Below are 142,042 nucleotides of genomic sequence, written 5' to 3'. Positions count from 1 at the left end.
TTTTGTGAGATTAAAACTCTCATAAATCTGTGAATATTTTAGAAATGACACAGCCCGTCTGCAGCCAGCGTCGTCAGTTTGCACAGCTGGGGGCATCAGCTCATGTTCACACACTTTGAGCATCACGAAAACAACAGATTCAAAGTTTCTTAATCTTACTCTTCTCAGAAAGGATTATGAAGTACACAACTGTGGAGGCAACCGTAAAGGAAATGGGGTTGACGACGCCTCCACAGAGGTTAATATACTTCTCTAACGTGTCAGCTTCACACCACAGCGTCAAACAAGGCTAAACAACCATTATTATACTGGCAGCAGCTGCGGTTGCTGCTTCCTTTCTGGGTCAGAAGGCAGCAGGAAAGGGAATCAAACCCTCGCAGAGCTTTCTCAGCAGAAAACACACACAGTGGAAAACAAGAGCTTCATTATAGACTGGCATAAAACTGGCCTAAAGCTACATTCCTCCAGAGCCTTGTGATTTTTTAGTCTTCTTAGAAAGAGACCCCACGACTTAACGGAGCTAAGAGGAGGGATATTTGGTTCATGTGTGAGCCGACAGAACAACCCAGTGTAATGACACCACGATAAAACCTTGAGACTGAATACAAACAAACAAATCAAGGAGACAAAGTGAAGCTAAACTACAGCTGCAGATAACGAACATGTTCATTACGTATATAATGTGGTTATTTTTTAAATTCATTCATTAATCATTAACTTTTATAGAAGATTAACAAAAACAACAAATAACATTATGTGACGATGGGTGATCTGAACTTACCAGAGATTGTATTTTGAGACAAAGTGTCAAGTCTAGAAGTATCACACACTTACATTCAATGCTTTTTCAGACTAAGACTAAGGCCTTTTCAAGGTAATTTTTAACTAAATGTATCTAACGCCTTATATATCTTATTCATCTGTGTCATACAGCTCCAACGTTGTTCAAAAACTGACGCTGAGAGCCACAGACAGTTCAGGGAAGTCGAAAATGATTGAGAGACAGATTAACACATAGTTTGTGAGATTTGGTGATAGTGTGAGAAATGCTGAACAATGCCAACCTGATCCTTTCAGAATACAATTATATAATTAATAATTAAGGGTTAATACATTGAAAAAATACATAATTTAAAAGTGTAATAATAAAGTAAAAAGACAGTATTAGTACTGGCAGGTTCACAGGTTTATTTAAAGGATGATTTTCCAGGCCTAATATGTATACTCTTAATGTAAGACATTTTAAGACTCTGCAGACATCCTGTTAGAGATTTTCTATTTTATTTTAAGGTGCTGCAGACCAGCCTGGTTTAAGGTTGGTTTCCCCCACCTGGGTGCAGTGACAGCTAATACTGAGTTATGTGAATACACTAGAGACTAGAAAAAAACCCTCTACATGCTATGGGCAAATACTGATGTGTAACTTAACATTACCCTAAAATCTATGGCATAAAATCTGCAGCTAAACACCTTAATGTCAACAACCAAGATGCCAATAAGTCAAATGAGACAACACTTTTTGTGACAGCTGAGCACAAAACCAACTGTATCACCAATTATCTTAATTAGTAAACAACTTAGCTTGCTAGCAAAAAGCTAACATATACCTTTAACTTTACCCAAACAGCTTGTTAGCATTGGGAGTTATTTGACAGGGCTAAACGCTACCTGACCGAGCATATGCTACAATTAAGTGTGGGAAATAAGCCAAAAAACACACATCATGTATTACTACTATAAATACTTATATTCAGGTATTAAATGGCGACTTTAAACGATGACACCAAAGCTACCTTTACTGTTAGCTAACCTGAGATTTACCCGATACAAGGCCAACTCTAAAGCAGGTTGGCATGCTAACGACGCTAAGCTAACCACCCAGACAGCTCCTGAACTGCAAAACAAGGATCGATACATTTATAAAACGTAGTAAAACAAGCTGGAAAGCCGGTGTTTCTGCCGTCACACTTGCCTTTACAGCCTCCGTGTTGACTCCAGAGGAAACATAACTTCAGAAAGCCGAGCAGCAGGGTCGAGCACCAATTAAAGGGAATAAGCCCGGTAGCTTCAGTTCAAGCTGTTAAAGGCGAGGTCGATTATTCTTTAGGCCGACCGCGAGCAGGTTCGCTCGCCGAACTCCATTCAAAAATGAGGCAATTTAACAGTCGATGCTTTAAGCGTAGACTACTTATCATTGACTGACTTACTCGTTTATTCGGATGTGCTATATTAGATAATGATACAGCACCAGGAGGAAATATTTAAAACAACATTTAGGGCCTGTTTATTTGATTATGTTATTTATACAATTCCAATTAAAGTCCTTTAAAGTTTCAATATATCTTAATAAGGAGGTTTGGTGGTTCATGTCAAACATACCCGGTTATAATAAACAGTTGTCTTCTGTGACAAGTGCAGGAACGCACATTTTCAATTGTACTTTAAATCGCCAAAATTTTGAACGGAGTTTGGCGTGAGAACCTCTGAATGAATGGAGTTTGGTTTGAGGATCTCACCGTTTCATTAGTGTTTAAGGTTACCAACAGCTGTTTTCTAGTAATTAAAAAAAAAAAGGCATGATGACATACATCAAAACAGAAAAAGTCAAGTTTGAGTCAGTTGTATTGTATATTTTTCTGTGACAAACAGTAGCTTTAAAAACGTGCAAGAGTACCTTAAATCGTCACAATTCTGAATGGAGTTTGGTTTGAGGATCTCACCGTGTCATGAGTGTTTAAGGTTACCAACAGCTGTTTTCTAGTAATTTAAAAAAAAGGCATGATGACATACATCAAAACAGAAAAAGTCAACTTTGAGTCAGTTGTATTGTATATTTTTCTGTGACAAACACAGTAGCTTTAAAAACGTGCAAGAGTACCTTAAATCGTCATAATTCTGAATGGAGTTTGGTTTGAGGATCTCACCGTGTCATGAGTGTTTAAGGTTACCAGCAGCTGTTTTCTAGGAATTAAAAATTGGCATGATGACATACATTAAAAAAAAAAAGGTCAAATTGGAGTTGGTTCCTAGTGATTATAAAGACTTGCAAGAGTACCTTAAATCGTCACAATTTTGAATGGAGTTTGGTGTAAAGATCCCTCCGAGAACAGTGGAACTAAGACTATAAACCACACCATCATATCATATTTTAAGAATTAAAAAAATCCCCTGACACACATTGAAAGAGAAATGGACTAGTTATATTTATTACATTATGTAGCTGTTAATATAAAGTAATCTATTACTCACCTGCCTTGCTGTCCCAGGCCTGTCTGTGCTGCAGCAGGGGTCCAGTCACATCTGCTTGTCAAGCTCACTGTGAAGCACCACGTGGTCAACTTTATTCCTAATTGCAAGTTAATAAATCATATATATCTCATTCCTCAGCCAGCTGAATAAAGTGGCATGTCCTTGATCTGTGGAAAAACCTCAGATCTGAGAGCCAGTGGGGTAAATACGTAATCTCCCCCTTCATGCTACCATCACATGAGGAGAGTGTGACAGGGCCGGCGTTTAATCCCAGAAAAAGAAAAACTCCAGTCACAGTTTTAAACAGCTCATGAATGTTACAGTTAGCAGCCATGAAATCCCTCCTCATTAAACCCCGTAGCTCGTAAAAAGTATTACTTAACTCATGAAATGTATCTCACTAAAACTTGTTTAGTGATGCTAGAACAGTACACACAGTTTAACCTCAGGATGAGATGACTGATCCGTGAGAAACAATCACACATCAGGTCCATGCAGACAAAATAAATCCTTTATTAAAAACAAAAAGGGGTCAAATGGATTTAGATGAGAACACTTTAATATCCATACACAACGACTTTGTGGAGATCACAGTCCTGGCATTCCCTGCTCCTGCTGAAGTGATAAAATGTGTCGTCTCGACGTTGGAGCTTCTTCACAAAGCCGGTCTCTGGCCATTTGTCAATCTGGGACAGGGATGATATTTAGCTGTTGTTAAAGGCACAGTATGTCACTTCTGCTGTCTCTCAATCAAAACATTGAAAATAAAAGAATAGTTGATGTTATCTTCATTGTTAAATAACCAACATTGCCTGTGAAAATCTATCTGACAGGACTCGGGCAGAAGGGATCACAGATGAAGTCATATATTAATTATTTATTCACTTTATATTTAGTTACGTTCGCTGACCTATTTCCTTACTCTTTGACGTACTCTGACGTGAATTACAGATTTCTCTGCTTTTTAAAACGGTAGAAACATTTAGGTAAAGTTTCCAGTAAAGTTTTTCAAGGACTGTAGTGTTTGTGTCTTTTATTGTGTGACAACAGTTTTAAAACCTGAACCACCTCTGGCTCCTCCTCTGTAATTACAATGTTGTGTCCCATACTCATAGTAGACCTATTATGTACTACTTAGAAATAAGTGTTCCCTTGATCCTCCCTCTGAATCAGTGACACAACTAGTTACACATTCAGATCAGAATATTTACCAGGGCCCCGAGTTTGCATTGTAAGTACTCCAGTTCATCTCTGTAGCCCGCCTGCTGGAATCTGAACAGGTTTTCCACTTCTGCCGTCCATTCTTTGGCCCTTTTCATGGACTTAGGCTTGGCGTTGTTATCAGTAGAAAAGGGCATGGTGGATATGCTGAAATACGTCCAAGAAATGCACAATTTAACAGACTGGCCTCAGACGACTGACAAGATAACAGACAAAAATGCCTTAAAATTATTCAAAATACAATATATTGAGGTTCAAAAGAAGAATTAAGGTCAATTATCATTTTACAACCAGAACTGCAAAATGACATGATTTCACCAGGAAAAATGTATATTTTAGCTCCATTCTTGATTTTATTAGCAATCAGCAGAGACACTTATTATAAGTTTTCACATAGGCCAAACTAAAGACGTTCTGGCAAATTCGGCATACAATTGATTCACCAAGCAGCACTTTGTTGGAAATAAATTGACTGTTAATTGGATGGAACCGGTGTATTTTTGGAAGAGTCAAAGGCTTCCCTGACATAAAAAGTGGCATTTCACACAAATTAGCGCCGCTTAATGTATTGTATAGTATGCCGAACTCAAGAATTGATACTAATAAATGTAGAAAATAAAATAAAAAACTCTATTGTGTTACCATATTCACATATAAGAAGTGATACTTTAAAATACAACATTCGTGAATAGAGATTCGTGTGTGGTGGAGTAGAAATACGAAAACACGTTTTACAGCTCACAGTCTCATGTACGTTTATTTGCATGCATTTCCCAATTGACTTAACTAAAATATAAAAAAAACATTTTTACTTACATTAGTTAGTTTTAAAACTTTTCCTGGTATATTTCCAGTCGTTAGTTAACAAGGGGCTTGTCTTTGGTTGCCTGGTTACCGTGAACATTCTTCTTCTGCGTTGGAGGACACGACAAGTGAATCAAGCGCCAACTTCCGGGGCTGAAAAATGAAGACAACCAAGAAAAATAAATACAAAATATAATGTGTAACTATAAAAGCTCATCTTCTGGGTTATTATGACTCAAAATGTAAAACTTCAAGTATCAAAAAACTCATCTAAGCTGAAGCAAACATCAGCGATGTCATCAACCCAGCTTCCACAAGATGGCGCCAAAGGACACGACAGGACAAGCGAGGAAGTGTTGTTGGTATTATTATCAAGGTATTTGGAGAAACAATAGATAAGCTATTGTTTATTGTTTTTCAACATAAAGTGTAAAATAAAACAAGCTTAAGAAAAGCGGCTAAAATAACGCCGAATACAAGCGGACGCTAGGTGGCGCTCACACTTCCTGAACGCACCAGAACGACCGCTAAAAGAAGCGAAGAAGAAGACGAACTGAAATCGGTGGGCGGGACAAAAACAAACACCGGCGACGATGTGAACGAGATCTGCTCTCTTCACTGGAAACGACGTTTAATCAATCAATTTCAGACGATAACTTTCAAAAGCTTCCGTGTAAAGATGAGTTCGTTTGCAGGTCGAATGAAGGAATATCCCACAATCTCTCTGGACCGGTTCGACAGGGAGAACTTACATGCCCGGGCATATTTCCTCTCCCACTGCCACAAAGGTGAGCCTGGTAGTTAGCTAGCATCACCAGCCACATAGCATATTAAGTGTAATTACTAACACTTAGCACTCAGACAGCCTTGTAATAACAGATTAAGACGAGTTTCCATCTTGTTTTATCTGTCTTATGTGTGTCATTGCTTTCAACAGATCACATGAAAGGACTGAAAGGACCAATACTGAAGAGAAAACTGCAGTTCAGGTGATAGTTTGGGTCTTTGAGCATTAATACTAAAGAGGGAACAGGAATTTAACTTCATGACACAGGCTGCTGTGTTGTAACCTCACTGATGCTGAAGGAGGAAGTCGATGTTTGTGCTAGAAAATAACACAAGACGTTCTGAACTGTTTCATTCATTCAAATCCAAAACAATTATCAATTTTAATGTCAAATCTGTAAGTTGTAGTGTCTTCTTATCCTACTGGTATAATCATATTCCCTCATCTGTACAATAAAATAGATGTATAACTTGTCAAACAAGGTTTATCCTGTATTCCTGACCCAAACAAAGATTTCAAGACTTAATAGACAAGTAATTAAGCTTAGGCGCAGCACCCAAGTTGTTTTTGGCACAACCTAAACCAAGTAAATAATGTGAAATCAATGTTGAGAGCATCAAAACTAGCTAATGACAGATATTTATATATTTTATTATCTGCTCCAGCTATTTCAACGAGTTGTATGCAGATATTTTAATATTTATGGTCCAAAATGCTGCTTAGGTCAAGCTGTAAACGCGGTAATAGTCATATACTATCTTCATCTCTGTTCCAGTCATACAGTCCGGCTCTACTGCTCCTTTGTGACCAAAGAACTTCTGCTGAGTAATCCTAGGTACTCTTTCTGGGAGGATTACATTGTAAGTCCCCTCTATTACTGTCAATTTCATTGTGTATTAGGGCTGCATTGCGATTATTTTGACAGATATTATGACTGCAATATGATTCACGATTAGTGGGAATTATCGTTTTTGCATCACAATTTTCATTTCCACTGAAAAAACTATTAGTATTCAGTTTTCTTTCCCTCCTGATGAACGATTTGTTTTAGGTTCCTTTAGAGCTCGAGAGCCCGACACAGATTTCTCTGGTTGATGAAGCGTGCGGAGAGGTAAAAACTGAAGATTTCCTAACTTTCCTGTCCATTCAGATGTGTAGATTTAGCACATCAGTTGCACAATGTTCAGTGTCCTTCTAACTTTTATTCTCTTTTAACCATGTTCTCTGGTGGTTGTTTGACAGAAAGAAGATCTTGTGGTCACGTTGCTTCCTGCAGGCCACTGTCCCGGCTCTGTCATGCAAGTCAAACCATTTTTACAGCATCACAGCAGCTCCATTTGCAACATCACCGACAAGAAAAAAATAAGACAAAAAACAGATATACATACATTGAACATGACATTAGAATCACAGCAGACAGTATCATTAGAAATATAATTGAGACATCTTAACATGAAGTCAGAAATTCTGCGTGTAGGTTCCTGTTTGAAGGTTCTCAGGGAAACGTGCTGTACACAGGAGACTTCAGGTTGACCGGTGGAGACGCCTCGAGAATTGAACATCTGCACTCTGGAAGCAGGTTGGTCCTGATGAACGTCTTCACTGTTTTCTGTCTCATCAAGTCTCTGTGTAGCTGATGTTTTTTCCTGTTTCACACTCAGAGTGAAGGATATTCAGAGTATTTATCTGGACTCGACTTTCTACGACCCACGGTTCTACCAAATTCCTACTCGGGTAAGTTTTTGGGACGAGGACAGGAATCGATGGAACTGCAGGAATATTTGAGCCTTTAATGGTAACTGAAATGAACATTTTTGGGATCTGAAATCATATCATATGTATTTTTTTCGGTGTGTGTGTGTGTGTGTGCAGGAGGTCTGTCTGAGTGGTATCTTGGAGCTCATTGGAAACTGGATCAATCAGAGTCCATATCATGTTGTGTGGCTCAACTGTAAAGCTGCGTATGGGTATGAATACCTGTTTACTAACCTGGGAGAGGAGTTCAACACACAGGTAACACAAACACACACGTTTCTGTCTTTTCATGCATCTCCTGCTGAAGCTCAATTACACGTTTACTTATTTTTGTTGTTTGATTCTGCTCTCAGATCCACGTGAAGAGTCTGGCGATGTTCAAGAAGATGCCAGAGATCTTGAGCTACGTGACGACCGACCGCAGGACACAGATCCACGCCTGTCGACACCCCAAGGTCAAACTTTATGTCTCTCATGTCTCTTACAAGTATATCAGTGACTAAATCAGTCATCAATTTCAGTATCCACACACTGTAAGTCTGGCCTCTTCTGCTTCATAGCTCCGGACTCAAGTGTGATCATCCTTTGTCAGTTCATTCACTGAGCCCTGATTTGTGTGTTTTTGTGTACAGGAGGAGGAGTTTTTCCAAGGCAGCAGGCTGCCATGTGGCTGTACGGCCTCTGACGGGACTCCTCTTCGTATCATCAGCATCAAACCGTCCACCATGTGGTTCGGAGAGAGAACGAGGAAAACCAACGTGATTATAAAGTAAGAGCAGGTTCAAATGTCTCAGAGTTTAACTGTGGTCAAGATCCGATTACAGTTATGTTGCTTACACTAAAAGAAGAACTATTATAAATCACATTAAGTTTGGTTTGTGAGGTTTGAACATGGATTTTTGTTGTTTTTCCAGAACAGGAGCCAGTTCCTTCAGAGCCTGCTTCAGTTTCCACTCCTCCTACTCAGAGGTACTTCAAATGTCATGTGACTGTGGTTAGACATCAACAGTATATTAGTTTGTTATATACAAAAGTCTAATAGGAGGTTTATTAGAATCAGTTCAGCTTATTGATTACTGATTTAATTGATGTTCTACAATCCTTCCTTACATCTTTCCTCCTTACTTTTATACTTAACACAGCGTTGCTCTATAATTTCAGCTTCAAGACTTTCTCTTGTACCTCCGGCCAGTCAACATCTACCCCAGTGTTATCCCTATTGGTCGGACACTGACTGAGGTTACACAGATGTGAGTCAAGTTTTTTGTATTTTGATTAATTTAATCTGTAAACCAACACTTTATAGCAACAGATTTTGAAGTTTTTATTCTCTTTACTGTATGTAGACCTTTACCAAAACAAGCTATGTTCAGATGACTATGAAGTCAGTTTGTTCTTTTGGACGCTGTGTGTGTGAACAGGTTGATGCAGATGTGCAGGAAACCATCTGATCAGACGTTCATATACAAACCTCTGGGAGTCCTTAAACGCAGCACGGTGGAGCGACCTACATACGGTGAGACAAACACACATTATCACAGCAGGTGTCACCATGTGGAGTATGAAATATATACTGTGTACTTCATATAAACTGTTATACTGACAGAAATTTGGTCTTTACTGAAAAGGATGAATGAATAAAGTTTATAGATTAATTGAAATGTTGGCTTCAGCACTTTCAGCCAGCAGGGCAACAGCAGCTATCATGAAGTCATACTTTTAGAAGACAATGTGATTAAGCTAGCTTATTTGTGTAAAAGGAAGTTAGTCCACTGCCCCCTCATGTACACATGGCCAAACAGAGCTCGAGGTTAGAGATGCCCCCTGATCTCCAAAACAGAGCTGAAGAGTCTTCTACTGCTTCCCCTCGATCCGGCCCTGGTGATGGAAGAGCTCGTACTCTACAGTAGGTTAACAGCCGACGTGTCTGGCCGTCGTTTGTTTATTAAGCTGCTGCACGTCAGTTAACGTAGCTGCAGAAGGTTTGGAGTTTTGGCCCGTTCTGGTGTTTCTGTCTCTCAAGCTCTTTATTCAGAGTTAACTAACTTTAACTAACTTTGCCTGTTACACCGTGTTGTATTATTTATACGTCTGTTTCCCATTTTTTGTTACAAAATGAGATTGCTTTGAAAGTTGATCTTTGAGATTTTTTCAGCATGTTGTTTGTGTGTGTGCCGAGTGTATAATTTAAAAAAGGACATATCCTCTTCTGAACATCATTTGAAATGGCAGAGAAGAATGAATTCAGATCAGGAATATATATTTAAGATTGTACAGAAATTTGTATTTTAGTGGTAGATATTTAACTTTTCATCAATAATCAATATCAGTTCTGTAAATAATCAAACTTAATCACTTGTCTGATTAAAGTATTGACCGTCTCTTCTTCTCTGCTCAGACTCAGACAGCGATGACGGGCTGTTTGACAGACAGGACTTGGCACCAAAGAGAAAGAAGATTGGGCTGAACCAAGAAATAGAAAGAGGTGAATAAATATTTTAGCTTCCTTTTTCTTTATTATTTTCTTTGTATTGTTATTAAGTAAACTGTTAATTTATTTTTTGATGCATTGATCTCAGTGAATGCTGAGAATGCTCAGAAAACAGCGCCCCCTGTGTCCGTGGAGGAGTCTTTACCTGTGATGGCCACAGACTCGCAGCCTGTTGCAGGAAACTTTGTGGACTGCACCGAGTCTAACGATGAAGAGGAGGATGAGGAGGAAGAGGAGAAAGAGAAGGGAGAGGGGGATGCAAAGCTGAAGAAGGAGGAGGTGAACGGTGCGATGAAGGAAAGTGAGAGGAGTAAAGAAACTGAGAAAATGGAGGTTGAGGTAGAAGGTTCCTCTAATCCACCAAAATGGGAGGATTTCTTCACCACGGAGACGCTCCCTGACAGCCAGAACAGCCTCAACAGCCTCAACAGCCTCAACAGCCAGTCACAATCCTGCTGCTCTGTCCCGAGCACCTCCCCCTCCAGAATGACCGGTTCACAGACCCCAGATCTGTTCAGTGAGGAGGAAGAAACCCCCAACAACGACGAGAACTTCAGTCTGACCCTGTCCGCCTCTCTGTCGAACCACTCCTCCCAGAACATGGACTCGTATTTACCCGACACCTTGATTCTCCAACCAGAGCAGGCGGGGCGGGAACAAGGAGACTCGAGGACCAATAATGTGTCTCAGGAGAAGGAAAGCAAGGACCAGAATGTCCAATCGGAGCTGGAGGAGCTCTCTCAGGAGTCCCGGGTGTCGTCAGACTTTGATATTCCCTCCACACCAGAGTCAAAAAAGCCACGAGAGGATGAACTGTCGCAGTTGTACAGGAAGCTGGCGGCAGGCGAGGACGTGGTCATCAGAAAGTGTCTACAGTAAAGTCATAGGAGGTGGATAACTTGAAAAAATGCAGGAGTTAATGCTCTCGCAGAATAAAATGTTGGCATTGTACGTTTGAATCATACGTATCATATCAACATTTCTATAATATGCACCATTTTATGTTCGGATTAAATGTATATGAGCTATAGATGACACTTAGGTGAGACCACCTACACTTCCCGTTACAACCAACAAAACCAGGTCATTGTAGCGACTGTTGGGACATTTTCCAGCCTGGTGAGCCGTAAATGAAATTTCTTTTGTTGATCATTTCTGTTACATGAACTTTGATGTGTCCTGCTGCTCACAAGGTGACTACATTGTTACTTCACATACTATATTGTGCGTAAAAGACATAATAAGTTTCTATATGTGAAAACCTCAAACGCCTTAAAAGTGAGAACGTTCCTCTTCAGCTTCAGTCGAACCTCCAAACCACACAAACCTCGGTGTGCACAGCAACACACACACACTCACACACACTCATTCCAATGCACTTTAAGTCCACCTGTGGCCTACATCTATCAGTACACCTGTGACCTTCACTGCTGACTTTTCCTTTGTGTTGACAGTTTGTGGTTTCTTCTGCTGAACACTTGTGTCTGAAGTGATGTCAAGTAGTTTTGTATCAAAGCAGAACTTTTGTTTCAAAATAAAAGTATTTAATTTAAAGTTGAAGAGCATTTTTTCAATGATTCGTTTGACTTTATACTCTTGAAAACCTCAAATATTCAACCTTATGATGAATGAGTGAAACTGGAAGATATTCACCAATGACACTTACCTCTGCTACAAATGCTTTAGAGCCCGACTTATTCTAGATGTTTGCTTTGTGATTTAACCCTCAAAAACTACAAATGAAATCCTCACACATGACCTTAATCTTCTCTGATCCCCAAATGATCAAAAACCTAATTTGTTCCTGGAGTTAGTGTTACCTATTTGTTTTTAAAATAGCCAAAATGTCACAAAAGCACCAGTTGATGTGAGAAAACTGTTGAAACATAAAAGCAGCACTTGAGGGGAGGAAAAGATTTTACTTTCCCTCAAGCAATCTTTGAAAATACAGAAAACAAGAAACAGAGCTTTAAAAAAAAGACATGTACAGGCACCATAAATCCACCTGAGTGAGAATCAGCACATATAGACAAAGAGCAGATCATTTAACAACAAGAAAACCTTTTGATTTACTCTGTTTTTTGGTTGATATGACCTTGACAAACTACACATTTACACAAATTAAACCAACTTGCATCAACATTAAGATCTCAGAAGTTATAAACCACTTTGACTGCTGATTTACACATATTATGTCGATCTTTATCCATGTTTCACCTCCACCTCGAATCGCTTTTAAAGGTAAATGAGCAAAAATACGTCATTGAGAAGACGGAGGAATCTAGTGTCATTAATTGTGCAGAAATGTCTTGTACCGCATCATGAAACAAAGTTTTTACATCCAGTGTTTTTCTTACAGTAACTTAAATGAAAAGTCATATGTAGAGCAGCAGGTGAGGACTGTCACGAGAAGCCAGGATTATAAAAAAGATGAAATGACGCTGAGATGTGGTGAACGTTTGCCTTCAGTCCACTTGGATAAGGCCACGGTCATCATTGGGTCTGCCGCTTCTGGGTATAACAAACAAATGCCTCCTACAAGCCCCAGGGACATAAAATGGTAAACTGAAGGTGTAAAGGGGCTACAGGGTTTTAAGGGGTTCCCAAATAAACAAAGTCTCCTCGCTAGAAAGATGAGGGCAGCCAAGAAAACACAATAGGGCCTAAACAGACCAGAGGTTCTCAATGAGTCAGGGTGAGAGCCACAGGTGTGCCATTTCCCACCTCTCTTAAGCCTTTACAAACAGGGTGTCGTCACACCCTGATTGGCTGGGAGGGAAAAACCCCAAGCTGCTTCCACTCCTCAATCAGGAGTCAGTCTCCCCACCTGTGCACAGGTGATCTGAATCCCCTGCAATTAGTCGAGAAGGGAAAATCAGCCCAAACAAAGAAAAATAGCAAGTCTCAAACAACTGGACTGCCAGAAAACATAATTTACAATTCTAATAACTCCCGACCAGCAGCAGTCTGCACAACCCCGGACCAGAGTAACATCTCTTCCTCCTCTTGTAGTGCTGTCAGAAGTGTTCACGCTCTTCTCCAACAGCGAGTCGTGCTCACGTAGTCCCGACTCTTAACTTCAAGAAGATTCCCTGACCCTAACTATTTAAATGAATACATGTTGTAAATGATCCTCGGGGGCTCTTGGATGTTCAGGAAGGAGGATTTAACAAGGTGACATGAATTTAATAGACGTTTCAACATGATTTTTCAAGGAAATCCATGACGTGAACAGGGAGGCCATAGATGAGTGGGCGTTCATAAAAATGTAACATTTTATTCCCGTATTTCATGTCTTTTTTGTGGTATCTGACATCCAGTATCGTGACACTATCCTCTTGTTTTTGGGGACTTTAACTTTTAAGCATGTGTACAACATTTAGCAACCTCCTATGCAACAAATAGCTGTGGCATCACTGGTGCGTTCACCCTGAGCACAAAGTGTAAATGACAGTAGACTCTCCATCACAGCTGCCCCGAAGGAGAAGACGACTCCCTGACGTCACCTCACAGCAGGAGCCACTTACTGTTTGTGTCCTGGACGACCGTGAGTCTGCAGGTTTTTATTACAAACAAGCCAAACAAGTCCTGCTTAGTATTCACCAGTGTCAGACCTTGAATTATGACCTCAACAAGGAGAGCTTCAGCACAGCTTCACCCTCTCTATCTGCCATTTTGTGCACTGTAGCACCGTATTAAGCAGCTGCCAGGCCCGACTGAAGTGTTCCCAGTGGATTCTTCCAGCTTCTTCATGCCCTCATCAAAACACCTTCATCCCTTATTTATAAGGCTGAGTCAGGGTCGACATCTGCTGCCATTAAAGTCTGAAACCAGTTGGTCGACACATCAGGCTCCACAGTCAGTTAAACCAGGCGGAGCTGATCCTGTTTGAGTCCTAACGGGGCGACTGGCTCCTCTGGGTGCTGCTGTAGCTTCCTGATGCCAACACTGAGGACCTGAGGAACATCTGGAGGCCTTCTTCTTCTTCTTCTTCTTCTTCTTCTTCTTCTTTTTCTTCTTACTCGATATCGTCCCTCCTGACATATGAGTGTGCTGTAGCACCTTAAATTCACAGAGACGGCGGTAATTAATGATTCATTTTCAGGAACTAGATTGTAATTAAAGCTGAAACTTAAGCACGTTAAAGAACATAAGTAAAGTAATACTCGAGTAAAAGTAAAGATGTTGTGCAAAATATTACTTTGGTAACAGTGAAAGTCACCCATACAGATAGTACTCGAGTAAAAATCTGAAAGTATCCGATATAAAATGTGCTTAAGTATCAAAGTAAGTAATAAGTAACTCAAATACTGTGAGTTGATTGATTATCAGATCTGATATTCAGCATTTTTCTCATCATCAGAATCTTTTTTTGTTGTTGTTATCTGATTGCCAATCAATTAAATTAATTTAAAATACATTGATTTGGCTCTGATGCAGCAAGTAATCTGGAAAGTAACTAGTAACTAAAGTTATCCAATGAATGCAGTGAGTAAAAAGTACAATAATAGCAGTAGTATAGGTATAACTTGGCAGAAAATGAAAATACTCAAGTAAAGTACCTCAAAATTGTACTTAAATACAGTACTTGAGTAAATGTACTTAGTTACCTTCCATCGCTGTTTATAAATTCATAATGATTTAATGATTATTAATAACCTTTCGTACAATTAGGGACACTGCTGTGGTCCTTTAAATGCTGACATGACACCACAGCTCTCATTAATGAACTGGAACTGGAGGAGGTCGTCTTACACACACACACACACATACGTGCACACACACACACACACACACACAGAAACATGCACAGACCTGGCTCTTCATTAAAATTAGAGTCCGTTCCCCCACAGCGGCTTCCTGAGGGACAACGAGTTCCTGTCACTCTCTGTGGACGACAGTGTCATTAATTAACACACTCACACAACGATTATTAAATTAACTGCACATATTACAAATATATAAAAATACATGTACACACACACACACACGTGAGATTCATAACGATAAACAACAAAAACACAAACATGTTCAGTGATCGTCAGTGTTTTCAGTCTCCCATGCTCTCACCATGACCCTGGTGACTCAACAGGAAATTGAGGCTTTCTGTGTGTGTGTGTGTGTGTGTGTGTGTGTGTGTGATCAGAAATTGTATATGTAGTGGTATACTGTCACGTAAGCATGCTGCCTCACACAAAACCACTGGAATGAAACACAAACACATTTATTGGCTAAAGAAACAATCTGACAGGAGTCTTGTGTTTCAGATTTAAAGGATTTTGTTCAGCTGACCCAAACGCAGTTCACTCTGCTCACTGGTTGGATATATTTGGACGTATAAAAGAAAATCCCGAAGGTCCTATGTTTGAATGAAGTGTGTTTTATGATGATCTGTGAGGTAAAATTACTGTTTTTGTCGATGGAGTCTGGTGTCTTTGAGGAGAGCGATAAGCGACAACAAGCACTTTTAATGGACATACGTTTGACGGTTGAAGGATTATGTTGCCAGCTGAAGCGATATACTCGACTGAATCTGAAACTTTTTCTACCTTTTAGTCATTTAGACATCAAAATACAATATACAAAAAATGGACCAGGTTTAAAAATATTGGAGTTACAGAACCCTGGACCATTTTTATATTTCGCTCTTTCTAAGTTTGACAAATTTGGGGACAATCTTCCTTAAAATCACCGACATGTGCACCTTAAAAACAGATGAAGCAGTACAGAAGTTAGTGTTTTGACTTAATGAAGGATTTGTAAGTGTTGTTGTTGTTGTTGTTGTTGTTGTGTGTTTGTGTGTGTTACCTCTGAGTGATCCTATCTGTACTTGAGGAATGTTACTCAGGTCTGCAGGAAATCCCACATACACACCTCCATAGTTCCTACAAACACAAACACATGAAGGATTTCATTTCAGCAGACACACACACACAAACACACACACACACGTTTATCACATTTATTCATTATGTTTGTGTATATTTATTTATTTATATGGAAATGTAAACTCAATGACTCACTGCCATTTGTCGTCTTCAGGCACAGTCTCCTCTGATCTGTCCACACACACACACACACACACACACACACACACATTAAAAACCCGCTGTGTGTGTTGAAGTCAGTCGCTCTACGTCAACAGAAAACTTCAGAGAAAGGTCAAACAACACTGACACGGTTCAACATCAGAGTGTGTGTGTGTGTGTGTGTGTGTGTGTGTGTGTGTGTGTGTGTGTGTGTGTGTGTGTGTGTGTGTGTGTGTGTGTTGAGCTTTTAAAAGTAAAACTCACGCCTTGGATGACGACTCAGCACGACCTGAGTACACAAACACACAGAGGAACGAGATGAATCGTTGACAAATGTTAAATTAACTTTCCTGCATTTATTGAAATGAACGATCTGCAACATGAACATTTAAAATATCTCCTCACGTTCATCTACCCCCGAGTACACACAGAGACACAACAGAGACACAACAGGAACCATTTTCAGAGTGTAGGTCGCTCGCTCAGTCTTTGTTGTTGTTTGTTTCCCATAGAGACAAAAGTAACATGAGACATTTGCTTTTACGGCAGCAAGAATCTGCTGAAATCTTTTGTTTCTTTTCTGCCAGTTCATGCTGAAAAACCACGCTTGAAAAAAAAATTCCCCGCGGCCAATTAAAATTATGAGACAAAAAGTGACAATTATGAGTTCAAAAATCAGAATTATGAGATAAAAGTCAAAATCATCAAATAAAAAGTCAGAATTATGATTAAAAAAATCGAAATTATGATATATTAGGTCAAAATATCAGAAAATATCAAATCTAAATCATTAGATAAAAAGTCAAAATCATGAGATTAAAAATCTAAATTATAGGGGTAAAAAAATCAAAATGAATAGGTAAAAAGTCAGAATTGTAAGACAAAATGTCCCAATTGCGACATAAAAGGTCACAATTATATATAAAAAAAGCGAAATTATGACATATTGGGTCAAAATATGAGCTAAAAGTCAGAATTATGATTAAAAAATCTAAAGATAAAAAAGTCATTTTTTAAATTTTGAGATAAAAAATGAAATCATGAGATTAGAAACTGAAATTCTGAAATGAATGTTGACTTTTCATCTTTCAGTGTGTATGTTGCGAGCTCAGAGGTTCCTGTTTCCCGTGGAGACGGGGATTTAGAAAACAGTAACACGCGTCTGAAAGAGGAGAACGCCGCCTGAAACAGGCACCCAGTAACAGGTTTGTACCTGCAGTCTGCATCCAGTGAGTCAAATCAACAAGAAACATCCTGTCAAACAAGAAATAATCCTGGTGCAATGTCAGAACGAGAGGAAAACTTTACACCTGTTATATATTCTGCTGTTATCATTTACACACACGATGTCTCAGGTAAACCACTGTTTCATGCACACACACCCTCTCAGTGTTCCTCACCTGCTGTGCTGCTGCTGCTGTTGTTGTTGTTGTTATTGGCTGGTGAGGAATTTCCACATCCCATCTCTCATCTGACTCTACAAAACCTCAGAGGAAGAAAAGACCGATGAGAGCGAGAAGACGTGGAGTTTGAAATGAGGATGCATGAGAGCGTCTTTTCTCGCTGTGTTTCCTTCTTTTTCCTCCTTTTCTTCTCCACTCTGAGTTCAACCACCTCTCAGCGTGGAGGGAGGATTAAAATGACGCCAATAAATGAAATGAGAGGAGGAGGAGGAGGAGGAGGAAACTGCAAGAAGGAGAAGCAAAGTGTGTTCACCCCTGCTGTTGAGGGAGCAGAGCCTCATTACAGTGTGTGTGTGTGTGTGTGTGTGTTGTAATGTGTGTGTGTCTCGTGCTCAGCAGATCAAAGTCAGCCAGAATCGATTTAATTGGTGCTTTTCTGCCCAAATCCAGCAGAAGTGCACTTGAGGTGCATGATGGGAGAGTAGAGGGGCAGAGGAAATGCTCTGGAGGGTTTTCAGTTTTTTTATAAAGGAGCTTGTTTTCCAGTTGTGTGTGCGTCAGTGTGTCAAGTGGCAACAAAATGGCAACCTTGGACCTGGATTTAAAAATGTTGCTGCACTTTACAAAAGACAGCAGAGAGGCGGTTACACAAAAGAGCCACAGGAAATAATTTAATGAGAAAAAGAACCTTCTTTTCTATTTTCTATGTCCACCAGGAAAAAATAAATGAGTAATAACTATATTGATGTAACAAATATCACCATGGTAATGAGTTAAAAAGTTCAAATATCAGATAAATGCTCAAATTATGGGATGAAAAAAGTGTTAATTATGAGATGAAAAGTCAAAATGAGTTAAAGACTTATAAGATAAAAGTCATAATTATGAGTTAAAAGGTTAAAATAATGAGTTCGAAAGTCAAAATTATGAGTTTGAAACTTGAAATTATGGGATAAAAAGTCAAACTTATGAGTTAAAATGTTAAAATTATGAGATAAAAATGAAATTATGAGATAAAAAGTTAAAATTATGAGTTAAAATGTTGAAATTATGAGATAAAAATGAAATTATGAGATAAAAAATAAAATTATGAGATAAAAAATGAAATTATGAGATAAAAAGTCAAAATTATAAGTTAAAAAGTCAATATTATGAGTTCCAAAGTTGAAATTATGAGATAAAAATTTAAAGTAAAAAACAAATGAAACTCAGGTGAAGCAGGAAAAAGACAAAGGGAGGAAGTGAAACGCAAAACATGACACACGAGGAGAGAACTTCAAAATAAAACAGGAAATAACTAAACCAGAAACTCCAAACCGCGACACAATCGAGACAAAAGTGATCAGTAGAGTGAGAATCGGAGTCGACACGTCTCAGAGAAACCAGCTTTTAGTTGTGTCTCCAGGAAACTTCACAAATCCTGCGAGAACGTTAAATCCTGTGTGACACAACAACAAAGACGGATATCAGTTATCTCAGTGAAGCTGCAGGTTTGTGGGCGACATGAAAGTCGAATGATTCTCTGCTGTTTGTGTGAGTTTTTAATTTCGACACAACAGATCAACCTCTTCAGAACAGTCACAGTCGGTGGGATCGACGCTGCCGTCCGTCATCCACGAGCAGCAGGAAGTGGGAAACACATCATTTATCGAGCTCTGTGCGAAAATAAATCACGCCTCCGGTAAAAAATGATTGCTCAGCCTCTCACAACTTTCAGTCGTTCGCATCGAGCCGGCTGACGTTACGGTCCTGTTGTGATGAATTATAAATAAAACGCGCTGAAAATCAAAAACAAAAGGGTCAAAGTGAGCTTCAGACATCACATGGTTATCTGTAACGGGCCCAAAACTAAAAACAACAGGCTGGTTGTGTTTCCTTTATTTCTGCTTAACTGACTAACAACATAAATCCACAAAAGATGATTTGTTCTTCTGGGTGATTTTAGCCTCTTTGCAAGCGGACGCTGAATTTAATCTTGTAATTACTGATTGTTTGTCCACATTAGTCTTTAATTTAAATGCACAACATGTGGAGCTGCTGCAGCTCCGGAGGAGAAAGTCAGGAGCTTCTGGAGGAAAAACATCCGTGATAATGTTCGTACACAACTGAACAAATTATACAACAAAGGTCCAGTCTTTTATTTAGACATTTTAAAGCAGAATTTCATACGTGTCGTATCTGTGAGTGGATTTAAAGAAGCCTGTGATCATCAGATTGTCGTCTGGTTTGATAAAAACAATAATTGTGTTTCCGCTCGATCGCAGAAAATGGAAAACCAGCATCAGAGCAGGAAGGACGACGCTCCGTCCCTCCATTATGTCTCACAAGTACTTTTTATTTTTCAGCGTCCTCCTTCCTCTCGGCTCCTTTTGTGCTGAAACATGAAATGAGTCACGCCACCCACACACACACAAACACAAACACACACACACACACACACACACACAAACACACACTCAGGGCCTATAACAAGTGCCCTCTATTCTAAATTTAGCTCAGTTACGGGATGAAGAAAAGTGATTTTCAGGATATAATTGATTGTCCTCAGCGTCTCCTGCAGAAAGTGAAAATGACTTCTGCCGCACGCTGAGGGTTTTGTTCGATGTGCCGAGAGTTTTAAACGAGAGTCTACCTCCGCCGTTTGTTACGGAAGCCCCGAGGGACAAGTGAGAAATGTTTTTTCTAAGTCTGATCTCTTATTTTCTCTCCTGTGTTTATGACTTGTGACCTGGTGGGGAAAAAACGTTTTGCCAGGATGTGTTGCCGGTGAAACAACAATCTTTGAGTCGTGGCTGTTTGAAGCTGTAGTTCCTGATTAACGACACAAAGGGGCAGTGTTGTCACGTATTTATGTTTTTAACTGGCTGATACAGAAAGTAAGAGAACAGAAATATTAGATCTACTGAGAATTGTTCAATATTTAGATTTGCTTAAAGCAAACATAACATCCTGTTTTACTCTGCAGCAGCACAACATTTCATCTGTCCTGCAAAAGTCAGTTTGTTCTCTGTTTTACCACAAACTCACAAACTCCCCACATTGGGAGGAAATCACACTTGTCTTATTGTTTGTAATGTTACTTTTGGTGATATTGCTGTTACTAGAGACTTTGCTTAATTACGAGTCCATGTCCATGACTTTCCCACAAAATGTCAAGCAAATGTTAAGCAAACTTTTGCAGGTTCGCAATTCAAAAAAAAAAAAGTAAAAATGCGAATGAATTAGGCTACAAAAAGGTTTTTTTTGTCAGAGGACTATGCGGTGTCAGCTACGTGGCTACGTCACACATGGATGTGGGCGCAAACAGAGGCTAAAGGTAAACAAACCGGGAGACAAAATGAAGAGACACCGCAAGCCAGCGTACAAACTTTTTGGCACTTTTTTTTTTTAGATAAATGGCATTTCTTCAAGTGGCACTAATCACACTCTGTACTACTGTTATTTCTTGAGTGGCACTATCCACACTCCATACTGGTGTCATTTCTTTTTTATTTCTTTTCTCTTTTTTTGGGGGGGGGGGAGTGGCACTGTCCACACTTCATACAGCTGCCATTTCTTTTTTATTTATTTTTTATTTTTGGAGTGGCACTATCCACACTCCATACTGTTTGCATTTCTTTTTTCTTTCTTTCTTTTTTAATGGAGGGGCACTGTCCACACTTCATACTGCTGCCATTTCTTTTTTCTTTCTTTTTATTATTATTATTTGTGGAGTGGCACTATCCACACTCCATAGTTTCCCTTTTTGGCGTGGCACTGTCCACACTACATACTGTTTGCATTTCTTGGAGTGGCACTGTCCACACGCCATACAGTTTGCATTTCTCGGAGTGGCACTGTCCACACTCCATACAGGCGCACTTACAACACACCTCCCTCTGCCTGTTCGCTTCACACTCACACAGACACACACACACTTTGTGTCTGAGCTGCAGGAGCATCAACATCAGCGACAGGACGAGCTGTCAGTGATCCTGACTCGGACATGTCGCTCATCATCCACCTTTTAACAACTTTGGGTGAGTTTGTTGTGTATTTTATATCCAGCTGATGTTGTTTTCAGCTCACTGGCCTGATTCTGCCAAACACTTCTTCTTACAGCAACAACACGTGTAATGAGAGACATATGAGAGCCATTATTCACTGTGTGCGGAAGTTATGAGAAAAGGTGAAGCTGCTGCAGGAAAGTTTGACAGCAAAACACAACTTTATCCACAGAGGGAGAGCGTGTGACTTTAATTTATAAGAAACTTCTGGGTTTCACAACTGAAATCAAGTCAGGCTGAACTGTTTCATAAGAGGATATCTGTTTTATATCTGTTTTTATAAGAGGATATCTGTTTTATATCTGTTTTTATAAGAGAATATCTGTTATTATAAGAGGATATCTGTTTTATATCTGTGTTTATAAGACAATATCTGTTTTATATAAGAGAATATCTGTTTTTATAAGAGGATATCTGTTATTATAAGAGAATATCTGTTATTATAAGAGAATATCTGTTATTATAAGAGAATATCTGTTATTATAAGAGGATATCTGTTTTTATAAGAGAATATCTGTTATTATAAGAGAATATCTGTTATTATAAGAGAATATCTGTTATTATAAGAGGATATCTGTTATTATAAGAGGATATCTGTTTTTATAAGAGAATATCTGTTATTATAAGAGAATATCTGTTATTATAAGAGAATATCTGTTATTATAAGAGAATATCTGTTATTATAAGAGAATATCTGTTATTATAAGAGGATATCTGTTTTTATAAGAGAATATCTGTTATTATAAGAGAATATCTGTTATTATAAGAGAATATCTGTTATTATAAGAGGATATCTGTTTTTATAAGAGAATATCTGTTATTATAAGAGAATATCTGTTTTTATAAGAGAATATCTGTTATTATAAGAGGGTACCTGTGTTTATTGGAGCTTGAGGCTGATCAGATCACGTCCAGGCCTGACAGTAGTCTTCCTCCCTTGCAGCCCTGTGGTGTCCCATCAGGGCTCAGCTCCCAGAGTTTGCAGATGTTTGCACGGAGGGCAGCTGTTATCCGGCCACAGGTGACCTGCTGATCGGCCGGTCCCACAAACTCAGCGCCTCGTCCACCTGCGGTCTGAAGAAGCCGGAGCGCTTCTGCATCGTCGGACATCTGGAGGTAAGAAAACAGCTGCTGGGAACAAGGAGCAGAAAATAAACTATCAGAGCTGCTGAAGTTAACAAACAATAAAATGCTTTATAAACCATTTATTAAACAAGTGTTTATTGTAAAGTTGCAACTCATGTTTATAGTACTTTGTTAATGGTCAATAAATACTGTTTAAACATTATTTGAGTGTTCATAAAGCTAAATAAACAGTTCATAGTTTGTTAACAGTCTCAAGACTTTAAGCTAAAGTTTAAATAACCATAATTAATGATGGTTGTAAAATTAAAGACGTAGTTCTGGTGCAAAACTGCTGATTTTAAGAGACTTCATGACCGCTTCTCTGACTTATCTGCACTAAAGTTCCCGTGAACTTGAACTGGAGGGATAATTTCACTGTTTGTAGCAAAAATGAAACAACACAGAGCGAGAAAATGTTTCATCTGGATGATCTTTGGTTTTGCAACCAAGTGAGCAAAGTTTATTCAAAAGTGATTTACAGGAAGAAGAAAGAGAGAAGAGACAGAAAACAATGAGTGGAAGCAGAAACACAAGTTATAAAGATTCACATTTTCTCCGGTGGGATGATAAAGATATGAAATCAAAGACTTTCATTAGACGACATGCATTCCTTCACAAACACTGTGTGAAATGCATCATGTCGCTGTAATAACGAGGAGAAAACAGCCGCATGTGGAAACATAAAATGTGATAACGATGATGAGATGTTCTGGTGTCCTGGATGTAACAGATGTATGTTTGAGTTTGCTTATATTTGATGTCTGCGTCCGTTTCCTCCTGTAAATATCTTTTACGTGTGTCCCAGTGCACCAAGTAGTTGATTAATCTGTTGATTAATTTCTCAATTAATCGATTAGTTGAGTCTATAAAATGTCTGAAAATGGTGAAAAATGTCGATCAGTGACGTCCTCAGAAGTCTTTTTTTTGTCCACAACCTCGAGATCCTCAGTTTATTGTCATAGCGGAGGAAAGAAACCAGGAAATATTCACATTTAAGAAGCTGGAATTAAATAATGTTGTCCTTTCTTTCTTTAAAACGTTACTCAGTAGTTGCATCACAATCAATCAAATAGTTGTCGAAGTTTTTAATTAATTCTGATCTAAACAATGAACGATAATGACCATCCTGCAAAGAGCGCAGCTTTAATTAGAACAAATAACCGTGCTAAACTTTGGATTTAATTAAAAAACAAAGTGATAATAAATTATTCGTCGTGCTTCCTGTAACTTGTTGAGGAATTTTCCCGTCATTCGGTCGGAACAATGCACAGAAAGTGAGTCAGTCTCACTCATTTTTACAGTTCGATCACGACAGAGCTGCAACAATCCGTCGATTAATCAATTAGTTGCCGACCGAAACTTAATCGGCAACTACTTATGTATCTTATTTCTCTGTTTTTTCACAATAAAAGCTCAGATCTCCAGCCGACAGCTCTGGATTGCGATGAAAACCGATTTAAAAGACGCTGAAAATTCATCGAAGCCTCTAGTTTACATCGTGTTGCCAGGTTGGGTCTGTGCTGCGTCTGTGTTCACTACGTTTGTCAGCAGGGGCCTCGCCTGCACGCCAGATGGTTTGGCACACACACACACACACACACACACACTCTTAAATCTCACATTATTGCAGCGTGTGAACAAACAGCGCAAGTTTCTCAACTTCACCGAGCTCCTGCCAACCCGCTCTGTGGTGAAATGTGAGCTAAGTGCTTCCACTCAGCAGCATTGTTGGGAGAAAAATGTCCTCCTCCCCCCCCTCCGTCCTCGTCTCATGCTCGAGGACTGTGCTCATCCTCGGGAAGCTCAGCCGTTGTCCGGTGATTTCATAAGGACGCCATTCACAGCGCGAAACTCGCTCGAGGGGTGTTTGATAAAGAGCAAGAACATCCCCGGCCTCGCCCACCCGGACCACATGCGCACAGGGACGGGATTGTGAGGAGCACAGCGCTTTTATTGTGGAGAGGAATGTCTGAACTCCCACTCGACAAGACAGCGAAGCAGATAAACTGTACATGTGCACGCTGTCGCACACACAGACACACACACACAGACACGCAATGTTATCTGGATGGTGTCGACGTAGAGCTCAAACTATTGATGAGCTCATTAATCAAGACGTTGATGAGTCCAGCTCCTCAGATGTTCTGCTTTTATTTATTTTATTTGGCAGTTGACTGAATATCTTTTGGGTTTCCGGGCAAACAAAAAACTTGTAGTCACCACTTTTGTACGATGGGCGTTTGTCGCTATTTTGTGATATTCAAGGGAGCGATTAATCAGTGATTCAGGAAGATAATCCACACTAGTTGCAGCCCGAGGTTGATAAAACAGCTGATCTCTGGTTTGAATCAGACTTTAAACGAAGCTGATACATCGATTTAAGGTCCTATTTGTAAGAAAAGTTGATTTTTGAGTCTCACTCCTAACTCAAAGCGCGGTGGGAAGGCGGCCGACCCGTCCTGCGATCCCAAATCGTTAGTTTCCAGCCTGATTTAAAGTCTGATTTTGGTAATAAAACCAGAAGAGAGTTGCAACTAGGAGTATTCTCATCGGTTAATCGGTGGATTATCTTCTCGAATCATCGATTAATCGCTCCTTAGCGACACTGTCAGCACGGTTTACTTTAAGAGGTCTGAGAGACTAAATGTTTTCTTTGTAATTTGAGCGCACTGACCCTTTAACCCTCTCTGCTTCGCTCTTGTGTCCATCAGGAGGAGAAGAAATGTTTCGCGTGCGACTCCAAGAAGATGTACGACGAGGACAACAACCCCGTCAGCCACACCATCGAGAACGTGGTCACGACCTTCGCCCACAACCGCCTCAAGACCTGGTGGCAGTCTGAGAACGGTGAGAACTCAGTAATGACTAGACAGGAGATCACAGAGCCTCTTCACTGCAGCCAATCAGGCTAAGGGGGAGGGGCGGGGCTTACAGGTGTGCTGAGGAGAACAGGTGTGCTGATGGGAAACAGATGTGTGTCATCACTTGAACACACACGGGGGCCTTTAAAGTGGGAAAAAGGGAAGCGTGTAATGAGACGGCGGAGGTTCAGAGAGCTCCGCGGTGAGAACGAGGGACAGTTTGTACTCTCACATACAGGTAAGCTCACCTTGACGCCAGGTGTGTGAGCTGTAATAAGACTTTCCACGGGGCAATAAAAGAGCACATTCTTTCCGTATGGATGTCACTGCAAAGTATCTTACATAAGAGGCGTTTAAGTGGTTAAATAAACGCCGTCTTACTCATCTTTTGAATTCGGAGGCCATTTTTCTTCACCGTTTTCACTTAATTTTCACTTAATGTGCAACACGTGTGGGGTTTGGGGGGTTTATCGCCATAATAACATCCTCAATTTGAGCCCCAGAAAGAAAGTTCCCACACAAACATGCCCTCTGCTCCCACGTCCACGCTGCACATGTTCGCTCCGAGCGGTGGGAATCTGTCTCGAGGTGTGAGTCATGGAGGCAGCGGCGAGCCAGCAGCGCAGATGTGTTTGAAACAGCAGGAAGCTGCAGACGCACAACGGCTTTGCTTGGGATTTCCTGATTCCCCTCGCAGTCGTCCTCCAGATCCAGTTTAGCTTTCCAAGCCGGTTGTAGCCGACCAGCTGTTGTTGGGAACTTGGCTTGCTAATGTAATGTTATTTTAGCGAGCAGAGTGTCAGTTAGCTAATTTAATTAACGCTAACTTGTTTACATCAACAGTAACTGTAAAGACTTTAAATTACATCGCACAAAAACACAATAAACACCTTAGATAACAAATGTTGTGTCAGTAATTTAAATAACCTTAAAAAAAGTTGGTTAGCTTGCTAATATATGACAGTTTAGATCATAGTAGCGTTAGGAACAGTCAGCATGTCCTTACAAAGCAAACTGAGCTAGCTTACTGAAAGAGCTTAGGCTACGTTAGCTCGCTAATGACTGAAGAATAGCATGATAGAGTTACATATCTGACATGACACCTGATAAATGCTGTTAAAAAATGATGCTAAGTGGTACGAATAACACAATAAACCACAAATGACACAACTTAATGACTTTGGTTGACGTTGGTAAGGTTAGCGTAACCGTCAGCATGCTAATATGCTCAAAATGCTACTTTTTAGCAGGTATCCTGTGTTGTTTTTAATGTTTACATTGTTCAATATCTTAGTTCATCATGTTAGCATGCTAGCATTTGCTGATTTGCACCAAACAGACTGTAGCCTACATGGCTAATGGCTAATATCATTAGTTTTGCAAGTATTTGGTCAAACTAAAGTATTTTTTGTTGACAAATGAGGCAGCAGGACTCTTTTAATTTCTATATCTATCTATATTTATTTGTTGATGTGTTGTTTCAATCACATAATACTCAGTCTAACACACACAACATGCCTGGGGTCAACGACAGAACAAGTGAGGAAGCCTCTTGTTAAGTTAATCACAGCTGGGTATTTCCCTTCTCGCTGATCAGATGATCAAGTGACCTTCTGGTGAGGACTCCTGACAATAACTCACCCTGAGAGGAGCGTCCACGTCTGTGCCAGATTATCAGTGGTTGTCTGACCGAATGACCTATTTTCCCCATTCCTAGCACGCCGCTGCTAGCGTGGCTAATAAAGCAGAGTCATACAGATACTCACAAAGAGTTCGCAGGACATTTAATCTCATTTTTTGCCTCCTGGAAATGTTATTTTTGTGAGTTATGGCTCTGGATGCTACATTTCTTTGGTTTTACTGGTGCAAAGTAGCTGGTAGGACTTAGCATGCTGCAACACGATCCAGAACCGGAGCTTTGATTGATTAGAGTCGTATGTGGGCACGACCGGAGAGCCAGGCTGCATAAACATCTGCAGAAAAGAGTCAAGAGAAAGTGTGTGAGAAAGAGAAAATGTCCGCGGTGTGTCGACAGCTTTAATACTGAGTGTGGGAAATCAATAAAGAGAGATTTAATAGTTAATTTCCTGTGTGGTCGTGTTTCCTTTTGTCTTCCAGGTGTGGAGAACGTGACGATCCAGCTGGACCTGGAGGCCGAGTTTCATTTCACGCACCTTATCATGACCTTCAAGGTGCCTGTTCTCCCTCACACACAAACACTAACAGACACATATATCAGACGAATACTCAAGTATATGGATAAACAGCGTCGGACAGCTGCGGTGGAGGAATGTGGAAAATCATTCTTGGTCTCTGGAGAACGGTGGGAAAAGACGAAGAGGGAGGGAGAGGATGAGTTCGGATGAGTCACAGCTGGATCGGTGCCTCTCGTTGATATACGTTGTAACTCTACACACACTCGGAGACATTTTCCATGTGTGTCCGGTCACATCCTGTTGTTGGGATTAGATGGCAGGAAAGAGCAACATGTTTAACAGCCTCCACCCTTCAAATGAAATACTTTAAATATCTGGTGTAGTTGAAAAGCTGCAGGAAAATGAACTTTATCCAACTGTTTTTTCACAAACACAAGGAAAACAAAGAAAAAAGAGAGTTTGCATAACTATTATTTTATTACAATCGGAGAAATTTAGTTTGATTTCCTCTATTATTTACACAGAAACTTCATAATGCAAAGAATCAAGTAATTAGTTGGGATGAATCGGATGTTAATGACCAGAAAAGGCCTCAACAATATTTAGTTTTGAGGACGAATCACAGAAAAAGGAAACTGTCATCTGATTGTAAGAGACTATTAGCAAAAAAATTGATTATTTCAAATTAAAGGTGCAATATGTGAGAATTTAAATTGAAAAACATTCAAAAAAATCACTAAAATTATTATTATTATATACAGTTTTGACATTATGATGTCTCTTTATTGTACGGGACAGATAGCTACTGAAGTTAGCATGCTAACCAGCTAACTTGATTAGCATGCTAACTTCAGTAACATGCTTGTACCATCAGTCTACAGCTGCTCTGCTAGCGGTGTGAACACCAACACTCTGGATCGCTAGATGCACGGCTAAATCGAGCTATCGAGCTAACAGCGGCCACAGTTAGCAGCAGTTAGCGGTTACTGTGCTGATATGCTTTAAATGAAACAAATCAACAGTCTTTAAGGAAAATAAAGTGAGTAGAAGAAGATGATGTATGAACAAGCAGTAATAAAACTTACTCGTGTATCTCTTGTCTCCGCTGTCCGTTCCCTGTTGACAGACGTTTCGGCCGGCTGCCATGGTGATCGAGCGCTCGATGGATTTCGGGAAGACGTGGCAGGTTTATCGTTACTTTGCGTACAGCTGTGAGTCGTCCTTCCCTGGCGTGTCCTCCGGGCCGCTGACCAAAGTGGATGAAATCATCTGCGACTCCCGTTACTCAGACTTCGAACCGTCCACCGAGGGAGAGGTGAGTCTACCTTTGATGCCTTTTTAAGTACATTTTTGAAGGTTTTTTTCTGTTCAAAAGAGTCTCTGATCTCTGACTTTTTATGGAAAGGGCTCATGAAAGTCTGTTTTCTTTCTCTTTTAGGTGATATTTCGGGTGTTGGACCCCGCCTTTGAGATCGAGGACCCCTACAGCCTGAGGATTCAGAGTAAGATGCTCCTAAACTTCCACAAAAAAAAGCTAGACCTGACCTTTGACCTCTGTAAAAACAGACAAAGAAAAACAAACAGTGAACTCATGACAGTATAGAGATTATTTCCAGTCATCTGTAGTCCAGGTAACATCTACCTGGAGCAGGTTTGTGGTGGTCGCAGGTCAGACATGATGGAATTTCACATGTGGATGCGACCCGGCCTCTGTACACTCACCTACATCCAGACCGAGACACACACACACACATCCAGAGGCCTCATGTTAAGTATGTGGTGAATGCTGTGGGTGTGTGAGGACAGAGAAGATGCCGCTGAGCAAGGCACTTAAACTTTCCTTCGCACGCTCTGATCTTTGTGTGCAGACATGCTGAAGATCACCAACATCCGCACGAAATTCATCAAGCTCCACACGTTGGGCGACAACCTGCTCGACTCCCGCGACGATGTGACGGAGAAGTACTACTACGCCCTCTATGACATGGTCGTCCGCGGCAACTGCTTCTGTTACGGCCACGCCTCCGAGTGCGCCCCGATCGACGGAGCGCCGACCGGAGCGGAGGGCATGGTACGTCAAACACGTACTCACATATTTATGTTTTATATGTTACAGACCTGCAGTTAGTGTTCATTCATGTTGTGTGTGCAGGTTCATGGACGTTGTGTCTGTAATCACAACACTGAGGGTCTGAACTGTGAGCGCTGTAGAGACTTTTACCATGACTTACCTTGGAGACCTGCTGAGGGACGCAACACCAACGCCTGCAAGAGTGAGAACACAATTGCTCCGTCACACGTTGGGAAATATACTTGTTTTTGTTTTTGTTTTACTGAAAGTTTGATGAGAAGATGGATACCACTCTCAAGTTTGTACGTTAACGTGGAGCTACAGCTAACGTTAGCATGTGACTAGCTTAGTTTAAAGACTGAAAACAGGAGGAAAGAGTTACCTCTAACCTCCAAAGCTCACTAATCAATATTTTATATCTCAGTTGTTTAATCTTTATATGAACAAAATGTGTAAAAACATTTTTAAAAAGTATGCTAGCTGCTTCCCCCAGCTTCCAGTCTTCATGTTAAGCTAAGCTAACAGACACAGAAGAGTTAGCCAGGCTCTTTCTACCTAAACAAAAATGAATTATCGCTTATTAATTAATATCTCACGTTTAATCTGTGTAAAAAATGTAGTGTAAAATCATTAGCAAAAATATGCTAGCCGTTTCCCCCTGCTAATTAAGCTAACTGGTTGTAGCGTTATTTAACAAAAACCTCCAAAACTCATTAATCAACATTTTATATCTCATTTGTTTGTAATCTGTATTAAAAAAAAAAAATGAGTAAAACATTAGCAAAGGTATGCTAGCTGTTTCCCCCTGCTTCCAATCTTCACGCTTAGGCTAGCTAAGCTAACCGGCTGTTAGCCGTATAACATTAGCTTTATATTTAGTGTACAGGCACAAAAAGTGGTGTCAATCTAAAACTCTGAACAAGAAAGTTAATTAACGTATTTCCCTAAAATGTCAGACTTTAATGTGAGTTAACCTTCATGTCAGAGATAAACCACCGCTCTGTCTCCTTCCTCCTCAGAGTGCGAGTGCAACCATCACTCCACATCGTGCCACTTCGACCTCGCCGTGTACAAGACGACCGGCAACACGAGCGGCGGCGTGTGCGAGGACTGTCAACACAACACGGTGGGCCGACAGTGCGAGCAGTGCGCGCCCTTCTACTTCCAGCACCCGAACCGGACCTGCGGGACCCGAACGTCTGCGAGCGTGAGTCACCTCCGCCTGACCTCTGACCTGTGACCTCTGAGTGTTCCCACCACTCGGCGTCCTCCTCCGGGACGTTTTCACCATCTGCAGCTGCGGCGAAGCCTTTTGAAGTGACAAGCAGAAAGTAGCTGTTGTGACATCATGATTGTAATTAGCTGTTAAGTGCCGGGTCCAAGTGGAAACAGAGCCGTAAAATGGAAACACGGCCTCCCGTTTGTCTTTCAAATCACACGCTGCTTTTCTCAAGTCTTTGCTTTTCATTATCTCGCCCATTCTCACACAGAAACATCTCACTGGACCGGTTCTGTTATTACAAGCATCTCTTTATTTTTGTAGCATCGTGTAGAGTAGATAGAAGTCGTTAAGACAGATTACCAGGATTTGTTTTCCTTCTCACTCCTTCATCCATCAAGATATTTCATCATGTTCTGACCCCATAGCCCTGAAACTGTTGAGCTCTCCAGAGGATTTTGTTGACGTCCCAGCTCAGTTTCTCTTGCTTCATCATCAGGCTGACTCTTTCTCTCTGAGAAATATAATCTTCTGGACACACCCGTTAAGTTCTGGACACTTTTTCCTTCTTTCTTTCAAGACGAAGCTCAAATAATGTTTCTGTCCTCCGGGATCTCATTACCCTTTTTAAATGACCGTGAGCTGTGGGAATGAAACATGTTTACGCAGTCTCCTTAAGCTCATTATTCATGTCTCTGCAGAGTGTAACTGTGACCCAGACGGGTCGCTGCAGGGCGGACTGTGTGACGCTCGGACCGATGTGCAGGCCGGGCTGATCTCGGGCCAGTGTCGCTGCAAAGCCAACGTGGAGGGCGAGCGCTGCGACAACTGCAGACAGGGACACTTCGGGCTGGGACAAGGGCCCGACGGCTGCCTGCGTAAGTCTCACACAGTGAAAGTACAAGACTTGTTACAAACACACACAGTGTAGATAAACTTCAGTCGGACTGACGCAGTTGAATCCGTTGCTTCATTGTCTCATTGTGTTTTCTGGCAGCTTGTACCTGCAACCCGCTCGGCACCCTGCCCGGAGGAAACCCCTGCAATTCAGAGACAGGAAGCTGCTACTGCAAGCGGCTCGTAGACGGACATAACTGCGATCAGTGTCTGGTGTGGATACAAACTCTACTGGACATTATACCCTTTATATACATGTGTGTCTGCGGTGTGTACGAACTAACGTCTGCTCTCTGCTCTGTAGCCGCAGCACTGGGGTCTGTCCAACGACATGGACGGCTGCAGGGCGTGTGACTGCGACCAGGGCGGTGCTGTCGACAATAAGTACGTTTAAAGACCACTTTTATGAAGCGATTCATTGATTCATCTGCGAACGAACACGCGTAAAATACAGGAACTGATATAATATCTACACCACCTCTCTGTCCGCAGCTGTGACCCTCACTCTGGACAGTGCGAGTGCAGAGAGCACATGTTCGGACGGCGCTGCGATCAGGTCGAGTCCGGCTTCTACTTCATCGCTCTGGATCACTACACCTACGAGGCCGAGGACGCCAAACACGGACCTGTGAGTGTGTTTATCGCGATCTGTTTCGTGGTGCTTCTTCCCAGATATGTGCAGCTCGGTTAACCTCTTCCTCTCTGTCAGGGTGTGACTGTGGTACCGAGGCCTTACCCTCTGGATCGTAGTCCGACGTGGACCGGGATGGGCTTCGTTAACGTGCCAGAAGGAGCCTACTTAGAGTTCTCCGTCGACAACATCCCCGATTCCATGGACTACGACATCCTCATTCGCTACGAGCCGCAGGTAACGTATTCATACAGTTAGCAATCGCTCGAATCGAACGTTGTTTTTCAAGTTCAGAAGAGGACGACACGGCTGTAACTTGCAACACGTGTTCAGAGAGGAGGGAAAAAGTTTAATAAATCTTATCGGAGCTACGAATTAATAAATCATCCGTCTTTGCTAGCTTCCAGAGCAGTGGGAGCAGGTGAACGTCCGAGTGCAGCGTCCCGTCTTCAACCCTCCAAACTACTCCGGTCACTGCAGCAACTCCATCCAGAGCGGAGACGACCAGTCCATCTCTCTGCCACCTGGATCCAGGTAACACATCGCTTCACTTCACCGCTTCAGCAACGTTTTCTACTCTCACTGACTCCGTGTTGTGTTTCAGACACATGTTGCTGTTGAGGCCGATCTGTTTCGAGAAAGGACTGAACTACACGGTCCGACTCAGCCTGCCGCTCTACTCGTCTGTCAGCGACGTCCAGAGCCCGTACACTCTCATCGACTCTGTGCGTACAGAGCGCTTTTAACTCAGCACCATAAACATCTGAAATAATAACTCCCTCCTCTCTGCTCCTCCCTCTAACCTGTGTTTTTGTTATGGCTTCCCTCCTCCTCCTCCTCCTCCTCCTCTCTTCATAGCTGGTGCTGATACCGCGGGTCAGGGAGCTGGACATGTTCCATGGGATCGATGGCGAGGGAGCGTGGGATACGTTCCAGCGCTACCGATGTCTGGAGAGCAGCCAGAGCGTCGTGAAAAGCCCCATGACCGACATCTGTAACGACTACATCTTCAGCGTCTCTGCTCTGCTGCACAAAGGAGCCATGGGTACGAAGTTTAATCTGTCCAGCGTCTTTGATTTCACACAAAAAAATCTGGAAAAATCACAAGACAGGATGTGAAGTTTTAATTAAATCTCCAACTTGTCTCCCAGCATGTCAGTGTGACCCTCAGGGTGCCCTCAGCGCTGTGTGCGACCCCAGTGGAGGTCAGTGTCGGTGTCGACCCAACGTCGTGGGCAGGAACTGTGACCACTGCGCTCCGGCTACGTTCCTCTTCAGCCCCGCCGGCTGCAGACGTGAGTAAACGGGCCTGTAGTCCTACAAGCTGATGCTTATCTAACCCAGCAGAAAGAAGTGTAATGAGTCACATTTTTGCCCTCAGCTTGCGAGTGTGACCTCCGCGGCTCAGTCAGCGGCGTCTGCCACGAAGCGACGGGTCAGTGCGAGTGTGTCTCAGGGGCGACGGGCCGCCAGTGTTCCCACTGCCTGCCGGGCTTCTGGGGCTTCCCTCAGTGCCGGCCGTGTCAGTGTAACGGACACAGCGAGTACTGCCACCCTCAGACCGGAGAGTGTCAGGGCTGCAGGGACTTCACCACCGGACATCACTGCGAGAGGTGACGTTGTTCGTTAATCTGGATCCACCGTCGGACAGAATTCGTCCAATCAGGATGTCGGGTTTTATGTCTCGTTCGTCTTTCGTCCTCCAGGTGTCTGGGCGGTTACCACGGCGACCCAGAGCTGGGTTCAGGTGGCCACTGTCGCCCCTGCATGTGCCCCGATGGTCCGCGCAGTGGACGCCAGTTTTCTGACAGCTGTTACCTCCTGAGTAACCAGCTGGTGTGTGTGTGCAGCGCGGGCTACAAAGGTACACAGATTTGTTTTTATGTAAACAGCCTTTCAAGTGCTCAAAGCATCACACGTCTTCACTTCACACACGAACACTTCAAGGTCCCCTTTGAACTTGAAAACACGCTCCTCACTTCCTGTTTCCCGTCCTCCCTCCAGGCGCCAGGTGTGACGAGTGCTCTCCAGGTTATTTCGGGAACCCTCTGGTGCCCGGCGGGCGCTGCCTGCCCTGCCAGTGCAACAACAACATCGACATGCACGACCCGACGTCCTGCGACGCTCGGACCGGCTCCTGTCTCAAGTGCCTGCACCACACCGAGGGCTACGCCTGTCAGCACTGCAAACTGGGTTACTACGGCAACGCTGGCACGCAGAGCTGCAGGAGTGAGTACAGCTGTGACACCACTGAATTACTATACATACACGTATATGTATATATAATACAATTAACCATGTTTGATGACCAAACTTTTCCCCTCGGAGGCCCAAAACTAAAATGTAAAGTTTTTTTAAAGCTCCTCTTCTCTTGTATCGTTCCAGAGTGCATGTGTTACCCGATGGGCACGGTACCTCAGGCCTGTTCCTCCCCCGACGACTGTCAGTGCGACCAGCACAGCGGTCAGTGTCCCTGCCAGCCCAACGTGGTGGGTCAGAACTGCGACCGCTGCGCCGCTGATACGTGGAACATCGCCAGCGGCACCGGCTGCCAGCGCTGCGACTGCGACCCCGACCACTCCTACGGATCGTCCTGTAACGAGGTGAGTCAGACTTTGCATCATTTCCTGCAGCTGCTTCTTCTTTGCTCTCAATGAGCTATTGTTGCCAGAGTTTCCTCACACTATCTGGGGACCGGTTAGGACATTTTTCCAAACAATCCTCGGTGAGAGTGAAGCTGCAGGGCGGCTGTAAGTCACTGTGACCAACCATCTAATCACCAAAACCTGTTTGCGAGTAGATTTGTTGATATATGGACTCCGGCTGTTTGGGAATTTCCTCTCTCGCTGTTTTACTTCAGCTGTGTTTTACTCGCGCACGCAAATCTGCTCGAGTCTCTCACACAAACATTTGGGTTTCTGTGTTTACTGGCTGCTCTCCATCACAGGAAGGAAGTCTCAGAATACACTGAGGAATAACTGAATACACATTTCTGTAAGAGGAGCCGGTCGTTTCAAACAACAAAGCTCCATTGTGTCTGCAAGTGAAAGGAAAGACATAAAACAGAGAGAATGAGACCAAAGGTTTTCTCACTCGTACACCTACTGTGATAACATTTTGTTGTTCTTTGTGTTGGTGCTGATCCTGAAGGTCACGGGTCAGTGCTCCTGCAAACCAGGTTTTGGTGGGAAGACGTGTCGGGAGTGCAGAGAGCTGTTCTGGGGAGATCCAAAGGTCAAATGTCACGGTAGGTCGTCATCACCGATCACCAATATACGAACCGAAGACGTCTGATCGTATGTTAGGTTTCCTCGTGAGTTTTATGGTTTCACGTCTTCTTCAACACAGCATGATGCTCATTTAGTAAATTATGGTCCCATTGAGAGTAAAACAGACGATAAATCAGGGTATTCTTTAGATTGTTCTCGGGTCCTCAGTCAGATCAAATCAGGATATCCTCTCCAGCTCCACCCTCATGTCCAGATATGTCACTTCTGGCTTCAAAAGACCAAGATGGAGATGGCCGTTATACCAAACTCAAGGCTTTAAAGCGGTCCACATACCAAGAGGTGGGGTCACAGTGAAAGGAAGGATCCAAATCTGTTCTGACTTCTGAAAATGCCCAACGCACCTAAGTTGTGTTATCAGAAAAGAGCGTGGCAGAGAGCATTTAAAGTCCATTACAAGCTGTTTTAATCAATATTTTACAATAACAATGGGACAAATGGCGAAATTTACCCTCTCATTGGCTTCATTTCTAGCCACAGCAGGCAGCCACACAAAGTCAGCGACAAGCCGGTGAACATAATGAGACATTTAGCCGCTAAAGACTCCGATGTTTTTCTCAGGAGTTAGTTGAGACTAAAACAGAGCTAAAGACTTTATAACATTGTACTTGGATTTGCTAAGATGCAAAAAAAAGTGAGTTTAAAAGTGATTTATAAAGGCATGAATAAAACAGCTGCCAGATTTTTTGGGATAAAGAAATGGACGAATCCTTGAAACGTTTCCAAGATTGTGAAAACAGGAAGAAGCCGTTGATTCAACATGTTTGTCTAAGATGAAGTTTTGATCAAAAATTACTTTGATATTTGAGAATTTGCACAATCTTGACTTGAGATCAACATCTCTGTCTTCTCTGCATTTAGCGGTTTGGAAATTTAATGATATTCGGCCAGGACTGGACTGCAGCTACATTCACTTCCTGCTTTTTTTGGGAGCTTTTGACATTCATTCTGGTCCTCAGTTCGTAAAACATATCACAGTTTAACTGAGGTTTGGTGAAGGACTTGGTCAGCCAGGAACACGTCACTGTCAGGCCATAAAAGACTCAAAGTCTTGTTTATACAGTATGTTTCTGGATTATGGATAAATAAGGCCATGAATCCTGCACTGTTCACCAGATAAGGAGGTGAACACTCCTCGAGAGCCTTAAATGTCACGGTGACTGTTTCATTTCATATCGTGCAGCTCATTATGAATGAGGAAGCATACCAGCGGTGACTGTAAATTGGTTTTTGGTATGAGTCGGTTTTGTCAGACAGTTGATTACACGTCGGCTCGTTATCTCTCCCTGATCCAAAATAGTTTTATTGTGGTGTGTTGAACAAACTGCCGGAGAAATGAGCGTCTCCCAGTAGCTGGCTCGCCCTCAGAGGAAGAGAGAAGGAGTAGGAGAGGCGAGGAGAGGGAGGGGATCTGGGAATGACCTCTCCTCCCCTACACATGAGAACCAGATGTTCTCCAGATCTCCCAGGCATCCCATTTTCGTCATGCACTGATGCCCAGAGGACCCAGGAATCCTGAATTATTCCCGCTGTATTCCCTGAAGGTCTCCTAAGCTGTTAAACCAGCTGGACCTCGCACAGATGTCACTGATGTGTAAATTCATGGGAAATCTGGGCACGCTACTGAGAAATGTGTGGGAGTAAATGTGTGGAGGGAGTTGATGATAAAGCCGCTACAGCCGAGAGGTTGTTCTTCTCACCACATTCAGGTGTCAGAGGTTAAAACTTTTGTTTTGTCGGCATCTTTGCAAGCAAGGTGGGATTTAAGGCTTCGCTGTAGATGGCCTATAATCACCATGTATGTTCTGACCCTGAGGTGTAATATTTCACTGTGACAGAAACTTCAAACCCAACCCTCACCTCCTGCTCCATAAATCACACAAATAAGTGCAGGAAACTGATGGTAGAAACCTCCCAAACGCTGCATTCCTTGTTCCTGACTTACACCAAACCTCCTCCTCCTCCTCTTCTTCTTCTCTGAGGAGGGAGTGCCTCAACACTGGGGGGGTCAGTATGACCTTCAAGGTCATGTTCACGTCCAAGTTTATTTACTTATTTAAGAGGTTGAGTAAATGTTTATGACTTTAAGGATAAGTTCACCCAAAAATGAAAACTCAGCCATTATCTACTCACCACGATGCCGATGGAAAGTCGGGTGAAGTTTCGTAGTCCACAAAACATTCCTGGACCTTCTCTCTCTGTTTCCAGCTTGTGACTGCGACGCTCGGGGAATCTCTAGCGATCAGTGCCATCGTGCGACAGGTCAGTGCACCTGTGTGGAGGGCGTGTCAGGCCCACGTTGTGACCAGTGTGCCCGGGGCTACCAGGGTGAGTTCCCCTCCTGCGAACCCTGCCACCAGTGCTTTGCCGTCTGGGACAGTGTGGTCGGCGAGCTGACCAACCAAACTCAACGTCTGGAGGCCCAAGTAACGGAGCTCCAGAGCACCGGGGTGACGGCACCGTATAAAGAATTAGTCAGCAGTCTGGAGAGAAACGTCAAGGCTGTGAAGGAAATAGTGGAGAGCAACCCTGCAGCGGTGAAGCTGGAGCAGATACAGGACCTGATGCATGAAATTACGTACGTACAAAAACAAATACAGATCTAAGAAAAGATTCATTAGACACCTTTTTGTTTTATTTTTTAGTTCATTACTGTCTTGCTTCCTCAGTGGTGTGATGTCCTACCTGAACGGAAAGCTGAACACAACGGAGGAGACCTTGAACGATCTCCACAGTGACGCCAACGCCACCGATGCAAATTTGGACGCACTGACCGATGAGGCCAACCAGCTGGAGCTGAGTGTGAAGGAGCTGAGACAGCAGGTGTACGACGCCAAGAACGCCAACATCCAGGGTGAGAAACACGACTGTAGGAGAGAAAATATGTAACTTTTAATTGATAGGAAAACATGGGTGTCATCAGCATATTGCTTTATATTCATACGGTTATACTTGTTTACTCACTTTTTTATAATATGAAATAAATAAATATATATATAATATGTTTTCAGGTGCCATGGACACCATTTCAGAGGCAAACAAGCAGTCTAGGATGGCGGAGCTCCGCGCCAACGCCTCCACCAGTGATCCTGGAAACACAGTGGAGCAGTCAGCTGCAGTACGGAAAGCCACTGAGGACAAACTGAGCAGCGGTCAGAAGGAGTTTGATCGCAAGCACCAAAGAAATCAGAAGAAGCTCGACAAACTGTCAAATGAGCTGGAGCAGTTTGAGCTGGTATCACTTAGTGAAAAGGTGAGAAAAACAAAATATTCTCAGATGACATTAAACCAGCCTTGAACTGATTGAATATTTGCTCACATTGTGTTTATTCTCTCTCTGCAGACATGTGGCGGTGCAGCTGAAGGCGACAGCTGCTCCGACTCCTCCTGCGGTGGTTTGGGTTGTCGTGGAGATGCAGGGCCTCAGTGCGGAGGAGAAGGATGCGGAGGCCTCGTCATCACTTCAGAAAAAGCTCTTAAATCAGCCAAAGACCTGGACCAGGAGATCCTGACAGCGATGCAGGAGGTGGACAAGCTCTCCAGGATGGTGAGTGAACATTTATTGAGATGCATGATTATTCAAGGTGGATGTGAGTTGATCGCTGATTTTGTTTGTGGTTAGGTATGGGAGGCCAACAGCCGCGCAAACGAGGCCAAGGTGAACGCTATGGAGGTGCTGATCAAATCCAACCGGAGCAAAGAGAGGGTGGAGCAGAGCAACGACCAGCTCCGCAACCTCATTAAAGAGATACGAGACCTGCTGAACAGTGAGTACACCACAAACACAGACACTGTAAAGTAACCGCATGTGACTTATTCTTACTTTTTATATAAAATGTAAAGTCTGTAAAACTTTTTAGATTTTCAATATTTAAAAAGGCGTCTCAAATAAAAGGACTTCAGCTTAAAGTATCCATTGTTCTTTACCGTATGGTTTAAGATAAACACAAGGGGAAAAGGATTAACTCTGTTTTGTTTCTGATATTTCAGATGAAAAGGCAGACGTTTCCGTGATCGAGGCGGTGGCCAACGAGGTGCTGACTCTGGAGATGCCGACCTCGACCGAGAAGCTGCAGGAGCTAACGAAGGAGATCAAGGAGAAGGTCAGCAGTCTGACCAGCGTGGAGTCGATCCTCAGTCAGAGCGCCGAGGACATCCAGGCTGCTGAGGCGCTGCTGAAAGAGGCCAAGGCTGCCAGGTAACATCGTCAGAAAGGAAAACAACAGAAAATCCCTCTTAATATTCAAAAGATGAACCTCTTTATCTTCATTAAAACTATAATATAGTCTATTTACATGTGAAATGATGATGACGATGTGAAAGCCCCACATCAACTGTTTTTGTCAGCTTGTTTGCACAGGATATATATATAAAGTTATGTTTATATAAATAAGACAAACACACTTGAGAGTGTTTAAACATTTACTCTCTGTCCCTCAGTGAGAAGGCGTCCAACATGAAGGACACAGCAGAGGTCGTGAAGGCAGCACTGGATGAGAGCGAGCGTGCTCAGAACGTCGCCATGGACGCCATCCAGCTGGCTCAGAACAACACTAAGGGCACCCTGGACCTGCTGATCACTGTGAGTACAGTACAGTGTGAATGAACAGTGGTCGTCACTGGAATAAAACCAGAATCAGTCTGTAGATTTTGCTGTTTTATTGAAAATCAGACCTGTTTTAGATACTAATGTGATGGAAACCAGTGGAGACTGGTGGGTCAACTCTTCAATTCTTTTTTTTATGTCTGATCTAAATTGTTTTCTCTCCTTTTTTATCTATGAAAACGTGAATAAGAACATTTCAGGAAATGTTTCTTTCATGTGTGAAATCGATTTTTTTTTTTAAATTCAGGAAATGTTTCATATGTGAAACCAAGTGACAAAAAATATTTTTCAAGAGAAATATTTTTGTCAAAATTTACTCAGTTTCACACATGAAAATAAAAATCTTCTTTTGGAAGAAAATCACTCAGCTTCAGAGAAAAATTTGAAAAAAAAAAAAAATGCATTCAGCACAAAAAAAAAACTGAAAAAAAGGTGAAAAAAATTCACTCAATTTCAGAAAAAAAAAAGTAGTTTCACACATGCAAAAAAAAATGAACAAATTTTTTTTCTGGAAAAAAAAAAAAAAAATTCAGTTTCACACAAAAAAAATTTATTCAGCACGTGAACAAAAATTCTTCTGAGAAAAAAATGTACTCAGTTTCACACGTTTCCATGAGACCTCAAGTCATAAACACAGGAGAGAAAACAATTTAGATCAAACAGGAAATGGATCACCAGACAAAAAAAAGTCTTCATTTGCCCCTCAGGGCTTCCGTAGCTGTGCATATATTCTCCTCATACTATCAGTGTTTCAAAATGTACTGATTCTGATACAGAACTCTCATGATACACCAGCTTTACATATTTTAATGTTTGTGTCTGTCTGTGTCAGGTGGAGTCGGAGACGGCCATGTCGGAGCTGAAGCTCAGTAACACCACGGGTCGCCTGGTCCAGCTGGAGAGGGAGGTCGGGCTGCTGAGACAGAACAACCTGGAGGTGAACCGGCTGTCGGAGACGGCCGGCTGGATCACAGAGCAGGCCAAACAGAACGCAGAGGAAGCGCAGCAGGTCTCTTACCTTACCTTACATTTGACTTTTGGGTGGACCATTTTTCACCAACCTGATCGTAAAAATCTGCTGCCATCATCCCAGTAACTGTTTGTGTGTGTGAAGGAGTTTGACGCGGAGGTGAAAGATAAATTCGAGGAGGCGGAGGACCTGGTGGGGGATAAAGGAGAGTCGGTGCTGCAGGCGAGGAGGAAAGCGGACGAACTGCAGAAGGAGGCCAAAGAGCTGCTCGCTCAGAGCAGCACCAAGCTACAGCGACTCGGAGGTGACGTCGAGATATTTTATATTGCGTGTTTTCAGTATGTTTTGTTCATCCCCTGATAAATCTTTACATTCACACTGATTATTGAAGCCTTTCAAAAAGTTTCATTTCTCTGCGTGTCTGTGTTTTCAGAGTTGGAGAGATCCTACGAGTCGAACCAGCGAGTCCTGGAGGCCAAAGCTGCAGAGCTGGCCGAGCTGGAGCAAAAGGTCCGCAAGATCCTGGAGGACATCAGCTACAAAGTGACGCTGTACAGCACCTGTCTGTGATGATCACCTGGACGCTCCGGCTCCTCAAACTCTTTAGTGTTCTCAAGTGGGATCTTAATGGTGCCAAAGATTTTATGACCGCTCCCAGATGATTCCCTCGTATTTTAAAGCTATCAGGACCAAACACTGTAATATGTTTGACACCGTCAGTGCCAACAGTTTGATTATGTGTGAACCAGCGTCCAAACAGTCAAGTGTATCGGACAGCTGTGCCGAGAAGTATTTTAACAATGGAAACAACCAATAAAGTATTGAAGTAACGAGTCCCAAAGGAAACCACTAAAAGCCAATGTGACCTCAGTGTTCGAAAACCAAACTGTGTAGAGAATATACAACAATTTAACTCTTTAAGCTACGACAACGTGTGTATTTAAGTATATGACTGAACATTTTTGATAGAAATATTAAAGTTTTATAAAGTTTTATATGTACTGAATAAGCCCAAAGATAAAAATCACTGTCTGGACCTATAAAAGCCATTGTGAATGGTTATGTGTCAAAAATGAATATTAAATTTTGAATTGAAAATGAAGTTACTGAAGCATCTTGGTGGTCTTTTCTCCTTTTGAGTTAAAAAAAATGTTTTTTATTGCACATTTCCCCATGTTGTGATTCTGATTTCATAAGGTTACACCTGCATTAATCAATATTTTAAAGCTGCAACTGAAGATTACACTTTGGGGCCTGGAGACAATAAAGCTTGATAATGCAGACATCTGATTTAGAAAATTGTCATGAACTGTCTTTGTAACTTTGTAACAACTAGCAGCTGTAATAAAAACAGACCACAACATTTAAAGACCAGATTAATTCACAAAAAACGACAAAAATCATTTAAAAGAACAGCGAAACATATTTTATTTGTATCATTTGGCATTCAGAAGAATATCTGTTCCTGTTAAAATAGAGCATCCTCCGTGAAATAAAAATTAATTCAACATCAATACAAAAGATAACACAGGCCTAACTCATACAGTAGTACTTATTACAGGTGGACTAAATTTACTCTGTGTATCTATAATCTTTGTTCTATAGGATCTCTATACAGACAGTTTAAGTCCACAGGACTGTTTCCAAACCTTCAACCCCCTCTGGAAAAGTGACAAACGGTAAGATGTGTTATGTGGCGCTTCAAACGGCAGCAGCAGCAGCACTTGTGTAGATTCTTGAGATTAATACAAGCACAACGGTTAGACAGATATGAGGTTTAAAAGCCAAAGCTGACATGTGAAGCTGAAGATGATCAACACTGTCCAATCTGAATGCCTCAAGAATTACAATTTTTCAATGTGAAATAAAAACTGAAGTTCACACCGTCATGGGACAACAGAAAGGCATTTTAATCAAATTATTTGATGGATATTAGCAGCTTGATAAGGCGGGGCGAGAGAGGTTAAACAGACCGACAACAATGAAGCCGTTGAGGGAAAACATCCTCCCACAGCACACTGGAATGATCCCTGCTTACAGACATCTGGTGTAAAAATATACAGAGGTCAGAGAGGAACCCTCACATTAGATCTTAAATCAAAATCCTGACCACATTTATTGGTCAGACGAAAATATATTCCATCAACTACAGCTCTTACAACAAAACAGACTGTAAAAGTGCTTTATAGCTTTAACTTTCTCTGCGGGGTTTAAGAGTCCAGACAGATGTGGGGTTCCTGTAAGCACAAGCCTCAGTTTGTGGTCTACTCCCTGCTGCGGGGGCCGTGTGGTGGAGGAGCTCCTTCCACAGGAGCTGAGCTGGGAACGGACAGCAGCTGGCCGGCGTGCATGCGTTCATTGACGCGCAGCTGACAGCCGTCCTGCAGCATGCGCAGAGCTATCCTGGCGATGTTGCGTGAATCGTCTAGACCGCTGTGAGGACGACCTTCATACTTCAGACCCAAGTTCTCCAGCATGGTGCTCAGCTTCGTCTGTGTGCGGGGGACCTGGAGGAGGAAAACAGCTGGTTGGTGGTTTGCTGGTGTTTCTAATCGGACGAGTAGCTTTGTCCAAACACTCGACCTCTTTTGAGGATTATTGTGAAATAAAGTCTAAAAAATGTCTCCTGTCTTAAAACTATTAAAGACACAAACCTTGTAGAAGTTTCCATATGATTTCCTTATATTTATCCACTTCTTAGCAAACTGAGGATATCTGATCCGGCTAAGCTGGCACTGGATGTTGAGGAACTTGCTCATATCCCAGGCCCTAAAAAAAAAAACAAGGAGTTAAAGCAAAAGCAACGTAACCGTCAGACAAGGAGAAAGACAAACTCGGTTCAAATTCTGCAGGATTAGTGAGTCCAAAACATACCCATCAGTCAGGATGGCATATTTATACTTTGTCCCGAGCTCCCGCTCCTGAAGCCAAGTCACAACTCGCTGGAGAACATCTTGAAATGGGTGAGCATCATCGACCATTTTCTGAGACACAAAACATTTTATTTATGTACATAAAATCTCTTGATCATATTAATACGACACTGATATCAATAAGACACTTTGAAAGTAAGTAGGGCTCAGCCTACCTGCGTTATCCCTGTTAACTTTATACAAAAGTCTGAAAGCTTCGGGTTCAACTCTGGTTTTACATATTCCTGAAAAGAGTCCACCTGCAAAATAAATGAGGAAAAACATTCATTAATACAAAACTCACCCTGCACATTACAAACTGAACAACATCACAAACTCTACTTACAATTTCTAAAGTGTGCGTATTGATGAGAACCATGGGGAACTCAATGATTTCATGATGGAAATCTGAGGGATTGTCCTCCTCACACGTTGCTTCAAAGTCCACCACACAGATGTAGTCGTAGTAGGTGTCAGTGGGCCCTCCCTCGGGTGCCGACTGCAGCAGCTTCTGCTTCTTATAGTGGCTCTTCAACCTCTTCTTCATCACATCCTTCACACCTCTTTACGCACAAAGAGACAAGGGTTTAAGAAACTTTCAAGCGTTTACCAAATGCTGCTGTAGATCCTGTAAAACGGTTTTGTTGTTACCTTGTGTCCAGCTGCAGCTCTGCCAACTTCGTCCGAAGCTCCTGCTTGGACATGCGGTTGATGTGTCCGTTAGCCAGAGCGATCTCTTTGTACACCGGGTGACTGAAGTCCTTGTTTGACTCAGAAGGGGACACCTCAGGGACAGGTTCTCCTTCAGGACAAATCCTGCTGCAAGGCTTCGCCTGAAGAGGAATTATATCAGCCATTATGTGTCACAGAAAGAGAACAAATTGCAAAATTAAGCAAGTTATAGATACGATTTGTTTATAGAAAGAGATAATGTCAGAGTAAAGTCCAAACGTGTCATTCTGTAAATGGGCACAGGTCACAAACGTCACTGAATATCTTTCTAAATCAACAATATTTTGGTGTACAGATGGGCAAAGACTTTAAAAAACAACAACATACAGTGTCTTAGAGGGGTGTTCGGCCACCATGAGCCTTCACAACAATGGTTAAAATGCTGAATTTTCACAATAAATATTCATATAAAAAAGAAGAAGCACTAAAATGTAATAAAAACAGGTTTGTCTTGTTTGTCCCATTCAGTTATACAATTCGGCATTAGACTGGAGTCACTGGGTCACATGACATGGAAGCTATTGAAAAGAAATGCTGAATTTTCACAATAAATATTCATATAAAATAGAAGAAGCAGTAAAACACAATAAAAACAGGTTTGTCTTATTTGTCCCATTCAGTTATACAATTCGGCATTGGTTTGGAGTCACTGGGTCACATAACATGAGAGCTACTGAAGAAATAAAAGCCATGGATGCCTCAACATGTCATTGTTTGCTGGATCTGGCTCTTAACACACATCAAAACATGAAGCTAGCATGAAACTGCTCACACCAACCTTCTCCTCTTCTCTCGTGTTAGACATCTTCACATTGACGTCTTTGGCATTAATGTTCTCCTTGTGCTCATCCATTTAAAGTGGGAGTTGATCCAGAAACCAGTCAGCAATTTAAAAAAAAACGTGAATTTATTCAACACAATTCATTGAAGCAACGATGCTAACTGGCGCTGGTGGTCTCGTTAGCTACACTTGCTAACTCGGATAGCCGACATTCCCGTGTGACTCCTTCACGCGTTTCTGCTCTGAAGCGGCCGAGTACGAAGCTAACACGTTGAGCTATTATTCCGCTTGTAAAAAATTAAAATCTAACGACGCGTTTTTAACCCAGAAGCTTGTATTTCGGCGGCAGTTGCAGCAGCAGCTCTCCGCAGCAACACTAAACTTTTTTCAAGGCGGCCGGTTATGACGACTTCCGGTTTGCGCCAAAACAGCCTGACGCTCACTGCCGCCATCTTGTGGTGCGGATGACGCACTACACGTCAAATACTGAACACCCTGTTTACATGTTGAAATATGTTCATTTTTAATTTATATATAGGTATATATTATATTTATATATATTTAAAAAATAATACAGATATTTATTTACTAGATTTTATTAATTTTGTATATTTTCTGGACAATTTCCACGTTGTGGGACTAATAAAGGACTATGTTATTAATGTAATATTCACACATGGCTCCTATTTTGATTTATTTACTTATATAAATACGTTTAATGTGAAGTAAGTTTAGCTTTAAGTCTCAAATTTGTATTAGAGATAAATAATAAAACTGAAAAAACTTTAAATTAATATGTCACATTTGTGTTATATTTATTTATCTATACTCTTGCCTGTCTTGATCGTTTTGTCTTTATTCTTTCTCTCTACATATGTTGTGCCTGACTTCTTTAACTTAAATTGTTTCCTGTCTTGCTCTGTAAATTGTGATGTTGTTTTTTTGTATCACTTAATACAGGACAAATAAAATACTGTACACTGCCTCAGCAGCAGTGAATACAATCTTGATTTCCTTTTTTTAAAACTAGAAAGATAAACAGTCATTTGAGTTTTCTTTGATATAGGCTGAATAATCAAATGAGTAAGACTTTCCCCCAAACAAGTTTATGTGTTTAAAGCACTAAAATGAGACATATTAATGTTATTAATATGGTGGCGATACGTTGTGTTGATATGATGGATGATATCTCTAAATAAAATATAACCTGGCAACAGTATAGCTTAAATAATACATATGTAAAATATGTGTAATGTATAAAAGTAAGGTAAGATACATCATTATTTTTCTTATATACTGTAACTAGTGTGTATTATTGTAATTCTGGAGGCACTGCTCATCTCTGACAGCTAGGTGTCAGTCTCCTCTGTGTTTTACAGTGTGCATATAATATACTGTAAAAGTGCCTGAGCAGATCTGGAGTCAGTAGGTGTTAAAACCTGAGCTGCTCTGTGCCTGAGCCTTTCTGAGGAAAATGAACTGTGGCAGAAACAGAGCAGCGTTCAGGGCGAAGAGGTGGAGGAACAAACTGGAGCAAAACGCCGTCTGAATAATGAATAATAAGAGCAGAACAACAGGTGAAAAAGATTAATGATCCACAAAAAACAGCTGGATTGTGGACTCGCCGTGCAACACTGACACACATCAGTGTAGCTGAGATGCTTCTGTGAAAGGAAAACATTTATGTTTGGCTTCAAATCCAATTAAATCTGAATGCCTTCGTGATGGGAAGTAATGAAAACCACCTGACATTTATCTCAAGATGCATCTGTGAGTCCTTCAGAGTTCATTTCCTGTCAGTCGTCTGTGTCGCTTACGAGTAAAAGGGCTTAAAACGCCCGAAGTGAACTCAGAGCTGTTGTTTAAAGGTTACACTCTGACTTTTTCCTCCAAACAGTCAGAAGCTCTGTAAGTTCTTCTGTCATCGATCGATAGGAGTCTGAGCACACTGAGTTATTTATTCATTTTACTAAAAAACAAGCCTGTAGACGACCCTATTAACCCTGAAAACTCCACATAATATGCAATTACATGGTCCAAGTTCACATTTATTAACAATACCACTAAAAAAACAGACACTTTGCAGTTGTTTTTCTAATTAAATATCCAGACGGCTGGCAGAAAAATGCAATTCTGTGACCTTAAGAGTAACAGGAGCATTAAAATGTTATGTTAAGTAAAAACACAAAAGTAATACTGTCAAAATATACTTAAAGTACCAGTGTGATAGATTAATATCACTTTAATGGTGCAGCTGGTAAAGGAGGGGATAATTATAACTACTTTATACACTTCTGTGTAGCTTCATCTATTTAAATTCCTAATTTTTTTATTGGTTGATGATATTTTGTAATAATAATCTGATTTGGAAAGGACGTAGTGACTAAATTTAATGAATAAATGTAGTAGAGTAGCATAAAAAGCACAATATAATCCTTAGAAAAGTAATGAAATATTAAGTAACATAACGTAGAAGTAGCTCCAAACTGTGTTTAAGTACAGGACATGTGTGAACAGCTTTTAGTGTCAGGTAATAAAGATCCTGGATTTTTAAGGATCCATAAATTCACATCTTTAATAACTTCTCCTCCTCATGAAGGTCATTAAAGCTGAAGTGAAATTAAACACGCCAGCTCGCCAATAACTGCGTGACAGACGGCTTTAAATCAAGTTTTATGTGACTAATGTTTAATCTGACCTCCACGTGTCCTTCAGACAGTTTGAGTCCTTGAACATCAGCTGAGTGATTCTTCATCTCCACACTAACAACATCTGACAGCCACATCCATCATCACACACTGATCTGTTCATCCACGCTAATAAACATCTCAGTCTGTCCGAGGCGCATGAGGACGCATCATCTACATTAATAGTTTATGATTTAAGTCTTTGACTGATGGCACTCTTTTATTTTTCTGTGAAACATTAAACTAGTTAGTTTAGCTTCGCTTAGCTTAGGAAATGGGGGAACAAGCTACAGTTGCTAACTTTGTCCCAGATTTGACTACAGGAAGTCACATAACACCTCAACCTGTTGTTTTTTTTATTAGTGAGGTCTTTGTATCGAGCAAACAGACAATAAATAAATAATCAATGAGCTTTTTTGGTCATGACAGGCAGATTTTGTTCAGTTGTGACTGGTTATAGGTTCGTGGTTGTGACAGAAACAAGCTAGCTGTTTATGCTAGGCTAACCCTCTCTTACTTTAATAAACAGACACAGCTGTGGGGGTTTTTAAGGGCCAAAACTAAATATATTAAATACATGATTATATTACAAAATGCTTAAATGAACAATTATACAACTTACTGCTAAATAAAATATATATTTTTTAAATAAATGCTTGAATTAGTGAATAAACACTCAAATAAATTAACATATAAACAATTAAAGCGTCATACATGTGTGATTTATTTATACTGACAATTAAGCATTAAATTAAATATTTATTCTTTCGCTAATTTATTGAAGCATTTACTTCAAAATGATATATTCATGAAGCATCGAGTTGTATAATTATTTATTCATTTAAGCATTTTGTTACATAGTTGTTTATTTATTTAGTCCTTTAGTTATACAATTAATTATTTATTTACTTTTAGCCCTAAAAACCCTCTAGACAGTGGTATTGACACTTGTCATTTAGATATTAGGAGGAAAGCTAATAAGAGTATTTTATAACTTCATTAATTAGCTACGAAAATGGAGAACAATGTGTTGGAAAAATGTAAATTTGTGTCCACTACCTATTTATATCCATCCAGAAAATAAAGGCTAAGCACAGGTAATATTGAAATAATTCTATAAATCTCAAAGTGACCCAAAGTGTTGCTCTATTTTAGGTTTGCTACAATGTTTCTATATGTGGTTTATGTCAGCACACAGTGAATAATTCTGAATGATGAGTTCAGTGAAACACTGAAATATCTGAAATAATCTTTGCAATACTAGAAAGAACAAGACTTCAGAGGTTCAGAGGTACAACAGTGCTCCACACCGCAGCTGGAGGGTGTTTGTCAAAGTAATTTACACCCATTTTATGTATGAATTCCTTATGATGCTCGCAGAGCGGCTTGATCCCCGTCCTTACATCAGACAGCCCGTCTCGTGGATAATGTTTAATAGATGAGGTCCTTGTAACAGAAAGGAACTGGCAGGAAACAGAAAAATCAGAAACACTCTTAGAAAAACAGATTTATTTTCTCATTTGAAAAAAAAAAATAATGTTACGGAAATCCATAACCAAGAAACTAAAGCACACAGAGGAGACATGTGAAAATATACATTATGGATTTACAAATACAGCTTTGGGAATGAGGCGCACGTCCCTCCCGAGGAGCAGACAGAAATAGTGTTCGAGCCAATTTGGTAAATAAAACATCAAAAGATTAATGGTGAGCGAAAAAAAATAGTAATTTCAGTTTTATTTATAAAAGGCTGAGGTGCCTTAAAAATCTCCATATTTGGCTTTCAAAGGGACGCAAACACAAGAGGAAATAAGCTGCATTGAAAAGGCATCGGTCCCATTTCATCCCCCTCATCATCACAGTGATACAGGGCTCGGGAGCTACATTGTTCAGTTTCCTCTGTCTAATCTGTGATGCTGCGTTCATGTCACGTGCGAAAAAAAAACACTAGCAGAAACTCTTACATCAAGTAAAACAACCAGTTTTCATCCCGCGCGTCATTACAATTCACAAGTCTTTAAATATGCCGGCAGGGCAGGACTTTCTGTGCTAGTTTCAGACATCCTCTCACATGAGTCACTCCCCAGCTGTGAGAGAGAGTCAAGTGTGAAAATGCTGAAAGGAATTATTATGAGCATTTCAAATGTATTAGCAGGAATCACCCACAGCCTCCCTGTGGCTTCAGACAAGTTTCTACAGGTGGGAGTCGAGACTTTGAACTCATCGCTGCTTTTATTCCCACCGGACGGACATGAGCGCAGCACGGCATCAAAGGCTTTCACACGCGAGATAACTTGTTCTGTTCGCCTCGTTAAAAGGCAATTCAATAAAAAAATCTGGATCTTTGCTCTAATCGCACGGGCCTTCCTCACAGTCGACGCGCTAGCTGGTGGATGCTAAAAACTGAGTTAAAGCACTCACGGACCAAAAAACATCAGACAGATTTTACATGACGAAAAACCCCGCAAAAGCATCGAATTAACAAGACAGGAGGCGGTCTATGAATTTTTGACATTTTGGGAAATATGCTTGTCAAGAGTTAAATGAGAAGCTCGATACCAGTCTCATGTCTGTTAGCTTAGCTTAGCTCAAAGACAGGAAACGGGGGGGAAACAGCTAGCCTATCCAAAAGCCAGGCTAGCTGTTCCCCCTTCTTTCCACTCTAAATACGAAGCTAAGCTAAGCTTATTGTCCCCTGGCTGTACATGTAAGAATCTAAACTAAAATGATCAACAGAATGTGAATAAACAGCAGTTTTGACATTATCACCCCTACGTATTGTGTGGCTACTGAAGTTAGCATGCTAACCAGCTAGTCCGTTGCAGTCCAAAGCCTCTGTGCTAGCAGTGTTAATACTAACACTCTCCTGGTCCCCGAGCTCCCAGCCTTGAACGGCTATCTGCACGGCTAACTGGCTAAGGGCAGCCACAGTCAGCAGCAGTTAGCGGTCACTCTTGTGATATGCCGCCCCCCTTTCATTTGTTTGGAGTATGAATTTGACAGATATTGCACCTGTAATCTTCTCACCTAACTCACTAATAAAGCGAATATTTTCACTAAATGTGAAACAGTTTCTTTAAAAAAAACACAGTACAGACACACACACACAAGCAGGCGTACAGTACATGAATGCACACTCCGACACAAACACACCCACAGTTTAAAAGAACAGCTTAAAAAAAAAAAAGTCCTTTTGAACGAGACGCACGTCGTCACATAAATACAGAACAGTTGGGCACAGACACGCGGTACAAATCAACCTTCAGGTGGATGTGTCATTGTGCTGTCACAGCTAGCTGGTGCACGAGGAGGCGTACTGTGCGGGTTCAAGACCGACCGACTGGCCGCGTACTGCCAGCGAGTGTTTGTTCAGAGGTGTGAGGCGGTGCTATAACAGATACACTTCCCTTTAAGGGCAGGAAATAATCACTGTATTCCCATGCCACAATAAAAGCTCACTCCTCTATATTTAGGTTCAGCGTCTGTTGTTGGTGCGACCAGATGAGAGCAGAGGGAGTCCAGCATCCAGTGACACGGCTTTCATCTGATTCCAGCTGATTCATCTCTCGCTGGACTGTAGTGACACTTTGCACCTTCCGCCTCGTAGACAGCATGTTGTAGAGGTTTGTCACAGTTGTTATATCAGCTTACATCTGTGTGTTGTTTGTTAGAATTACTGTGAAGGTGCATTCTGGGAAAGGCTTTGTGGATTTGCGTGGACCCCATTTAGACATGCAAACACAGAGCCATAAATCAAGTCACTGTGGAGCCTAAACTCTCTCGGGGGACTCGGGCTGGTGTAAGGCTACATGTAAACTCCTCCCCAGGCTCGGACAATGTTTTTAAACGCGCTCCTCCATCAGTGCGGGAGGACCAACCGTTCCAACGCGCACTGTAAATGTTCCCAGTTCTTCCACAGCAGCGCTAACACGGACAAGCCCACGCAGGTGAGCGCCAGGTGGAGGCGGCTCCGCAGCAGCGGGGCGGTGAACTTGGCCGCCGTGGACACGCACACCAAGATAACGGTGACGATGGCCAGCATGATGTTGATGCATTTTCCCAGCAGCACCTTAGCGTCGGCGTTTTCCACCTGAACCGTCTGGTTCTGCTGCTGCTGCAGCTCGAGCTTAGAAACACGAGTCTGACACGACTCCAGCACCTCCTGCAACACACACACACACATACAAATACACAACATGGTAAAGATTAGGGAGACAGTGGAGAGCAGTGACTCAGAGGCAGGGATGCTGACAGGGAGGGGACAAATCAGGTCAGCTGTCCTGGACACTGGGTCATGGGAGGGCCCGAAATGGCCCTTGAACCCTAAAAATAATCTGTAGTTCATCCAAAACTGACCAAGAATCTGAAAATAATGAAGCGAATCCATTAAAGCTTCAGACTCCAGTAGATGTACAGTTGTTCTTTAGCTTCAGTGTCTGTGGGTGGATAATTCTTACAGAGATGCACCTCGGGATTGCGATGGTTAACTTATGTTACATACTCAGGCTTGCGCGTTTGACATTTTATCCAAGAAACAACACAACGTTTGATCTTTTGTGCTGATAATTCAGTACATGCGTGTCTAAGCCGTGGAGACGCTCCAACTGTCAGTCACCACCGACACTGTGTGCGAATGCTACTTTTACATCAGCAGGGGCGGCTTAAACAGCTCCTAACGCTTGATAACTCATTTCCCAGCGCTGTGCTTCAAATATATGTCAGTTAAACGCTTAATGTAAGTGTGTGATGCTTTATATAACTTCTACTTATTGTATAGGCTACGTGTGTGTGTGTGTGTGTATACAAAACACACATTACCTGTATGTCCCTGGCCCTCTCGTAGGCCTGGTAAGCCACCTTCTCTTCTATACTGGCCAGCTCCTGCTTCAGATTACTGGTTTCATGCTGGTGGAGCTCCGTCAGGTCGTTTAACTGGTCCTCCAACCGCTCATACCTGACAGACGGAAACACACACACACGCACACACACACACATGTAGAGTAGGTGGAGGCAGAGAGCCAAGGAGAGAGGGAGAAACAATGCATAATTGAGTGTGTGTGTGGGCGACCAACAGTACAGCAGTTTAGCTACTACTTGCAACTAAGCTGCTGAAAACATTTGCCCTTGGTTGACTTAGCAACCGTCTGGGGGTTTGTGTGTGTGTGTGTGTGTGTGTGTGTGTGTGTAAGCGCTGCCATCTATTTTTGGTTTACAAAAGCTGATAATAACGGCCCCTCTAAAACTGTCAAAAGCTCTTTAAACTTCAGCAGCAGATGTACAAACAGAATCTGCCCGGACGGGAGTGTTAGAGCCGGGGTGAGAAATGTTGGATTTTCTTAGGATTTGAGACACCTGGAGCAGACGTGTGAATATCTGCTGACATCCTACTTATGCGTGGGGATATTTAAGGTTGTAATAAACAGCTGATCTACATTAAAGATCCCCTGCAACCTTCGTCAGTGTTTACAGTGCAGCCAAGCACTATGAGCTGTTCAACCAAAGACTAATCTTTCCCTCTGGGAAGGTTTTCAGAAGGACTTTAAGAGGCAGGAGGAGAGTTTCCCTTTCTTATCTCTCTAATCTTCATTCATCTTGAGTCACGGCCTTCCCAGTTAGAAGTCACTGATCTTTATTACAGCACAAGTATTTATAAAGAGGCACTGGACGGATTTTATGAGTCAAATATTTACTTGAGACAGCGAAAATAGTGAAAATGGCTCTTAAATGTCTTCTGTGGCCTCGGAAGATATTTATCAAGTCTGAGAAAAGACTTCAGATAATAACGTCAGAAGTAAAAGCACTATTTATTTATATTTATATGCTATCAAATCAATTGTACTCATGCTCATAGTCACGTGGGGAGAATTCTGCTGTTGTAGGTGGTTGAGCTGGAACTGGTTTTATTTTGGGATGCAACCAACGATTATTGTGATTCTGGAATAATCTCTCATTATCTTGATCTTCTGTCAAAATCATTCAGTTTCATGTAATTAAAAACAAGAAAAAGGGACAAATTAAGAAGCTGAAGCCATGAAATGTTTCAGAAAAATACTTATATGCTTCATCCTCCTTCATCCAAACTGTCACTGATTCATTGTTTGACCACTGACTGTTTTGAGCTCTTGTTTATTTTTCTTTATATTGCATCATATTTTCTTCTGTTCTCCGTGTTTTGAGTACAAATTCTTAACTTTTAAAGTAACTAGTTACTGCAGCTGTGAGATAATGTAATGTAGGAGTAGAAAGTACTTATATCGCTCACCTGGTCATCATGGTTCTGATTTTATTTATCTAAATTAAAGGTTTTGTCACGTTTTCCCACGCTGATTCAGTTGTGTATCATCTTGTTGTACTAATCACAGTGGTGTACATGATGTGCAGACTGACTGTGGATGAGGGTTCAATGTGATCATGTTCTGTACGATGTGTGTCTTTTGGTTTAAATTTGACAAAATGTACGACAGTGTGTACTTTAAAGACTCCCTGTCCTCACACACTGACGAGGGAAAAGCCTAAAACATCCATGTGATTAGTTTTGCTTTTAATTTAACAGAGTGCTGTTTCAGTTTTTCAATCTCTGGTACGTGTGTCCTCGGTGGCAGAGTTCTGCGCTGTACCCACCTGTATCGCTCCTCCTGCATCATCTGTGTGAAGTAGCTGTAATCTCGTTTGAACTGTGTGTTCAGAGTCTCCATGTCCTCTGCCAGCTGGTGCTGAGCCTCCCTGATCTCCCGCACCATGTCTAGCACCTCCCCAATCCGCCCGTTGGAGTCTGACCTCCCTGGACCTCCAGACCCCGCCCCCGAGCCTCCGGCTGCGTTCCCATTTGATTCTGCTGATGCAGACGTCCCTGTGGAGCACTCGTCGTCACTCGGGTACTTGCCCGCCTTGGCTACTGTGGTGGCGCTCCCGCTCAGACCCCTCGCCCCGCCCTCCACCTGCAGCCCCGAGCCCGACTCCATGGAGCTCTTGAGGTGGGCGATGTTGTCTGCGCTGCCAAACTTGTTCTTGATGAGGTTGGCGAACTCTCGCGACTTGCTGAAGAAGAACGGCGGTGAAAGCGACACGCCGGGCCCAATTGTCTTCACTTTATCCAGCGCCGGGTGCCGGCCAGTGGTGCTGATGTCCTTCAGGCTGCCCTCCTTGCTGTGAGTCCCTGACTCCTTGCTGCTGCCATCTTTGTGGCTGTGCTTCCCGTTGGTCTCGCTGCGACGATGGTACTGCTCCAGCTTCCTCTGCAGCCGGACGATCGACTGCGCCGACTTCTGGTTCTTCTTCTCAAAGACCTGACGTATCCGTCCTACCTGCTGCTTGTCGGCGTTGTTCACCAGCTTCAGGTACTCAGCGACATTCTGGTCACGAGCCGTCTGCTCCACCTTTATCTGCTCCGTCACCTGAAGGGAGAAGAACCACAAATGTAAAAAGATGCATGTATGTTTCCAGAGCAATTTGAATTTCCTGATGCAAAGTGTCAAAATGACCCCGAAACTTAAGGGCTGTCCACACCAAGAGTGATGTGAGCATAAAAATTGTGTTTTTTTATGTGTAATTTGCAGCCTGATGTTGTGTTATAAAATGGTTTAATAGGTTGTGAATGTGTTGTGAAATGAGTTTATTTCATTCATCTAAAAGTTATTCCAAAAAGACAGTTTTTACATCATCATATTTAAACTTATTGTTATAGTTATTATTCTTCATATCATGTTAGAAAAGTAAAGGTAAAGGTCCAGTAAATGTCTATCACTGCCTTCAAATTAAAAGAGAGGAAGTGGGGAAGCATTAGCCGTCGCTTGTGACCTCGAGTGGCACCACTGAGCTGTTTTTCTCTGACAGGGTACCTGTTGTGTTTGTCTTGTACACATGAAGGAGGCACATGCACACAACCGTTTCGCACTATCCCAGTGATGTGCAGATGGTGGTAACGCACCAGTAAACACAGCAAGGTGCCAATAAATGCAAGGAAGAAAAATAACCAAGCCAGTAAACATGGGTGTCAACAATGCTGGTTATAAAACGTTTTTTAAAAAGGCTTTGCAAGCGTTTAATGAGAAAGCAAATGCAGTCAACAATTTAGTTTGCAGGGCTCCGGGGTGCTGTAAAGTGCGACTGAACACTTAGTGACTTAGTAACACAATTTTAAATAATTGAGGTTATCACCTTTTCTTGTTGTGTGTGCTGCGATTTAAAATGGGCAGAAACATTAACCTGCACCTTTATTCCTGTTTACAATCATTTACATAATGTGTTAGGAAGTGCAACCAGCGTAAAAAGTTAGTCTGGAGTCCTGGTCTGACTTAATCAAAAAAGATAATGAGTTTTGGTGAGTGGACAACAGTGAATGTAAACGTCATTTTGGTTTGTTGACAATAAAAATACCACAAGGCTCCTTTAATGATTTGCTTTGTTGACAGTTAATCACTGAATCCAGTGCAGCTCTGAGGCGTCACTGTAACTAGTTACAGTACTTTGCTCACTTTTTGTAGCTTGCAACAAATAAAAAAATTTACGTTTACTTTTCATTGCTTTGCACAACTCAGTGGGAGATGTAATTCATAACATTATATGTTAATCATCTCTTCACTTGGTTTGAGTTACGGCTCCAAAACAATTTGGATCAACCACAAAATCAACTGAAAGTGATCAAACAAAATTGCATTGAAGTCTAATCCTCCTATGAGGGAATTAAATTTCACCTATTTTAATAAAAGCTGAGGCAACAAGGACAAAAATGAAAATGAATCAGAAGATGAGGTGCAACAGAAACTCTTATTAATTCAGCAAATTAATTTAATATCTTTTTGATTGGTGTCTCTTGTATCATAGCTGAAATCTAAATGGGAAACAGCTGATTATTGGATTAAAAATACAGCTCTACAATCTGAGCCAACCAGGTGTTCAATTTAGCCTTTAACCCCCGTGTGATGTTTGTTCAGAGGGTCCACACGTCACATGTTCACACAGTGAATCTACAAAGAGATCACGCAGGAGGGGACTCGTGTTTCCTCTGACCTTGAGGATCTTCTGCTGCAGGCTGTCGATGCCCAGCGCTCCTTTGGTGAAATCCAGGCCGACTCCGTCATCGCCGACGCTGTCCACCACGTCGAGGTTGGACTCTGAGCCGCCGCGACGGATGGGCACGGGGATGCTGAGGACATCGCAACTGCTGCGCTCTGCCTGTGGACACACAAGAATGAAAGTATATTGAAAAAAGAAGCTTACACCATAAATGTCTTGTTTTGTTCCAGCAGTCTAACCCCCCAAATTATCTAGTTCACAGTGATATACGACAAAGAAGAGCAGCAGATCGTCTCATCTGAGAGCCTGGGACTAAAGTATGGTGACATTTTTTCACAATTCTTTGAGAAAAATTGCATTTAAAGGTTTGTTTTTATCTCCACAATCTTCCACAATTTTGTTCACTTATTTCACTTTGTGCACTTGCATATATGCTTGTCTGCTAGCATGTGAATTCTTATTTTTTTTTAAGTATTTTATACAGTAATATTTATCTCAGATATTTATTTATTGTTGTGTCTATTTGTATTGTGCTGGTCAAAGCAAATTGAATTTCCCTGGTGGACAATAAAGAACATCTAAATCAGTAATAAATACAGTAATAACTTTGGCCCATCTGAGGGTTTTCATGCTCCATCACATCTGTTGTTGCTCGTGTGTGTATTAATTTGTATTATTTGTCTGCGTCTAAACCCATAAAATCAATTATCAGCATTATTGCAATAATTTCTCTGTCCATTGACTCATCGACTCAGCTGTAATGTCATTCAGGGTGTGACTATGAGCGCAGCCACAATCAACAGATGCATTACCTTTCAGAACAAGGTGTACCTACGATAATGATACCTGTGGTAATAACCGCTCGTGGGACTCTGAGAGGCGCAAAATGACATAATGCCTCATTCAACAACCTCAGAGAGAAAATGACAGCTCTTCTGAAGTAAACTGAGGGAGTGTGATTGTTAGAGAAACTCGAGAGACAAGAAATATTTTCATATTTTTCAGACAAAAAGTCCTGTTCTGTACAGGCTTTCAGACTGAACTGTGTGCCAACAGACTTTCTTTTGTCAAACAAACTCTTCATTCGCTGTTGTACATGACAAATGAAAGGCAGCAAATCATCACATTTAAGAAGCTGGATCCAGCAATTGTTTGACATTTTTGCTTGAAAAGTGACTGAAATAATTAGATGATTGTTGCAGCTCTAGTCTGTACAAGCCTTCAAAGAGTTGTTCAGATATTACAGTCGGGACAACAGTGGTTGATTGTTGAGTCTCATTCCCAGGATGTCAAATAGCGATACGAGATACGAGACACTAACACGCCTTTTCTCCCCATTCCAGTCTCCATCTCTGTCTGTTTCTGTCTTGTTACATCTTTTACGTTTGTCTCGATACGTCAGCCGTGCGTGGTATGCAGTGACAGGTTGAAATCAGTCTTGTGATGTTGGGAAGGCGGCGTGCAATGACGCAAAATAATAAATAATCGATAATTCCCCTCAAATGCATTTAAAATAAAGTAACAAGCCTGTTTTGAAAAATTAAGGAATAGTCAAGTAAAGTACAGACACCTGAAAAATCTACCTAAGTACAGTGAAGATGTACTCTCTGCTTAACACATACTGTATTGTATTGCATTTAGAAATTTAAGAATAAGGAAAAATGTTTAACTCCTACATTCAGAGGCATACTGACAGTGAAAACCAAGGAGGGATATAAAATACATACAGTATATTGCAAACAGAAAGAGCAACTTTGGCGTCAGAGGCTGCAGTCTGTGCAGGCTCTCAGGCCAAAAACCTGCTGCACAATCCTGTGCCATTGATATAAAACATCAAGTGTGTTTATGTTGCCTCGTGAAAAAGCTCTTAGAAAGTCCACACAACCATGTTGGCAGAGAAGAGCGGAAAAAACAGAATGAAAAGAGCATTGAGTGCATATTCTTGAGAGTCTTCTTGTGTTTGGACTGGAGGGAGGGAGGAGGAAAAAAGGCAGCTGATGAGACAGTAAATCTGTCTGAAGACTCGAAGTGGTCAGTTCGTGGAGCAGCGAGGAGCCCAGGGCTTTGAAACCACCGGCCCCCAGTGCCTCTTGCAATGAAAATCTACTCTCTATTGACAAAAGCAGACGATTATGTAAGGCAAACTAAAATATTAGTATGTGGTAACTCTTGTTGCCACGGCAGCGAAGCACACAAAGACAGATGAAGCTCTAAATCACACACACACGAGCAAACTGCTGACATACCCTGAAGGCGGCTTTTTTTGGCTTTATTCCTTCGCCTTTTTGTGACTGAATACATGACGCTTTAATTGCGTCCTGTGGCTTTTGGCTGAACAGCCTCTCATATGTCATACGGAGTCCGTAATCACCATCTACAACAGTGAACAAAAGTCCTACGGCATCGAATAGTTTGTAACTTAACGTGTTTCTTAATAACCGAGAGTCATTCATGTGACTTCACCGTTCTGAATCAAACTGGACTTCTTGCCACTCCTGAGTACAGATGGCTATTACCGTCAGAACATCACACGTTCATCAGTCCAACCAGACGGCCAGAACTGCAGCCAGAACAAACCTGTGTTGTCAGTAACGCTGATACAATCAACATTAAATAAACATATCGAATCACTTGCTCTCTGTCGTTTCTTCTCTTTGAAAAATGATTTTTTGACTGCTGGTGCAGACCAACAAAACTGTTTTTACACTCTGGTGGCTTGATATGAGATTTTAACAATTTATAGCCACGAGGTTCAGGACTTTAACCCTTAAATGCCAAATTCCCTGAAGACTTCATTTGTTCACTCTGCTGCAAAAGATCCTCACTGAGGGCTGCAGCAAGAATCTGAGAAATACTGAGGTCATGAGTCCAAAATATCGCCTTAGAAATAATATACTAGCCACTAAAAAGGTCTGTAACATTTGCAAATCAATTAAATGTGTTTAATATTAAATCTCTCTCAAAATTTTGGTTGTGTAACAATTTATTAATGGAGTATTCCCTCCCTACATGATGATCTAAATGGAGTTATTGAGAAATGCTCCTAAAGTCCCTTAATTTTAATTCACTCATTTATCTTTGTGTGCCTGAAACACAATCCACTGATTTTGCAGCTCAAAGTCTGTTTACAGTTCTCAGAGAGAAAAAGTGTAATGTCTGATGAATCTGATAAATCTTAAAGGTCAAGTTAGAAAGAAGTGAGCGCAGCAGACCATAACCGCCGCTCAAAAGTTTATTTTTCATGAAAACTCAACTTTATTTCATCAAATGAAAATACAGTCTAGACATGGACAGAGCTAGAAATAATGTTTTACTCAGAATAATAATTCTGCCCTTCAAACTTTGCTTTTGTTGTCTTTGTCTGTGTTCTTTGCCCATCTGAATCCTTTTATGGTTTTTTCTCTGCCAGCATCAGTCGCCTCTTCTCTGTTGACACTGAGACTTTGCATGTACCACTTAATGAAGCCGCCCACCGAGGACCTGTGAGACGTCTGTTTCTCAGACTAGACCCTCTAATGTACTTGTCCTCTTGCTCAGTTGTGCACCTGGGCCTCCCATTTCTCTTTTCTATTGTAGTTTGAACCCACTGTGTGCTGTTCTGTGCTGAATAGCCTTCATAAATCAGAACAAGAACAGACGGACACGTTTGAGAATAAAGCTCTTTTTTTTCTGGACATTTTTTGAGACTTGAGTTGAACCCACAAATGCTGATGACTAAGGAAGGCCGACTGAGCTAACAAAATGTGCCTTTGAACCACAGAAGAGATGCTCGATGACAATAGCCCTCTGTACACCAACGTATTATAGATGTTCCAATAAAAATAAACTATTTCATATTTACTATTATATCATCATTGTAATGCAGTATAAAATAAACCTCCTGCTTTGGACTCTCATTCACAAAAAAACACAACCTTGAATTCAGCTGGATTAGACTCAAGGTTGTGTGTTTGTAAAACATTTGTGGCCAGATCACGCTTTGCATTTGCACAAATCAACATTTTTTGCCTTCCCCTCCTTTCCTGCCTCTGACACACACAAACAGCCTGGTCATAAATCAGCCGGCTGCAGGAGATTCAAGTGTTTGAACACGCAGCCTCAAACTCTGCAGTCCGAACACGTATCGAACATACACTGGAAACTGGGTCTGAGGGTGAGAGTGGGGGAATTATTAACATGTGAACACGCAGAGGCACCATATGTCTCAGAGGACACACGTGTCTGTTTTGCAGAGCAAATATCTGGCCTCTACTGGCCCTATGACCCCCGTCTGCACTGAGGCCATTTAGATTATCATACAGATGGGTGGACACACAGCCAAAACACACAAACACAGCAGGGCATTCGTCCACTGAGAGATATAGAGGAGAGATTCGAATATCCGATAACTTGTCAGAAACAAGACAATTCTACTTTTAGAAATGAAAAATGTATGAATGGATGTGAATTCAGAATGAAATGCTCCAATCCGTCTCCTTGGAGGGAACTAATGGTCGTAACACTGACTGTAAAATCCCTCTGAATTTGACTTTAAAGACAAGGAAAAAGGCTGATTGTGTCTTTACGCATTTCTTCTTTAGAGATGAGCAGACAGACGGACACAGACACACACACAGGCTGCAGGTAGCAGAAAAAAACCCTCCCACACAAGTCTACAGTCCTTTTGACTTCATTGTTGCAGAAGGAGCAACGTCCTGCTTTTCCAGGAACACATAACAGGCTCTCCGTTATAAATTCATGAGGTTATTACAAGCTCTATGTGTAATTACAAAACATGACACACTTTTTTCCACTTCAAGCACTGGTTTAGTTGTTGAATTTTCATAACATCTGCTGCTTCCTTGGTTGAAATCTAAGGAAATCTCATATTCTGTTTTGTTTCTTTCGAGGTAGAACGATCTTCTCAATTTTACAAACAGTGACATAAATAAATGAATACTCCATTAGCCGATTCATTAATTTGCAGATGAACTGCTTTAGTAATCATTTAGTCATTCATCAACCACGACTCATTAAATACGGCTGCTCTGCTCATGGGAATGCACCTAATATTTTTTTTAGACCTTAATTAAAAAACGCAGATGTACTGTACACCTTATGGTGGCACAAGAGTAAAAGGGTCAGGGGACAAACTGAAGTCAGCGGATACACAATTTGTGAACCATGAAGGTCTGCACATGTCAAACCATGTCAAAAAACTAACAATCAAATGCCTAAATTGAACAAAAAATCAACATGTAAGCATATGAGATGAGGCAGATATAGTGTGTCTGTGCGTTGGCGTGTGATGTGCATTGGCAAGACTAAAGATTGGAGAGGAAGGAAGCTCGTGGTGTGTGCTGTATGTAACAGAGACAGAGTGAGCCAACAAGTAATACTCCACCTCCCACTAGGACAGCTCATTGATGGGAGCTGGGAGTAGGGAGCTTCCCATAGGGAGATGACGGCCTGGCAGAAACACGCAATCAATCGAGGAAAAAGATGAGGGAAACCTTTCTTTTGTTTCACCCAGCATGGAGTCAGAAGCTATCTACTGCTGCATCCAATCCATCAATTTATTTTCCACTAACACGAGCCAGAGGTAGAGACACATCAGAAGCACGTAATCTGTGAACTTGAGTCCCTCAAGAACAACACAATCATCCTCCTCAGCCAATCAGTGTGATGTCGTCAATACCGAGAGGTGAGACTCAACATTTTGTCAGAACCCAATCAGCTGTTCGACAGTGAGGGATGAAGAAATCGATCCACAACACCAGTCCATCAAGTCAAGGCCGTCGATAGGAATTGTGAAATCTATAAGCAATTCATAAGAAAAGCATTGAGAAAATAATCTTCAGTTTTACTGATATAAAAATGATTTAGTTGCAGCCCTGCCACAGAACATAAACCAGCTGTGTTTTATAATCTTTTCTAAAAAAAAAAGGACAAACATTTGCTGCTTTTGGCTTTCAAAGAGTGAAAACTGACCTTCAAACAATTAGAAGACAACTTCTGACAATAGACAGATCAAATGATTAATCAAGTAATCAAATAATCACATAGACTGAACCTAATATTGCACCTTGCATAGTATACATAAATAAAGAATACTGGTACTGGTAATACTGAATGTCACAGAGATTTTCCCACATTAGTGGGCTCTAACTCGGCAGTGTCTGAACCGGCACACCAGATTAGCATGAGCCGAATTAAACTGGTGTGTGTTTGAGTGTTGGGGAGGAAATAATGGGATTTGGGCGAAGCCAGATCAAGAGATTTAGTGGAGAAGATGTAGCTTCTTAAGCCAATGACATGAAGCTACATCACCACAGAGATGAGACGCAACTGCCTCATACATGGATAGAAGTTGAGTAGAAAAAAACGCATATCTGGACACCACAAGGACATGCAAAGTAACCATGGCAACTATCCTCATGCATGATGTGACATCAGGTGAACCATAAACCACAAACTTCAAGTGTTAGGACTGAGTTAGGAAGTTAAGTTATTATTAAAACAATTATTACGTCCCTGTGTTGTTGAGATATTTGCGTTTGGACCGACGTTAACAACCAGCGGACTGACAGACCAAACTCCCTGGAGCCACATCACTAGCTTGGCAAAAAGGATGATAGTTTAAAGTTTTTACGGTTTGTTTAGTTATGCAATTGCCCATGCCATCAGTCCTTTACTCTGCCCTAAAAATCTCTTGCCTCTGCTCTGTCTATATATGTACAATTACCCTCTCAAACAGTATCTCTTTTCCTAGCTAACGGCACAGAATATACAGCAGCCCTTTGCACAAATATGGAGATGTGCTCAGACAATTTAGATACTCAGGTTTTGAAAGGCTAAAAGCAGCAAACTCTGTTATGTGTGCCAAGGCCACTCTGTTCCAACAAGACTTGAGAATAACACAGATGAGTATCCCTGGTTATTTATGACTTCCTGAGGGCTGCAGAGAAAGGCTCATACATTAAGGTAAAACATTGTGCTGCCAAAAAACCAGGTACCTGTTATGCAAACCACTGCATCAGGAATTGAATTCAAATCTATTCAGCGAGACACACATCAGCACTGAAATGTTGAGCAGGGTTTTGTGCAGGCTGATGACTAAAACTAATCAAAATGGGTAAAAAAAATTGTTTGTGCCTTATGAATCATAAATGAAACGCAGCCTCATACTGAGATTTAAGAGTGCTATTCATCATTAAGATTACATTGTGCACTATGTGGGCTACTACACACTGAGCCGTACGATTTTCACATATTGTTATTCTGTTTTCTTAGCTTCGACATCACCACAGTGTTTCCACCACCACTGCTGTGATTTGAGGGCTCAGAACTTGATCTGATCTCCTCAGGCGACTTCAATAAAAACTCATTTTAATAATAAAGCAAAGTAACTTCCGGTTTTCAAGTCTCCAATTAAAGCAAAACCTCTGAGTATCTTTACACTGCATGATTTTTTAATGTGTAAGATGATGAAATGAACAATATAATGAATATTTGATGTGCTATTAAATTAGGGATTTACTTGTGCCAGGACAGGCAGAACAAAATAACAACTAGCTTGGATTTTGTGACAGAATATCTTCTGATTGTGTTCATTTTAACCGTTCTCATGTTTTAAAATGTATTCAAATCACGCACAGAGAGAGAGAAAAGAGTTGCGAGTTCACCTATGATAAAAAAACAGGATGGTATAAGGTGAAATGAGACATTCAGCTCATGTGAATTGGACTGGAGAGCTTCCTGCCCGGAGGGGATCAGCCGTGACTCTGTGACCAGAGATAGGAGTCTCCTGTGGGGAAGAGGAGCAGGCAGACAGACACGCCTCCCCATGGGAGGGCTCCAGAGGTACAACAGAGAATACATGGGGAGCAAAACAGCCACAGAACACACACAAAATGGAAAATGGGCTAGAGTACACACAGGGAAAATTGAGGAATTATTCATTGTCGCAGTCAGAGGTTTGACCCTTTGAGGGGGAAACCAGAAGAAATCGTTTCACCCTCACTGAGTCTTTCCTTTTCTGATCCAAGGGTGTAATGATAGAGGTTGTTACACGCTGTACAGGTGGTAAAGACCTTGTGATTTGTGTGTTTATATGATCACAGAATATCCTGAGAAAGCTCATATGTGGAGGCTAATGCATTTTGTATCATTTTGAATCAAGTAACAGTTTACAAAATGTCACAAAAGCAGTGAAAATGCCTGTCACAGGTTCCTAATGCCAATAATTACACTCCAAAACCCATATATATTTTATTTTACTATCACAAAAGACAAAAAACAGCAAATATTCTACTTATAAAAATTGTTCCCTCATCGGTTGACTGACTAATCGTTTTACTTGTAATCTTGACACTGATTGAAATTGTCAGGCACTTGGTTTAAAATGCCTGTGGGGACCTGCCTGATAAACTCAGACTTCCCCTCTTTAAAATCATTTCTGAAAACCTCCTTGAGTCATAGCCTTCTTATAATTAAATACATGTGCATGAAAATATATGCAACATTTATACGTGAATATTGGAATTTAATCAATCATTTTACCGAGGTAGACACCAGATAATCACTGTTATACTTGATAAGTGTGGGTGAGAAAAACAGGGAGATCCATACGCTGTCAGATCCAAAGAAATCCATTTATTTATGTTGTGCAAAATCAACTTTGTTCTACCTTCAGAAATCTGTGAATCACACACACGCACACACGAACACACGCACACACACACACACCTATACTGAGGCCAAACCCAAGGTGGGGCAGAAGGGAAGTAAACATTGTGAGCCTGATTACTGTGTCGTTGCATTAGCTGAAAAAACGATTTCAAGTCCGAACAGGCTGCCCTCGGCACACACACACACAGACACACACAGACACACACACTGAACTCTTGGCGAGCTGAACAGGACACGTCCACAATATCCGGAGGCTAAGACACACATAATTCAACATCTCTGGCAAAAGGTGACGACAGACAAGACCACGCTGCAGTCTGCACCGAGTTGCCAAGTTGTTCAACGCATCTTTTATCACTTTACTTAACAATCATTTACAAATTATGTTGGCACTTTGTTTCATGTGTAATCCTGCTCCTAAAGTCACTTTATACGATTCAATAGCACTCCGATCATATGTCAAGTTATTATAGCATCTCATCTCAACTACTGGTGATAAATACACTAGAGAATTAATGGAAAGTATATGAATGCATTTAGCATAACTGAACAATGAAACTAATGTGCAAAAAAAAAAAGGTTTATTATTGAAAGAGGATTTAATTTAAGGAGGTCACTATTAACATTTTGGCTGTCTTGCTTTATATGCAGAGGAATGAGGATTAAAAGGTAAACAGGCACAGGCGTTTAACTATATTACAAAACAGAAAAGTTAACAAACATCTGGGAGTGGGAATCAACAGCTCTAACCTCACGTAACTGAATAAAATTTGAATTATACTCAGTGCTTTTCGACACTTCAGACGTGTGCAGTATGTTTGCTGTGAGATAAGACATAAAAAACATTTATGGCCGTGCTCTGTAGTTTCTCAGACTGAGATGTTTATGCAGTATTAAGGTGTCATAGTGTTGCAGTAACATGGCCTAGGAAAACCCCCAGGAGCCTCATTAACTAAACACAGATGGAGGGATGAGGCAGGAGAGCACGCCCTCCTCCTCCTCCTCATTTATTCCCCCTTTATACTGGCTGTAAATTTAAACTGTGATCAGTTAAGATGTACCCAGAGGAAATATGGCTGGGGACTACTGGTGCACACTCACACAGCACAGATGAAATGCACGAATTTGAAAAAGTCAGTCAAGGTGCTGCTCGAGCTAATACATGCTTGATTTTCAGCTGCATGCAGAGAAAACTGGGCGCGAGTGTTCATCGACTGTTAAATTATTCAGACAAAAATCGACAGAGTCATTCAAACAAAAGGACAAACTAGTCTGATACATTTAAATGAGTATGACTAAGCGTCTACAGCCATGCTCGCAGCTCTGTGAGGCTGAAGATAATGTCAGCATGTCAACATGCTGCTGAGGTTCAGAAGGTATAATGATGGTTCACATTAGTCATCATCCCTGTACCATTGTAACATTGTGATTTAAAAGGAGCTCCACCAGAGAGCACGAAAATGAGTCTGTCCCCTCAGAGGTACTGTAAGGCAGAGCTGTTGGTGTCTTTGACGCGTGGGAGAGAAAATGAGAAGAAGTTTGAACGTCTCGATGTCCTGTTTATTATCTCCTTATTAACCCACTTAGGAAAACCCAAGACGCAGTGTTCCTTTTACGTGGGCTGCTGTAAGTGTGTTTCTCTCAATCCTGCCGTTGTGATTTCCTTTTTGTTGTAGCTTAGCTTCTTCAACCATACAAGACAGCTAACTTTGCTGCAACCTTCTAAAGATGAACACAGCCAAGTTACAGACATGAGGTGCGGATACGAAGACTTGACACAGGGATTTGCTGTACGTCAGACGCTCACCAGGCAGGGTGAGAGCTAATCTGAGTCTCTTTGCTGGCGAGGGCCAAGACGATTCTCTGCTGTGCGAGACAGTTGGGGGCTGACGTCAGAGCGTCAGTGGGAAACAGCAGTGGCTAATTGAGGGCTAATGAGCAACTCCTATTTTATGGCAACTCTGTGGGGACACACTACTTCAAATTCAGAGAGACATTCTTCATTAACAACCCTCCCCTACCAGAGATGGCATCGTCCATTGCGATGTTTCAGTGTGGACATCAAAATGCATCAAATTGGTAGTGAAACTGTGAACTCCAACAACACCAAATTTGTGTTTGCGAGTGTTTTGAGTTTCATTGAAAAATAAAACCGTGAACCTCATTATGGCACCGGATGAAAAGTCAGGGAATCACCGCAGTCGGTGTCTGGAAACCAGGAATATGTGTACAAGTTGTTGTGCCGACCGATCTAGATTAAAGTGGATTAACCGACCGACCAACCAACCAAATGACTAACCTTTCTTACAGCCAAACCTCTCTCACCACATTGCTCTCTGACGCAAGCAGGACGCTGCTACTTGTCTCTACTCTCCAGCACTTCTCTGCTGCAGAATGAGAAGGATTAGAGTTGATGAAAGCCTTTTTCAAAGCATGAAGCCGACGCTATCAAAGCAGAACACAATACATGATCTGCTTAGAAATGATGCACAATGTTAAAGAGAGTGTGCAGCCGCCAATCTTCAGTAATTTGGTTTTATCTGTTTGTAGTAATTAAGATAATGTCTCTGAATGAGTGATGCTAATGACATTTAATGACAAAGTGCTGTTTTAAGAGAAAGTTTATCTGATTTCAAACAGCGTTGATATGGAGCATTTCCTACATTTTAAGGGATAATTCAAGCTTGCTCTAGTACAAGCCTAAATAAACCTTATGTAGAGCTCTTAGAGTCCATTTTCAGCAAAACACAGAGGAGAATTAAAGAGCAATGCTCTTGGGGGATGAACGCTGTGAGGTGATCTAGTCAACTGCGTTTCCCTTTTGACCACACCAGAGAGAAACTATGTAATACAGTGAATCGATGACTCACAGTCCGAAAGAGAAACAGAGTGGATATCGAGTTAAAGATCAATGAGCGGTTGGCAATCCATTTACTATCTAGGGAGCTCAGCTTCAGCTAATGACTTGAGCTGACTATTACAAAATCTAACAACACACGTACACAGAGCTTTCAATCCGAGCACAGCATGTACAACACAAGCTAAAGAAGGGTTTATCAGTGTGTGAGATAACTCTGCAAAATCTGAACCGAGTCTATGTTGTATATGACGTGCTTTACACACACACACGCACACACACACACACAGGCAAAATAAAGTTGTAATCCCTCCTCTTCTCTCTCTACCACTCTTGTAATCTGAGATTTTAATCTCTGCTTTCCAGAGCAAAGATTACCCAGCAGCCCTCACTCTCATTGAAGCAGGGACCTAAAATGCTCCGGAGGAAAAAAAAAAAAAAAAAAAAAAAGAGGATACAGATGTGTGAGGGTGTAATCTTGAGAAAACGGCTGAAATAGTGGAAGAGATTTTGAAGGGCGTGGAAGCAGAAGTGATGGAGATACGGAGCGACAGAGAAGAAGGGACTGAGCGAAAAAGAGAGAAAATCCTGCTGGAACATGGCGAGGTCAATGTCTGAACTCCACAGGTGGACCAGCACAATCCGATTACAGATAGAGTACTCAAACGAGTTAGGGTCAGAGTTTATAGTGTGGCCTTCAACTGAACATTTGGCCATTTTACATTTCTATTAAAATGTACAGTCTAGTCAGCTGGACTTAGCCTAGTTTACACGACCCCTTAACATACTGACATAAATTTTGATGAATAGATGGATGACTCATTTTATGACCCATCCTTCACGAGATTACTCACTTGATCAAAAAAAACCCCACAAATATTATGATATTTTTACCCAGCACAAGCTAACAGCACAATAGATATCCAACAGGGGGGTAGAGAGCCTTACCTTAATAGTAATATAAACCAAAACTATAAATATAAACTAACTAGGGCTGCGACTAATCATTATCATTATCAGTTAATCTGGACATTGTTTTCTTTTCTCGGTGAATCAATATATCGTATTGTGTGTAAAATGTCCCGTCAATCAACAGTCCAGGAGGCAAAATGATTCTGTTTATCATCACATAAGACCAAGAAAGGCAGGAAATTCTCATATTTGAGAAAAAGAAACCAGCATATGTTCACATTTTTGCTTAAAAATAATGAAATATCTCAAAATCAATTGATTAATTATTAAAACATTTGCTAAATAAGTTTCCAATCAACTAATCAAAGCAGCTCCAGAACAAACTGATCCCGAACAAAAGAAAAAATACACTTATTAATCATTTCATATCAGAAAACACATTTAATTCCTGATTCCACTCGCTCATAAGTAACAACGTTGAAAATTGATATAAAGTATGATGCTTTTATCTCTCTAAGCTTCAGGAATATATTCAGAAAACACAAAAACATTGATGTAAAGGTATTAAATTACTATATAACCCTGTTTTAAACATCACGTTGAGATGTCCCATGACCCGATGACTGAGATTTGTTTATTTCAGTCTGCCAGGAGACGTCACAGCAGCTCACACCAGCTTCTGACATACAGCGAGTGAGGCTGATTATTTATTTATGGCAGGGCTGTTTCAGCTAGGCGTACCTCATAACCTGTCAATCGGGTTCAATATCAATCTAGAGAGGAGTGTCAGTGTGAAACTATTCCATCTTCAACTCCCACATGAACTAATACAAGTGTTAAAATAGATTTTTTAACCAAAGAAACAAGTTAGTGGCGCTGTTAATCTACTGAGAAGCAAAGCAACTCTTTCTTTAAATGTTAAGTGCTTCACTCCTTTCAGTCAATGACGCACACAGTTTGGTTAATTACTTTTTCATGCTACTCTGCAGCTCAGTCGCAGCAATCTGTGTGAAGACCAGCTTCAAGTCTGCTTTTACAGCTAAAGAAAAAAAAAACAGGTGAGAAAAATCTGTCTTTTGGCATCCCAGTCAGCCAGCAGCGTCACTGAGAGCTGTCGACCACGACTATCAACCAGTGCTCAACTTAAACAAGTAACTCACTGAGATCTTATCTTTATGGTACATTTAATTTTTTACTTTATTTTGCTCTGAGTAGCCCTCCTGTTTCCTTTGTGCGATGCATTCTGGGAGAATAAAAAAAAAAAAAACAAAGTACTCTCAAAAGTCAGAGGAACACATTCGCCTACATTCAACACCTCTACAAAGAGACGCTCCATTTTTGGACGCCCGATTCAGAACATAGCACTGCTCCGCACTCAAAACACACACACGCTGACACGCCACTGCACTCACTAGACTTGAGTACAATGAAATGTTGGCATGAGTACAAGCTGGAGCTCTGTTGATAGTAACTTTGAAATGTGTCCACGCAGTCTGAGTGACCCTGCTTTCTTCTGTCAACAGACAACCGCATGCAAACACTCCCTGTGAGTTACGTAACAGTGACTGGCAGCTGTGTGTGCAGCAGCGACTCTATATTATTTAGGACGCAGACTTAAGTCATACTAGAGCTGAAATAATGAGTCGATTGATAAATTGAGGGAATTTTTTATAAATTTTTTTATTGACCAACAATTCTTGACAATCAATCAGTCTGATAGACGGCTGGTTTTCTAAGTTTTCTATGATAGTTAATTGAAGTTCGGGGTGTTTTGGGGCTGTTGGTCTGATTATTTCCGAAAACATATTGTTTGTTGCAGCCCTTATTTACACACAGTGCTTTTGTTGAGATATGTGTACTACCAGGGCTGCGACAAACTTTTTCTTTTGGAATAATCAATAAATTATTTAGTCTGTAAAATGTCAGAAAATGATGAAAAATGCAAGAAAACACAAATTCCCAGAGCCCAAAGTGATGCCTTTTAACATCTGATTGTAAGTATAAAACAGAAAATCTTAGGGCCCTTCTAAAAACAGTCTATCTATCATGTCAGACGTGTTTTTCAGTTGCACGTCTCGCGCAACAGACACGCTCTCATTTTGAACCATGCAGCTGTCTTCACCAGCTCCTGCAGGCTCGCATTACACCTCTGTCTCACGGACGTAAACCCGACATGAGGCGTTTAATTCAAGTCTACTTTTTCAACATTATGGCTTTAAACGTGAGGTTGATGCCCACTAAAGAGGCACTGGATAAATATTGATCTACATTTTGCAACCTCGGTGGAGCAGAGCGTGCTGCTGTTCGTCACCCCACAGACTCTCCCTTCACTTCTGCCCAGCAGCTGGGAAGCATGAAACAGGAACTTCTTAGGGAGGAGCTGCAGAGTTTATTAATTGTCAAACTTTAACCTACACTGTTATTGCCACAGAGCAACTTCACCTCCACCCTTTTCCTCAGCTCCTATCGCCAACACGTTCTGGTCTGAGTGCAATAAGCCATGTTACTCTTGTAACACAATCACATGCATCGGTGTTGATGGAAAAATGTATGAGGAATAATCAAACTGCACACCGAACAGAAAGTGCTGCTGCTCCATAACGTTTTGAAATTCACGGACGAGATGAAACGGGTATGAACGGACGCTTCAGTGTCTCGTGAATGTTGTCGTCACATGAGCGCGCCTCTGACGTGACGTCTAGACACAGGGGTTACACACTGTTGGCGCTGGGTGTGAAAGTGACAACTGTGTCGGTCAGTAACTGGCAATGACACTTGGACCTTAATGTTATAGAGAACAAATAGCCACAATTTGACAACAACAACAATTGTCTAATTGATTAATCATCTATTCATTTCAGCTTCAAGTGTGACTGCACTGCGCTGAAGGCTAACCAAATGTTTCACAGTTTTCAGGGTAGAAACACGAGCTGAGCCACACATTTCCACATTAATGTGTCAATTACACTCCTGACTAATTATAGCAGGTTGTGATGACTATGCAGAGGCGGTACTGTTGAGTTTGAGTGGTTTCAAAATAAAACACCAGAGCAGCTGAACCAAAATTAGGCCGCTAGCTAAATACATCTGCTCACAGAGTGTAATAATTGGCAATGAATCAGCTTTACATGATATGACTACAGGGAAAACGGCCATGTGTGCGTGTGTGTGTTTGCCCCACACAGATGATGGGCAGAGTATTTGTGTGTTAGTTAATACACACCCTGTTACTCACACACCCTGCATCACTGCTGGTGTGTGCCTATTCACTGTCAGCTTATCCCACTCAAATCCTAATCCAAAACACAGAGAGAAAGAGGCAGAGAGATAAACCTGTGTACCTACACGTGAAATCATTTACATTTCACAGGTTGCCTCCTCTTGTTGCACTCCTGCCTCCTCTCTCGCTCACGTCCTCCCTCGTTTTAAAACGTGCGAGGGTCGTTTTTTTCCAGGATGCCGCGCAGATTCCACCAGTTGCCCCGACAACGGACGCGATTGAGTAGATTGCACCTCGCCGTAATAGCCAATGAAGCGAGTCGAAGGCGAGGACCATCAGTCACCTCCCATTCAACAACATTCACTCCTCCCATTCTACTCCCTCTCAATGGCCAAACAATGGCCGTAGCTTAGCTCATCACTGTGATTTGTGGTGCTGATGGGGGACTTTGTGTGTGTGTGTGTGTGTGTGTGTGTGCGCGTGCGTGTGCTTGCCCATAGGCCAACTGCAAAAACTGGTTTCCTGTATCCTTCAGAAGCGGAGCAAAACAACAAGCCCTGACCTGCTGGGTATAATTAAATGTTTGTTGTTAAAGGCAATAACTACCAACACCCAAGGCCAGGAACACATAAACTAAATCTATTTTTTTTTCTATCTATAGTCTACTTGTTCATGAGGGAACATTATGATAATATAGTCTTAAATGAGCCACTTCTAATGGGCTTATGAGACATTACGAAACAGAAAGTAAACTAGAGCTCACTTTCATTATTAAGTGTGAGTGCCAATGATTTAATAAAGAGAAAAATAAGAAGACAAACACCTAATGTGTGAATTTACGGGACTTTTTTCTCCTGGCTTCACCCTGAAAGATTACAAGACACTAAAAAAAGGAGGCAGAGAGCAGAGCCTGTTCCTGCCTTTGTTTTGGTTGTAGCAGTAAACGGAGCTGCAACTTAGTTTGTTTTGTTTTTTTTCACAATTTACTGTTCTCTTCATTCTTTGTTTGGATCAATCCTATGATCATTTAGTCTATTATTTGTCAGAAAATACTGAAAAATAACCAAACACAATTTGCCAAGACTTCTTTACATTACATTCACATTTTAGATGCTGGAACCAAAGGACATTTGGCATATCTGTCTGATAAATGACTTTATTTATGTAGAACTGAAGCAATAAGTCGACCAAAACAAAAACAGTCAGCAACAAGTTTGATAATCAATTAATTAAAGTATTTTTTCGAGCAAAATGCAAAAAAGCACCAAGATCTTCAGCTTTTCGTTCTCTTATCCAATTTTAAATGAACTATTTGGGGGTTTTGGACTGCTGGTTGGACTTAGCATGACTTTTGTAGATGTCACCTTGAACTGTCAGAACAATTTCTGACATTTTATAGAGTTGAAATCCGTCAATAGTTTTTAATTAACCACAGGTGAAAACATAACCTCCTTGGCGGAGGTAATAACTGTGCTAGAAGGCAGCACTGTCACAATATCAGATTTAACAGAAGAATTCACAATAACGATATTGTTGTGCGACTAGAGCGTCTGCCTCTTGTCTGTTATCTCCTTTGACGTGATTTTGTACAGCATGTAATCATGTGCATTATTAATACAGCAATATTTCATTTTTTAAAATATTACAGTTATTGTCAATACCAGTATATCTTGACAGCAGTACAGGAAGGAATACTTCAAGACTGTATCTGAAAATAAAGATAATCCATCACATCCACTCATGTTTGCCACAAGGTGGGATAAAGGATCATGCACGGTGAGATTATTTGTTTTTCCTGGATATCTATTGATCTCACACAGAGGCCTGGTGAGGAACGTCTCCCCAGGGTGGATTACTAAGTCTCTGCACGCAGCATTTCTCAGCAAAAATAAACTGAACGCATGAACAACCCGTAACCTGGTTTGACTGATGGCTGACGCGTACTATTTCAGTCGTAAACAATTCCTCTTATCTTTCTGCCAAGAAAATGGAATTAGTCCTTGGGCAAGGTAGACGTCTCTTTATTGACGTGAATGTAAAGAAGAATAAATAAGATCTTGAAAAACACACTGCTGCCAAGAGGGGATACTGCCAGGAGCTCAGAGGAGGAAACACACCCTCATCCTCATCCTCTTTCCTCAACATCAAACACACAAACACAAACACACACTGAAGTCCAAGGCAAAATCTTCCCCTGTGGAAGTGATATAATGACAGAGAAAAGGCTCCTCGATGCATTAATTATACACCACAACCCCCCTTGCACACACACTGTTTAGGCATATGCAAACACACGGGACCGGGCTGACCTTTAAGATTCATCCACATTGATATTTCGATATACCAAGTCAACTCTGGTGCTTCTACCTGCCTGAACAAATCAATTTCCTCACTGATATCAGTCGCGTTCCCTCTTCATTGCCGAGGAGGTAAACTCGGCAGGTCTCCTGCATCTGTGTGATCGGATAAACTGGCCCGTTAACACACATACTGCAAAACAAGTCCCTGTAGCTGTTGATCCTTAAGAAGACCACAACCTCTTGAACTGAAGAGATGCCGAGGAAATGCCAAATGTTTGAGAGTGCATTACGTAGAGACACATTTTTCTCCCAGCTCTATCATATTTAGGCCTCCAGCAATGAAAATATACACTGTAAAGGGAGCTTAAACATCAGCATTAAGCTTAGCCTTTTCAATATTGATATTACATTTTCGAAATTATCTGTGTGGGAGTTTGTATAAATTAAAATTAATTGTACCAAGGAGGAAAGTGAGTCCCATTAAACTTCACAGCGCAGGTTTGAAAACATGCTTACTAGTCAGCACGACGGTAGGAATACAGCATTTAAAGTGGTATTAGGCACATTTATGAACTTTATGAACAACACAAATCAATAATCTACCAAAAGGATGTTCATTATTTTGATAAACGATCAGTTGTTTCAGTCATTTTTCAAGCAAAAAATGTTAAAATGTCAAACATTTGCTGGTTCCAGCTTCTTAAATGTGAAGATTTGCTGCTTTTCCTTATAATTTACTATTTTGACAATTGTTACATTTTTTGTTTTTTCAGAGCATATATACAATATGATTGCAACTAACGTTTTTTATCATTGTCCATTTATCTGTTGATTATTTTCTTGCCTAATCAATTAGTTGTTTGGTCTGTAAAATGTCTGATAATGGTGAAAAATGTCCATCGCAGTTTCCCATAACCCAGGAAAGATCTAAAGATTCATTGATAATGAAAGTAATCTTTAGTTGCAGCCCTACTTGAATTAAAAAAAATCTAATTATCTGTCCTAAATTGAAAACAGCTGAGAAAAACTGGTTACTGAGACGTAATGAAATTCAACCAGTGAAGAGAAAGAGAGAGGTGTTACAGTGAAAACAGTTTCTGCAAGCTTTAGTGTTCAGTAAAAAGATACACTACTCCCTTCTGCCTCTGCCACAGACACTACACTTTCCAGCTACTGTCTGGGAAATGTGCTTGAGGAAAATGACTAATACTGAATCTTTCTACAGCAACTACCACTCTGGTGCCCTTTGGCAGGGATCCTCATCCTGCACCAACAGAGCTGCTCAGCAGTAAAATGTTTGTACTGGTCAGCTCCCAGGTGTGAATGTGAAGCGTCGCTGGAAAGATGCTCAGTCGACACTCTCATAAGTATCCCCTGAGTGTTGTCAAAGAAAGGTTAACAACCGAGGACGGGATGGTCTGCCTCCAGTCACTGAACAGCTCATAAAGATGTCATGAGCTGAAAAATGCCTTGGTGTGTTATCTAGTGTACCTGGGTGTACTAATGCCTAACACACAGCAGGACGATGTACCTCAGAGATGCTTGTAAGTGCTTTATAATGACCTGGATAACTGAGGACCTTCATCAACATCTCGGAGATACTTTTCAAAGGTGTGTATGTGGGTGTCTCAGCTGGCAAAACATGCTGTTCCCATCTCTCTACAGCTTGTGGGGGCCTGAGTGGCTCTCTCAACAATTACATTCAAATTAACTGAAGAGGGAAATGTGATTTTAAACTAATTTCTTTGAACCTTTAAAATGGGGTTCACTCGAGAGCCAGTGCGCCACTATGCCGGACCAAAACTGCAAAAATCAAAACGAATAAATGATTCAGTAAATAATATGCTATTAAATACACCAAGAATGAAAATAAAAAATTGGCATTTGTGATAGCAACCGATGTATAGTCGATCTAATCGGTCGGTACAGGTGTTTTTTTTGTGTCCAATTACCAATAAATTAATCTAAACATGAGCTACTTTGGCTCTGATGCAGGATCCTCACAAATCCATGATCCCACTCAATGTCCCGTCCACGACACTATCTGATTGGTTTACACATCACAAGGAATGGGCTATTAACACTGAATAATCTGAATCGAAGTACCTAGTAACAAAAATGATCAATAAATGTAGAGGAGTGGAAGTATAAAGTAGCAGAAAATGGAAATATTGAACTAAAGTGCCTCAAAATTGTGATTAAGTACTTGTACACTTAATTTTAACAAAAAAAGGTTTTCATTTTTTGGTTACAAATATGGGTTATCTCTCTCCTCTCTCTGGTGCATGTAATGGCATATTGATTCGCTTATGGGCAATTTATTCATTTTTGATTTTGGCAGTTTCGGTCCTCCACACACTGCATACACGATCTTTCGAAAGCTGTCATACACCTCTTAGCATTGAAGTATGTTTTTCTGTACAGAGCTACACAAATTAGCAGCTGTCTGCTTCCTGTAATTGGGTCAGAGACGGGTCTGTTTATCTGCCATAACACAGTAAGTTATTCAACCTTCAGGAGGAATAACATAGTGACATATGAAGTAGTCACCATAGCATGTGTTGCATCCATTCAACACATAACAGGAAGGCACATTACTGGATGGCCAGTTGCCTTCTTCCAACAAGCAGCCTAGTTATACAACAGGAACTTGAACACAACTTAAGAAAACAGAAACCTTCCCGTGGCATCTCATTGTTTTCATATGACGACAGAGAAAAGATGAATCTTCACCTGCAGACAGTCTGGATAGACCTGCCCCACCACTTGGCTTTGCCTGTGGGTGCTATTATTTGCTTCGCCAATGGTCCATATGATAAAAATGTCTAGATGATACAAGGTCACCTGAGCACAATCTGTAAGAAGCTCAGCTCAACTCCACCAAACTCCATTAGAAAATCACCCAATTTAAGGTTGCCTCGCATATTGGAGCAGATCGGAACCAACAGCAGATAGGAGGGAACATTTGAGGGGGAAATGCAGTGACAGGAGCACTGGACCTGTGCCGAAATGCAGAGGGGCTCTTGAAGATCCACAAGAAACGTGTAAATATGTTGTGATATCGCCGATATGCACGTTGTAACACTATCAATGAAACACGTACGAGTTTTTAAATGAGCTTCGGCATGTTTCTCACAGACGAAAACACAACGTGTCGGGACTAGTCGGCCGAAAGCGGCGTGTCAATTGTTTCACGGTTGATCGGAAAAAGAGGATGATTTCCAACTCCACTTGTGTTTTCTACTGACAGAAACTCGACATAAACACATTTATGCGCTAAAACAACTTGTCTACTTTTGGTGTGTTTGTTAAAAAACTGGACGTTGACGTGGCAAAACGTGACACAACGTACATTTTACGGAGAAGGCAACAACAATAAGTCAAGTTAAGGTTTTACCCCCTTTAGCCATTTTGTTAAAAACAAGTTTGCTAACGTTAGCTTACTCAGTGATAGCAGAAATCATATTTACCATATTAGCCCCGCTGGTGTGAGTGTGTCCCTACTTCTGATAAACTTTTCTCCACAGCAGCAGCAGAACCAGCTCCGGACATAATCTCCGGACCACAAACTGGACCTCCCGGGTTCGTCGTCCCCCTCAAGTGTAAAGTTGACCGTCGTCCGTTGACGCCGCCGGTGAAACGCGCGCCATCGCGGCTCCTCCAGATCTCCGCCGCCGCCGCCGCTGCTGGAAACTGACCCGACGGTACGTTTCGTTCGCCAGCCAGCCCGCCGCGGTAATCCTCCCAAAGCCAGCGAGCCGGGGGGAAGCACAGTGTGCGATCGCGCCCCGCCCACCGCGTTGCACCGAGGGAGGGGCTGCGGGGGATATCGAGTACACCCACATGAATTAATTCATGACCACAGAGTGAAGAGCTGTGAGCTCCACCACAGCAAAACAGCTGTTTCACTCAGACCTGTGACACTTTATATGTTTGATACTGTTTTTTTTAAAGGCTTTTTAAGTCAGAGCAGTGGTGGAAGAAGTATTTATATATATTGTAAAGTATTCCTTTATTTACATACACTGGATTACTATTGTTGTTAATGACACATTACTATGGAAGCAGAATTTTAATGTGGCTATTTAAAATTGAGCCAATTTTAACAACTTTGATTGTATACGACATGGATGGAGCTTCAGGATCTGTAAGATAAAGCCCGATCCAAAATAGTTGTGTCGTGATATTGTGATCTCCACCTCCCGACACTCATAATTTCTATAGATATCGCGATAACAACGTGATTGCGTATCCGTTTGGCCGCAATAATCCTGTTGAGAAAAAACTACTACTGGACCGCTCTAATGCGAAATAGTGCGTGGATACCAGACCTGAACCTGTTGGGGAGCGATCGGTCAGTTATTTGAGGGTATTTTCGTGAAAGTATAGGCTAATGTCAAAAAAATAAATACATATAGTGGAAAAGTAAGTGATATTATGTGATAAACAGCATGCCTGTTGAGTCCGGGTCAGTCCCAGTTACTGCTTTTTCAGATTGAAAACTGCAGCTCAAGCTACACTCTAATGCGAAGGTGCCTTAAACCTGCATTCTTTCTAATGGCCAGCAGGGGGCGACTTCACTGGTTGCAAAAAGGAGTCCCTTTGCATGCAAGCTTATGAGAAAATGACCCCACTTTTCTCTTGATTTATTACCTGCGTAAACAGTTTTCTGATGAGTTTGTGGTCTCAATCTCTTTTCTAAAGTATTGTAAACATTTAGAGTGAAACAGATGATAAAGCAGGGAAAGCTTCAGGCGAGTTTGGTGCCTTTTGACTGACGAGGTGCTACCACCTCGAGTTCTCTGTCAGATCCAATCGGGATATCCTCCCCGGCTCCACGCTCTCCAAATATAGTCACTTCTGGCTTAAAAAAAAACTAGGATGGCGACAGCTGAAATGCCAAACTCAAGGCTTCAAAAGAGTCATCTGCAAATCAATGAGTCACCTCTGGTTTGTTTACTTTCCACCGCTGTAAGTAGAATCAAACATACTGTTAGTTATGTGATGATTCATGCATCAGGTGGTTGCTTGTCATCATCAGCTCCTGGTTATTTTAACCTGATAGGCATTTCTAAATATAATCCGGGCCAGTAATCCTCAACTCTTCTCTTAAGTACTTTTCCTATCACTGTAGGCCAACTTTTTTTAATCAGCCGATGATCACAGCTGACAAAAACACACAGTCATCTTGATAATTAGAAATAGATAGCTGAAATAGATAGACATGACACCGGCCATATCTCAAGTGAAAGGATAGATGAATTACACCACAAAGGTCTGGGGAATGAGTCATTAATAATTTAAATGCACGGCAGGTCTGCTCTGGCCCAAATGATAAAGAAACCAATTAGTAAGGTTAGTGTCCCTGTCATCTGATAGGCCTGCTGATAGTTTAATGTCAAGGACTATATTTTGTATTCTCCCTCACAAAAACAGCCCACTCTTCCAGCTGCCATCTTAGAAAACACTGACACACTCACAGAGGTTTTATCTCTGTCTTACGCTCCTGTCATTCCCCATCAAACCTGAAGCATCCCGCGTTACGAGGACAGTAGTGACTCAGCCACCTGTTAATCTTTGTGACAAGTGTGCGAGCTGACAGGTTGGACACTCCGAGGCCGAGTGATTCAGCCCGCAGGGCAGCCAACAGCACCTGGTACAGAGGCTGCCTCCAGGGGACGAGAGCTATTGAAATTTGAATCTGATCCAGGCTGATTCAATCACTCCCTCCCGTGAGTGCGTGCGTGCATATTTAGAAAGATCATTGCATAACTCTGGGATTGATCCACAACATATCTTTCTGCTATGATCAATCCTAATAACCTAATACACTTCCAGTCCATTTCCTCTGGGTATCAATTCATAATATCCATGCGTGTGCATGTGCGAAAGAGACACAGGAGGTAGACAGTTAAATGTGACATTTAATTAAGTCCAGATTTGTACTTTGGAATTGATTTTGCTCGGAGAGGGCACTACTGGCTGTGAGTTGACAGAAAACAACTTCAGCCTTATGTAAATGCCATTAGGAGCAGATCTCTGATGGATACTGCAGCACTGCTTGATACTTGCGAGGCTGGAAACAGCTGGAAAACAGCATTTTCAGACAAGTCTCTCTCTGCCTGCTTCGACTCACTGCATTCACACACGTACTCACACTCTCTGACATTGCAATTATTCATTTAAATGTCACCACATTTGACTTTTAATAAGTGCAGCATAGTTCAAAATCCAATTATCTGACAAAAAGAGAGATGTGGCACGGCACCTTTTCTGACCTGCGGTGTACTAATGTCCCAGTTTGTGGTTAGACGATGATGTGAAATTCATGTGTGCGTCAAGAATCGAAGCATTTGCGTGTATCCATAAAATTCACTCCGCTAATCACAACACGCTATTGTTCCTCTTCCTTCGCCAGCGATGTTTGTTTTCTTTAAGGGCTTCCTGCAGCGCTTCCTGTCTCCATTTCAGCCGTGACATCAGCACTGACCTACGTTACACCAGACACTGATGCTGGTCCGGGGAATGTAGGTGGGGACGAGCGTCGGGACGTTCTGGTGCATCTCTGGAATGTTGGAGGGAGTTTCGGATCATAGCGGAGGGATTCTGGAAAGTTAAGGTGAAGGAATCAGAACGTTCCCGTGGGATCCGACAATGTTTAGAGGAGAAGCTGGAACGGTCCGTGGGGATCTGGAATGTTTAAGTTAGGCGTGGTTCAGGATGTGCTGGTGGGATGCTGCACACTCGGGTCAGAACTTTCCGGTGGGATTCTGGAATGTGTAAGGGGGTATCGAGTTGTTCTGTAGGGATTCTCCAATGCCAAGGTTTAGAGGTCAGAACATTCTGATGGGATTCTGGAATGTACAAGGGGGATCGGATCAACTCCTTTGTGGTTTCTTGAATGTTTTATTGTTGGGGGGGTAAAAATGTTCTGTTGGGGTTCTTGTACAAATTATATGTTAAAGGGGCCGCTCACAGTGACGAACCCGAAGAGAACTTTCACCTGAATTTGTGGTTTCCTTCAGCTCTATGGATTATTCTACCATCTTTCAGATCATTGTTCACAGCCTGCATCTTCACTGTTTTGATGCTCTGATAAACCCTCTGTTCGCTCACCAGAATAAATAGTAGCTAAGTACATTTCTGTAAAAAGTTAAAGCTGAACCTTTCTTTATGTTGCATTTGTTTAGGTTGAATTTTTCTATTTCTCTCTTGTCACAACACTGTGTTTATGCTCTAGTAAGCTTAAAATACCAAAATGTTTTGGTGGCCATGATCACAGACGGTCTGACTTCCCATGAAAAACACTCGCTAATGACGTGTCAAAAAAACGATGGAAATATCCCCAGGTCTTCTTAATAACATCCACTGATGAGACTCAAACTGCGATCTGCCTTTTGGTGGCCTTATTGTCTGTAATAACGTTAATACCTAATGAGCATTTAATTTGAAAGTGACGTGCCACATTTGCCACACATGTCAACCTTGGACTTATCTGTGGTTTGCAGAAACATTAACTGGTGGTTTATCAGTTCACCACAAACCTAATTTGGTGGAAAGGGTGTAACTAACTGGTTCTCTGAGCCTGAGTTGATGTCTACAAAATACCTGCAGTCTAAAACCCAAACATTTTCAATTTGCAAAGATATATAACAGAGAAATATCCTCAAAATTGAGAAGCTGTAACCAGAAAATGCTTGAATTTATCACTGCAGTGTTCTTTATTGTTGATGTGCAGCGTTGTTATCTTTATGGTTGCTTAGTGCGTCTTGGGTCCACCATATCCGACATCAATGCTACTTACAGTACGCCACTTACTGGCATTATAGCCACAAGCAGCATTAACGTTACTTTCATGCCAGTGAAACTGACGTAAATACTAATATCAGTTCCCATGCATCACTGAGTGACTTCATCCAATACGTGTGGGAAATAAAAGTCAGACACTGAGTGAGAAAGCGAGACAAGAAAGTGAGACTTAGAGCTAATTGACAAACAGCTGTTCTAATCCGGGCTGGTTATTGCTGTGACTCTGAGTCAGACAGGAAGGGAAACTCTCCAGAGCAGACTGTGTGTTCTGTCTGTGAGAAGACACGTCTTAGCTTTCTCATTTCCTTCTCTCTTGTAAGACAGCGGTGCTACTCAGACAGAGCTGGACACAGAGGCACACAGTCACAATTTATGGATGTAATACAGACAGTGACATCAAGAGATGGTGCAGGGATGAGATTAAACCCGGGAGAGGTCATGTTTAATTAATCCTGCACTCGTTTCTATTCATTACAAAGACAGAGGATGTATGTGCTATAGAGTGCTACGACAAGTAAATAATAACACATCGTATTTACTCCAGGAATAATGGACCATGTGGAGAGAATTACATTAAGATCATCAATATTTCACAGTTATGACTACTGCCTAATGTCTCGCTCATATCACAGTCACAGAGACGCTCTAATGTGTTTATAATTTAGCACTCTGTGATTGCTATTGTCAGTTGGGAATACAGTAAGCCTCCATCCAGATGAGCACAGAGGCAAAAAAAGCTGCGACCCACCGCTGCGTGCATCCGCTGATATAACTCGTCTTTTATCCCTTGTGTCGTGCAGGGCGAAGACAGAATTAACATCAGCTCAGTCAGAATCAATTGAACAGGGAGACGTTTGCACGTATAATTGAAGTTGCGGTGTAGTTTTGGGTTACATAACCCCCACAGAAGCCTTATCCCAAAAAAAGATACATCCCTTTTTTCATTTCATGCCCCTTTTCATCGCCGTGTGATGCATGTAACCTCAAATCACTCTCTCTTCTTATTAAATCTGTCAACCCCCTGCTCACTCTCTTTATTATGTCAATGCTTTAGTGCCAGCAATTACATTTTCTCTCTTGATTTGTCTCCTTCTCAAATGATAATTTCCCCTGCCCGTCTCTTTCACCTCATGGCTTTTATCTCTCCGACAATCTTCCCTTCCTTTCCCTCTCTTATTGCTGCACCTTCAAAACGCAGCTTTTCATATTCAGCGGGACCTTAAAACGACTACCGCCTCGCTTCAATCAAAAAGAGCGTGTCACTCAGTTTCACCCTGACAAAGTAGAACTACTTTCGACCACATAAATGTTCTTTCCACCTTGTGCTATTGATGCCCCCATTAGGCTCAGCAGAGGGCGAGTAATGATCCCTACTCGCACACAAACACAAACATGTTGTGACAGAGCAGGGTTTAGAGGGGAGTGAGGGAGGCCGCTGCAGTTGCGGCTACCGTTTGGCAACAGGGACAGTGTCTAATCAGTCCGAGCATCCACATATATCACCAGGCGGAATTAATCAGCGGGGATGACATGGTATTATCAAACAATGCTCCGGTGGCAGGGTCAGCCACGGTGCCAAGTCAGAATGAAATGTAGAGCCGAGGACACAGAGTCAGAGACCGAGACCGAGTTGTACCAGCCATGCATAAATCCAAAACAGTGCACTCCTCAGATCGTCCAATATCCCGGGTTCGGAGATTTTTATGAGCTTTCAAGTAAAGTGGAAACAACATGGACACTACAAAGATGTGATTTGTTGCGGACTTGCTGTTGCACCAGTACAGTCCCCTAAAACTACTAAACTATAACTTTACCTGACCTGTAATCAGGGAAAAAGCTGACAATAGGTTTTCTAACAAATCTAGATCTAGTCACAGGCATTAACCATTGCTGTCCATGTAGGGAATATCTGCATATGCTAACCTCATGCTAACCTCATTGGGTAATTTAGCTAGTATAATTGGCGCATCACCTTTTAGCACTTTATTAAGCATCCGGTGTACATGCCACTGTATCACTAATTCAGTTTGCTAGGTAGCAGTTACACCTGGCAGTTTCTATCATTAAATAAAATCTATGTAAGAACTCATTTGTGTGGTTTTTAAATGCATAGTAAAGTGCTTTTGTGGTCTAAGTTTGAAACTAAGAGCTGGTGAAACGTTCTCCAGAGCTGTTTTTAAATCACTTTCCACCTTGCGTTTATTGCCTTATCTCCTGTCTTTGCTATCTCTACCTATAAAGCAATTCTTTCTTTCAAACGACTTAAAGGAAAAAGCTTCACTCCTCATCTGTTGCTCCCTCCTCCTCCCGCTCCTCAAGGTCTTTTCAGCCTCAATAATAGACTTTCTTCAGGGAGGGCTAAGGTTCCCTGCTCTCCAGCCGTTTCTTTTGTCCCCGCCTAGTCGGGGAACTAAATCAATGGTGTGCTTGAATAGACATGCTGGGAATGGAAAAGGGTTGACGGTTCTTCGGGGACAGCTGGCGGTAAATTTAAGCTGAATTGAGTTGAAGCTCTGCAGCAAATAGATGCAAACCTGTCAAGGTTAATCACACGGTCACATTTTCACAAACCCTGACGCAGTTTTGCTGCATACAGTAGCTGTGTAAATGCCAATAATGATAAAAATACAGTGGAGCATTTGTTTGACAATAAAACAGGTGGTCCTCTGAAAAGACAGAACAGAGACGGGGGGTTTTGTTGCCGAGAGGTGAAAGGACTGGGTTATAAATCCCACATGCCTTCACGTCTCTTAGAAACTACTGCAAAACTGTATTCACAATAAAGTAAAATCATCTGATTATGCCAGTAAACACTCAAACTATTACAGATAGGATCTCTGAAGTAGTTTTCTCTGTTTTGTTTGTGGGGAGTTTACATTGAACAATTAAAATCGTACACACAGTGCAGTGGGCATTTTGCAGGCTGATAGCAGTGTTTTAGTCTCAATATTCATTTATCTGTCTACCTTCAGGTTAACGAAAATACATTAATAATGTTTAATTTAACACTGTATATTCCTTTGACTGTGAGATGTCTTCTTCTATTTCAATTGTGGACTTAATCTCTTACTTTCATTTCATTTATTGAACTAATATTTTATTTCCTGAAGGGATATGAAGGTTTTCTTGCCACCGTGTCACCACCAACCCTTTCTTTAAAAAAAACAATCATACTGCTTGTTGCATCAGTGTTAAATGAAATCCCTTGCCTTAGGGCTCAGACGCACCAAACTGACATCAAAGAACTTGCAGCAGCGAAGGCTGACTGTTGCGTCACCTCACATCAACTTGTGTCTCGGCCAAAAAGCTGCACTCGAACGCACCGCAAAGACCACAGCTGACAGCCAACTGCACAAGAGGACACGCTCTCCATACAACCAGGAAGTCGTAGTCTGTACCGGTAACTCAAAAAGGGAAACTGGAAAACTGACTGTGTTATGATAAAGCAGCGTTGTTTGACACCACTCTTGCTGATATATCCACTTCAAATCAAGAATATATCTAATAAAAAATGTCAGTGCATTGCATTGGCATCCATAATGTATTGAAGACTAACACCCAGCTCGATAAATTATTCATAATTTCTCCACCCAGATTTTACTCCTGACAGTGCTGGGACAACTTTAAAACATTTAGATGTTCAAGAGGGGAAATAAAATGGACAGAAAATACAACTGAACTGTCAACTGAATGAATAAAACACAAATGACGGCCGGGAGGCTCCTGACTTCAGTATTTCTAAAATCTTGGCCACGTGCCTTGTTGTGGATCACCACCCCGGGTCTCAGCATTTCAGGGGTTATTGAGTCTACAAGTGCTGCACAGTGATGTGACTCCTTGGTGACACTCGTTACTTTATCAAACTTTGCTGCCTGGAAGCAAAATCATTTTTTGCCACATGTCTACGTGCTATGTCATCAGAAAGCTGCGCACACCCGCAGGCAGCTTCTGTCTGTTTCCTCGTCACTTTGTTCTTGATGCATGAGAAGCCTTTCATTACGTTTCTTCTCACATTTGCATTTGTTTGACACCTTTACGCTCGTGATCATACCAATCAGAAATCTGTTGTCTCCCTGCTGACTGCGTGACGCTGTAGTATAGCAGCAATTACTAAAAATGACATGCAGTCGAAACAGCAATGCTGCAAATTAGGTTAAGCATATTCTATTACATGCAGGCATAGAAAGACAAAAACATTTCTCTAAAAAAGGTGCCTGCACACTGAGTTGATGATGCCAACTTTGTTTTTAACACAGTTTTGACATGATGTGTTCAGCAGGTAGACCCACATTAAAGTCATAGTCTGATTCTGCACAGGTGAGGATATACAGTATGAATGTGTATTTTTGTGTATTGTCCCCTGAGTCCCTCAACTGTAGGCGAATGCAATGCAATGCAACAGTCCAATCTAATACCAAACGAAAGGATGGTTGGATCCGTCCCCTTATCAGGATCCGTACCAAAAGTTAATGGGGTCTATTCTGGGCCGAGACCCATCCTCCATCCAAGTTCAGTGGAAATCTGTTCAGTAGTTTTTGTGTAATCCTGCTGACAAACCAACAAACATACAAGTGGAAAACTTTACCTCCTTGGCAGAGTCTGTACAGTAACATCTTCCAATCCTCAACATCACTATAATCCTGTGCAATTAAATTTCATATTCATATATTTAATATGTTTAAAGTGGCAACAGACAACTTTCCCCCCCTAATGTTTGCAAATAGTATTATTCATGCTGCCACTGATGCAAAGATAACTGGTTCGTTTCCATTTTCCTCAGAGTTGCAAATAACAACAACACAGGACAAAACATCAGTTTATTCAGTCATTTAGCCTATTATAGAAAGTTAACTATGTATTGTACGGCGCTGCAACAATTAATCGATAAATGATTCATTGTTTCAGCAGTTTATAGCAAAAAACTCACATATTTATCGTTCCAGCTTGAAAAATGGGAGGATTTACTGCCTCTCTCTGTTTTATTATCATTGTTAGCTGAATGTCTTTGGCTTTTGGACATTTTGTTGGACAAAATAAGACATTTGAAGATATCAGCCAGGCTTTTAACATTTAACAGACAACTAGCTAATTGCAGCCCTACAACTGTTTTTATCTGTTTTTGCAAATGCATTTTATCTTCTCATCACATGTGGGGTTTACTTGTGAGACTGGATTGTTTAAAAGCATCTTTGCTGACGATTGTTGGTTTCTTGTGATGCCTGTTGCATATTTTAACCGAGCTTTTGTCTGCCGCCTCTGTACTTTGCGAGCTGATCAGACTATGAGAATGCGTGAAAGCTTTCATAAAGGACAGTGTGGCCTCTCTGAGCGAACACGGGCACCAGAGGCCGTTTGAAATAAATATCTAAGGGGTCACACTTTCAAAGCGTGTGGAGGAGGAGGAGGGATGGAGGACACCAGCCACGCTTTTCATGTGCCGTCTCGCTACATGCCTACATCACCGCACGCCCCGCGCCACCAGCTTGTGACATTTCAGCCCCTTTTGTCTTCGACTGAGTGGTTCGAGGTCTCTTTGGAGAATTAATTTTTTTCCAGAGTGAATGACAGCTGCTGTGAAATGTAGGCATGGCGAGAGAGACAGTTAAAGGTGCTGCGAGATATAGAGGTGTGACATTAAAGCGGGAGGTCAAAGAGATAAAAGGCGACAGGTCAACAGACTGACATATGACGACATCATCACCACGAATCTGTCAAGATGTCACATAACTCAACGGACAAATCTCTAATATTCATACAGGAGCAACAAAATTCAACAGAACCAAAAACTACAGCCTCCAAAATGATTTTCAAGTTGTTTCAACACCTCTAACACAGTTTGAAACAAAACTGAACATTAAAATCTTCATGAAAGTGCGATTTATGTTTGTATCAGAGCGAGGAAAATCTAATAAACTGGCAACTGCAGCGTACGCGAAGACAATACAGCGTGAAATTAAGAACAGAGGGAGACGCTAACGTTTCCCTTTTCTGCTGACTTGACTCAGAAAATAGATGACGACAGAGAAAAGAATAAACTTCTGTTTACAGTACAAAGCCTGTTTTCCCCCTGTAGACGAAGTAGCTGGAGGCTACTGACACAGACAAGGTTATATGTTAATGAAGATGAGCGCACACACACAATCCACACACCCACACACTGTTCTGTTTAACTGTTATTTAACCAGACAAGTCCATTATGAATAAATCCTCTCATATCTGGTGTCATCGACACGAGGTAAGAAAAACGTGCTCCCCACCAGATGCTAATGACAACACACACACATACACTGTACTAGAACTGTACTCTACAATTTTGATTTAACTAAAAGATTTAACTTTAAGGATAAAGATATCACAGAGCAGTGAGTAGTTAAAGCAGTTGGATACAGCTAGTTAAAGCAACTAAAATATAACGAGACGGATGACATCCGACCAACCCAGACCATCAGTATTTGATGATCTGGGAATGAAACTCAACATTCAACGGTCTTCTTCCAGGAAGTTTCTTTTTTTTTTTGTTTTAAAACCAGCTGAAAACAAAACATTACCACTTTAATGCATCAGGAAGGGGCTGTTCTGCCTAACGGGTAATTTCATTTTTGATGAGTACATTTTGCTGCTACTTTATCTCAAGTAAAATGTTGAATGCAGAAGTACAACTTGACTTTGAAGTGTTTTTCAAGGATCTCAATATTAATACGATACTAAGTTTCAGATCTTGAGAATGAGGACGTTACTTTTAGAAAACGACAACAGTTTCCTCCACTTGTTTCTTCAAAGGATTGTATAAACATTAAGACTTAGTTTTAGGGTTTGAATTCGGCTTAGGTTGACCGCAGTTCGAGTCACATCACTGGATATTTTCAAGGAGACCTGCGGAAATTTCCAGACGTTTTTGTGGCGACCCAATCCGGCTATTTTTCACAGGAAATTGGACCATCTCCATCTGTGAGCGTGGCGACTAAAAACAGGATACTAAACTAATAAGTGGTGGAAAGACAATCAGTGGCTGCTAGCATCATGTCCCGTTGCCATGGCGATAAATTGAGCGGCGCAAACATGATGAGAAAAGGATGATGTGTGACGCTAAATGACGACGGCTTACAGTTTGTGTGTGTGCAGAATTAGAGGCTGGGGTCTGCGGATGTAGCCTGTAACAGATTTGTTTTTTTAATTGGTCGTCAGTGAAGGTCATCATCATCAGGGGGATAATTGTATACATGCTGAGACAAAACACGTAGGCCCAGGTCTAATCAGCGAGACCATCTCGGAGGGAGGCCTGAGGTTGATGAGGTCGTCGTTCAGGTTGTGTAGGTCTGCGCTTTGTGTCCTCGGGATGTTAGTGACGGAGATGCAGCGGTTAATACTAACACTTCACGAGCATTTAAAGTCTTTTATGCACCAAATATTATCTGGTTCCTGGATCTAAAATATGACTTTGCCTCTTTTCTTTCTCTTTTTCTCAAAATATTTTGGCTTTTGACTGTTCATTGGACAAAAAGGACTGGACTATGGACTATTTTCATCTGGCTTTTATTGTTATATTGTGTCATTAAACTAGGTCATCTTAAAGTGGCTACGATCAATATTTTTCTTGTTGTGAATACATCAAATAACAATGTGAAATGAGATTGTTATCACCTGAATCTGCAGCTTCACTCGGCTCTATGGAGCCCGATAGTGAGATTAAGCTCATTGTTTTGCAGTCAACTTTACTCTTTTGGTTCCCTCGCTGCTCTCAGGCGTCATTGTCAGACACAGCAGGCAGCAGATTTCAGAGAAAAGGCTCTAACAACACACTGTACACTCGCTGCTCAACAGCAAACAGAAATGGTCGGCGACTAGCTAGTGCGCACAAAGAAGCATTTAGCAGCTAAAGAGCCAGATATTTCACTCAGGAGTTGGTGGAGGCCAAAAACAGAGCGAAAAGACAGACATAAAGTCACCAGACGCCAGAAAAAATGACTTCAAATGAATGATAATAAGCAACCTCTTGCTAACGATGTCACTGTTGTGTTGTCAACTTATTTCTGCTGCTCCCAAGTGGCCCAAAAACCCCAGTTATTTAAGGTTTAGCAACATTTGTACATACACTAAACATAGCACAACATACCATGGTGCAGCCATGGGTTCGGTGCCTGTATGTCTTCGGGAACAAAAGACTTTTTTTGGCCTCTTGGACCCCAACTTGACGTCCAGATGGGAACAAATCAAACTCTGAGTGCAGGAGGCGTGAGATATCTGCACGTATCTGTTTTGCCTTTCTATGTACAGCACTGTCAAATATACTGCAAAGTTATTTTTGTGACTTGTCAATCACCTTCCCTTCAATACTGGCAGAGAGCTTTTAAGTTGCCGTACCGAGCTGTTATGTTAGATGAGAAAATACTTTCAACCGAGCTCTTGTACGCCTTTTCAAATATATGTTATCTAACAGCTGCACGGAAAAACATGCTGAGAGGAAGACGCACGAACTTGAATACTCTCCGACATTTATCGCTCTCTTGCTTCACTTTGAGGCATCACAATTACTAAAATTGTACTCAACATATTGCGGCCACTGGCCGTTCAACACAGCAAGACGTTTCTGGTGCAACCAACCTTTTTAAAATTCAGATAAACTGAAAAAATAGTGTCAGCTATGAGCAACAGCAAATGACAAGAGTGTGGGTTGACTTTTTCCGCTCAAAGCGCCGCCGACAACCTGAATACACTCTAAAATGTCTGGTGGCAAAAATGGAAAGTAATTACTTTAGCTGGAAAAGGTGAGTGATAATGAGACTGCACTTTAGCAGTGGAGACAAATAATGAATCAGAACCAAACATGAAATATCTTCTTTTTTTCAACTAAATAATTGAGATGCTTATTTTGTTACGCCGGGGATGAATATTCCCATTAAAGCATCTTTCCAATAATTAAGATGACGTATGTTTTATCTTCAGAAACACGGGTGCAGATCATTATTCGCTGAGGGAGAATTAATTTTCATTAGAGCCAAAAAGCAGCAGCGTAGCATTTAATCACTGACGCGGGAATAAAAAAGTTGCAGGAGTTGTTTCTGTTGCAGGAAGTTTCAAAGTCTTCAGTGATTTTGACCTCTTCTTTATTTTTTTTCTTCATGCTTGAAAACCAAAAGGGGAAGCAGGTTCACAGGAAACACAGACTTATAGAAAGCACTGGAGAAGCAAAATGTGCACCAGTGATTTTACACTATCTCTCAACAAAACACTTATTTAAATTTTGGTTTCAGGGGCGGAGGTGGGGGGTTTTTACAGTCAAACTATTTAGGGACAATGGTGCTTGAGTTAAATGCTATGATCAGCATGCTAACATGCTCACACTGACAATGATAGCAATGTTTAGCAGGTATATTGTTCACCATGTTTCGCATATAGAGTGCAACTCAGTCCACATTTATCTGATATCTTTACTTTTACTCCTGTATGACTTTCGGGAACACTGGTATCAAATTTCATAGCAACTTATCTAATAGTTACTGAGACGTTTCACTTAAAAACAACTAATATCAACCTCACAGTGGCGCCAGAGGTAAAGGTCGGGGGATCACTTAAGTCGGTGGGATTCATTCTCAGTGGACGACGTTGAGAGATGTTGAGATATTTCAGTCAACGGACTGCCAAACCTCGAGCCTCACAGCTAGCATAAATAAAAATCCAATAAAAAGTCTGGTTTACCTGCCACAAAGGTCTAATACACACAGAGATGTCAAAGGAATAGCTGCAGTGCACACGGCGTGGGAAGATATCAGGCTGTTGACAATCTAATGTCATCTCACTTATATATCATCAGGTCCATTAACCTGCTTTAGACCTAATCTAAAAAACCTGGAAAATGTCCTGACAAGGTCATCATCATTTTCTTCCTGAGAACATTTAGGTGCACGTAAGGATAAAAGCACAACAACACACTCAATGAGCTGATGTTGACACATTACACTGTGATGTCCTCATGAGATCTGTTATGGCATAAACACACGCAGCTTAATGAGAGAGAACGGGGGGGAAATAAAAGCAGAGCTGACACCGAGGTCTTAAAAGCTGTGTGTCTGAGACACAGCGATGGTTACCATGGTAAACTGATGGAAGTGACCACAGCAGGAGGGCATCTACATGTCTGAAGCTCTGAGCGCAGGATTAACAACATATCAGGGGTGCAGAAGCTGTGAAAACAGTGATCAAGGATGATGAGAACTTTTCTGCAGAGGACGGTGAAAACACACGACATAACGACGTCCTGCTGCTCCTTCCTTCAACTGTTTCCTTGTTTGTGGCTTGACAGGAAAAGCCCCATTATACTGGAGGGCTTACATAACATTATTTTTTATAGCATTTTGTCGTGCATATACTTGCAGACTGAGGCGCATAATGAATGCACGCACGAAAAGACACAGTGTCAGCACAATAAGGGCAGCCCAGAGCACAGCAACCAGCAAGGGGTAAGTCTCAGGGATGGTTCTGTTTTAGCTACAGAGCGCAACAACCGGAGATTGTGACGGACAGATTAAGACAGGAGGAACACAAACATGACCTCCTGCTCGAGCACTCGGAGCCAGAACGGAGAAACTTCTCTGAGGGCGAGCCAGACAGGGAAAGAGAAAATGAAAAATGAGCTCTGCAGTTTTAAGAGGTGTGCATGATCTATGGCGGGCTATAAACATTCCTAAGATATTACTCAAGTAGCAAAGGCCAATCACATGCTTCAAACAGACGCTAATAGAGAGAGAGACGTGGTGAAACTTGTCTGACTCAACTTTCAACTGTTGTAAACCAACTTCCTTGATTATATCCAATCGCAAGACACAAAAGAACTCATTTATTAGGAGTTGCGATGAGGACAGTCAAGAAAATCTACACCGATAATGCAGAGCTTCCCCGACAAAGCTATCAAAACAATAACTTCTTCTACACAGTTCCTCATGCGCCTTGGGTAAACGTCAAGCCCAGGAGGGCAATAACACACTGCTGATTACATGTGACTCTCGCCTGACTCCATTCAACCTTTCACAGTTTTTCACTCACGCTGCAGAGATTTAAACAAAAAAAAGCAATAGATTCCCTGATCGATCACATCGAACACATAAAAAACTCAACGAACAGAAGATTTACAGTCGTAACAAATGCAAAACGCTACCTCTGTCACATAGATGAGCGGAGTAGCACTGTAGTTCTTCCTCATGCCTCCTCTTCCTCACAGCCTGAGGTCAAAGTGCATGCTACAGGAGCTCCACGTGAAACCCCCTGCACATCAGACAGCCCTGTCTGCCTCTTTGAAGTTTGAAGGACTACCCTCTGAGGGAGGAGGAGGAGGAGTGTGTCTGCCTGCCTGCCTGTCACTTATTGTGAAATCTTTTGCTTCCTGTGTTAGCAGCAAAACGGCGGCTCCCTGTGCATCTCCTCACACTCAGATCCCAACCTGCACTACGCTTCCTCGTCCTGAGGTGCGTTTCCCAAGCTGCACTGCTTCTGCCCGGTCGGGGGAAAGACCACCTTAAAAGGCATGAAGCAGCACGAGCAGGATTTTTTATGATCCATATCAGGCACCCTCCACTGGGCCGGAGCGCACACTTCGCCACGGTAACAACAACCTCTGGCTGCCAATCGGGAGGGAGCAGACGGGATGGATGGAGAGCCGGTGACGGCCACCGAGAGAGAGGGGGGAGGAAGGGGAGAGATTTAAGGGGATGAATGAATGTGGGAACGTTGAGTTTGTGCAGGAATCTCCTGGCAGACTCGCTCCCTGAGGGGTGAACGCACTCTGCAGGACGGAGTCTGACAGCACTTCTAATCTGCAGAGCCAGATAACAGCCAGTGTGTGTGTGTGTGTGTGTGTGTGTGTGTGTGTGTGTGTGTGTGTGTGTGTGTGGACTGCGTGCACCCACTCCCACTCATGCTCGAAGGCAGTCTTAACGAGTGGGAAGGGAAGCAACTGCACATAAGTTAACTTTAAGTAGATTTGAGGGACTTGGACTTTACTTGAGTCACAGAAGGGCCATAAAAAAGACTGAGTAAAGAAAATAACCACAGAAACATGAAGAGGAAGTAATCAATTAATCAACTAATCGTTTTGATTGACAGAGAGTTAATAGAGTTAACAGAGAGTTCCCCCTCAACCAGCTACATCCTGCTTTTAGATGAATCCATGAGTCATAATAATCTATTTTTCTGCCTTGAGTACTTTTACTTTTAATCCTTTAAAAGGTCCAAAAAGGTGTAAGAAAGTTGGTTTTGCGTCTCAGCCCCGACTCATCAAATACTGACGACCTTTAAGTACATTTTCCTGATTATTCATCCTCTGACTTATGTTTTATCTTCAGTGCAGGACTTTACTTTTACAGTTTGGTATTACTTTTACGTAACTGCCACTCGGGGTCTTTGCTGGCTTCATTTTTAAACAACCACGACTGCCGAGGAAAAACCATCTACACGACTCAGGTAGAAATGTTCACGGACGAGGTCATTTAAAGTTTTATTCATGTTCAGTCTCAACTTTCTTCATCACTCTCTTCAGTTACAGCGACAGGCGACCAAATATGCAGCAGAATATACTGCAAAAACTTTATTTTAAGTGAGGTAATCTTACATTTAGATGTTAAAATCGAGTTTATTTTCTTTTAGAGTGGGTTATCTAGTGTAGAGTATTCAAGGCTGTTTGACTTCCTTCATGTAAATGTCACTTTCCTGGTCTTAATCAGGAGATTTGTTCGCTCTGGCTGAAAAAAACATCTTTGTTTTAAGTTTTAGTACTTTAGTGTCCATGAGGTTAGATTCTCAAATATATCTCGGGACAAAATATTTAATTTCAAGGTTCAGATGGATGGATTTGTTATTAATTATTAATGATTACATGCACAGACAAACTGATGAAGGCAACGAGAAGGGACTGAAGTGTCAACAAACATCAGTCAGTCCTATAGGAGAGGGATCTCTTTTCCTTTTTATCGCCACATTAAAGACTTTTTTGTGGAGATTTCTTTATCTGGATCGAGGGTCTAAAGGAAAGAGTTTAGGCAGGTTGTTCTCACCCTTCAGGCAAACCGTGACTTGTGACGCTGAGTTATATAAATAAAACTGACGGGACTAGAAAGACCTGTGAGGCTGAAGGTGGAGCGACGCTTTGACTTGATGATGGCCCGAGATGAACCAAAGTCATTAGGAACTTTTCTTTTAAATAAAGTAACAACTAGCAGCTTCAAGTGAAGATGTGGCTTTAAATGTGTTTGTGTTTTCACAGGAGACGTTTTGACATTTCACAGCAGGAAGCTGTGGGTGTAAATGATAAAACTAATGATGTGTGAATGTCATTTAACTGCTTCAGTTTCAGGGTGCTGATCTTGTGCTTTGGATAGAACAGAGCCATTTACACCTGCGCTATAAAAAAGTCCTGTGACATCTGGCAGATAAGATCCAGCGTGTCAGACTGAGGCTTTACTCTTTTTTTAGTGGTTTAAACATCAAGACATCTCTTTGTTTCAATCTGCTGTTTTCGTTCAGTAAAGCACTTTGTCACCAGGAAAGTCTTATATTAATACAGTTTATTATTATTGTCACATGTCCATAATAATTACTTCACACTTGGCATTTAGGAGATAACAGCACAGGTGTTACCATCAGTAGTAATTACCAGACCTGCAACACGCACACGTAGCCTCAACTAACATTTCAATCGCAGCTCACTGATTGCAGATATTTCAATATGTCCTCTCAGGTAAAAAGCACAGCTGCGACTGAAATGTTAGTCGAGGCTACGTGTGCGTGTTGCAGCTCTGCTGATTACTACTGATGGTAACACCTGTGCTGTTTCTGCAAACAAATCAAAGACGACCTTTTTCCCAGCAGCCATTTTGACATGAAACAGAAGGTAAACATTAAACACAGGTGTTGCTAGCGACGTTAATGAAGGCTGTGTTCTGTTAATTAATCTGATTAGTATCACCTGTGTTTCCTGGCTGCTGTGAGAAAAGGTCCAAATCTCCTAAATGCCAAGTGTGAAGTAATTAATATGGTATGTTAACATTTGCTGTATTTAAGCTTTTAGTTTAGCAGCGACATCGAAGATTTTGGCTTCAAAAAATGTGCAAAATCTGTCTTTTCAAACCAATTTGTGATCTCAGAGCTTCTGAACTGTGTGCAGCCATTTTGGTTGTTTATTTGCAGTTTAAAGTCCTCGTCTACTTCTGTTGATCAGGAGAACGCTGCAAAGATGTTTTGCTGACTTTTCACCTGACTTTCCATTCGCATTTTTGGGGGAAAAAAGAGGAAAAACTAACGCTGTTAAGCAGAAAAAAGAACAGTCTGCCATCGACAGTAAAAAACAAGGAGGGAGATTGTGACACAGCAGCACCAGGCACAAACGACTGAGACAAAATTCAACAAAATCTTCCTCCATCTAGCTCCAATTCCTCCCTCTCCTGCGCAGAAACACTCGTGGGGGAGTGGACAGAACTGGGACGCTGGTATTTTTGCACCAAAATGCTCTGGGGTGGCCTAAAAAAAATAAAAGACCCAAGGCAATGACTCTGACCCATTAAGCACAACGACCATTTGGAGGGTTGGAGATAAAAAACGGGAAGTCTGGAAATACTCATTAAGGATCTCACACTCGACTCTGGGAGTCAAATCCATGCGAGGGAGGAAGTCGGGCATGAATGATGCAAGAGGAGAGGACGGGGAGGGAGAGGGAGAAAAAAGCAGGAGACAGTGATGTTAAAGTGAAGGGATGGAGAATCGAAGAGGAGGAGGAGGGGAGCAGATATGACAGTTGGCAGGAGGGAAGATGGGAAGAGGAGCGAGGGCCAGACGTGGAGTGTGTCTCGGCAACAAGATGACCCTCTTTATCCTCTTTCTGGTGCCGGGCCGGCATCACTGGCAGCTGCCACTTCAGTATACTGCTGCCTCAGCAATTATACGCACTGAGAGAGATTATCTGCTCCATTTGCAGAGGATGAATCAGACAATGGCTATCAGCTAATGTAAGACGCAGACAAAACCGAACGATTCAGTGAATACAAATGTAAAATCTGGTTACCAGAGCACATTACATGCCACTCAGGGCCTCACTGTCGTCTGTCAAAGCTCTTCTCGCTCATTATTCTTAATTAATTGCAAAGGATTTGAATGAATCTGCCTCCGTTCTCGGAGCAAAAGTCTGCTCTGGTTCCTGAATAAAGACGAGAGAGGATTGCTGCTGACTCGAGAGGATGCCAAGAGCCGTTTTCATTCTCTCCCACTGATGCTGCAGTGATACAGCCGGGTGACAGGGGCTGACTCACAGGCGTAAATCAGCAGGAACGATGCCCCCTCTTGGACATTAAACACGATTACAGACAGGGTGTGTGCTGGAGCTTACGTTGAGCTGACTTTCCTCTTTTTCTTCATCTTCCTCCAGAGTATCCCCTCGAGGAAAAAGGGATGAAACAGTGAGCCTCCTCATTTAACAGCTCCAGATCCCTGAAACTATCAGAACAAACATCATGTCATCACTACAAACAGGCCCTTAAATTACATTAATAGACATTCAGCTGAAGGGTGGTGGAAGAAGTACTCAGATCTTGTATGGTAAGGTGTATGAATTGAATGTTACACCAAACTCCATTCAAAAATAACAGAATTTAAGAATATACACAGTTGAAGTGCTTATATCTTTTACTTGATTCAAAATAACAACACCAAAGTGTAAATAATCACTTAATTCATATTTTGTTTTAACAATCAAAGTATAAGTTAACAGTAGGCTGACAAAAAAACGAAATACTTAAGCAACATTTACAAGTAGTGGTTGAATTAAAACTAAACGCTGATGCTAAAGGAATTTAGCTTAGTTAGCTAGCCATATTCAACCACTGCTGTTGGATCGAGGACTTTATATTAAATAAAAAATAAATGTTGGACACACACAAGGAGACGTCAACATATAATTCAAATTTGTATACACAGACTGAAACGTATTTCACCCACTTTAATAAGTATTTAAACAAAGTAAACAAAACACTGCCAGCTAGCTGCTTTAAGCTAGCTAAACGTTAACGTTAGCATGTTAACCCAAGTTCATAGGGGAGTTAGCATGCTAACATTTGCTACCTAGCAGCCCAGTACAGTTGATAGGAACGTTAACTAGTCTTATGTGTATTTATTTGGTCATAACTCAAATTACTGGATAAATTATAGTAATTAATTGACCTGGTGATGGCGCCAGATGAAAAGCCGAGGCTCAAAGTTAGCATATTTCACCCTGAATGTAAATCCATTAAAGCTAACATCCTGCTAGCTCACTTTTTTGTGTGTTCAAAGCGAAATTAATTCAACTTTTGGCAATTTTGGAGACATTAGTTTGCATATCATATGTTAGAAACGCCTCTCAGTATGACTTCTCTTTTAAACAGGTCCAAACAAACCCTGAACATCAAAACCATGATGAAGGTGGGGTTGATGCAGGACAGCTGTATCAGATTACATTAGTTCACATGACAAATGCTAGAAAATCCACCCATAATAGTAAGAAAGTGGAGATAATCAAAGCACCAACCTGTCCTGGTCCTGGTCCTGGTTCTGGCTGGAGTTTCACAGAGACTCTGGCACTGACTCATTATGAGTGTGTGTTGCACCTCCAGTCACTTTCACACACTGTGACCAGGCAGCTCTGGAGGATCTCTGCACGCCTCAGTGTGAAATGCTGCAGGTTGCAAGTTTCTCTCAGCTCAGCATAATCCTCCAGTGATTAACAGGCAGCAGAGACACAGTGCTGTGAGCTCACTGCCACACCGGGCTCAGGCTCGGCTGCTTGTTCTGACGACTGTCTTCACGGTCAGACCTGCGTACAGATGTGTGGTGCTGATGTTTGATCACATCATCTTGTAGATTGGTTGTCTATGTGACATTTTAATGAAATTCTTTACAAATATGCACGAAATATCATTACAGGGCGACAAAAACACACTGAGGAGTGAGCTGTTGTTACTTTAAGAGATGACTACCAGCATCATAAACTTGATCTGGGTTATTAAAATGATATTTTTTTTTACTATTTTGTGACATTTTATGAAGAAAACAAGAAATCTGCTTATTAGAGAAGACATTTGTAGATATCCAGCAGCAGGATAGATATCCAGTGGATGTTGGCACCACATGGTGAAATGTCCCTGGGTTCCTGAATCAACATCCTTCAAGAGTTCACTTGTGTAAACTGAGTTAAATTATGAGTGAATGTGTCTGACACTTCCTCACATTAATTATGTATGTTGCTCCAGCTCTTCATTGAAAGCATTTTTCATCAACTGGAAATACTCTGGAGGTCTTGTGCATCATTTTCCCTCAAAGTTTGTGCGCACAACATGAAACTAATGACTCGTCTGTCAGACACTGAAGCTCAGACCAACACATATCAAGTTTCATTAAAGGACTGACGCATCATAAATGTCAGTATAGAGATTTTATTCAGGACACGGTGGATACAGCGGCGGGAGACCATAATTTACAAATATGCAGTCAGAGTTCACTGAGCTCCGGCTTTGGGGGGAACCCACTCGTGGATCTTCTTGCGGGTGGTGGAGTAGGGCACGTACTGCTGCGCGCTGCCGCTCACGTTGATCTGGTGGACCTCAGCCAGGAACTTCTTGGGCTCAGGTGGGTGTGTGGTGGGGGGGTCGTCCGTCATACAGTGCAGCCAGCGATGCCTGAAAAGTAGAAGAGAAGAAAGAAACTGGTATAAATAACAGTTTTTTATTAATTTTTCTGTAATTTTTGGCTTTTTTCAAGCTATTTCCATTTCCATTTCTTTTATCTACTTGCCAAGAGAGTACAGCAGAGTCCTAAACCTCAGTTTTTATGCAGGAATATTTTATCATAAAGAGCTGCAACAATTAGTTGATCGAAAGATTCATTGTTTAGGTGATTTTCCAAGCAAAGATCTCAAACACTTGCTGGTTCCACCTTAATAAATGTGAGGATTCGCTGCTTTTCTTTGTCATTTATGACAGTAAATGAAGAGTTTTGGGGTTTTAGACTGTTGGTTTGACAAAATAAGCAAACTGAAGATGTCATTTAGATTAAAATGTGCTTTTTCACAATTTTCTGACATTTTATAGACCAAACGATTATGTAAATAATCATTAGCTGCAGCCATATTATCATATGCTGTATATCTAAACGAGAGTTTCAGCTCCAAGTGTTCATTGCATGTATTATAAATATTTGTATTATTTCTATAAAGACACTGCAGGTCGTACCATTCAGCTGGAACCATGCTGCCGTCCACCTCCCACAAGGTTTTCTTTCCGTTCATCTCTGTGGTGTAGATCACCCAGCGGTGACGTCCTGGACACATTTTTGACAGAGACAACAGTTTATTTACCAAATCACACTTGTGTCACTCAGACACAGGTGAAGTGTTTGTCTGCTTATAAAGAAGAGCGAGAAAACAGCACACACAACTGAACATCCTGAGCACAATCCTCCTGAAACTTCAGGAAATCATGCACATTTGAGAACTCACCAAAGAAGTAGTTTTTGTTGTCCTCAAAGTATTTATTTCCATATTTATCCACGCCGATCAGAGTTCCTACCTTCACATCATTCACCCTGTCAATGAAATGATGAAAGTCAGGTTGACTGCCGACAGACATATAGACCACTTTTATATACTGAGGACAGAGGAGCAGACTTTTAAATCAATCAATCAAAAACATGTCCTCCTGATTAATAAAGGCAGACACACTCAGTTAAGCAGGTCTGTACTACCGCAGTGCGAACCAGTGACATCAGCTCTAGTAAACGGTGGTGGATGACTTTAACTTGTCAGCCAAAGTTATCAGTGATGACCTTCAGCAGTGCTGGAAAGTAACTAAATGTAAGATTTTTCCAGTTTCACTACATTTTCAGAGGTACATTTATTTTTAATCCACTATATTTATTTGATCATTTTAGTTAGTAGTTACTAGAGCCTGATCGATACACCAGTCGGCCAATATTACCGGCCAATTTTGGCCTATTACAGACATCAGTATCAGCCTATATGTGCCCGTATGAAAGCTTTTAATAAGAAATTATAATATAGAGAAAGATGCTTTGGGCAATTTATAATTCTTAAATACAAAGTGGATTTACAGCGTCAGTATACAGTAATTTTAGACAACAAAGTGTATAGTTAGACTGTAATGTATCCTGCCTTTGTTACATATTTTTGTCACGTGTTTGATAATCACATTTGAGGGATCATTGCAAAAAAATGTGCATCATCAGCGGATGTATCCAAATCTGAATCTAATACTTCCTCATACTGATTTTGGCATCAGCCCCAAAATTTGAGTATCGGTCGGGATCTACTTGTAACTTTACAGACTGACATTATTAATATAAAATATAATGAATACATATATGATGCATTATTGTTTTATTATTACCCAAATGCATCAATATTTATAATTCAATGTATGATAACCTTTATTCTGAAACTGGCCAGTCTGCACGATGAGTACTTTTATTTTGGTAGTTCAGGTGTATGTTTATGTTAATTCTTTTATACTTTTACTTATTAAAAGTTTGAATGCAGTACTTTTACATTGTCAGAGAATATTTCTTCTTTTACCTCAGAATAGATACGAGTACTTTTACCAACACTGACATTCACCATGTTTAAATCGGGAGAGCTGGTGCTGAACACTTCCTTAAATACAGAGATTTTTGAACGGGGTTTGGTTTGGTTCAGCCGTTTCACAGGTTTGACATCATTAAACGTTTATTGTCTCAGTTAGCTGTCAACATGCTAACTGGACTCGGAACATAAAACCCGGGTCACACATCTTTCTGACGCCTTCACGGTCACCGACAGAGGTTCAGTATGTACATTTAAACTTTATTAATCACACTGACCTGAACAACTGAAGGAGTAAACCTCGGACTCCACCGTGACCTCCTATTTGCCCCAAAGCCCTTCGGACGAGGTTCGCATACTCCGCCATCTTGAGACGGAAGAATTACGGAGACGGACTGTTCCGCGTTAAAACAGGTCCGAGTACAAACAACCGGCGGAGGAACGTTTAGCATTAGTTCCACATGTAAATACAAATGTATGCGCTAATAATAATACTTAATAATTTATACTATCACAACGAGAAACGATGTTTAGTCTTTTCCTTATTTTTCTACATTTGTATATGATATTTATTTAATGTTCTACACTAAAATAAAAACAATTTGACTTTTTTATCTTATCATATATCTCATATTTATGACGTTGTCTTATAATGTTGACTTTTTTAATCTCATAATGACTTTCTATCCCATAATTTTTACGTTTTATCCCCTATTTATGATTTTCTGTCTGATAATTTTGACCTTTTTATCTCATATTTACGACTTTCTATCTCATATTTATAACTTTTTAACCCATATCTATGACTTTGTCTTACAATCTTGACTTTTTAAAGTCTCAATATGATTTCTTGTCTCATAATTTGGACTATTTTTATCCTATAATATTGACTTTTTATCTCATTATGTCTTTATAGCAGAATTTCATTTCTTTATCAAGCTTAGTTTTCATCAAAAAAATGCTTTTCTTTAAATGCTGGTAAATGGGCTTCCATAGTAAACAGACAAAACATAAAGAACATCTAATAAACACAAACATGTGAACAAAGAGGTGGTATTCAAAGTGGAAAATCAAATGGGTAAATCTGCAAATTCAGCATTAACCCTGAAACATTTGGCGGGTTGCTCGAGGACACTTCAGCAGCAGAGTCTGTCTGCTGACACAGAGTTGAACTCGTGCTTCTCAGTTAAAGGACAGCAGCCTCTTGACGAGCTGCATCCCTTTACTGCCCGGTAGGGAGGATCTAACACGGCCACAGCTCAGGGAGATGGAGGGGAAGTAGAGCATGAAGCCACAGTAAAATTCAGCCGCTCATTAAAAATGCCTTATCTGTCAGACCGGCGCTTTGATCGCTGCTCAAAGGGAGACCCAGACCAGATACATAAGACGGACGGTTGAACCAGCGACTCCCACGTTCATCTGTCTCCACTCTGCAATTAAGTAATGACAGTTTGTGACGCTCCAGAGCTCACAGCTTTATCTTTGAAGTCACAAAACAGGAAATGAATACAAGAGAGAGACGAGAGTTATATTTATAGATATTTTATTAAAAACTGTTGCCTGACAGTTTAGACTCATTGCTTATAGGAGACTCTAGATGGTCACTGTTAATGTACAATCATGAAGAAATGTATTTTCATACCAGGCTGCAGCACATTTCTACCTCCCTAGACTAAATCTACAGCCAAAGATCCATAACGACAGTATTAAAAGTAAGATTTGGGTTTCTTTAACCGAGTGAAATCAACTAATTTGCCCTAATGGGGTAGTGCAACATATGGCAACTTAACCAAGAAGAAACAAGACCTGTTTTTTAAAGCTATAAACCCAGAGTACCCTGGTTAGAAAGTGAGTAGTCATGCTTAAATTTGTCCTTACTTAGTGAAGAGCACCTATATTATTGCAATTTATCTCAAAACAGGAGATGTAAGGCACAATTTCTGCAAATGTTTTTTTTCCTTCTGAGCATTTCCTAAAGAAACATAGTTCATGCGTACTTTCCACAGTATTTGCTCATTAAAAAAAATCTCCTTTTCTGTAAGTTTCTCTTTTAGATTTAAAAGAAAAATGATTTAAATGGAAAAAAATATTTCCTAACAAACCCTGACTCCCAAAATAAGTGGCAGCCTGTGCTTTTCAAACAATAAATCTTCCTATTTTATAAATATTAGCTCTTGGCTTCCATATAAAAAAGGTCAATGTTGCTCTCTCATGTCCATATACACAGTTTTACCTGTTAACCATTTAAATGTGGCTAAAAAAGGCAAAAACACATTTTAACTGTATGAAAAATATCTACAATATCCATGATAGTTCCAGTTTTCTCCAGGATGCTGTTTGTAACTCATGATTTAAATGTTTTGTATGTTAAATTTAAAAATACAGGAGTAAAATCTCTTAACCAGAGAGATTGACCTAAAGAGCAGAACATCAACTTCCTGTTTCTCTGTAGAAGCTGGATTTTCACAGTAAAATCCCACCTTGTTACAACATTAAACTCTTGAACACACATCAGTGAGACTTTGCATCCATGATTGAAATTTGTGTACGTTTTTAAAAGCTTTCTTTAGATTTTGCCTTGTTGCCAATGTCAACGTGCTCGAATGAAGGCGCACAGTTTTGTTTATCTTGTTTCACACAGAAGTAATTCCTTCATCCGTTTGCAGTTAAAAATAATTCCCAGACTTCCAAGGATTTCCGAGGGCTTTAAACATCCCTGGTTCTGTCTCACTTCCACACACTTGCTTCTGGACTTGACCTTTGACCCACAGCTGCGACAAACAGCATCAGTAGATGTTGTTGGTAGAAAATATGTTTAGAGAAACAGAATCCAGTTCTTTGAGGGAAAAGCAGTCTGGTTTTTCCACATCCAGTCTGTGGCGCTCTGCAGTGGGTTTCTGTTCAAAGACAACAGTCCGTCCGGAGTCCTTCCTGAGCTGGTGACCCTCGACCTGACATCAATCAGGGGTCGTAAGTCGTCCATCAACTGGCTCCGGGGCTGTGATGTGACTTCACTGCGGTAAAAACCAAGTTACTGTTCGAGAATCATCGCCTCTTGGAAGGCTTCGATCCATCTAGAGACAAAAATACAGAAGAGAAATCTTGAAACCAACGGGACAAACATGTTGAAATACTTTCAACATTCCTACAACTACTTAAAAACCAAATTCAAGAACTTTCCAGGCCCGATTTCCTTTAAATCAAGGACCCAAAATGTCATAGTTTGAGACACTGATCGAGATTAATCCCCTCTACAACACCCAGAAATTTTATAATGCGAACTAGCAGACTTTATAGACAATTGAAAAGAGAGAAAACTGAAAAAGACACACATGCAGACAGCCTACTAATGTCTACAATTTTTATTCTTGCACAAAATGTATCAATTGAAGCACTTTAAATGACCCGTAACTATTTATGTCAATATAAAAAACATTTTCCTCAAAGTCACAAACATTCAAGGCATCTACAGTCCCTTTTCTACATTTATTGAAACTGGGTCAGTTTCAATATTGCGAGGTAACACATTTTTCTGTGCTCTCTACTCCGTGTGCAGCATTAAATCAGATCACAGGTACGGTTTTCTTTCTCCAAACAGCTTGAGTTTGTTTGGCTGCACTGTACTCAAATACATCAGCTGCCCGAGGAGCGTCTGTTGTAGTGTTAAACTGCACTTGTTGTTGCCACAGTAACCAGGACTGAAATCTCTTGTAGGATTATAATCTTAAAGGTATCGTCTTAGTTCGGATACCTCTGTGCGGTGGGGATGTCGTCAGCTTTAAAGATGTAGAACAGCGTGTTTTTGTGATACAGCTTAAACTGCAGCTTCTGAGCCGGCCCGTTCTTCTCCTCCCTCAGGAAAAACCCGAGCAAGGGCTGACTCTCCAACGCTGCAACATCCTGCAGGGAGAAATAACAAGTCAGCCAAAGGGTACAAACACTTCACAGAGTTAAGAAAGTAAAAAATAAACACAGTATGGGTACCTCGCTGGCAGCGTAGGTGTACAGGACTTTATTCTTAATGACAAACCACAGCCTCTTCCACTGCTTCTTGTTGCCTTTTGACCTGTTTAAGTAGCCGCTCATGGAGGAGTTCTCTGTGTTGGCGGAAACCTGGAAAAACCATCATGGGAAAATGTAATATGTCAATTCATATACTCACGACACGAAAAATTAGAAAGTTGAACAGACAAATAGTTTCTTGCCTCTTTTAGTGCAGCAGGAATTTTCTTCTGTTTCCTGGTGAAGGAGAAAGCTCCAGATTTGATGGGAGATACTGAAGATGAGGCACAGCGGTCACCTAAATCAAGAAATGTATTAATTGGCTGTTTTGGTAAATAATGGACTAATGCTCCAATGTAATGGTCCAATCCTCGTTTACTTACTGTTCTCCTGCAGTTTGGCAAAGCAGTGATCGCACACTCGTGCTGGCTGGTTCTTCAAATACTCCAGGTAGTACTTATTGGCAGAGCATGCCTGACACACCACCTATCAGACACACATGTAACTGTGGTGAGAAGGGGGCTCATTAAATCATGCGTTGTTAGAGTCGAGGTAGTCAGAGTGGTACAGACCTTTCCACAGGCGCGACAGTGATGCCTCCTCCAGGTAAGGGTGAACTCGCAGGTGCAGATCATGCACATGGTGGCCCTCAGGTCGGGGATCCAGATGGGAGCCTTTGAGCCTAACGGGGCCCCGCTGTCAACAACGCCCTCCGCCTGATTCGAGAGAGACTGAGGGTCACCATGGAGGCATTCAGGAGGATTTTATACTCAAACACACCTGCACAGATTTAAAGTTTTACCTCCTCCTGACTCCGACTTGATATGAAGGTTATTTTCTTCTTTGTGTAGTCATCGATGGCCTTTGCGATGGCCTCCAGCCACTCATCTCTCTCTGTAGCAGAGCTGCAAGCACAAAACACATCAGAACTCTGAGCAAACACGGAGCAGGTATTTGTTTGCAGCTCATGATGTGAAAAATCGGAGGCTGTGTGCTGACCTGGCTGACAGGATGAAAGATCGCTCAACGCTTTCGATGTTCAGCTCGTTCTGATAGGCCTCCTGGCTGGGTTTACTCACCTGGAGAACGGAGCAGAAATCCATAAAAAAAGAAACAAATCACCACCAGAGACCGTGTACACTCAAACTCAGCATCAATAATTCACTAAAGCCCATATTTCATGTGCTAGTGTGGATCAACACCAACACATTTATGGACTGGGAATCAAAAACAGAGCAAGAACATCTTACATGAGAACACAATCTGATAACAGAATACAAAAAAAATGACTGTTGTGTTTTCAGGGTGTTTCTAACCTTCATCCCAGCCAGAGAGAGGACACTGTTGAGTTTATACTGGCCAGACTGGACCGGAGTGGTGTACATGAGAGCGTCATTAAACTGAAGAGACACAGGAACAATACAACTTCAGAAAGATTTAGGGAGGCGCAAGAAAATGTAGGCATATAAAGCTCTTTTTTTGAAAAGAAAGACCAGTAAAAGCATAACATGAACTGGATTTAATCAGAGACGATGACTGAATCCATTTATTGCTCACCAGGAAGAACATCCGTGGCTGCATGACTTTCCTGGACAGCTTCATCAGCGTGCCCTCCTTCAGAAACACCTGCAAACATGGGACACGTTTGGTCTTAATGGGCTGCTTTTACAACATCTAAAGTAACTAAATAATAACTTTTGATGACTTTAAAGAAGTTTAAAATAACCAAAACCAAGAAACAAGACAAAGCAAAGAAGAGGGTGATTCATATATTAAAAGATTTTTGGTTTACATGAGCGATTGTGCTGAAACACCAGACTTTTCGGCAGTCTTCTGTGAGAATTTACACCTTTGTGAAAACTGTCCCACTGTGACAAACCTAACTGTGAGATGAACTGTGGTTTGGGTGAGATGTTGAGTTCGTCCTGACTTACCCTGCCCGGCTGAACGATCTCATGGTGACCGTTGAGACTGTACTGAATGTGCATCAGCTTCTGAAAGTTATCCTGAAAAACACAACATCACAGGAGGAACGTGAAGAAACGGGAGGCTAAAGAAGACAACACATGAAGCTTGGTATGGAATCAGGGCTTACCCCTTGTTTCATGATATCATTAGCATGGTTGGCCACTTCTTTCACGATGCTGAGGGCAGCTGCATGGATAACAAAGAGGAAATATCAGCGTTTCTCTCTATGTAAGGCACAAATTATTGTCCTGGTGTGTGTTGTCTTTTGTCTAACCTTGTGTGTCTTTATAATCCTCAGAGTCTTCTGGGAGGTTCTTAAGATAATCTGGAAAAGAGCAAAAAGGTTTCAGTTTATAGAAACTGCAGGACAAAAACAAAGAGTAAAAAAGAAAAAAAGAAAAAAGGAGTGGTCGTCCACCCACGGATATTTTCAAGATCCCAGAAGAACTTTTAAATGCTATGTTTTAACGTGCGAGACAAACATCAGGATAGATCTACACTGCTGATTACCACAAAAGCTTGATTCAGTGCAGTTTGACGGATGAGCGGACTCATTCAAGGGTTTGCGTACAAGGAATGTTTTGTACACAGAGAACAAAATGGTTACAACCTGTTTTCTATCCTGTCATGCAACAGTGTGGGGACATCAACTTAATAGGAAGTTTAAGTCATTTATTTATTCTGCTTTTTGGGTCGTAACTACTTCTTTCAAATGTAAAAAAATAATTTGGTGAAAGGAAAAAAGAAAAACATCAATATAATAGTTTAATTTGAATAATTGTTCTGCAGAATTTGTCTCTTGCGTCAAACATGTTTCTATGATTGTCCACTGGGTGTCAGTATGGTACCAAAACCTGACTGGAGCCAGAACAGACGGACCTGACTTCAGTCCAAGTTTGCTTCACGTGTGTTCAATAAAAGAGCGCCATAATTCAATAAACCCCGGACCTTTAAACTGCAGAGGTCTGTAGAACAGAGCAGAACCAGGAGTGATTGTGTGACAGGGTGTTTGTACCTGTGAGCAGCAGCTGGTACTGAGGGATTCTCTGCACTGGTTTCAGCAGGTAGTGTTTCAGAGCCAGGCTGGCACATCTTGGACTCATCTGAGATAAAAAAGAAACAACAAAAAGTTGTTTTCACACACGGACAGTGAAGCTTCCAGTCAGCTGCTTTAGATACAGGGGTAGAGTGTTTTTATGACCGTTAATGAAAGCAACAAGTCTGGATTGAAGCTGCAGATTTGTTTGGCAGTAAATCACAAAAATTCTAAATCAAGATTAATTTAGATACCGGGAAAATAAAAATGTGCTGGTTACCAATGAAGTACGGACAAAACGAAGAAGAAGAAAAGACTTTAATCAACAAAAAAAGAAAGAAATTGTTAACTGGAGCCTTAATAAACAAATATTACAATAAGAATCAATGATGATATTCTGACTTTCGCTTTAAGAAAACACAAAGTACTCAATAAAAACAAACACACAACCCTTTTTCCAGCTTTACCTCAAACTCTTTGACAACAGCGGCGAAGGCGGTGTTTTTCCTGCACTGCTCGTCTAACAGCGCCACGTTGTTGTCAAACTGGCGGATGTAGGTGGAGTACATCTTCAGGTAAGGACCCTTCTGGACAAAGATGTCTGACAGTCTCTGGTGATCGCTCCTGTAAGCACACAGACACAAACAGCTCCCTTCAGTTAGCGAAAACAAGTCATTCAGTATCATAGTTATAGAAATATAGCCACAAAAACAATTTAATTTGGAGAGCAGTGTTCAGTTATTCATACTACGGTGAGATTACTTCTTTTAAAGGAAAGTTACATAGTTTTTGGAGTTTTTTTAACCATATTCTTTGCAGTGTGTATGACAATGTTTCACTCACATACTCGACTACATGCTGTAACATTGCTAAAGATCAGTGCAACAGAGCCTCAGCAGAGAACTGAAATGATGTCAGAGGTTGTAAACAAACATCCAGTAAACACAAAGTAAGTAAAAACGCTTATTTAGAAGGGAAAAAAACAACAGTGACTCTACCGAAACTGATCATTACATTTTTTAATTGCACTGTAAAACTGCACAATGACAGTGATTACAGTCAGACAATGTTGAACCAGGAAACTGCTCTGCAAAAACCAAACACCGGACAGCTCGGACGGTGACTTAAGCGTTCACCTTTGTTTAAACTAACTTACAAGTGGTTTAGATGAGGGGTTGTCAAACTGTGAGGTGTGCGTGGGAGAGCAAAGACACTACTGAGTTAGTTGTTATACTTGGTGCCGGTGGTTTGGCTGCTTGTCAACAATACTGCAGTTGGAGCTGCAGCAGAGGCCATGACACACAGCTCATGGAGATATTTAAGGTGTGTGCACTAAAGATTTCAAATCTGAACGCACAGATCTCATTATCTCCAGTGTCCATTACAAAAATATGTCCATTAATCTGCTTAGAAATCATAGAACATATAACTGCAGAACTTCATTGAGAATCTTCACATTTTTAAATGTTTTTCAGTAGTAAAGTAGTCGAGTGATAATTGTCTGTGCATCCATGGGCACACTGCGAACAAGAACTGCTAATAGCTAATTCGGCATACTTTAATGCTGAAATAATCAAATAAAGGCTAAATATAGGATTCAAGTGGAAGTTCACGTCATAACTCACTGATTTATCCCCCGGAGCTCCAAAACTTAAGAGCGTGATCAGAAGTAAAGCCGTGCTCTATAAATACTTTTTGACATTATTAATTACATCAATGAAAAAACAGGTATGTGTGTGCGTTTACCAGTGTGCCACCCTCTCCTCCAGCTCCCTCAGCAGGTCCCTGTTGAGCTGGTACAGTTGGGGCAGGTAGTACAGGATCTGACTGAGGATCCTCTCATCCACCACCGGCTTCCCATTCTGACGTGTTGCCTTGGCAACAGCATCCCGAAAGTCCTGAAGAGACACGGGGGGAATTATATCATTATTTAACACACACACACACACACACACACAGAGGGTGTGGGTACAGGGTGGGGTGACACATGACAACATACTGTATTGCAGCTTAACAGGAACACCTCATAAAGTGCCTCCTCCTACACACTGCTGCATGTATTCTACAGCACACACACACACACACACACACACACACACACACACACACACACACACACACACACACACACACACACACACACAGAGCAGAGTCAGCACTCTTGACTTTGTCCTGCGTGCCAACACACACATCCACCTGGAAGGAAGCAGGGAGGCCACGCAGGATCCTAAAGTCCTGGTTAACATGTTGTCTCTCTCTCGTTGTCTCTCTCTCTCTCTCTTTCTCTCTCTCTCTCTCACACACACACATGCGCACACACACACAACAATATTAACTTCTATGTGACAAGCAGAGTCCGACGGGATATCACACCCATCAGTGACATCTTTTTTATAGATGCAATCCGAGGTGATGTCATCTTTCAACATGGCCACATTAATGTTTATCTTGTTCCTCGTTTCACTTTATCAACAAACACATCTAACAATTGTCGGGCATTTTCTCTTACTTACACAACCACCACTTATTCATGTCACATTTTAATGATAATAAACATCCACGTCCAGTCTTCTCCACTCCTCCAGGTAAACTTAATATTCACAAAACACGAATGAACTTTGGTTACAAATAAACCACTTCAAAAGGGGACAAAAAATGTAAACACTTTGGATGACTTGCCACAAGTATGAACACACACAGTCACCAACCCACGCACCCACCTGACACATGCAATACATACTGCACGCACACACGCACACACACACACACACACACACACACACACACACACACACACACACACACACACACACACACACACACACAGGGGATTATCTGAGGTATGTGTGTGTCTGGAGGTTGTCTCTGTGGCCTGAGGAAGCAGCTGCTGTGCGGCCGGGCCGTCCGCACACAGGGAAGAATGCGATCTGACCTCCTTTCTTGGACAGAGCTCGACGCCTCGCCCTCCCCCCCGTCAGCCACAGGACGACGTTTTCTACTAATCCTGTGGAGGTTTCACTGAAGCCATGTCTGAGGCTGACAGACAGGTGGGCCCTCCGCCCTCAGTGAACCCTCTCACCTGGGATTCCCCTCGGGACGGACCGACCACAGAGTCTGCCCTGGACTTAAACAAAGGCTGAGTCACGCAAAAAAAGTAGTCAAGAATAAAAAGAAACACATGAGGCCACTTGATCACATCAAAGAGTTAATATGGCGGTGTAGGTTCAATTTAATGCCCCAATCAAATCACTTTTAACAGCAGCACATGAACACAGAGCTCAGCATAAAAGCGTAAATGTACAAATAGTGACATTAGAAGTCACAAGACCGGCCTGAGCATGCTCATGTCATGTCTACAACCACCCGGTCACATGGTTCCTGTTAGTCTTGCCTTCATTCAAAACAGAGAAGCATGCAGCATGATGGGTGGTAATAATACTGAAGCATTTTTGGCAGATTTATTTGGAACAAAATCTTTCCGCAGAGCATAAACTGTAGGGAAACCCTGCCGTAAAAATCAAAGAAAGTTTTTAAATGTTGCAGCTAGGGCTAATTATTTTCATTGTCGATTAATGTGTTGATTATTTTCTCGATCAGTAGATCAGTTGTTACATCTACAAAGTGTTTGTAGTGAAGTCTGGACTGCCAAAAAACACATGACATGTGATTTTTGCAAATCGGATCCAAACCACATGTGGAGGTGGTTTAAAGTGCGATTCAAATCGGATTTCTGGCCAGAGAGACAAAGTCCATCCGGGTGGCTACTAGCAGAGCTGTATGAAGACAACACAGACAACAACAGTCTGTGGACAGTCAGGCTTGAATAAACTGTTTGCTCCGCGACTTGACAGCGTGATTGTTTGGAGGGGAAGATGATGTATCTATATTTCTCATGTTTGTGTGTTGGAAAGACGTGTCAGCATTGTACATTGTGACTGACGCCAACATCGCATCACCACAGCGACCCATGATGAATCGGTGCTGTCTGGATATGAAGGTAAATATGTAAAATTATTGTGATTCAGATTTTCCTACAAAGCCTTTCAGGGTCACACTAAAAAAAACAATATCTACAAAATAAATATTTTCAGTGTAGTGAGTCTTTTCTTTTTTAGGACTCAATGGCAACGGCTGTTCATATAGTCTGGGCTTGTCCTTTAATTTTATCATACTTGCAAAACACTAATAGAGTAATATTGAAAATATGTGAGTGAGAAGTTGCTCTTTTGCTACATTAAACACAAATAAATGTGTGGCACAGGATTAATCTCTCTTTATTCTCTCTTGGCTGCTAGCAAGAGAGCAATCGTCAAGAAGATAAACTGTATGGAGGAACAACAGTTTTTTACTACAAGATGAGTGATATATAAAGTATTGGAAAAGTTTTACTGACCCTGTTCCTGTTCAAGTAAGGTGTTGCCTGTTTTACCTCACTCATTAAACTAGATTTTAATGAAATTAAAGCGGGAAAACAAACATTTTAGCATCCAGACAGACCTGACAGACACCAGTCAGAAGACAAACCAAGAACACCTAAACAGATCCAAACCAAACCTCAACAGAAAATAAGCTAATAATGTCTCCTTTTATGCTCTCATTTCCTCACACAAAAACACATACTCTCTTGCCTGACTGTGATCTTCGTAATGTGACTGATCAAAGCGCCGCCCGCCCACTCGTGGCCGTGCATTTACCTGCCCACTGCTGCCCCCAGGAAACCAAAATCCTCCGACGCAGCAGCTTTAAAAGCCTCAGCTGTGCAACAACTGCATTATTCAACTCTGAACGGGCACTTGAGCAAAGGCAACACTGGCCGAGACCTCATTAATTCGCGTCCATCCGTGAAAAAAAGCTTTGATCGCCATTCAAAACAATCACACCATACAGGACTATTTATTATGCTAGGCACTCTTCTTCCCTCGTCAACAACATATTCCTTTAATGTAATAAACGAGACACTTACTATGTGAAGGAGCTTGAGGACGTCCACAAACCTGATGAAAGAGCAGAAATACATTAGTTACAGCCATAAAATGCGGCACATTTCGTTCACTTTTTAGCACTTTAGGGGTAATATAAAAGCACTCACACTTTCTCGGAGCTCATTATCTCCTGGGCGATGTGCACCACCTTCTTCCTCTTCATCTCGTCCTCTTGCTGAAAGAAGAGAAACACAAACAGTAAAGCAACGCGACAGAGAAGCTAACAGCGACTGACTTTACTAAATCTGATCACGTACAGGCTCACTGCAAATCACCATGATCACAGGATCCCGTTTTCACTCGGTAAAACCATCAGGATTGAGTTTAAAACAACGGCTCAATCAGGCCTGAAAGTAGAGCAGCGACCTTCCCCTTCTCCCTTCTCCCTTCTCCCTTCTCCCTCCCTCTCTCCTCTCCCTGGGTCTCTCTGATGGTGTGTGTCGTTGAATGGTAATGGGGCGGTCTTTCAATGACTTAATTTGGACAGTGGCCTTGGCCCCCCGCTTGACTGAAATGTCCTACTGGTCCCGTCGGAGCCTGTGTTTGTGATACCCCGGAGCTTTGAGTGGCATCAGACACAGGCGCTGACAGTATCATAGAGAGGGTCACATTGGACGAAGAACGAGAGGAAAAAAAAAACTCTTTCAGTCATTGGGAGAGCTATTCTTGAATCTGTGTTTGCTCACCATCCCCCCTCCCAACGCACACACACCCTCTTCTAAAGCTGTGACAGACAACAAACACAGTTGGCAGCGGACGTGTGCACAATCTCCAGTGGCTGCAGTCACAGTTCATGATACGAGACGTCACTGTAATCTGTAAACGTCATGCCAGTTTTAACATGTTGGCATCATGTCTGAAAAGTCTTCTGAAGTGTATTTCCATGTATCTAAAGTGTGAATAAAAGCAGCCACACGAAGGGGAAACCACAGAGGGGTCGCAAGATAAATCTGAGCAACAGCTGATTAGCTATTTGCTCTTACTTGTGAAATAAGGCAGAGTCGACTTCTTCTCTGTTTAAATGACTGGCCAGTTTTGTAAGAATAAAGCTAACATTTCATTTTCTGTTCATTTCTATAAAATGTGTCTGGACAGAGCTGCTGAAGATAGAAAAAATATCAAAACAAGGATGTTTAACCAGATCTTTGCTAGAATGAGTAACCTCTGCTGCTATGTCAGTATAGAAACCACATGAATTTCCAATGTTTTGGTATCGGGCTAAGCAAGCATAAAAACTATTCGTCACCCTGTGCTGGAAAAACGCTTCAGTTTCATTTTTACACATACCCAATTAACTTCATAGTCTTTGCTGTATAATGGCTGAACTGCGATCACAGTTCAGAAGGAGGTGATTACCTGTCGGTCTGCTTCGTCCAGGTGCTCCTTGCTGGAGGTGGAGCTGTTGTCCTCTTCATCTGAACTGTGGATCTCCTCCTCCTCAGAGTGGACGTCCTGCATCGGCCAGCCGCTGCTCGCCAAAACACAGACACCACACATTTAACACAACAAACAGTGACGGAGTGCCGGTCAGCAAGAAATTAGATGGTACATGCAGCAGAATTTAGCTCCGCTTTAGAAGGAATGTTAAAATGTGTGAATGAGAGGCAAAGCAGCGCTGGAGAGGAGCGTGAGTGTGCTCAGAAAATCCCTCCCTGGATAAACAGAGATTAAAAACAGTCATGTGTAGCTTTTGTGCAAGAGTTGATAATTGAACACACTCATAAGAAACACATGAGTCAGGATAAGACTCATTCAGAGATCTTTTACAATGGAAAATACTGATTACGCTCTGACAACATTCAGACCAGTCGGGATAATTTCACCATCGTTACTTGAGAAAATGATACAATGGTTGGGAAGAATTTTAAAAAGTCTTTGAGAGATAAAAATGCTCTCAGAAAAAAGATAATCAAATAACCCCTAAAAAAAGAAACATCTTATTTGATTTGTGCTACTGTTATTACTGTTAGCGTTGAAACAGTGAGGCAATTAATCACTTAGTGGCTTTGGTCGGCAGTACAACTGAGCTAAAGACAGTCTGCATTAACATCGAACATGACAGCTGGTGAACGATGACGTGTTCACTTGCTGTCGTACACATTATCTTTGCCTTTACTTAACTAAATCCTAACCTTTGCTTTGTCACATCATAAAACTGTCATTTGAAACAGTGACGCATTAACTTACTTTTTGTACGTACTGAAGTACCTTTGAACGGTGATGCTTTCACTTACTGCTGTACGTAGTGAAAGCACTTGAACTGTGATGTGTTCACTTAATGCTGTAAATACTGAGGTGCATTTGAACTGTCATGCAACCATCTAGCTTAGGAAGAAAAGTGACAGGATTTGATTTGAATAAGCAAAGTGAATTGTGATTTCCACCTCTCATCTTTTCAACAACTCAAAACTTTTTGGTATCTATTAAAAAAAACAGCTGGCAAGGCTCTGTGTACAACTGCCTGATCATGATATACAGTATTGATTTCTGGTCTCCATCTCCAAAACTTTTCCTGCCAAAGAGATTAAAACTTGTATTTCTGTTTTCTGCTGCGTCTTCAATCCAGCTGTTGGCAACAAGACAACACGTCGGCTCAGCTCTGCCAGCTACTAGTGTTGTCTGCCAGGTTAGTACAAGCAGCAACATGCGTCTGTGTGTCACTTATGTCTTCATCTATCCCTCATCGTCTGTTCTGTAGATTTAGGCTGTCTGATATCAAAGATTTATGAAGTGAGACGGCAGAAGAGGAGGATTTAATGTGTTTTGATTTTGCCTCTTCAGTCCTTTCCTGCCCAACTTTCTGTTCAGAGGCCTGTAGATGTTGTACCTTTGCAGAAAGGGGTGATGGCTCAGAATAAACATGAGATAGGAAAGACTGTGGGACTCCAAAAATTCTCACATTTCCTTTCACTCTCATCAGCAATAGCCCACTCTCTCCACTTCCTTGTTTTTCTTAAGAGCCTCCTGACAGTTTCTTTTACCTAAATCGAAATCCACACTCCCTCTTCCTCAGCTTCTTTCTCTATAGTGGAGAATTCCAACACACTGGGTCAGGCACAGAGCGCCACTTGTTTACAGCCTGAGGCTACTTACATAAACTTAACAGGCTCAGATGCCTGGGAAACACTACAGATTCACTCGCTCCCTCTTCTTCCTCTCAAAACACACAAACACTCTGCCAACCACTCTGCATACCAGACAGCATTAAGAAGCAGGGTACATCTTAATTGTTTTAGCGTCTGATTTCACTCCGGCGTACCTCGTCGTCGCCTAACGTAGCCTCGATTTCATCGCAAGTAGGACACAGTAGTGCCACAGTCCGACAGAGGGAACATGCCATCTATCATGGGAACAGTCTCGGCCGACCATCAAGAACGGATTAACTCAATGGGATCTTAATAGCATGAATGTGACCTGGTGACAGAGTGAAATTTGCTGGCGGTGTCCATGAACTGTTTTATTAACACTTATTACTGGAAAACAGTGCTGAAGTGATTACTCAATACTGACAACCAACGTGGGTAACGTACCGGGCAAAGGTTTTAGTTTCTTAAAGCTGCCCTCATCGATATTTTTATGTCAACTATGGAGCAAATGATTATACGTAATGTGAACAGGATCATCATTCGACTCACCAGTTCTACTCAGCGCTTTAGCACCTTTCAGCTCAATGTTTTGGTTTTCGGTTAAAGTTTGTACCTTCACGTTTTGGTTCGATCTCACTATTCTCATCAGTGTCGTTTTGTAGAAGACGAAGGCAGCTGTTTTCAGTAGAGCTGCGATGATAAACCCACTGAACGCTACATGCCTAGCTCTTAGTGGCAAGTAGAGAAAGTTAGTGACAAGCGAGTGAAGGTACAACAGCATTTAGCCTCTAAAGAGACAGAGATTTCTCTCAGGAGTTGGTGGAGAACAAAACAGAGCTATAAGTAGAGTCAATATAAGACATTTTCATCAGGTGGCCAGAAACACGACTCTAAATTAATGCTTATGTTGCTATGTGTCTGCTGGATTTGTAAAAAAGCAACTTAAAAAGGTGATATGTCAAATGTTGTGTTTAAAGTTTGTTCTGCTGCCCCCAAGTGGCCAAGAAAATAATCAATTAATGCCATTTTAAATGGAAATAACTAGAAATTTCTTCACATTTGTTCACATTTTGTAAAAACACTTAAGAGTAAAAGTAAGTGACAATCATAAGTTGCAGCTAATTTAAAACCACCTGTGACGTTTTATCTTCACTACACAGGTGATTCATTTGTCAAATAGTTTGACTGGTATTGGAAATATCTGGGAGAAAATATCAAGAAATATTTCTTTAAAATATTAAGACACATTTCCATAAACTTTGGTGAACAGCTGCTCCATGTCTTTAGGCAAGAAACGCTTAACTGGATGTCATGAATGTCATGAAACAGCACGTTAGAAACCGGTTTATTGCTGGAGGTGTCCTGATGTGATTGTTGTTGCTCCCACGATAAATCATGTCTAATTTTTTTTAAATATTGTAATTTATGCCTCTTCTGTTCAATGTCACCTTTATCTCCAACTTAAATATTTTAAGTTTACCTTAAATATTTCACTTAGCTCACTTCTCCTGTCATGCATAGTTCTCCGCAACCTGCTACTTTTCCATAGGTGTGATGTGAAAAGATTTGTGCTTTTACCAGGATGAGAACAAAACTCACTTCAGATCTTCTCACAGGGGAGAAAAATGGAGTGATGAGGTTAAGAAGAGGCTAAACAGAGTGCGAGGGCGGGCAGCCTCAGGAGGAGGAGGCTGGTGGTTGTTGGAGGTTTATTTTCCCTGTTCTAGAGAGCTGTGTGGCGTTTCTGCGATTCTCAGACATTTCCTGCCCTGGCCACTGAAAATAACCCACAGGAAAACAGGCCGACCTGCTGCACATCAATGCTCTATTCAAATTCACTGCCACTGGCTCAAAGGCTGACTTTCACACTCTTGTAGATACAAACCACTAATGTCACCTGTGCAACCTGTCGCACACAGCGGTTCCCACACTGAAGCTACAGGTCGGCTGAAATTACAGGTTAGCAGCAGGGGTTAAGTGCCGTACAGCAGGTCTGGACCTCGTGCCTACTTCCACTTTCTTTTTCCTCACACACACACAAGCAGCCATTGTTTGTTGTATGAAAATGTCGCCTTTCTTCGACTACTCTGGGAAATTTCTTTGATAATTGCTGTTAAACAGACATGTTTTCAGCCTTTTTATCATACTGAGATTGTTCTGATTGAGACTGGACATAAGTTTTAGATACGACACCTGTTACTGCTGGATCACTTTAGAGATCATCTATCCAATTAATTTATCTATTAGCTGTTCGATAAAAAATAAATCATCAGGGTTAGGGTTTTAACTCACTGATCAATTAGACAAACATCACACTACACTGTGTGAGTAGAGAACTGTAATCTCCTTCATTATGTCATAAAATGACACACACATAATAAAAATAAACACATGGATCAATAATAAACAGAATCTTCAGTTAAACAAACTTCTAAACATGTGAATCACCGTACCTCTCGTACTCATGGTCCTGGTATCTGTGATAGGGATCCTGCACCTCATAGATGTCTGAATCATCTGCGTCGGAGTCGTGTGGCCAGCCCACCCTCGCACTGTGAAATGGCAGGTTCATGTACTCGGGGATCTCCTCATATAGTGGAACGTTCTCATACTCCACTGACTCCTCTCCGTCTCCACGAAAATCAGCCTCCCCTATGCAGCTCTTGGGCCGCTCCAGGCTCTTGTCCCCCCGTATTGACTCCGTGCTGGTACAGTCCAGAGACTGGCCTCCCTTGGCCAGCAGCTTTGGCAGCATCTTGACCGACAGCCTGAGCTCCAGCAGCTTCCGGAAGGAGAGGCTCCTCTTTTGAGAGTCGGCCCGGGTTGCCAGGTCAGCTGCAGAGAAGGACTGCGCCCTCTGCTTGGCCCCCAGAGCTGGAGCTCGGCCCTTTGGCGGCACGCTGCTCCTGGTGGGCATCTGTCGGCTGAAGAAGGTCACACAGGGTCGGGTGAAACGCCAAGCTGTTTTCTCCTGGGGAGGAGCAGGCAGCTCCCTCATCGGGGTGTTAGCATGTGGAGGTGCAGGAGGGCAGAAGGAGGGCGGAGGGGGTGCTGGCAGACTGTGTCTCTGAGGTTTTCTGGGTGGTGCCCTCGGCGACTGCTGATCCTCGGCGGAAAAGGCTTTTCTCGCGTTGGCCAGAGGAGGGTGACAGCCCAGTTTGATCTGCTTGGGGAGGCTGTGAGTGATCGGGTAGCGCTCAAAGTCGCCATACCCGTCCTCCTCATCCTCCTCCACCCGGTGGTACTCGTCCTCTTTTTTGTGGCTCGTTGAGTCAGATTGCGACAGCATGACCAAGGAGTGGGAGGCGTTTTTGTTCAGAGAAGGGACCGATCTGTGAAGGCGAGGTGAGAGGGAGGTCTGTCGAGGAGGGGGGACAGGAGCGTCGATCTCATCCTCTCCTAAACCTGAGTCTTTCTGGGGTAAAGTATCCTGACATGTGTCCTGTTTGAGCTCCTCGCTCTCTGAACTGAGAGACAGACCAGCTAGACTCAGTTTCCCTTCAGCCTCTCCCACCTCAAGCCCCAGTTTTTGTTCCTCCACCGCCACCACCTGATCCTGGGCACTGCCCTCCACACCATCCTGCCTCACCAGGGCCGGCTTTTTAAGTTTACGTGGGTGAGGGACCGGGAGAGGCTTACTGGGGGCAGCAGGGACCTGTGAATCAGGGTGTAACCTGGTAGGAAATGCTTTGCTGATGGGTTCACTGCGTTCTACATGAAGGAGTTCAGGAGGGGACTCATGGGGAGCGATGCTTGAAGAGAAAATGATGCTGCCTGCAACATCACAGGCTGACTTAGAGTCTGTTAAATCTGTGTTTTGGGCCACAGTCTGTACATCCACTTTTTGAACATCAGGCTCAGAAAAAGCAATGGCTTGATGTTTTACAGTCTCAGAAGCTTTCCCATTCTGGTCCTCTTTGTTTACTAAGACCTTATCCAGGTGTCTCTGTCTTTGAGGCTTATCCCTGGGCCTTCTGCTCACCCCTCCACCCTCACCCTTCTCCACAGCCACTCCCTCCTCCCTGTGTTCTGCTTTCTCATGCGCCCTCGACCCTGTGAATCCTTCTGTAGAAATCCCATTCTGCAACACCTCTTTGTGCAAACCGCTCTCATACTCAGTTGTACTTCCATTTTCCAGATGCTGGCACTGGGAAGAGTCCTCGAGCCCACAGGAGCAGGTGTGAATGATGTAATCCGACTCACGTTTGTTAGTCTCTGATAAAATCCCATTTTTGGAGTTCAGAAGTGAGAGGCTGTCGCCTAAAGCCTCCTCCTGTTCCTGAGATAGGATAAGGGATTCCCTGGGTTTGGGAGGCAGGGGAGAAACAGGGGGGGACGAGGCTGTGGATTTGCGAATGCATGGTTTGGGGGCAACAGCCGGTTTTGCCCTCTTGAGAGTAGCAGGGGAAGGTTGGGAGACAACCGTAGACTGGGTGAGGAGACCTGGTTTGGGGGCGATGGGTGGGGGAGAGGGTTTGGTGGTTGAAGGGAGTTTAGGTTTGGGAGCTAATGGAGGCTTCTTCACACCTGGATGTAAAGAAGAGGGAGGAGAAAAATGATTTACTCACACTTCAAATGAATCACGCAACACCAGCACAAAGCATGCTTCACCAGCCCCTCCTTTAATATAAGCATCGACAGCTGCAAGCTGTGGCTAAATCCAGGGTCAAGAGGTCAGTCTCAGGGTCAGAGGGGGAGAAGTGAGGGTCGGAGTGATGCGTAAAATTAATTCAGGGATCGAAATTAGGATCTATATCTAAAAAAAGAACAATTATGAAACTCACATCTGTCACATCTGGTTTGGATTTATCATCAAGTTATCTCCTGAATGAACAGTGATGTGTTTACATCTCACTTGTGGCACAGATGCAAAGTAAAATGGATTATTTAATTCAGATTCAAAATTGAATTTCTCCTTCCTGTTGTTGAGAGAGCTTGGAATGCCTGTATGTCTTGTCTAAATTAAATCGGTCGCGACCAAATTTCACAGACATAATGAGTATATTTCTCTTGCGTCCTCCTACTGACAACATATTTTCTCTCTGCCTGCTCAACTGTACACTTCTAACACTTTCTGTTCTTATATTTCTAGAAGTCATGGTATAAATTACTCTTTATTGCGTGTTTTTACTATGTTTTGTTGTCAGAACTACTTACAATAATAAATACTAATACTAGTGTAATATTTGAAGTTTATGGGGGAATCTCACTGGGATTAACCTTGTTAAATAAAGTTTAAATAAAAAAACAGACTCTCTACACTAATAAAAAGCTGTGAATTGAGATTGTAGGCCATATTTTCCGCTCTACTGGCTGAAACTCCTGGCTGGCCGACACCACGAGAAGTGGAGTCATCGAGCGGATGTTTCCGAAAAGGCCAACGACCAGAAACCGCTCTGCCTCCCCATACACGCTGCACACTCGCCGAACTCAGTTCAAAAACCACCACGTTAAAAGTCATTGACCTCACAATCAATAATATCTACGTGATGGGACCGTAATAAACGCTTACTACTAATCACTCAGAGTCGCTTTTTAATTCGGCACACACACTTCAACTTTAAGAGCTTGTTCTCCCAAATTTATATCAAAATCCACCATGGATGGCGGTGATGAGCAGGGAGAACCAATCCAAAACTTTGCCGAACTCTTAACTTGGGCTTTTATCTGTGAGCCGAATTTGCCAGTACATGCTAATGATGGCATTAAAGTTAATAAACCATGTCTTCGGAGACTTAACCCTACTTATAACCGAAGCGGCGTTAAAATGACAGGTTTTTTGAACGGACTCTGGCCTTATGTTTTCGCTGTAGTAGGCAGCGCCAGGTATCTGGACCCAAACCGCTCATGTCGTGGAAAGAACAATCATAAAAACTTAATGGCACTGATCCAGTTTGGTGACACAAGTACATCACTCTTTATACGAGCTAATGTTAGCAGCTTTATACGAGATGTTAAGTCTGCAGCTTTAGTATCGAGTCCGACGTGTTGCATCAACAGCAGGACAGATGTTTTAAGACAAAGGATTTAACCCCCTCCAGCTGCAACAGTAGCTGTAATATCAAAACGGAAAGAGACATTTTTGATTACGAGTTATGATGGCGTATTTAGAAAGCAACTCAAATTGAAGCCTGTGTCCTACTTTTATACATCTTTGAAAGCTGTTATTAAGAAAAACTGTAATTAGCTGAGGTAAAAATAGAGTGGATGCTACCGTCCGTTATAACGTTTCAAATTCAAAAAAGTGTTTTCAAACTTCTGCGAATAAACTCAAGAGGTTATTTTGTGTTGGGTTTTTAATCTGAACACACAAAAAGGACAGCTTGCACAGCAGGATTTTTTCTTTTTTGCTAAGTAAAGTTAGCTCCCCCACGAAACAAACCTGTGCTCATGACTCCCGACTGGCTCCTTTCTCCATGAGTAAATACACTTTCAATGGAATTGCGAGAAAATCCGCGTTTTCCCTTCCTTCGACACCATCGTCAGTTCGGAGACCGCCGCGGCGAGGAAACGTGAAGACCCATCGCTGTTGTTTTCTTATCTCGCCAGCGGATGCGCGGATAAACTCCTCACGCCTGCTACTTTTTCCATTTTTCCCCCAAAGTTTTCAGTTTCAGCCACGGTGCTTTTCCCAACGGCGTCAAGCGCGACGCGACGAAACGACGCGCGTCCGGTTGAGCGCTTGAAAATAAATCGCTTGTCGAAGGAGATCCGTTTTCGTTGTTTGAATGTGACGCAAAAGCACAGAAGCGAGCGCGCGATCGTGTTCAAATGCACATTTAAAGCAAATTAAAAATGTCATCACAGCTGTTTTGAGTTGTTTTCCTTTCACGTCAATTTGTTTGAAAATGTGTAGTTTTTATTTTGAAGGCCATTTCCGGCTTTAAACCGGATGTCACGCGCTAACTTCACCCTCCTTTTCCTTTGCCAGGCGTTCCAAACGGTTGGGCCGCTGCCTCACGCGCCCACACGAGGCGCTCTTCTTACCAGTGGGCACGAGCGCTTCGCTTCTTGTTCGCGGTTTGAAAGACGAGGATCATGGGAGTTGTAGTTTCGCGCTAAGCTTAGCAACCGGCTAACTACACCAACTTCTAAACGGCTGCTATTCGCGACTACTGTGCCTACAACTTCAGAATGCTAAACGGGCTGCGTATAGATGGCGGAGAGCAATGACTGAGGAGTTTGATGAAGATGTGGTATTTGAGGTTTGTATTCCCGCCGCTCGTTTTTGTTCTCGAAAACTTGGTACCGATGCTTTGTCATACTGGGGGGGGGTAAATGTAGCCCAGACGTTTGGTTCCGTCTGCTAGCTTACACGGATAGCGTAGCAAGCTAGCAGGCACCGTTAGCCTCCTCGCTTTTTTCCTTGTTGCCATGCATTGACGATCCAAAACAAATCCCCACATTTGGCTGGCTGCTAACTGTGCGTCCGCCAAGGAGCTTTGGTGGTCATGAGAGGTGCTGAGCCGGGGCTCGGGTGCGCATTGTTGTTGGTGTTTCATCACTACTAGACTGGTAGTTAGAGGTGGGGTGGGGATGACCAGGTCCAATGCGTCGGTTCTGGGAAAAAAAAAAAAAAAAACAACCCTCCACACACACACACACACACACACACACACACACATCTACCTACATCTGGATGGTGACAACATGAGCTGCGACTTCCTGTGACAATGCATGTGAGTAGCATTTTTTTAGTTGTTTGACAGCTGATCTGTGCGTTGTGATGGTTGTGTTCATTAAACTGAGATGAGGCTGTGCAGCTGTTCACAGGCATGTTCAGCAGCTGGGGGGGGAGAACTGGGTCAGGCATGTTTTGGATTCTAGCACGGGATATTTGTCCTGTGCTCTGCTTATTTCATGGCTGATTTTGGTTGTGAGCTTTCTTTGTTCAGGGTAGGAAACGGCATAGCCTGTGTTTATACCTCCAGGAGACGCTTATGACATGATGAATTGTGCTTACGTTTATTCCAGTTTCCATGCAGGAGAGTGAGGATTAAGGCAAATCTTTGGTGCATGGAGAGGCTCAAAAGACAGTCCCGGTGTCTGTGCGAGTGTCTGTTGATTTACAGATTCACATGTGAAGGCACTTAGGCTTTACAGCATTCCTCTCCGAGCAGAGAGGTAAGCTGCATGGAGGAGAGAGGAGGTGAGGGTGGAGCCTCAACTTCAGCTGATGAATCCTGAGGGAAAGTAGACTCGCTTGACACATCAGTGATGGATTTTCCCTCGCTTATCAGAGGCGTGACACCTTCGGATTCACACTGGGGCAAATCTAGGGCGAAATCGGGATGAGTGTCAGCTCAGCCCACATCAGACTCATGACTTAATCACCACATTTTCTCGCTTTCTCCTCCATCTGGCGCTATTTTATCTGTCTCCATTCTCCCCTTCTTCTCGTGTATCGTTCCCCAAACGACTGCTCAAATGTCCGGCCGTCTCTCTTTCTCTTTGCAGAACTCCCCTCTTTTCCAGTACCTGCACGATCTAGGCCACACAGACTTTGAGGCATGTCCAACGGCGTCGCAGGAGGACGAATATGGCGGACAGGAGGGAGACCTCAACTCTCCCGATGAAGATCCACAGAAGTCTTCAGTGAGTTCCTCCCACGCTCGACACAAATCTCCTACATGCCTGTCTTCTCCTTTTTAATACTGTCTCCCTCTAAAAGAATATTGCCTCTCTTCAAATCAGCTCCTAGAGTTGATGGAAACATTGCTCTAATTTCGTCTCTCGTATCTGAAGTTTATTGACCCCCAAGGAAAGATGTATCTTGCAGCCCGATGAAAAGCAGAACACACACAAATGTAATAAAATGCAGAAAACCTCTACAAAACAAGCTTACATAAAACTGTTTATCAGTGACAGAATACATAAACAAATCCTAGTGAACATCCAGCCGTCATAGGCCCAATCATGCATCAAACAATCATCTTATCTTACAATTAATTGCCTTTTTAGTGATGAACATTGTGTTTAGATTGACTAAGTAGACATTATTATTGTTTGAATACCATTACATGTTATTTTCTGTAGATATGGTTATCATTTTGACCAACGACAAATGGCTGTAATTATCTAGGGTAAGTACACATCAATAAAGATGGCTGTAAATGTGCCAGAAGACTTTAATGGACGTGCTTGAAGTTACACAATTCGTCCACTGTTTACGGATACTGGCTACTTGTGCAGTAAAACATCTTTTAAGTTGTATACAGGTGAAGAGGATGCTGCCGGGAAGCAGCAGGGTCTCATTTCTAATAAATAAGTTATGTGGTATTGGATCGGTGCAGACACGTTTCTGAGATTGGTATCGGTGTCCAAACAACCCTGCTTGTTGCGCCCAACCACCAACAGTCCGAATTACAAAAATATTTACATTTTCTATCATGGAAGGCTAATGGAGCAAGTAAGTCCACACTTTTGAGATGATGGAACGTGTGAATTAAAGGAATTTCTGCTTAATAAACCTACTTTTGAAAGAGTTACAGATTAATTTACTGTTGATTGATAAAACTCGCGACAGCAAATAGTTGATTAATCTGTTTATAATCTATTAATCACTTTAGACATTTTTTCATGGAAAAATTCTCTGCTTGCAGGTTTTATAATGGAAGGATTTGCTGTTTTTCTCTGTTTCATATGATTTAAAAACTATCCCTAATATATCCCTTGGTTTAGCACAGTTTGTTGGAAAAAATTAAGACATTTGATGACTTCAACAAGGACTCTGGGCTTTTTTTGGACATGGTCTGCAGATTAATAGATAATAAAAAATGAGTGTCAGTTGCTGCATTGGATTAATCAGATAAAGTGTTTAGCGGTAGATCATTTAAGACAACAAATCAAAAAAAGGATTCTTAGTTGATAAAGAACCGAACAAGTAAGTCGACTAAGTGACAAACAGGGGGCTAACAAACAGTCTGACCTGGGGGCTGTGTGTGTGTGTGTTTGTGTGTGTGTCTGCACATGAGTTCACTGTTGGATATGTGCAGTCAGACAGAAGGTAATTAATTTGACTATTGACTCCAAACAGTGACACATATTGGCACACAACCACACACAGACCGTTATGCGCTCTGGTTTATTTCACTCCACTTCAGTGAGACAAGACATGACAACAAGCTCCTCGTACACACTCCAGCAGGTATTTCGTGTTGCTTGTTCTTTACTCTTTAATCACACACAGCAGATTCCTTTTCAAAAAGAAGACCTCTCTTCTCTCTCGCATCTCTCTCCTGCTGTTGTTGCGATTTTTGAAGAGATAGTCCAAATGTGATTACTGCTGCCAGTGTCTGCTTTCTCTCCGACGTTGTATCTGCCTCTGTGATCGCCCACTTACAAATAGTGTGTGTGTTTTGCTGATATTTACATGTTTGCCAGCTTTTATTGGATCTGTGTGCCCTTCAACTCTGCATCAAATGACCTTGTGAACTTTGAACAGCACTTGCATTAATCCAACCGTTGATGACTGTAGTTTGAGTCGACCTGTGATTCATACAGACGAGGATCACATGACTCTCCTCGGTCTCCCCCACCTCCCGCGACGGGAAACGGCGTTGTGTTTGCTTCGTCCAGGAACTTTCCGTACTTGTGTCATGCTTCCTCCCTCGTACACTGTTGTTCTAAGGAGTTAAGGAGGATGAGGGGTTCAGATGAGACAGGAAAGCTTTGGGTCGTCCCTCGGTGATCAGTTTCCTGGAGCTCAGATAAAGTCGGAGCCGAGGCAAAACACCTTGTTGACGGAGACGGACCACAGTTTTAAGATTTTGGAGGTCATTTAAATACATTTGTATGTTGAAGCTGGTGATATTTAAATTACATTAAAAGGTGAGATTAGGCCAAAACTGGGACTTTAATCCCAAAGTCTTCTGGTTCAAATCCTCAGGCTGGTTTAAATAAATGTGATTGGTGATTATAAACTTCTGTGACCACCAGTATGGGGCTTTTACCTTAGTCCCAGCTGAGATAGTGTAGCTGTGTGAGTATGAAGTGGAAAATGATTTTGAAGGTTGATTTTCCCTCAATAAATAAAGCTAGAAAATCAAAGGTATGTGTCTGATGCTGACAGACAGGAGACAAAGTAAGGTTTTATGGTTTTATTTAGTGTAATTTGATATTAATTAATTATATGACCATATTTGGTGTATGTATTTATTTGTGATAATACTGTTTAAGTTAAAAAATGATCATAAATGTACTTTGGAGAATTGTTTCTAACCAGTATGGGGCTACAACTAACAATAACAACGCTAATGTAAACTTGCATAACAATTCTCCAGTCCCTCCTCTCCTGGTCTCGGTGTATAAATGCCTTTAGGGCTGCAACTCTTGATTATTTTCATGAATGATTAATCAGTGATTTGTTTAGTCTGTAAAGTGTGACACAATTGCAAAGAGCCCAAAGCGAAGTCTTCATATCGCTTGTTTTGTCTGACTGAATTAGAAATATATTCATTTCACAGTTATATTAACCAAAGAAAATCAGCAACTTTTGCATGAGCATTTTTTTGCTTCATGAGTCACTTTGTGTTATTCTTTACTTAGGATTTTGTGCAGAATAAAATATAGATATAGTTACAGATATAACAATTTAGTTTTTAAGCTTTACAGATGCTGGTAGGTGAATTTTGTTACCTTTGAACAACGTAGCTGTTAGCCTGTGTTGTCAGTCTTTGTGCTCAGCTAAGCTAACCGTCTCTTGGCTCCAGTTTTATACTGAATGGGCAGACATGAGCGAGAGTGGCATCAATCTTCTTGTCTAACATCAAGAGAGCCAAACAGAGTTTTTCCCAAATTGTCAAACCTTTCAGCAGTACATGCTTTAGATGTGCTGAGATGTCAAGACACACCTGCAGGCAGACGATCCGAAACCTGGACACTGTCATGATTATGTAAACAGGAATATGAACAACCAGGTTTTTTTGTCCCATGTAAACGCCACATCCCTGAAATAATCCAGAACGTGATTCTGATGCACATTTAAACGCACACAGACCTGCTATCACATACAGCTGTCCGTGCTGAGCGTATCCATTCCCTCACATAGTAGAAATCATTGCAGTGTGTGGAAGCTGGAGTTATTCTCTGCGTGACAGCAGGAGAATACTGATGAGCAAGAACTGCCTGCGCCAGGATGTCATACAGGATGAGAATATGGACATATGTGAGTTAATCTGTACGTGCTTTACATCATCTCGAGTGGGATTAACCGCTTTGATACCGCGAAGAAGAACAAGAGTTGTGGCCTACTTTGAGGGCTGATGGGCAGTGTTGTGTGAATGCCCAATCCTGAAGCTCAGTCTCCCAAACAGTAATCAATACCGCTGCGGCCTTTAGACTAATAACACTTGTGCTTTCCCCTCCAAAAAAAGGGTCAGCTCGCAGGCCGCCCAGTCTGAGTCAATAACGTCATGAACTGGAAACGCACTTCACAGGATGGTGTGATTCTGGTTTCTGCAGGATTTTTTAGTTTTGAACTTGAGCAGGAAAAGAATGAAACGTGTGTGTCATTATTAAAGCCTCAAGATACAAACACCTTTCAGAATGGGGCCCACAGCACGAAACACTCTAAGCGGATTAGTGAATAGTAGATCCTATTCATGATTAGGCTTTATTACACTGTGTCTTTTTAGGCTCTTAGCACTCGCAGGAAACACTTGCAACATTTCAAACAGCCGGAGGTTTGTTTTGCATCGAAATGTCAGCGCACTTTAACATATGAGGTGTCACTCTGGGTGAGTTTGGATGTCCCGGACTGTTTACAGTGGTAGTCAACAGCGCTGGGGATAACTCGTAGGATGCGAGAAATAAAGCGTGCGAGGGATGAAAGATGTACAGACTGTCTCCTTTTCTTGAACTAAAAGAATCCCTTCTCTCCGTCTGTCAGCTTTGTATTTTGAAACAATAAAAGTTTGAGTTTTATTGATGCCGAAAACGTAAACAGTCGGTCGGTTGTAACGACAAAATAAGAATTCAACAAACTGAAGCATTCATGTGGTTTTTGTGCCACAGAAGAGCTATATGAGACCCGGGAGTGGGTGTTTGTACAAACACACATTGCACTTATTGTTGTTGCCTGAAAGCGTTTGTCTCCTGGGATACTCCTTTGAACCGTGAGCGCGCATGTTTGTGAGCGGCCACATTTGTTATTTAATGGCTGTGTGATTCCTGAGAAGTAAAGCCAGGGTAGCAGAAACGACCTGCAGGTGAATCATTTAGTATTTGTATCAACTCTGCTGATCCGCTGGGGCTACATCATATTTATAAAATAACGGAAAGCCCTGCGTAAAAGTTGAATTAATTGACTGAATTAAAACTTTCCCTCTGTGTGTGATTCTCAGGGAGGACGCTTGTGGAGACTGGCTGAAGCCTTGTGGAGATGGAGTCCGATTCACCAGGCGGCTGCATCTCGTAAGATGGGCCAGCACCTGGTAGGTACAAAACAGAAAGGAATGCTGGCAACTTCTCTTTTGTTTTATTTTGGAAGGCATCATTTCTTTTTAAGCACTTTCGTCTGTTTTCTCGTAGGACTGCGTGTTCGGCCAGTACTCGGTGAGGTGCATTCTGGACCAGGACGTGCTGCTGCAGGAGGACGTGGAGCTGATCGAGCTGTTGGACCCGAGTCTGCTCACCCTCGGCTCTTCGCCCTCTGGCTCGTCCGGCCGAGCGAGCACCCTGCCCAGACCGAGCCTCATAGCCAGGCCTTCCCTATGGTGCGTTTTATAAGGAAAGAAACACACAGAGCTGAACAGTGGACGGGCAACATTATTGGCTCACCAGAGAAAACCAAGCATTCGAAGAATAACTGAAATTATGGCTTCAAAAACAAGAGAGTGAACTCATGAAAGTTCTCACAAAAGTAAATAAGGAACTGCAAGGAAAGGATTCTGAAATATTATGTCTTGAAGGGAAAAAGCATTGGAGTGTGTTTATATTGTGTAGTGTTCCTCTTAGTCCATCTCATTTATAATAAGATTTTTGACTTTATTAACTCGTGATCGCAGAATCTTAGTGGAAGATTTCAAGAAAAGAGACTTTGACTTAAAAATAACATGTCTAATGGATGGATTGTCCCTTTGATCCTACAGGGATCCAAACTGCCAAACGAACAGTTTGTGGTTGTAGTAATCAAACTCCCTGCTGCTCTCCTTCCTCAGGGACATGGCGGGGCTGGTCGGCCTGGCTGCGGTGCTGCTGGGTCTCTGCTCCGCATCCGAGGGCCTGTGGTCGCTGGCTGCGGCCCCGTGGGCCCTGGCGCTGCTGGGCTGGGTGGGGCTGAGGGGGGTCATGCTGTGGAGACAAGGCCGCATGCAGAGAGCCGTCCACGCTCGGGCCACGCAGCTCCAGACGCTGATCCACAACAGCAAGACCCTGACCGGACTGTCCCGCAAAGCCCTGCGGCTGGTGCAGGAGACGGAGGTCATCTCCAGAGGGTTCACCCTGTAAGTCGTTTTATATCCATCTATATGCATTTCACCCAATCACATAATGCTGATGTGCATTTCTTATCATGACTACAACTGTCACTGCCTGATTCAAGCCTGCTCAGCTAATTCACTCCTTTGTTGTTAGTTCACCTAACTCAGCTAGCGTGTCTGGAGGTGTTTAATTATTTATGTTAGCACTAATTTAAGATCACTGTCTGTGTCTGTCAGCGTGTATAGTCTTAGCATTGTCTATAGAAACAAATGATGTAGCTTTATACCTCAATCACCAAGTAAAACAGAGGAATGGTTCATGATTTTGGGGAAACTTTCACTATTTTGCTGAGAGTTAGATAAGAAGATCGATGCCACTCATGTCTGTGCAGTGAATATAAAGGTAAATCCAGAAGCTAATTAGCTTAGCTTAGCATAAAGACTGGAATCTAAAACAAAATCCTCCTCCTCCGGTATTGGTAGATACATACTGTTAATTATTGAGCTTCAGAGGTGCTGGTAGGTGGATTTTTGTTTTAGCTGTTTCCCTCTGATTCCAGTCATTGTGCTAAGCTAAGCTAACCAGGTGCCATTAAAGCTTCATATTCACTGCACAGACATGAGAGTCCTATCGAATTTGCCATGTAACTCTTGGTAAGAAAGCGAATAAATGTGCAATCTTGATTCCAAAAAAGTTCTGACGCTCTGTAAAACATACATTTCTAACCTTTTAGACATCAAAAAGATAATAGATTTAATGTTTTACCTAAATTTATGGTTATTTTGAATTTCATGGCAGCATCATGTTTCACACAGGGGCAACAACAGACTGGGAAAGTTGTGCAATGCTCAAAAACACCTGTTTGAAACATTCCACAGGTGAACAGATTAACTGGTAACAGGTGGTAGTGTCATGAATGGGTATGAAAGGGGCAGACTCAAAAGGCTCAGTCATTCACAAGCTAAGATGGGGCGAGGTTCAACACTCTGTGAAACACATGATTTATGAAGGATATTACTACATGGGCTCAGGAACACTTTGTTAGACTGTTGTCAGTAAACAGTTTGTTAGTGAGTGGTCGCATTCTGTTTTTTATTTATGTTTAACACATCTTTTCAACTTTTTTGGAATTGAGTTTGTATTTTCCAAAATGTCGAGCTGTTCCTTTTAATAGCATGTCATTCTGTCTTGTGTTTCTAACACCTGTGTGGTGTCCATGTCTGACATGTCTCAGTTTGTTAGTCTTGTTGTTAGTGTCGTATCGTTCAGTGTTGTGTGTGCCCCCCTGCTTCTTTGGGACGTCTCCACAGTTGTATCACATTTCACTTGTCAAGTTTGCTCGACAGGGTGAGTGCGGCCAGCTCCTTTAGCAGGGCGGGGCCGGGGGCGATGCCACGAGGCCAGCAGCTGATCGGACTGAGGAAGGCCCTGTACCGGGCGCTCCGCACGGCCTTCAGAGCCTCACGTAGAGCCACCTGTCACATGCTCAAGGCATATCCTTTATAAATGTAGTTTTATGTGAGTTTATCTCTTTATGAGAGAAAAATGGATGCACACTTTGTTTTCACAAAAGTGTGATGTGTCCTTAACCCCTCCAAACGTTCCCACTGAACTCTGAGATCGATAACGTGACCAACTACGTGTCTGCGGTGCCTCTGAAGGAGCTGGGGCTCGGCCTGGGAATCGAGCACCTGGGCGACGAGCAGGCACAGGAGCTGACAGATGACTACAGCCTGCCTGCCCTGAAGGTAAGGCCTGAGGGTTATGTGTGGACACAAGTATAGGAGAGGAAAGATAACAAAAAACAAACATAAAAGGGCATAATTCAGCTTTATGTATCGATTGTTGTTTTGTCCTCGTGTAGATGCTCTTCCAGCTGTGGGTGGGACAAAGCTCTGAATGTTTCCGTCGACTGGCTCTCCTCCTGTCGCCACGAAGAATAGAGGAGCCAGAGGAGGTCGCACCCAAAGGAGACACCTCCACCTCCAACCCTCCTCCTCCTAATCCTCCCCTGCTGCACCGGTCCATCGCGGCAGTGACAGAGCCCCTCCATCACGCTCTGGCCAGCTGCCTCGGAGAAGTGCAACGCAGCTACGACTTCCACAGACACTTCGAGACCCAGCTGAGGACGACGGGCTCCGACAGGACAGGGAGAACCAGGGAGAAATGCCGAGAGCTCAACACCCTGCACACCTCCATCCGAAGCCTGCAGCTGCACCTCAAGGCCCTGCTCAGCGAGTGAGACACACACACACACACACACTCACACACCATCCTGACTGCCTTCTTTCTACACTTCCCATAAGATGTGATGAGACTTTAATGACCAGTGTGGGGAAACTGGGTCACTTCATCATCACCCAAACTTTAAAGCTAGACTTCACTCTAGCTCGAGGCAGCACTCTCTGTTTCACGTTGCAGTAACGTATTGTATTGAAAACTTGCCTTGATCTCGTCAGGATGATCATCCTAGAGGACGACCTGGAGAAACTGATGGTGTCCAAAGAACAGCCGGAGTTGACGTTCGAGGGCTACCAGGACCTCAGCGACCGGCTCCACCAGCTGCAGCCTCACATGCAGGCCAGCACCGGCTGCTGGGAAGACACCATCTGCCAGGTGGAGCGCATGCTGAGACGGGTCAACGCCTGTCCAGGTGGGCTGGGTGGAACACAAACACACACATAGAAAACCTACTGACATTAAGGGCAGACACTGTAGGTGAACTGGCAACATGATGATGAGGAAATTAATACCACTCTTGGGGACCGATCACACAAAAATGCAAAACCAGTGTTGTCCTATGGTGCGGTGTGCCTATGCTCATTTACATACATTATGAGGGCAGGTCGTAGCGTTCAGTGCTAGTTCACAACTGTTCTTCTCAATATGCCATAAAATATAGACCACAGAACAGTGACGCCCCCTTTAGTAGTAAATTGGTTTCCATATTTACACTGAGCCTATTTTTAGACTTCCTCCTTCCTTCACAATGACTCAAGACTATAGCCGGTCATGGAGGAAGTAGCTCCTTCAGAATATAGGACAAGAAGCGGACCAATCAGAGCAGAGCAGTCAACACAATACCAAGTTGTTGAGGTCATGTGTGTTATTTTTGCAATAACGTCGGTCTACATCATCTCTGCAGGTAATTCTGAGGGTCTGGATCAGTGTGGTCCTCCTCTACCTGAGATCCCTGATCCTCCTCCATCCTACCCGCTGATCCTGGACAGAGACCCTGTCCCCGAAGAGCTGGTGAGATCAAATGCCCACCGCAACAATATTCGCATCCAAATTCTCTCAACACATTTTAGTTCTGTTTCCCTGTTGTCAATCTGCTTCTGCTTCATGTGAACCAGGAGTGGGAGGCCTACGTGTCCGACTCGGACTCTGACAGTGAAGGCAGAGGGTCGTGGTCAGACATGTTTTCACCGGAGGAACGGGAGCGGCAGCGGCGGGAGAGGGAGGAGTCCCGTCGCGTCCTGTCAGAGCTCAAAGCTGTGCTGGGCTTCCGTGCGTCAGAGGGGGAGAGGATGAAGAGGAAGCAGCTGCTCTTCAACGACCAAGGTCTGCTCTCGCCCATGTCATCTCGTCTCTCTCCTGTCATAACAGTTCATATTTTTGGAATGAGGCTTTTTTAATTTTTTTATTTACAGTCAAAATATACACACAAAAACAAATGAAATGACAAAGTAATATCAAAGCAGCCTTGCTAGAAACATCAGTTTTTCCAAACTAGTCTGACTCACAGGATGTACACCGTTGGTATAAACCTGCCATTGGTCGACTATTTCAGACGCCATTCTCTTTTCCTTCCGCTATCTGTGTGCTACTGTTTACAGAATCCCCGTTTCTATGGGAAACAACACCAACAGCCTCCAAGCTAGCAACCCACACTCTGAAATTGGCAAGTAATCCTAAAACCCTAACCTGGTCGCCAGCTGTACAGACCTAAACAAGCTAGCTGCTGTCACCTTTTCTTTTGCGGCGGTTTAGCCGTTTTAATGCCAAGGCTCGCCGCCCCACATGCAAATGTTCCACACACAAAAAAGTTCCTCCCTGACACTATCATGCAGAGACACCATTGCTGGATCCTGGGCTCTGTGCCACCCACAACGATTGTGGTGGGTTTAAAGAAACACAAACAAGCCGGAGTGTATTTGTCCCCAAGGCAGAATGATAATGCGTGCAGGCAGACCTCTCTCCACAGTGTTGTTAAGCGAGGACCAAGCAAGACTAATTTGTAACTATCTTTGGAAAGCGAGGCAGAAGTGTTGTTTTCCCGTCTTTGGGTGTTTGTGTTTTTTTTGGCTGTTACTTTTTCCACCATCAGAGCTGATTGTATATAAGAAGAAAGAAATAAAGTGTCACCCAAGCATCTGAAAATAAAATCTCTGTCGGGAAGTATAGTCGTGTTATATACAGTACGGTTTGAAAAAAACAAAAACAAAATGAAGCTAACCTTGGACACATTCTTTGATTATGTGTCTATTACAAAACTGAAACCCTTATCACGAATTAAATGTTACTTTTTATTACTAGCAACATTTTTGGAACTGCAGATTATATGTGAAAAATTTAACTCGAGGCTTGTTTTAGTCTAAAACCCCAGAATGTTTTAATTTATGATGACCAGCTGTACCCAGAAGATATTTCTGTTAAGTCTTTCTTTTCTATCTAATAATCAATCATTTCAGTTTTGAAATGCGAAGTTAAAACTGGAACTTGATATATCGATTCAGCCTTAAATGATTTATTTCTTCTTCTTTCTTGCAGCTGCTGTGACGCCGTCAGCTCACCCTGAGAGTTCAGATCCCGCCTCAAAGCCGTCAGACGCTGCGGCTTCTGTGGGATCGGTAGAAAGTGGTGACGAAGAAGGAAACCACCTTTCAGAGTGCCCTGCAGGAAACGAAGGGGAGGAAGAGGAAGGAAGAGATGGCAGGGTGAGGCCTGACCCCTCCACGGAGCCGGTGACGGAGTTCAGCTGTGGTTTGGAGGCGAAGGAGGGGGATGTGGGAGGCACTTTGGTCTGTGCGAGAGGAGGAGGAGGAGCATCCGAGCTGCACCAGTACGACGGGGTCCTGGAGGAGGGGGAGGGCCAGAATGGTCTGGACTGCTTCCTGAACCCTAAAGTCCCCGCTGTCACTATAATGGACAGACTGACGGAGATCCACGGGTCAGCGACGCTCAGCTTCAGCTCCGCCCTCGCAGCTCAGGTGGCGGCTCGCTCCCACTCGCTCGTCCACATGGAGGAGCAGACGTTCGGAGATGATGAGGAGGAGGAGGAAGATGAAGAAGAGAACGACAGACGAGCCCCTGAGAAGGACTAAAATGAAACCCCGCTGCTTTAACGGAGCACTGAGCAGAGACTGTATTTATGTCTGATTGTCTTTTATCGATGGGTCTGTGTTCCATCTTTACTGTTTCTGGTGTGGAGGTATCTCAAATTTACGCCACTATCACCCATCCGTCCATGTTACTGTACATTACCCACAATTCCTCCTGCTCTTTTGCTGTTAAAACTCAGGTACCAGAACCACTACAACAAACATGACCTTTCAGTGTGAAGGTCAGAAGAATGTCGACAGTTTACTCGGTGACATCCACATAGTGTATATTGATCACAGACGCTCAGTAGACGTGGAAACAAAGATTGTAAGAAACAAGTGATTGGCTCCATACATAAAAAAGAAAATGTGTAAAAATGAGATTTTTTAATTGCAGTTTTCTCATCAGTCACTGTTATCAAAGCACTCCAGTCTTGAGTTACTGTGGAGAAGCTACAGGCTGGGGGAGTGGAAAGACTGGGAACATTTTTCTGAGATACAGTGGGATTAACTGTGTTCAGACAGAACACGAAGATATCGCCCGCACGGCCAAGATCTGTCCGTGTGATTATAAAACATCTCTTCTTGAGCTATAATTGAGTTTATCCCAGGGCTTCGTGAAACAGAAATAAGAGGACATGGAAATAACAGAAGGGACGGGAGTTTCAAACAGGCACATTCCCCCAGACACGGCCATTGCATCTGTTGCTCGATAGCTAACAATCAATAATCTATAATGTCAGTTGGTCAGTGGTGGATATGGTTACAGCGGAACGAGATTTTCACAGTACTCAAAAAATGTAGAGCAAATTGCCCAGTTGACTAAAATCATTCTTAGGCTAAAGGTGCTGCTAGCCCCAGGCTAAAGGAGCTACTAGCCCCAGGCTAAAGGAGCTACTAGTCCCAGGCTAAAGGAGCTACTAGCCCCAGGCTAAAGGTGCTGCTAGCCCCAGGCTAAAGGAGCTACTAGTCCCAGGCTAAAGGAGCTACTAGTCCCAGGCTAAAGGAGCTACTAGTCCCAGGCTAAAGGAGCTACTAGTCCCAGGCTAAAGGAGCTACTAGCCCCAGGCTAAAGGTGCTGCTAGTCCCAGGCTAAAGGAGCTACTAGCCCCAGGCTAAAGGAGCTACTAGCCCCAGGCCAAGCAAGCTTTCACACTGGCCCAATCCTAGGGCTGGGTAATCGAACTTTAAATCTTTTATGCCCTCGAAATCAATCAAACATGGGGCTTAAAGGTGCCAGCGTGAAAGTACACAGCTAAAGTAAACCTAAGGCCTAAGAATACAGTATTACACAATTATTAATATAATTCACAATGACCCTTTAAAGGTATGAAAACAGAGCAGTTCTTATGCTTTATTCTAATTGTTTAAATATTATGTCCTGACAGGCACTTGACAGAAACTTGATATAAACTTGACATTTTTTTAATAACACTAATACGGTAGAATTCAACACTGACGATAAGCAAATGTTCATGAGATGATAACCGTGAGTTTTCACACTGCAGTATACTGTGAAACCGATACACCAACAGAACAAGTATTCAGATCTTTAACTCAAATAAAAGTAGCTATAACTTACCAAAATGTCAAAATACTCTATTAAAAGTAAAAGTCCTGCATTCAGAATTCAACTGAAGCTTATTGCCGGTGAAATGTAGCAAAAGCGTCACAAGAACTTGTTGTGCAAATGAGTTAAAAGTTAAAAACTGATTTTTCAGGACTTCAGAGGCCTTAAATTGTACTTAAGTATAGTACTTGAGTAAATACTTTATTTCACCACTGCAGTTGGGACATTGGATGTTTTGGTCACGCTAACACACGATCACTTTGCCGTCTATCTGAACACACCTCGAGCAGGACGTTGATCCCAGAAGACATTAATTCTTACAGATTTGAGAGGGGAGCTCTGCAAGAAGAGGAAGTGAGATGCTATTTTTACTATCAGCTCTTTATTTTTATCCATCTCTCTCTGCTGTCTGACCGGACACAATGGGGGGGTGGCGACGGTAACGCGGACACATAGCCGAGCACACGTTCACGATCCTATTTGGAATACAACGCTATTGTTGTCTAAGAATAATTCATGAAGACTGAGAAAAATCTGTGTTTACAGGGGAGCGAAGATAAAGACGGACTTGTTTGTGACTCGACACTTTAAAGACTGAAGCGTGTGGCATGAATTCACTGAACTGTGCTGCTGCGAGGTTTAAAATCAAATACCTGTACGGGTATAGTAATAATTAAAAAAAAGAGGTGGATTTTCTCTCATGTGAGGGCAATCTATAACTTTATGTTTCATATGAAGTTGCCATAAGAGTCTGACAGCCCTGATGTATGCCCCCCACCCTCCTCCTCCTCCACCTTCCCCGTCTTTCTTGTCACCATGTCTGCCTTGTTCTGACCCTTCCTACACCCTCTCTCTCTCTCTCTCTCTCTCGGGGTGAGGTCTACCCCCCTCCTGCATTTTCCAACGTGAAATAAAACACCATTCTGAAAGTGTTCGTTGTATCCCGAAGTCTTTTCTGGCGCTCGTGTTTCAGAGACTCTCACGCTGTGGGGGGAAAGAAACAGGTTTGGTGAGTCACCTGATATGTTATGTGGGATTTTGCACAGCAGCTGGTGTTCCCCCTTTAAAGCGTTCGTGCCTTTGGAGACTTAACATACAGACGTGATGTAGTGGGCTGAGGACTTAACATGCAAGAGCCCCTGTCTTGGGATTTAATACATTTAAGAAGGGAAGCACCATAATTCAGTAACTCAAGCGCTGACCTTTTAGCTGGGCATTAAACACATCAGTACAGGATCTGACTCCCCATACTGATTGTGCAGTGAAGACAATACAATGTGCATCAGGTGGGAGTTTACCTGCTTCTATATTTACCACAGCTTTATTAGTGACATTGTTTTATTAGGTTGTTTTGTGTTGTAGCGTCGCCACCTAGTGGTCAATTCTGTGACTGCAGCAGGTGTTTTTTTTGCCAGTAATGCAGTTTTTTTTGTGTCTCAGCTTCTCAAACTTTGTGTACACATGAATTCATATATTAATAGAAATAACCCTACTATACATTACTACTACAATATGTAATTAAATATTAGTTTCCTTTACTTTGTTCACAGCTTTAATTAATTTTTTTTCCCCCACTCACACTCAGTTAATGTTTCCATTTCTGATATTCTTAATTACATGACATCACTGCAGTTTATTTATACTTCCCCTCACGTTTCTTCCTCATTAGGTGCAGTTGACAAGCTGCACTTCAGCTGATGCGGCATGTTTTACTTCGTGCTGCCTTCACGTGCTCGCATCTAGCTCCGATTTCTGATACACACAATTTATGGATGCTATAAAATGTTTTTAATAGGGTGTGAAAAATGATAACACACCTGCACCAAAACCTTGACTGTCTTGGACTGTTGTTTTATTTTGCAAATAAGCAGTGCCTTGCTCATTAGAGAGGAATAAAGAAAAACAAACTGTGACACAAAACCTGCTTTTTTATGCAGTTTTGCCAGAAATAAATAAATAAATAAATAATAATAATAGTAATTCGTACCTAACATTTTTAAAGGTGCAATATGTAATAACTGCCCATCTGTTGATTTCATACTCACAACTAAAAGGGGGTAACATAACACTAGAGCAGGGGTGCCCAACTTTTTCCCTTGGAGGGCCAAAACTAAAACTTAACGGCAGCTATGACACCTATTGTATCAGTGATGTCATTATGTAAAAAATGAAAATAAAAATAAGGGATCCTACATTTTTTTGGCACATTTTTGCATCACAAAAAAATAAATATACCATTGTTATTTTATTTATTTCACTAGAAACATCCACAGCAGCCTTGAAATAGAGTTAGAGTTAGATAACTGCTATCTGCTACCGTTTAGCTAGTTAGCTCAGTTACAAATGCAGGTAGCGTAATAATAGTAATAATAATAATAATAATAATAATAATAATTTAATAAATTTTTTCAGAAGTTTATAAGACACCGAGTGTCCGTGAAGGCGGCACCACACACAGCACTCCCACAGTCCCTCGCGCTTCCTTTTCCAGCAGCGCCTGCGATCATGGCGGACGTGGTTGCGGAGCAGGCGGCAGACCAGAAG

At 41.9% G+C, this 142,042-nt stretch overlaps 10 protein-coding genes across 13 annotated transcripts in view; 4 read left to right on the top strand and 6 right to left on the bottom strand.

The window, feature by feature from the left end:
- Positions 1-3,806: 3,806 nt before the first annotated feature.
- meig1 (meiosis/spermiogenesis associated 1) lies at positions 3,807-7,463 on the bottom strand. Of its 2 annotated transcripts, none has more exons than XM_073480697.1 (3): positions 7,444-7,463; positions 4,461-4,593; positions 3,807-3,935 (listed from the first exon to the last, which is right to left on the bottom strand). In XM_073480697.1, the coding sequence occupies exons 1-3, from the start codon at positions 7,461-7,463 to the stop codon at positions 3,807-3,809; spliced, it is 282 nt and encodes a 93-aa protein (XP_073336798.1). The 2 variants fall into 2 exon arrangements, with proteins under 2 accessions (XP_073336798.1, XP_073336797.1); XM_073480696.1 differs by lacking the exon at positions 7,444-7,463 and adding an exon at positions 5,287-5,329 and having other exon boundaries at positions 4,461-4,617.
- On the top strand, positions 5,894-11,861 carry dclre1c (DNA cross-link repair 1C, PSO2 homolog (S. cerevisiae)). The gene is made up of 15 exons (XM_073480698.1): positions 5,894-6,062; positions 6,212-6,263; positions 6,837-6,921; positions 7,113-7,172; positions 7,304-7,359; positions 7,539-7,640; positions 7,723-7,795; positions 7,934-8,074; positions 8,170-8,271; positions 8,449-8,585; positions 8,731-8,785; positions 8,978-9,066; positions 9,238-9,332; positions 10,215-10,301; positions 10,396-11,861. Exons 1-15 carry the CDS (start codon positions 5,954-5,956, stop codon positions 11,184-11,186), a joined length of 2,034 nt encoding a protein of 677 aa, XP_073336799.1. The 5' UTR covers positions 5,894-5,953; the 3' UTR covers positions 11,187-11,861.
- Positions 11,862-12,139: 278 nt separating this feature from the next.
- On the bottom strand, positions 12,140-17,883 carry LOC141008427 (overexpressed in colon carcinoma 1 protein-like). Its single transcript, XM_073480788.1, has 6 exons — positions 17,737-17,883; positions 16,601-16,625; positions 16,331-16,366; positions 16,116-16,192; positions 15,123-15,195; positions 12,140-14,369 (listed from the first exon to the last, which is right to left on the bottom strand). Exons 1-5 carry the CDS (start codon positions 17,798-17,800, stop codon positions 15,140-15,142), a joined length of 258 nt encoding a protein of 85 aa, XP_073336889.1. The 5' UTR covers positions 17,801-17,883; the 3' UTR covers positions 12,140-14,369; positions 15,123-15,139.
- A 3,796-nt stretch (positions 17,884-21,679) lies between these two features.
- lamb1b (laminin, beta 1b) lies at positions 21,680-42,710 on the top strand. Its single transcript, XM_073480570.1, is given in 34 exon segments — positions 21,680-21,758; positions 22,729-22,901; positions 25,622-25,757; positions 27,890-27,963; positions 29,054-29,242; positions 29,366-29,429; positions 29,796-29,998; positions 30,080-30,200; positions 31,018-31,173; positions 31,176-31,205; positions 31,919-32,095; positions 32,215-32,327; positions 32,419-32,498; positions 32,607-32,742; positions 32,824-32,982; positions 33,146-33,279; positions 33,350-33,470; positions 33,604-33,790; positions 33,897-34,040; positions 34,127-34,358; positions 34,452-34,609; positions 34,750-34,974; positions 35,131-35,348; positions 35,896-35,992; positions 38,241-38,610; positions 38,702-38,886; positions 39,044-39,285; positions 39,376-39,579; positions 39,655-39,799; positions 40,023-40,230; positions 40,473-40,614; positions 41,471-41,647; positions 41,753-41,912; positions 42,042-42,710. Coding segments are annotated over 34 exon segments (5,331 nt in total). The 5' UTR covers positions 21,680-21,724; the 3' UTR covers positions 42,179-42,710.
- Positions 42,711-43,011: 301 nt separating this feature from the next.
- On the bottom strand, positions 43,012-46,415 carry eri1 (exoribonuclease 1). The gene is made up of 7 exons (XM_073480569.1): positions 46,031-46,415; positions 45,172-45,353; positions 44,867-45,083; positions 44,697-44,780; positions 44,483-44,592; positions 44,263-44,377; positions 43,012-44,115 (listed from the first exon to the last, which is right to left on the bottom strand). Exons 1-7 carry the CDS (start codon positions 46,103-46,105, stop codon positions 43,873-43,875), a joined length of 1,026 nt encoding a protein of 341 aa, XP_073336670.1. The 5' UTR covers positions 46,106-46,415; the 3' UTR covers positions 43,012-43,872.
- Positions 46,416-50,211: 3,796 nt separating this feature from the next.
- On the bottom strand, positions 50,212-100,174 carry tmcc3 (transmembrane and coiled-coil domain family 3). Of its 2 annotated transcripts, XM_073480816.1 has the most exons (6): positions 100,047-100,174; positions 98,871-98,977; positions 57,730-57,894; positions 55,342-56,114; positions 53,539-53,674; positions 50,212-52,882 (listed from the first exon to the last, which is right to left on the bottom strand). In XM_073480816.1, exons 2-6 carry the CDS (start codon positions 98,952-98,954, stop codon positions 52,580-52,582), a joined length of 1,461 nt encoding a protein of 486 aa, XP_073336917.1. In that variant the 5' UTR covers positions 98,955-98,977; positions 100,047-100,174; the 3' UTR covers positions 50,212-52,579. The 2 variants fall into 2 exon arrangements, with proteins under 2 accessions (XP_073336917.1, XP_073336918.1); XM_073480817.1 differs by lacking the exons at positions 98,871-98,977; positions 100,047-100,174 and adding an exon at positions 79,165-79,431.
- A 760-nt stretch (positions 100,175-100,934) lies between these two features.
- On the bottom strand, positions 100,935-103,504 carry ndufa12 (NADH:ubiquinone oxidoreductase subunit A12). Its single transcript, XM_073480622.1, has 4 exons — positions 103,388-103,504; positions 102,012-102,097; positions 101,746-101,833; positions 100,935-101,193 (listed from the first exon to the last, which is right to left on the bottom strand). The coding sequence occupies exons 1-4, from the start codon at positions 103,474-103,476 to the stop codon at positions 101,013-101,015; spliced, it is 444 nt and encodes a 147-aa protein (XP_073336723.1). The 5' UTR covers positions 103,477-103,504; the 3' UTR covers positions 100,935-101,012.
- Positions 103,505-104,635: 1,131 nt separating this feature from the next.
- LOC141008440 (FYVE, RhoGEF and PH domain-containing protein 6-like) lies at positions 104,636-124,785 on the bottom strand. Its single transcript, XM_073480806.1, has 21 exons — positions 124,566-124,785; positions 120,637-122,710; positions 116,454-116,565; positions 115,205-115,272; positions 115,079-115,109; positions 111,862-112,013; positions 110,583-110,739; positions 110,095-110,182; positions 109,354-109,404; positions 109,207-109,265; positions 109,046-109,117; positions 108,669-108,737; positions 108,428-108,511; positions 108,111-108,190; positions 107,914-108,016; positions 107,684-107,827; positions 107,495-107,597; positions 107,315-107,409; positions 107,094-107,222; positions 106,861-107,009; positions 104,636-106,183 (listed from the first exon to the last, which is right to left on the bottom strand). The coding sequence occupies exons 1-21, from the start codon at positions 124,573-124,575 to the stop codon at positions 106,141-106,143; spliced, it is 3,873 nt and encodes a 1,290-aa protein (XP_073336907.1). The 5' UTR covers positions 124,576-124,785; the 3' UTR covers positions 104,636-106,140.
- Positions 124,786-125,229: 444 nt separating this feature from the next.
- On the top strand, positions 125,230-140,430 carry vezt (vezatin, adherens junctions transmembrane protein). Of its 2 annotated transcripts, none has more exons than XM_073480543.1 (12): positions 125,230-125,388; positions 126,641-126,778; positions 131,527-131,616; positions 131,714-131,898; positions 132,343-132,627; positions 133,951-134,097; positions 134,205-134,352; positions 134,469-134,842; positions 135,064-135,257; positions 135,750-135,856; positions 135,961-136,168; positions 137,378-140,430. In XM_073480543.1, the coding sequence occupies exons 1-12, from the start codon at positions 125,353-125,355 to the stop codon at positions 137,929-137,931; spliced, it is 2,466 nt and encodes an 821-aa protein (XP_073336644.1). In that variant the 5' UTR covers positions 125,230-125,352; the 3' UTR covers positions 137,932-140,430. The 2 variants fall into 2 exon arrangements, with proteins under 2 accessions (XP_073336644.1, XP_073336643.1); XM_073480542.1 differs by having other exon boundaries at positions 133,939-134,097.
- A 1,546-nt stretch (positions 140,431-141,976) lies between these two features.
- The window catches only part of LOC141008209 (methionine aminopeptidase 2-like), an 8,212-nt gene continuing 8,146 nt past the window's right edge, over positions 141,977-142,042 (top strand). Inside the window, exon 1 of the mRNA XM_073480457.1 lies at positions 141,977-142,042. This exon is cut by the window's right edge and continues 106 nt beyond it. Within this exon, the coding sequence (XP_073336558.1) occupies positions 142,004-142,042 (39 nt within the window). The 5' untranslated portion in view covers positions 141,977-142,003.

The sequence above is a fragment of the Pagrus major genome, chromosome 14 (assembly GCF_040436345.1).
Source record: "Pagrus major chromosome 14, Pma_NU_1.0".
NCBI lineage: Eukaryota > Metazoa > Chordata > Actinopteri > Spariformes > Sparidae > Pagrus > Pagrus major.
Note: the sequence above shows the minus strand (reverse complement) of the source record. Positions and strands in the feature narration are given on the sequence as shown.

Excerpts from the sequence above, each read along its gene's own strand:
- dclre1c (XM_073480698.1), top strand. The coding sequence starts at position 5,954 with ATGAGTTCGTTTGCAGGTCGAATGAAGGAATATCCCACAATCTCTCTG. Across the intron at positions 6,063-6,211 it reads CCTCTCCCACTGCCACAAAG|ATCACATGAAAGGACTGAAA; the intron begins GTGAGCCTGGTA and ends TGCTTTCAACAG. Across the intron at positions 7,173-7,303 it reads TTGATGAAGCGTGCGGAGAG|AAAGAAGATCTTGTGGTCAC; the intron begins GTAAAAACTGAA and ends GTTGTTTGACAG.
- meig1 (XM_073480697.1), bottom strand. The coding sequence starts at position 7,463 with ATGTCATGTTCAATGTATGT. Across the intron at positions 4,594-7,443 it reads ATGTCATGTTCAATGTATGT|TGATAACAACGCCAAGCCTA; the intron begins ATATCTGTTTTT and ends GCCCTTTTCTAC. Across the intron at positions 3,936-4,460 it reads AATGCAAACTCGGGGCCCTG|ATTGACAAATGGCCAGAGAC; the intron begins GTAAATATTCTG and ends TCCCTGTCCCAG.
- LOC141008427 (XM_073480788.1), bottom strand. The coding sequence starts at position 17,800 with ATGGGATGTGGAAATTCCTCACCAGCCAATAACAACAACAACAACAGC. Across the intron at positions 16,367-16,600 it reads GCTGAGTCGTCATCCAAGGC|ATCAGAGGAGACTGTGCCTG; the intron begins GTGAGTTTTACT and ends GTGTGTGGACAG. Across the intron at positions 15,196-16,115 it reads ACAGATAGGATCACTCAGAG|AGAGTGACAGGAACTCGTTG; the intron begins GTAACACACACA and ends TGTCGTCCACAG.
- eri1 (XM_073480569.1), bottom strand. The coding sequence starts at position 46,105 with ATGGATGAGCACAAGGAGAACATTAATGCCAAAGACGTCAATGTGAAG. Across the intron at positions 44,593-44,696 it reads AGTTAACAGGGATAACGCAG|AAAATGGTCGATGATGCTCA; the intron begins GTAGGCTGAGCC and ends TTTGTGTCTCAG. Across the intron at positions 44,378-44,482 it reads TATGCCATCCTGACTGATGG|GGCCTGGGATATGAGCAAGT; the intron begins GTATGTTTTGGA and ends TTTTTTTTTTAG.
- tmcc3 (XM_073480816.1), bottom strand. The coding sequence starts at position 98,954 with ATGAGGAGGCTCACTGTTTCATCCCTTTTTCCTCGAGGGGATACTCTG. Across the intron at positions 53,675-55,341 it reads ATGCAGGAGGAGCGATACAG|GTATGAGCGGTTGGAGGACC; the intron begins GTGGGTACAGCG and ends TCCGTCTGTCAG. Across the intron at positions 52,883-53,538 it reads AGAGGGCCAGGGACATACAG|GAGGTGCTGGAGTCGTGTCA; the intron begins GTAATGTGTGTT and ends TGTGTGTTGCAG.
- ndufa12 (XM_073480622.1), bottom strand. The coding sequence starts at position 103,476 with ATGGCGGAGTATGCGAACCTCGTCCGAAGGGCTTTGGGGCAAATAGGA. Across the intron at positions 101,834-102,011 it reads CAACAAAAACTACTTCTTTG|GACGTCACCGCTGGGTGATC; the intron begins GTGAGTTCTCAA and ends AAATGTGTCCAG. Across the intron at positions 101,194-101,745 it reads AGCATGGTTCCAGCTGAATG|GCATCGCTGGCTGCACTGTA; the intron begins GTACGACCTGCA and ends TCTACTTTTCAG.
- LOC141008440 (XM_073480806.1), bottom strand. Across the intron at positions 112,014-115,078 it reads TCCTCAAGCTCCTTCACATA|GACTTTCGGGATGCTGTTGC; the intron begins GTAAGTGTCTCG and ends GTGTCTCTTCAG. Across the intron at positions 107,598-107,683 it reads ACTGTCGCGCCTGTGGAAAG|GTGGTGTGTCAGGCATGCTC; the intron begins GTCTGTACCACT and ends TGTGTCTGATAG.
- vezt (XM_073480542.1), top strand. The coding sequence starts at position 125,353 with ATGACTGAGGAGTTTGATGAAGATGTGGTATTTGAG. Across the intron at positions 125,389-126,640 it reads ATGAAGATGTGGTATTTGAG|AACTCCCCTCTTTTCCAGTA; the intron begins GTTTGTATTCCC and ends TTCTCTTTGCAG. Across the intron at positions 131,617-131,713 it reads GTAAGATGGGCCAGCACCTG|GACTGCGTGTTCGGCCAGTA; the intron begins GTAGGTACAAAA and ends GTTTTCTCGTAG.